Source organism: Eubalaena glacialis, chromosome 5 (assembly GCF_028564815.1).
Source record: "Eubalaena glacialis isolate mEubGla1 chromosome 5, mEubGla1.1.hap2.+ XY, whole genome shotgun sequence".
Taxonomy (NCBI): Eukaryota; Metazoa; Chordata; class Mammalia; order Artiodactyla; family Balaenidae; genus Eubalaena; species Eubalaena glacialis.
In genome coordinates this window covers 704,600-845,323 of record NC_083720.1, presented here as the reverse complement: position 1 = coordinate 845,323, position 140,724 = coordinate 704,600, and the positions used below count along the sequence as shown (strand labels likewise).

General features: G+C 57.2%; 3 protein-coding genes across 5 annotated transcripts; 1 reads left to right on the top strand and 2 right to left on the bottom strand.

Annotated features, from left to right (window-relative positions):
* Positions 1-53,500: 53,500 nt before the first annotated feature.
* Positions 53,501-57,062, top strand: NKX1-1 (NK1 homeobox 1). The gene is made up of 2 exons (XM_061191862.1): positions 53,501-53,963; positions 56,209-57,062. The coding sequence occupies exons 1-2, from the start codon at positions 53,501-53,503 to the stop codon at positions 57,060-57,062; spliced, it is 1,317 nt and encodes a 438-aa protein (XP_061047845.1).
* Positions 57,063-67,994: 10,932 nt separating this feature from the next.
* UVSSA (UV stimulated scaffold protein A) lies at positions 67,995-95,340 on the bottom strand. Its single transcript, XM_061191840.1, has 14 exons — positions 95,171-95,340; positions 94,139-94,246; positions 92,656-92,986; positions 91,401-91,521; positions 90,284-90,586; positions 89,390-89,502; positions 89,169-89,297; positions 81,394-81,505; positions 76,097-76,241; positions 75,560-75,685; positions 74,655-74,838; positions 74,114-74,225; positions 71,329-71,494; positions 67,995-70,286 (listed from the first exon to the last, which is right to left on the bottom strand). Exons 2-14 carry the CDS (start codon positions 94,234-94,236, stop codon positions 70,193-70,195), a joined length of 2,034 nt encoding a protein of 677 aa, XP_061047823.1. The 5' UTR covers positions 94,237-94,246; positions 95,171-95,340; the 3' UTR covers positions 67,995-70,192.
* A 7,387-nt stretch (positions 95,341-102,727) lies between these two features.
* On the bottom strand, positions 102,728-133,619 carry MAEA (macrophage erythroblast attacher, E3 ubiquitin ligase). 3 transcript variants are annotated; one of them, XM_061191859.1, is made up of 10 exons: positions 133,516-133,619; positions 117,871-118,053; positions 115,775-115,978; positions 111,877-111,999; positions 111,018-111,131; positions 108,440-108,516; positions 107,399-107,507; positions 104,352-104,485; positions 103,828-104,023; positions 102,730-103,596 (listed from the first exon to the last, which is right to left on the bottom strand). In XM_061191859.1, exons 1-10 carry the CDS (start codon positions 133,582-133,584, stop codon positions 103,501-103,503), a joined length of 1,305 nt encoding a protein of 434 aa, XP_061047842.1. In that variant the 5' UTR covers positions 133,585-133,619; the 3' UTR covers positions 102,730-103,500. The 3 variants fall into 3 exon arrangements, with proteins under 3 accessions (XP_061047844.1, XP_061047842.1, XP_061047843.1); XM_061191860.1 differs by lacking the exon at positions 111,018-111,131; XM_061191861.1 differs by lacking the exons at positions 108,440-108,516; positions 111,018-111,131; positions 111,877-111,999 and having other exon boundaries at positions 102,728-103,596; positions 103,828-104,019.
* Positions 133,620-140,724: the final 7,105 nt, after the last annotated feature.

The window sequence follows — 140,724 nt, the reverse complement described above, 5'->3', positions numbered from 1 at the left end:
TCTGTGTGTAACTGGAGCTCCCAGAGCGGGAGGGGGCACGGGAAGCATACTTCAAGAAACAGTGAGCAAAACTTTCCAAAGTTTATGAAAACTATAAACCCACAGGTGCAAGAAGCTCCACAAACCCCAAGCACAATTAATTAAAACTAGTGATAGGGGAGAGTCCTCAGGCAGGCAGAGGAAAACACCACGTTATGTACAAAGACCTAAAGATGAGGTGACAGCAGGTTTCTTTCTCCCTGGGGCGTGTGATCTTGGAGCAGCATCTTTAGACAGAAAACCAAAACCTTCAGCCAATGAAAATATCCTTCAAACCCAAAGGCAGAATAAAGACTTTTTCAGACCTTAAAAAGAGCTGAAAGAATTCATCAACCACACTCCAGGAGTGTTAGGGACATCCTTCAAGCAGAAGGAAGCCACTGCCCGATGGACACCTGTATCTGCACAAGAGAGTAAAGAGAACCAGGTGTGGTATCTATGGAGATTGAGTGTGTCAAGCAAAACAATAAAAAAAAATAATAATGTGTTGTGAACACTTATGACATGTATAGAAATAAAGAGCACAGAGACCAGGAACGGAGACCCTGGAACGTGCTGGGCACGGCTCCTACGTGATCCATGAGGTTATGGAAGGTCACCTGGAAGGAGGCGGAGAGGAACCGAAGATGCACTTTATAAACCCCAAAGCAACCCCTGAAAGGGCAAAATTCAGAATTATCGCTGACAAACTAATGAAAGAAGTAAAGTCATAAAAAAATACTCAATCCAAAAGAAGACAGAAAAAGAGGGAAAAGCGACCAAAGGACAGATGGGACAAATGAAAACAAAAAGAAGAGGTGGATTTAAGCCCAGACATATTGGTGTTGCAGTCAATGCAAATCATCCAAACACTGCAATTAAAAGGCCAAGGTTGTCTGATCGGATAACCTACATGCTACCTACATGAAACCCACTGTAAACATAAAGACAACACGATTGAAAGTAAAAGGGTGGGAAAAGAGAAACTGTCTCACACGAATCAAAAGAGAGCTGGTGTGACTTATTAATACCAAACTAGATTTCAGAGCAAGAGCATGACCAGGGATATCAAGGGTCATTTCATAACGGTGGAGGGTGAATTCACCAAGAAGACAGAGACATTTTAATAACAGAGCTTAAAATACATGAAGCAGGCCTTCCCCGGTGGCGCAGTGGTTAAGAATCCGCCTGCCATTGCAGGGGACATGGGTTCAATCGCTGGTCCGGGAAGATCCCACATGCCGCGGAGCAACTAAGCCCGTGCACCACAACTACTGGGCCTGCATTCTAGAGCCCCGAGCCACAACTACTGAGCCCACATGCCACAACTACTGAAGCCCGCACTCCTAGAGCCCATGCTCTGCAACAAGAGAAGCCACTGCAATGAGAAGCCTGCACACCACACCGCAACAAAGAGTAGCCCCAGCTCGCCGCAACTAGAGAAAGCCCGCACACAGCAACGAAGACCCAACGCAGCCAACAATAAATAAATAAATAAATTTATAAGACAAACAAACAAAAATACGTGAAGCAAAAACTGAGAAAAACACAAGGAAACAGATAAACCCACAGCTGTCGTCAGAGATTTCAACACCCCCTCTCAATAAGTGATAGGACAAGTAGAAAGTATATCATGAAGACTACAGAAGCCTTGAACACACCATCGACCAATCTGACCTGACTGATGCATGGGGCACTCTGCTCATAACAGCAGATTTCACATTCTTTCCAAGTGCACAAGGAACACTTACCAAGAAAGCCCATATTCTGGGCCATAAAGCAAGTCTCAAAAAATTTTAAAGTATTCATACAAGGTATGTTATCTGACCATGACAGAAATAAACTAGAAATCAATAACAGAAAGATACCTAGAAAAATCCTGAATACTAGGAAACTAAAAAACATACCTCTAAATAACCCCTGGGTCAAAGAAGAAATCGAAAGGGAAATGAGAAAGTATTTTGAATTAAATGAAAATGAAAATACAACGTATCAAAAATTTTGAGACACAGCTAAAGCAGTACAGTACTAAGAGGGAAAGCATCTACATTGGAAAAAAACAAAGATCCTGAATCAATGACTTCAACTTCTACCTTAAGAAACAAGGGGGAAAAAGAGCAAGTAAAACTCAAAGTAAACCAAAGAACAGAAATAATAAACATCAGAGCAGAAATCAATGAAACAGAAAACAGAAAAACAATAGAGAAAATCAATGAAACCAAAAGCTGGTTCTTTGAGAAGGTCAGTAAGACTGACAAGCCAGACCAATCAGAAGTAAAAGAGGGAAGACACAAATGACCAATTTCAAGAATGAGAAAAGTGACATCATTACAGATTGTACAGATATCGAAAGGATATTAAGGGACTATTGGGTATACTTTATGCCAATGAATTGGACAACTTAGATGAAAAGGACAAATTTCTCAAAAGACACAAACTATCAAAGGCCATTCAAGAAGGAATAGAAAATCTGAATAGTCCTATAGGTATTAAAGATTGAATTTTTAGTTAAATACCTTCTAAAAAAGAAAACCCCAAGCCCAAATAGGTCTCAAGGAAGAATAATAACAATTCTTCAGGAACTCTTCCAGAAAATTGAAGAGAAGAAAATACTTTCCATCTCATTCTATGAGAAAAATATTACCTTGACCCCAACACTAGGCAACAAAAATAAAGAAAACTACAGACCAAAATCCATTATGAACATAAATGCAAAAATTCTTAAAATTTAGAAAATGGAATTCAACAATATTTTAAAAGGATCATGATCAAGTGGGATTTATCTAAGGAATGCAAGGTTGGTTTAACTCTCAAAAATGTAGTTCACCATAGTAACAGGCTAAAAATGAAAAACCTGATGACTATTTAAACAGACAGAAAAATCATTTGATAAAATCCAGCAATCATTTCTAATAAAAATCCTCAGTAAAATAGGCACAGAAAAGAATTTCCTCAACCTGATAAAGGGCATACCTGACACAGCTGATGTCATACTTAGTGGTCAAAGACTGAATACTTTCACCCCAAAATTAGGAAAAAGGCAAGGATGTCTCTTCCCAGCTCTTCTATTCAACACTGTACTGGACATTCTAGCCAGTGCAGTAAAGCAAAAGTAAAAAGCAACCAGATTGTACGCAGGATGCAAGATCAGTGTACAGAAATCAATGGTATTTCTGTGTACTAGCAACAAACAATTCGAAATTTAAAACAGTATTTGCAATGCCATCAAAAACATTAACTATATAGGGATAAACCTGACAAAATATGTGCAAGACCTGTACACTGAAAACTACCAATCATTGCTGAGAGAAATTAAAGAAGAACTGAATACTGGAGAGAGAGACCACATCCATGGGCAGAAGACTCAATAGTGTTATAATGTCCGTACCCACACTCACCCCCTGTCCAGCCTGGCTGGCCCATCAGGGAACAAGACGGAGACGTCCCCCACGGAGGGTGCGGGCCAGAGGGGCACACAGGCGGGAAACATTTGGGACGCGGTGACTGATAGGTGAAGGAAACGCTAAGGAGGGAAGACGTGATGCCCCAAGAAAGCCTCAGACTGGGAGGCCACCTTGTCCGAGGGTCAGAGAGGACCCTGCATCTGCCTCCCCGGGCTGATGCCAGCACTCACTGACCAGAGGGACCAGCGCACGAGACCCCAGTGGCCCTGGAGCACCCAAGATTAGCTCGAGCTCCCAGCCCTGGGAAACACCCTCCCCAGGGCATTTCTGGGCTGCCCCCTCGGGAGGAGTGACCCCCAGTGGCTCCCGGCTGGCATCACTGGAGTGTGGCTATGGGGGGGGTGGACCCCTGCTGCCGGGGGCCCTGGGACTTGCTGGCACGAGGAAGGTGCTGAGAGCTCCCTGATGGGGGGATGGGCACTGCCCTTTTGGGATCCGGGAGAGTTTCTGTCTGAGTCTGTTGGTTCACCTCCACTCTGCCAGCTGGGACCGCGACCACCTCTGCAGACGTGGGTGGGAGCAGGAAGGCGCTGCGCCCAGCCCCTGGTCCGATGGCGGGGTCACGAGGCAGCCCAGCCCCTCAACTGCCCCCGACAGAGGAGGGAGCCGGCGGTGGGAGCTGGTGTCAAGCGTCAGTACTGGGCACAGGGCTTTGCCGTGTGCGGGAGGGCACGCCGCCAGCAGCGGGACAGAGGGGACTCCGGAATGCACCGGGCGGGCGGCACTACCCTCCCCCCACCGCCCTGGGCCTCCTTCTGCCCTCCACTCCCTGTTACTTAGGGCATGGGCCCTGCCGAGCCACGTCACCCCCTCCAGGCTGCCACCCAGGTCCACCCCGCAGGCATCAGCGCCAAGGTCCTGGTGCTACCACACGCCAGGCACAGGGGTGGCCGCCCTGACCTGCTGGGGCCAGCGGGATGCTCTGGGCGCGTCTGCGCAGCTCCCTGGAAGGGGCCTGGCAGCTGGGCTCACTTGGGGGGTCTTCAGGGCCACGTTCATGAGTAGATGGGACAGTGTTGAGGGGGTGTCAGGATGGCATGGAAAAGAGGGTCAGGACCCGCTCAGCCACCCCACGGGGACCCCCCACTCATGGCCCCTCCCTGCCCGGGTCACCCTTGCACGCCCCTCGGCTCCCGGCCCTTTCCTGCCTGCACAATCGCGGGATGAACCTTAACCCGAGCTAAGCGCCTCCCACCCACACCTTCAGCCTCCTCCCACCTGCCTGGACCCTCACCCACGCTGAAGGTGGAGAGAAGGCGGAGGGGGGCGGCTTGTCCTGGGACACACAGCAAGCCCCCCGAGTGTGGCAGGGGCTTCCACTGGGGCCCTGCAGACCTGGAAAGGCTGAGTGAGTTGGTGGGGGGGTGGTCCTGGTGTCAGGGGAGTGCCTCCTGGTGCTCTTTAAGCTTCAGGACTAAGGAAGGCAGCATTCCCCCTTCTGCACCACCTCCCTTCTTCTGGGAGAGCTAAGGGATGGGATCCAGCGATTTGCGGTTTGCATTCATACTACAGTGTAAAGGACTGCCCGCCAAGCCTGGCCTGGAGGCCACGGGGGAGGAGCAGTCAGAAGGTGGGAATGCCCCACGAAAGGGCAGGTGGCAACGAAGAGGCTGGGGGCCAGTGCACAGACCTCGCACACCCCTCCCTGTGGCCTGGGTTGCCTCCCAGCTTGGAGGGTGGGCTCTGAGAGCTGGGCTCTCTGGCAGGGAGCCCCATAGACCTGAATTAAATGGGGGGCGGATTTGGGAGAGCACACAGATCAGTCCCCCAAGCCCTGGCACAGAAGGGAGGAGGGGGGAAGGGGGCACCCACTGCGTTTCCCGGCGGAGTGGTCGAGCGGTCACACACAGCAGCGAGGTGGCCATTTGCACGGCCCTCCCTTCCTATCTGTGCCTCAGTTCTGGGTCGTGGCTGTACCCTCTGGGCGCTTGGAGCAGAAATGAGCTTTCCGGTGAAAAAGGAGAATGCTGCAAGTCCTGAGCTTAGACTGCTGAGTCAGAGAGACACGGACGGCCCACCACTCACCCCCGTGTGACCTCGTGCAAGAGTGACCATCACCTGCACCTCCCAGTGCCTGCTCAGCAGTCACCACACCGGCCTGGGGCCTCAGTCCTCCCCCCCACGCCCTCTTGTCCCCCGTCAGCTCCCACACCCCCAGCGCCTGGCCTGGGGGCTGCTCTGGCTGCTGTGTTCGCAGCCCTCTGACCCCCACACCCCCTCCAGGGGCGCACGTGGTAGGGGGACCTGTTGAGGCACAGGACCCATGGGAAACTGAAGGATTAGCCGCGAGCAAAGGGAACAGCATCTCCACGGAGGGAAGAGCATGAACAAAAGCACGGTGCCAGGAGGCAGCTATGAAGACCAGGACGGGGCAGGGCCAGCTAGGCTGCAGGGCAGAGAATAGGGGCCCAGATCGAGGGGGTGGGGCACGGCCAGGCCCTGGGGAGGCGAAGCTGTGACCCCACCCTCGGGGCACAGGGAGTCACTGGAGGGTCACGAGCAAGGGCTGAAGGCAGGTGTCTGAGTCCAGGCTGAGATGGGGGAGAGACAGCGGGAGGGAAGGGGAGGGGAGAGCTGAGAGCCTTAGGAACAAAGTGGGGCAGTGAGTCAGGCGCCCCGGGGAGAAAGGGGTCGACAAGGGACCCTGCGGTGCTCAGGGTAGGGTTTGGGGCACCTGGGGACCCCAGATGGAAACACCAACTGGACAGTGGGGTATGGCCAGAGGTGAGGCAGGGTCAAGCTCGCCTGAGGAGGGAGGGAAGAGAAGGGCCACCTGTGCCCTCGCAGCGGCAGCCCCAAGCCCGGGAGGACAGAGCGGGGGTCGCTGGACGTCCTGGCCTCCTCTGCAGGGCTGACGGCCACCCTGATGAAGCTGCGACCCCGCCCCTGGCGGGAAACTAAGAGGCCCGTGGAGCGGGCCTTTCTGTGGATTCAGGGAGAGCAGGGTGAGCCGAGCCTGCGGGTTGGGCTCCCTGAGGGTGGGGAACCTGAGAGGGTCCGCTTCCTTGTCTGGCTCACCTGCCTGGACACCCAGCGGGGCCCCGGACACCTGAGTGCGTCTCTGATCCACGAGATCAGCTCCCCCCTGGGAGGACAAAGGCCGCAGAGCAGGAACGGCCATAAAGCTCCAGGAGAGGCAGCATTGGGCGCACTTGTAATTTGTGACTAATTTGTTGCACAATGAGGTTGCAATTTCCTAATTGTGATTGCCATTTTAATTTTACTCATGGCTGTGCAACCAACAGTGTATAGTCTTGTAATTAAAATTAATTGTACCTTCACCTGCATATTTCTATTCGGCTGTTAAATTTAGTCTGTAAGCTCAATGATTTTGCTCCCTGAAAGATGCCGAGTTCATTTCTGCCACACTCGGTGACTCCCCGCTCTGAAGGCTGCCTTGCCCTCCAACGGGGGCTGGGGGCCTGTCTCCGCCCCAGCACCTCGCTTCTGGCAGGGCTGGGAGAGCGGAGCCCCCGAGGGCTTTCAAGGAGCTTATAGGTCTATTATTTAATGAATTCCTGATGAGTTATTAGGCTCCCAGATTGTACATGAGGATTTCATGAATAATCTCGGAAAACCTAAACGGGCTTTCTCCACCAAATTAAGCCCATGAATGACACCCACAGCACGTGCTGGACACCGTTTTCCCAGCATGGGCGTCCTGGTGGCCTTGAGGGTGGGGAGGGGACCTCCCTCTGAATTCCAGGTGCCAGACCTTGGACTCAGGTATCAAATGTCAGGTCCAGGGAGCCCTCGGATGCCATCACTGGCAGTCACCTTCCCAGCAGGTTCCCAGGGTCCCTGGGAAAGCACCTCTCCTGTGCAGGGGGAGAGTGGAGAGGCCCTGAGATCCCACCCCAGCTGCGCCCTGGCAGCACCGTGGCTCAGCCAATCAGATGCGCCCTCCCAGGACCCCAAACCTACAGGCCATCTCAAAAGCTGGGAGGTATGGGTGCCATGGCAACAGCAGCTGGGCAGCATAGCTGGCAGGACAGATGGACCCTGAGATGCTGCCAGGGGTTCCAGCCTGTCCAAGCCCTCCACTGCCCACCACAGGAGTTAGCTAGAGTGGATTCCACAGTTCGTGACAAGGACTCCTACTGACCTAGTCACCATCCGGTCTAGAGAGGGGCTCGGGGGAAGCTTGGTTAGGGGTCCCAGCTCCCCGTACTCCCCACCAAGCTAAGCTATGGACAGGGCAGTTGTGATGGGGTTGAAGGTTCTCCATCCAACTGAGCCAGGAGACCCTACTTCACTGTCACCTCTTCCCTGAGGCCAGGCCACAATGTGTCTGGGGAGGGGTCTGCTGTGACTGTCCTTCCTCTTCATTGAGGAAAACTTGGCTCCCAATTGGGCAGGAAGGAGGGATGGACCGTCAGCACCTGCTCAGGGAACCCGGGAATAGATGCATCTCCACCCACCCATCCATCCCCCATCCCCTCCCTCCACCCATCCCCCTACACCCACCAGTATGACAGTCACTCTAGGTGGCTCATGTCACCCATGGGATCAAGGGTGACATGAGCCCCTTGCACGGCCCCTTGCATGGCCTCTGAGACCCCAGCAGCTCCTGCCTCATCTCCCCCACCACTGACCTCCTGCTTCCCTCCTTCCGGGTCCTTGGCCCTGGACACCTCTCCCCAGTTCTTCCCCTCCCGCAGGAAGCTCTCCCTGACCACTTACGCATGGCTACGAGTGCCGACAAATGCCAGACCTCAGAGCCCAGTGTGCACACACCCAGGATGCCCCTCCCTCCTCTCTGGACGCAGCCCCAGGGCCCCTGCCCAGCTCCCCCACGGGCCCACTTCGGCTCTACAGATGCTGGGGGTCAAACCCTGCTGCCCCCGCTGCCTGCCCTCCCCAACTCCCCGAGGGCCCAAACTGGACACCAGTCCTTCCATCTCAGTTCAGCACCCCCCACACACACTCCTGGGGCTCAGGCCCCAAGCAGGGGTCCTCCTGGACCCCTCCCTCACCCTCGGCCCCATCCCTCCACGCCCTCTGACCCTCACACACTGCCTGGCCCCCAGCTTTTGCTTGGATGGCAAAGTGCCCCTCCTGCCCATCCCACACATCTGTGGTCCAGACTCTGCCCAACGCCCTCAGCTTCCTGCCCAGCCGGCAGCCTCGGGAGCCCCGCACACCACCAGCGTCGCAGACGCAGTGCCCTCTGCTGTCCACTAGACTTTGGGGCCTTCTCCCCCTCCTCGCTCTCTCAGCTCCTATCACTGGGGATGTCACACGTGGCCCACAAGCAGGACGGAGCATTGCTGCTCCCTCAGTACACCCCGTAGCCAGAATCCAGTGAAGAGCACTGAATGAATGAATGAACGTCGCACAGCTGATCAATGGAATCGGTGGTTTCAAACGTCTCCTGTCCACTAATTTTACACAAAAAGCAGCCACGTATTCTAAGACCTGTGGGAGCAGACTCTGTGGTGCCAGTGAAGGCAGACGCTTGGCCACGTGGAGCCACTGGACAGAGTGGTCCAGCCTCGGACGGTCCAGCCCGTGATGACCAGCCGGCCCTGTCCCGCACCTGCGGCTCCCTCGTGCCCAGAGCGGCCGGTGAGGAAGGGCCAGGGCTGAGGGGGGCGCCCTGCCCAACTCCAAGGGGGGGGGGTGTGGGGAGGATGGAAGGCTTTCCTCAGGACAGCGGGGTTGGTCCAGGGCAAGGGCAAGGTAGGCGTAGGGCTGGGCGGCAGGTCAGGGAGCCCAGAGTTCAGGGTCCCAAGAACAGCCATTTACAGGCTGGTGTCCCACCCCACCACTGCCTGGGAGCCCCTCAAAGGTGGGCCCAGAACCTCCAGTGAGTGTTGGGGTCAGAGGGCATCCTCACTGACCCCTGTGCTTGGGCTCTCCCTGGCCCTGCCATCCTCCACCTGGGCGGCTCCTGGCCTTCCTCCAGGGCCGCCTCGGGTCCAGGACGTCTGGTCCAGTCCCTTCTCCAGGGCCAGTGCTCCCGGGTGGGGTGGGGGGCCAGGGACACACTCACTGAGCACCTACTGTGTGCGGGGGGCCAAGACAGACAGACACCATGAGCTGCCAGTGGCTGCCGGGGACAGACAGTGCCGAGGGGAGGGTCACGGTGCAGGAGGCAGTGGGGTCTGGAGAGGAGGACAGGATACCTGGCAGGAGGGTTCCAGGCCTGGAGAGGCAGTGGTGACAGGAGCACGTGGGGCAGGCCAGCATTCAAGGACAGCATCCGGGGCCTGGGGTCAGGGGCAGGGGTGAGAGGAGGGAGGGGGGAAAGGGAGGGGGAGGAGGAAGGGGCGAGGGGGCACAGGTGGGCTGCGGCAGGGCTGGCCCGGCACTGGGGAGCAGGAGTCCTTGCGGGCGCTGAACAGAAGAGGGCAACAGAAGAGGGCATGAGCTGACCGTGCCCCTCCTCCTCTTCTGTGCAGCCAACTGAGCACGGGGTCAAGGGCCACGGCCCTGAGGGCAGGGGGCTCGCCTGGAAGGGGGAGGGGGCAGCTCTGGAGAAATCCTGGAGGTGGAGCCAGGAGAGGCTGTGGGCAAGAGGTGGGGTGGAGTGAGTGGGCGGGGCAATTGGCGGGGTGAGGCCAGGTACTTGGGGGGCGGGGAACTCCCGGCCTTGGATTTAGGAGTCTGGAGTTCAAGGTCAGGCCCTGCCCCCGGCACCAATATTCGGATCCCAGGGCTCAGAAAGGGTGGAGGTGCCGAGGCCGGAGGAGGGGGTGTGCACCGCAGGGGGTCGCATCTGGAGGTCCTGCCTTGGACTTTGCGGTGGAGGAGGACCGGCCACAGGGTTTGGGTAGGGGGCCTGGCGGCGCAGGGGCCCGGCTCCCACCCGGCGCCCATCCCCCAACACACCTGGGGCCCGGGGCTTCATCTTGCGCCCCCTGCCCCCAACCCGATAGGCGCTGCGCCGGCGGCCCGGCGGGACCCAGGACACGGGGACACGCGCGCGGGGACGCTGACACCCGTCAGGCCCGATAACGGGCGCAGCGCCGCCGACGCCGCGAGCGCATTAATCTTCCCCAAATTAAAATCTGCAGCGCGGCGTTTAAGATTGAGGCCACCACGGTTCAGCGCGGTGTGACCGCCAATTTTGATAAAAGTGTTTTAAGAGAGGGGAGACGGAGATAAATTGCCTGCGCGGCGGCGCCGCGGGTGAGAGGCACGCGGACAGCGGGTCGGAGCCCGGCGCTTCCGCAGCGCGTCCGGGGACACCGGCTCCGCCCGCGGGACCCTCCCCGGTCTGCCGCAGCTGGGAGCGCTCTGGGCGCCGGCACCGCCCCGTTCACCGGGGCTCCGAGCCGGGCCCAGCCCGGGGGAGGGAAGGAGGGAAGGAACGCGGGCCCCCGGCCCTCGCAGCCCGAGGTTCCTTCGTTCAGCGACATTTCTCGAGCGCCTGCTCTGCGGCACCTGCCCGGACGCTCCACCACCCGGAGTGGAAAGTGGTGGCGGGGCTCCGCACGCACTCAGGGTCCTGCCAGGACCACAGCCGCCTCTGCAGCCCCCTGGACTGCTCAGCTGGAGGGTGGGCTGGGTGCCTGATCACGTGGGGTCAGGCGCCTGGGGGAGGGGCACAGTGGGCTGCCTGGGGGAAACTTCACCAGGCTTTCCCTGTCCCCGCAAAGAGTGCCACTTTCTCAACTCTGTTTCAAGCCGGCTTTGCTCTTATCTCAAGGTCAGGGCCAAAGCCCTCTCCTCGATGGAGGCTTCCCCGTGGTACACCCCCCAACTCGGTCACCCACCTGCCCTCCAGTGCCGTTCCCATCATTGCCCTTCACTCTCCTGCACCTGTCTTTGGAGGAGGGCTTGGCCCCCCTCCCAGGGTCCCCTCTGTCCCCCAGCCATCCCCAGCATTGGTCCCAGCCAGTCCCCCACCCATTCCACAAACCCTCCCAGGCACAGCCTCACTCCCTCCAGCTTCCTGACATCAAAGCCTGGCTGGCTACAGCTGCACCAAGTCGGGGGGTGTCTGGGGAGACAGATGAGACATGGGCATGCCCAGTCTCTGAAAGAAGGCACAAGCGCTGGCCTAGAGCCTTGGCCACAGCAGGGCCAGTGGTCTGAGAAGGAGCTCTCCTTGAGGGCTTCCTGGAGGAGGGGGCTTTCTCAGCCAACCCTGAGGAAGGAACGGGAAGGGACTAGCATGGACAGGGTGCAGAGGCACAGAAGCCCCAAGTAGGGCTGGAAGGGGGAAGGGAGGGGCCGACAGCCCTGCAGTCAGGATGGAACAGGACCAGGATGGGACCACTGGGACTCAGGTAAATCCTGGAAGGCCCCAGAAGAGGTGGGCTGGCATCCCCTCTGCTGGCTGTGTCGTTGACAGCTTCCGCCTTTTCTTACAAAGTTCAAGCCGGCAAGAAACACGCAGTTTGCATCAGGCATGCCTGCCCACTTCTCTCCTCCCCTGAGGAGCTGTGAAATTGATATTTAAAACTAATTGTACAGCGCCCTCGGGGCAGCCGGGCCAGGCAGCGCCGGACAGCGGCTGTGTTCATTCCACCTCGCCTCAGGCTCTGTCCGTGACCCCAGCCAGGTGATTAGGGGGCTGAGGATGAGGGGCTTATCTCCAGCAGACAGCGGCTGCCCCACGCCCCGCCTGCCAGCCGGAGCCCCTCCCCCAATTGCCCAGCAGCTGCTGAGCTGCCCCCTCCTTGGACAGTGGCCCTCCCATCTCATAACATCCAATTACTGCCCCGACTGCTGTCTGGGGCTCAGATCAAATTCACTCAGCTGCAGTGAGGAGCCCCAAACAGGTCAATCTCAGCAGGTTAGACACGGTGTCCGACGCCAGACCACAGGCAGCCCGCCTCGGGAGCCAGAGGCAGCGAGCGTGGCCCGGGGAGCGCAGTGGACCCCAGCTCTTCACTGGTGTCGGCTCTGGCTGCGGTTCAAGGCCAGGTCAGAGAACATCCTCTGGGAGTGCAGGGCACGGTCAGGTATGCACAGGAGGCCGGTGGTCTCTAGAAAGGTCACCAGCAACTGGGACCTCCAGGCTTCCTGACAGCTCTGCAGTCCGTGCCACAGGAGCATCCCTCCAAAATTCCTTTCCATCCAGAACCCGCGACTGCGGCTTGCCTGCACAAACAGAGTCTTTGCAAATGTGGTTAGTTAAGCTGAGGTCATGGTGGAGTCGGGAGGGCCCTTAATACAATGACAGGTGTCATTATAAGAAGAAAAGAAGAGACGCGTATGGGGAGAAGACAGAGCAGAGATCGGAAGGAAGACCAAGCAGACACGGGCAGAGGCAGGAGGGAGCTTCCTGAGAGCCTCCAGAGGGAGCCCTGCCCTGGAACCCGGCTCTGGAACCTGACACCTTGGCTTCTGACTCCTGGCCTCTAGGCTGGGAGAGAGTAGATTTCTGTCCTTTTAATCCACCGGGTTGCGGTATTTGCTACGACGCCCCGGGAGATGAGTGTATCCAGTGTGCTGGCGAAAGCCCCCCTTTCTCCCGTGGCTCTCTCGCTTCCCACACCCAGACCCTGCTGTCTGGAGCCTGTCTCTGCCCTGCCTCCTGGTCCAGCCACCCGCGACCCACCCAGAACCCTCAGCCACTCCTACCAGTCTCAGCCAGGCCACCCAGCAAGGGCTGGTCCCCTGTGGTCCCCACTCCCACCCCAGGGGCCTTCAAAAGCACACTTAGCACAGCCCCCAGCCCCAGGTGCTCAGCGGACACTGCTCTCTGCCCCTCAGTGTTGGCAGCCGCGCAGGGCCTCCTCCAGGACCTAGCACCTGAGCCTGGAGCAGGAGCTGTCACCAGCGCGTGTGGCCTGCTCTCTGCCTGCAGCCACGTCCCAAATGTTACACGGGCACTGATGCTCATCCGTGTCCCTCCAAATAGGGAGGGACTCCCGCTTGAGTAACTGCCCCTTGCATTCTACTAAGTTATTAAAAACCTAGTATCCCATTTAATCTAATGGCAGCATAGTACGGTCAGCAAGGCAGGCGTTATTCCCATTGTCATTCCCATCATCCATCACCCATATTCACTCACCATGATCACCATTACCTCCATCGCCACCATCACCATCACCACCACCACCACCACCCATCATCACCACACCTCCATCACCATCACTGCCACTGCCACCATCACCACTACTATCACCGTCACCACCATCACCAGCACCACCATCACCACTACCATCATCACAGCTACCACCACCATCACCACCACACCACCATCATTACCACCATCACCACTACCATCACCACCACCACCACCACCATCACCATTGTTACAGTTTGAATTGCATCCCCCCAAAGAAATGTTGAAGTCCTAACCCCCGGGTCTGTGACTGACGTTTTTTGGAAATAGGATCTTTGCAGATGTAATCAAATTAAGGTGAGGTCACTAAGGTGGGCCCTGATCCAGTATGACTGATGTCTTTATAAGAGAAAACAGAGGCACAAGGAAGAGGAGGCCATGCAGACACTCAAAGACACACAGACACCCAGGGAGCAGACAGCCATGTGATGACAGAGGCAGAGATGAAGTGATGCATCTATAAGCCAAGGAAATGCCGAGAATTGACAGCAAACACCAGAACCTGGAAGATACAAAGAAGGAGCCTTCTCTACAGGCTTCAGAGAGAGCCTAGCTCTGCTAACACCTTGATTTCAGATTTCCACCTTCCAGAACTGTGAGAGAATCAATTTTATATGGTCTTAAGCCACCCAGTTTTTGGTACTTTGTTACAGCAACCCTAAGAATTAATACCACCATCATCGCCATCATCATCATCACCACTGTTGTCATCAACCCGATAACCACCTCCTTGTCATCTTTATTACCACCATAGTCAACATCATAACCGTCATCATCATCACCGCCACCACCATCATCATCACCATGACTACTACCATCATCACCATTATCACCATCATCACCACCATGATTGTCATCACCACCACCATCACCATCGTCACCATCATTGTCACCATCACCATTGTTGTCATTGCCGTCAACTCTTTATGTCATTTGCCATCTCACTATCATCACCACCATTGTCAACATCGTCCCCACCACTTCATCATCCAAAATCAATTTTCAGCTGCAAAGTCAAAGGCCAAGGCACTGGATGACTTGCCCAAGGCCTCTCAAGCGGTTTGTAGAAAAGCCAGGACTCAAACACCTTCCAGCCTGACTTCTATTCTTCTTTCCCGGGAGAAACACCACCCAAGCAGCCCCCGTGTTGCCCCCACCCCTTCCTTCTCACTCCTGGACACTTGCTGATTTTCTGGCCTGTGCCACAATCAATTTTGCTTGAGGCCTGTACCCTGGCCACTCCCTCAGTCATGCCCCAGCTCTAGAAGACTAGAGAATCCTCTTCCATAATACCTGATAAATAACCTGGATTTAATTGAATTAATATCGACAGCATGTAATTGCTCCTTGTTGCTCAAGCCTGCCTAGGAGGGGTGGTGAGGGGCAGATCGGTGAGATTATTGCCTCAGAAAAATGTCCTCAGCCCCGAGCAGCGTTTTGGCCTTATTATTATAGTCATAATGAGAGCAGCCGATGGGACCTCTCCTTCCCCAGTAGCGCACACGCCGGCTACATAAGCAGCCAGAGTCCTTTGTCCCTGCGGGCTGTTTGTGGGTAATTAAAATCAATAGGCTCTTCCTCGCAGACCTCCTCAGCCTCCTCCAGGCTCAGGCTCGGGGCTGCCAGGCGTCAGACCAGCAAATAAACTTGCCCCCTTCCCGCCCGCTGGTGGCCGGGCCTCCTGTGCCCTCCCCCGGCCCCGGGACTTTCAGAAACAGCCACAGTCCCAGAGGTGGTGGAAGGGGGGTTCCAGAGAGCTGACGTGGAGGTCCGTGTCTGAGGGTGCAGCCAGTGAGGGGGGACCAGTGACAATCAACGGCAGGACCTCCAAATGGGGTCTTCCCGGGGCTCAGGGTCTGTGAGGAGGAGGACCAGAAAAGGCTTCCCCATCCCAGTCTGGGGACCACTGTCTTCCCCCACCCTACCTACAACGTTTGTGGACCCGTAAACCCCGGGGCGGGGCACTGGGACAGCTGTGCACTCAGTCTCCCGACGGCTCTCAGCAGACAGGCACCCGTGGCCTCTGCACGCCGGGCCCTGTCCTGGGCTCTTGGGGTGCGTGTTTCCTGGCTCTGCTGAGAAGGGCTGGCACAGAGCACAGGCAGCAGGGGGACCCCCAGAGGCCGGGGCACGATGCGGGGTGGCGGTGGAGGCAGGGCATCCTGGGAACACCCTAGAGACCGAGTGTGGCCGTGAGGCTGAGGGGCCAGGGGAGCTGCTGCACATTCCAGAGGAGACGCTGGGAACACAGTGACCTGAACGAGTGAGCAGGTGGGAGATGCGAATCAGGGGCCTTGTCGTGTGGGGTGTGCCCCCCGGGAGTGAGTATGGGCAAAACACAGAAGGGACAGGAGTGACCCTGGGGGTGGGGCGGGGAGAAGAGCCCAGGGCCTGAGCAGGTGGGCGGCAGGGGGCTCCCCGAGGACGGGCTGGGGTCATGGGGCTGCAGAGGCCCTCTCACAGTGGCCTGGCAGGGCCCCTCCCGCGCCCTGGCGCCATGCTCAGACCCCCCTCGGTGTCATCCCAAGTCTACACCCACGTGCGGCAGGGACCACGGAGAGCAGAGGGCGTGCCAGGGCCGCAGTGCTGTCACCTCGACCTCCAGGACAACTTCCTCCTCGCAGGTGGCCGGCCCACCAACCAGAGGGCCGAGGGGTGAGCCCAGGGCCAGCGCAGCTCCGGCTGGGCACCCAGCGCTCGGCTCTGCTCAGCAGGGATCGCTCCGGACCGTCCGGGAGCCTGGCCGGCGACTCTTGTTCCCACAGAGCCGAGGCCTCACCCGGCGCCTGCAGACACCTGACACGGGAGCCGGGGAGAGTCAGCTCTGCACTAAAAAGGTGCGTCAGCTGGACCATCTTCTCTGCGCCGTCCTGCTTAATTAAAGGCGACCTGAATTGAATTGCTTTCAGTGGGCAGGGGGGGGGCGGGGGGGGGCGGTGCTGACCAGCTGGGGGGACACCTCCTCCCGTCGAGCCGGCGGCCCTCGCAGGACAGTGATCCATGGGCCAATATCACCGGTGTCCCTGCATCCGTGTGGCGGCTGACCTCAGCGCAGTCATTAGCTGCTTTTTAATTAACTGTCTGCTGTCCCATCCCCAGCGAGGAGGCCCTGGGAGGGGGAGGGGCGTCGTTCCTTCTGAAGCTCTGCTGGGCTGATTCGGGGTCCATGTCCCCACTCCCCCGCCTCAGGCCTGCGTCCCCTCCAGCCCCGGCGCCAGAAATTCCACCGCGTCACCGTCATTCTTTCAGTTCTCACAGGGCATCCCTGCGTCGAGTCCGCACCTGCGAGGCCGCAGCAGGAGAAACGGGCCTCTGGGGAGGCCAGGGCCGGGGAGGGGACGCCCAAGGTGGGGGGGGCCGGGGGGAGGCTGCAGGAGGGCCCAGGTGCGGGGAAGCCCTCTCGCGGGGAGCCGGGGCTCTTGGCCACAGCCCTGCGCTGCACAGCGGGACCTGCTTCCAGGTTCACGCCTGGGAGGTGGGGGGCCGTGCACCCCAGCTGGCCCCTGGGACAGGGGCTGCCGAGGTGAAGGGCCCGGAGGCGCCAGCAGTGGGTCGGTTACACAGTGAACGTCCCTGGGGCTCCAGAAACTCCCTGCAACAAAGCTCCCTGAATGTGAACCCAGGCCCACTCCCACGTGCCGGCCTGTGCCGGCCGGGGTCCCCGTCCTCCCGGGCAGAGGTCTGGTGGGGAGAGTGGATGGCACGCGCAGATAGAGGGGCGCCCTTTCAGCCTGGGCAGGTGGCAGGGGGGCTCCCGGAAGAGGCAGCACCGAACTGAGGCCCAGGTCCTCAGGCCGGAGGGTGGCCGGAGGTCAGCGGGTCTAAAGCGCGAGGAGCACGTGACTGGGAGGAGAGGAAGGGCAGAAGGGGCGGGGGGTGAGGCGGGGCCCTGGGTGGGCACGGGAGGGGTGTGGCGGAGCTCACATGGACATGGGGTCCGCCCTGGGAGGCTCTGCCGGCCACGTCCCAGGGGCCGCCTGAATCCCCGCCCTGCTGGCCCCTGAGGGCAGGCAGGCGCGCTGGGGATGCCGCAGCTCCCACGAGCCTCCGTCCTCAGGGCCCACCGCAGGCGCTGCCTGGACCACAGCTTGCTCCCGGGACCCCCGAGTGAAGCAGGGGGGACCGCACACAGAGGCTTCCACGGCAGACGGGGAAGGAGACGGGGTGGGTGGGCCGCACGGGAGGGCTGCGGAGACACACGCTCACGACACCAACACAACCACGACACTGACACACAACCACCGGCACACGCTCACACTCGCGACACACAGCAGCACACTCGGGTCACCAGCCCACAAAGGGTCACCCTTGCGAGCACGCGGAGGCTCCCTAGTGCGCACACACGTGCACACGTGAGCACACGCACACAGGCGTGCTGACACACACGTGCACACGGCTCCCAGCAGCTGTACCAGCTCACGCTCAGCCTGCTACCGCCACGCGGTGCACAGGGGCCACGCTGCAGACACACGCTCCCTTGCTGACCCACACGCCAGGCACCCTCATGTGACAACAGGGACCACGGGTGCCGCACGGGAAGCCAGGCGGCTCCGAGGGCTGGGAGCAGTCACGGGGGAGACGGAGGGCACGACCATGGCCGGGTGAGGCCTCCATCTCGCTGGCCGCCCTCGGGAAGCTGTCTCCCAGACTGAAGGCGCCCTCACTTGTAGGCCTCGTCTAGGGGGAAACACGGTCCAGCGAAACGCCACCCCTGGCCCTTGGCCGGAGGAGAGCGCTTGGTGGAGGGGTCTGGGCTCTGGTGCTTCCATCTGGACGGGCCACTCGGAGCTCCCAGGGCGGCCCCAGGGCAGGCTGGGACCAGGCTGTACCCCAAACTCCCAGCACAGGGGGGGTGCGGGCAGAGCCCCATCCCAGCAGGCATCCTGCAGTCCTTCCCTTTGCCAGCCCGTCCCCGGCGCAGGGCCGGTGGCCTTCGCACATGACTCCTCTCAGGACTGTCCGCTCCCAGCCATCCCTCCACACCCCAGTCAGCCACTCCCCCTCGGGCTCCTTCCCTGATCCCCACCCAGGGCTGAAACCCCAGGCCATCTTCGTCCCTTCACCGCACTGGCTGGTGGCCCCTCGCTTTCTGGGCTCCTGATGCCAGTTCAGGACCCACTCCCCCTGAGGGAGCGTCTCCCCAGCAGGAGGGTTCTGTGCATTTCTCTGTGGCCCTAGAGCCAGCCGGGCCCAGCCCTGTCCTGTGTGTGCAGGGCCTCCCTAGAGAGCAGATCTCAGGGTCCTTCACCACGTCCAGGACCCCCGGGTGGTCACAGGGCGGGCGGGTGCAGCAGGTCGGTGGGGCTTCTTCCCCAGCCCGGGGTTGGGGGCGCATCACCAAAGCCAGTCACCCTGTGTGTGCTCACGCGGGAACAGGATCCAGAGACGCCAGAATGGGGCCTCCTTGGAGCCATGAGCCGCAGCCAGGCAGGATCTGGAGGGAGTTGGAGCAGGGGAAGGGGGGGAACGCCTGGGGAGAAGCTGACCCGTGAGAGCGAACAAGCCATGATTTCCCGAGTCAGGTCCCGCTGGCGAGCAATCAGAGCCCCTGCCAAGGTTCAGGAGCGAGAGGGGGAGGCCGCCGGCTTCATGCTTTATTCCCTGACAGTATCCATCTTTCCAAATTGATTTTTGATATCCATAGTGACCTGGAAGGGAGACACGGCGATAACTCTCGGAAAGTGGAAAACAATATTATCGCCACAAATATGAATTACTGGCCGCCAGGTTAAATCTACTGTGCGATGAGTTATGTGACCCCGGCGCTCCTATAATTCTTGGGAATTTTATAGAGTCAGGAGAGGCCTGTGGACGCTGACAAGCACTTAACAGCCAGAGCTGGTCCCCAACAACTCTCGGGGCCACGTGATTTAGGCTCCCCGGGCATCGCGGGCCACTCCGTTCTGCCTTCTGCCTTAGGAGCGGGAGCTGCTGGGCAGTCACTTCTGGACTCACAGTCTTCATTTGTCTGTTCTCGTCCTTCTCGGGGCCGGAGACACACACCTGCCACCCCGCCAGGAACAGCAGAGCGGCCTGCCCGGTGGGGCTGTCGTCCAGGGGCCCAGAGGGAAGGGCGGTGCCGACCCGTGTGGTGCGCACTGAGTGGCCGCACGCCCTCCAGGGGGACAGGGGGGCCCTTGGGGCTCACCTGGCCCGGCCCAGAGGGGCCCATATAGCCAAAGGCCAGAAGTCTCAGCCAGCGGGAGCGTCCTCCCTACCCCTGACCCGTGAGGACCAGGGGCTTCACCGGGGGTGAACTCAGCAGGACGCTAGGTGTGAGTCTGTGGCCGGCAGGTGGACCAGGGCTCCGGAGGCCAGGCTCCCCCCAGGGCAGGCAGCATGGGGTGGGGAGTTCAGGGCCGTGCTTTAAGCCCTGCCTGCAGCTACAACCCACTGTCTGAACAAAAAGAACGAGGAAACGAATGAACAGACGAATGAGCGAGCAAATGAGTGAACACAGAGCCTGCCGTGTAGAGGAGGTTGGGGGACCCCCCAGCCCACCTAGTCAGGAGGGGGGGGAGCTTGGGGGCAGGGGTGGGGAGGAGGGTGGTCAGCCTGGGCTGAGGCGAACCCTGGGAGGGCATCCCGTTCCTCCCTGCGGGGACCTCAGGCCAGCCTCCCTCTGCCCTGGCGAGGGGCCTGGGCCGGAGCCCAGAGGTGGGGTGCCAGAGGCCAGGGCAGGGGGAGGGGGCAGGAGTGCAGGGGGAAGGGGCGGCCCGGCTGGGAGGGGAGGGGGCTGCTGGACGCAGGGCTGTGCTCAGGGTCTCCCAGGAGGACGCAGGGGACCCGCCTGGCAGTGATAATGATGGTGAAGGCACGGGGTCACTCCTCCCGGACCCCAGCCCTGCAGGACTCCAAGTGGGGGTCTGGGCCGGCGGTTGAGAGAGAGGCACGGCCCCTTGTCCAGCCAGGTCCCTTTGGGCCCCTGTCGGGGGTCCCTCATGATGAGGAGGAGGTCCCCAGCTCCAGGCCAGATGCCCCATGGTGCCCCCAAACTAAGGCTGTGAGGACCATCGGGGAGGGGATGGTGATGAGGGACCCCAGGCAGGGGCTGCAGCGGTCCTGGTGTGGAGGCGTCCTGGACTTCGGTCCTGAGGATGGCCTTGGCCAGTTCCAGCAGGGATGACTGGATGTGTCCCCTCCACTCCTGGACACACAAGACTGTGCCCCTGCAGGAGGGGCCTGAGGGGCAGAGCCAATGGGAAGGACAGGCTTCAGTTTTGGGTGCCAGGGTCGTCCCCGGGAACCTGCTGGAAGCTGAGGCCCCGGAACCCTCAGTGCCCAGGATGCCGTGGGGGTCGCTCAGTCCTGGGGCCTAGGACCAACGCTGCCCACAGGGTGGTGGAAAATCCAGCCACACTTCCTGCACCAGGTGGCCATGGGGCGCTGGTGCCGGGCCGGGGCTCCTGCCCTCCCCACGTGTGGGTAGAGGGGCCCAGGCAGTGGCCGCAGGACAGGGCGACCGGGGGCCAATGTCTCCCACAAGGCAGGGAGACAGTAACACAAATGTTATTTAATTTACATGACAAAGTGGCACCATTATTGCAAGCTGACAGAATGCCGCTTGGGGTAATTTCTGAAAATTATTTAAACAATGTAATGAGTTAAATGTCAGCGCTGGCTAATTATGTTTATGCTAATTGTTAATTAGCCCTATAATGGAGACAGTCTTAATTAACAATAGTTATGAGTGTGCAAAGAGGTGGGCTCGCCGTGGGTGAGCCACAGCCCCACTCGGTAAGAAAGCCCATCAGTCAGTCGGGGCCTCTGGCCTCAGCCCGGGGGCACTGGGCCCAGGGCAGGGGTCCGGCCAGCCAGCCCGGGGGTGCAAGCCTGCCCGCCCCTTCCTGCCCTGCGGGAAGGTCCCCATCACCTCGCTCAGACACGCTCCAGGGTCTGCCCCACATGGGACGGCCAGGAGGCCCAGCGCACCCTCCTCCCCGCTCTCCCGCCCCCCCATTGCTCCCCTCTCGCCTCCTCCACCCCACAGGGGGCCACCACTTCCAGAGACGAATGAAACCAGCGGTCACTCGTGCCCAGCTGGCTGTGCAGCCTGAGTCCTGTGGCTGATATGGAGCGAGAGCGGGGAGGAGCCCAGACCTGCCCTGGCCCCATCAGCCATCCCCACCTTGAGGGCCCTGGACGATGGGCCCAGCTCCTCGAAGGGACGTCACAACAGGCAGGGGTGGGAGAGGGAAGGTCGTGACCCTGGCCCCCCTCTTTTCTCCAAAGCCCCTTCTGCTGCGCCACCCGGGTGGCCACCCTGTGTGTCGTTCTCAGGGAGCCCCGATGGCAGGGCTGTACCAGGAACAGGGTCAGTGGTGCAGCAGAGGCTGGATGGGGTCCTGCGGGGATACGGGGCGGAGAACAGCCCAGGGCCACCCTGCGGAGCGGCCGAACCTGGAGACCACGCGGAGTTAACCCCTTCAGAGGAGAGCGGAGGGAACAGGAGGGATGGGCCTCCGGGGACGGGCGGGGGTCGCACAGTGCAGGGCCAGGGCGGCAGCTGCACCCAGCCGGGGACGGCGAGGACAGACAGAGGGACACAAGGGTACATGGAGGGACACAAGGGCACACAGAGTGCTGAGTCCTTTTGGAGACCCAAGCCCAGCATTGTCACCTATGTCCTGTGCCCTGTCACCTATGTCAACCTGCCCCGGCACAGGCCGCGGGCTGGGGGCCAGGGGCCGAGGGGCCTTGCGAACAGTTCCCCAGAATGTGCGGATCGGCGCCCAACTGCTCATCTCCATGGGACCCGCTCCCGGGCAGCACCAAGCGGGGCCAGCGTCCTCTGCTTGGACTGGACGGGGCCCCGCGGTGACAGTGGGCTCTGGTGGGGGCAAAACAGTAGGTAAGCAGTGTCTTCTCCACGGCTCCTGAGCCACTGGGAGTCACACACGTGTGCACACACGCACGCACGCACACACATGCGCACACACATTCACACACACGCACATGCACGCACACACATGCACACACACATTCACACACACGCACGCACGCACATGCACACGCGCACATGTGTTTGCACAACACATGCACACACGCACAGTGCACGCACACGCACACATACACGCACATGCACGCACCCCCCACATGCACGCACCCACACACATGCACGCACACGCACACATGGCTAGCCTCACGCTGAGCTTCACTGCAGGTTGAGCGGGTTCCCCTGCTTCCTAGACCTGGAATCACAGCAGGAAGAGGCTCTTGGAGGCGCCACGGGTAACAGACTCTGCAGGGTTCCCTCATTCAAAGACAAGTGGCAGTGACAGGAAGGGATGAGGGGTCCAGGACAGAATCTACCTTGAAAGGCTGCCAGCCAGCCTGAGCCAGAGACAGAGGGGGAGGGAGAGACAGAGACAGACGGGCAGAGAGACACACTGAGAACATATAGAAGCAAAACAACACCAGGAACATTTTGCCAAAGAAGAGACAAAAATCTGACCCAACGGTTCTCTATAAAAAGCAGTGGATTTGCAGATAAAAGGGGCTTCAAGAGATGAATCAATAGTTCAAAACAGAAATACAAAAGCTCGAGAAAGAAAGACAACGAAAGGGAATGACTAACGAGCTGACAGATCTCAGGGAGGACGTGAGAGCGAAAAACACAAGCTGCACGTGAGCTGCCCGACCTGTTGATTCAAACAAGGGCACGTTGGATGCAGCGAAAGAGGACCGCCCCGCCGCAGAGCCAGGGCCATGGAGCCGGGGCTGCTGGGACAGGTCTGAGAAGCTGACCCCCACAAGACAGGCAAGGACACCAGCACTTGCCTGACAGCACACCTGAGCGTGAACCAAACCAACCATGACACCAAAATCCCAGGAAACTTTAAAAATTAAAGAAAACATTACTGAAGAAGGAAAGATTTGGAAGGACACAGATTCCCTAGGAAAAACATGGATAGAGATCAATCAACACTGAATCTTGAAATCTACGGTCCAGGACACCCAAGCCAAAAAAGAAAACAATCAAGTCACATCTACGGGAGAAAAACAGCCGGCATCAGCAAAACCACTCAGAGTTAGAAACCACAGGAATGGTCTCAAATTTCTTCAGGGAAGAAAGGTAACCAGAAATGACACCTTCTCAAGCATCAGATAGACACTTCCTGAAGGACTCACTGAAAACCGACTCAACCAACCAAGAGAGATGTGGAGACCACGGTGGAAGGGCCGGCACTGAGTTTATTTCTGTGCAGGAGAAATAGTGAGACAACCGTGAGCTGACCGCCGGGTGAGACGAAGATGACCTGGGAGGCACGCGGCATCCACGCGGCATCCACGCGGCATCCACGCGGCATCCACGCGGCATCCACGCGGCATCCGGGGCCGCCGCAGGGAGGGGAGGAGGAGCTGGAGGGAGGGGCCGTCCACCACCTGCACTGGAGCAAGCGGGCCGGGAACGCAGAGGGGACGCTGGCCTGCTGAGGGCAGCCTGGAGCCCACACCCACCACGGCCGCACAGGGCGGGAAGGAGAAGAGGACCCACAATCAACCCCCCTCCTGGTAAACAGGCCCCGCGGGCACCTTACTGCTCATGGTCTGACCACGCCGCTTACCCATGCCCCCCACGGGGAGAGGTCGGGGGTAGAAGGCTTCCCGCCCCCTCTAGGGAGGTGCTCACCCCTGCTGCAGCCCACGAAGGCCGCCCCCCAGCCCCATCTCCTACTACTCTCCCCAATCTGGCGTCCTCGACTCCCTCCCCTCATGGTCTGAAGAACAAGACAGACAGCCTGCAATGCCTACTGAGGACCACGTGACAGAAGGAGAGGCTGGGCACTCTGAACACATGCCAGACTGGGCCAGGACAAGGAGGCTGTACCCTTCGGTCATGGGGAAGGCTCCAGAATCAGAGAGATGTGAATGCAATCCCTAATTCCTCCACTTAAAAGCTCTGTGACCTTCAGCACTGTTCTTCATCTCCATGAGGAAAGTTGGGATATATATTTACAAAATGAGGATAGTAACAGCCCTCTGGCTGGGCTGTTTTAGGGTGAGGAATAAATGTGCAAAATATCTAGCCTGCAGGAGACACTTGAGAAATGTCACAGGTGATGGTGGTGATGGTGGTGATGATGGTGATGGTGATGGTGGTGATGGTGGTGGTGGTGATGATGGTGATGGTGGTGATGGTGTTGTTGGTGGTGACGGTGATGGTGGTGATGGTGGTGATGATGATGGTGGTGGGGGTGATGGTGATGATGGTGGTGATGGTAATGAGGATGATGTTGATGATGGTGATGGTGGTGATGATGGTGGTGGTGATGGTGGTGATGGTGTTGTTGGTGGTGATGGTGGTGATGGTGATGATGGTGATGGTGGTGATGGTGTTGTTGGTGGTGATGGTGGTGGTGGTGGTGATAGTGATGGTGGTGATGGTAATGATGGTGGTGATGATGATGATGGTGGTGGTGATGGTGGTGATGGTGATGGTGGTGATGATGGTGATGATGATGATGGTGGTGGTGATGGTGGTGATGGTGATGGTGGTGATGATGGTGATGATGATGATGGTGGTGGTGATGGTGGTGATGGTGATGGTGGTGATGATGGTGATGATGATGATGGTGGTGGTGATGGTGGTGATGGTGATGGTGGTGATGATGGTGATGATGATGATGGTGGTGGTGATGGTAATGATGGTGATGTTGATGATGGTGATGGTGATGATGGTGGTGGTGGTGATGGTGTTGTTGGTGGTGATGGTGGTGGTGGTGGTGATGGTGATGATGGTGGTGATGGTAATGAGGATGATGTTGATGATGGTGATGGTGGTGATGATGGTGGTGGTACAGCTTGGACAAGAGATAGGCAAAGAACAAAACCTCCAGCTGCTGAGGCCATGAAGATGTGTGATGGCATCACACTCAGTCACTTGGCACCCATGCTTCTGCCCAACAGGATCAACTTCTGCCCATAGGATCAGCTCGGTTGCCCATCAAAAACTTCTCTCCATCTGAAGCGGCATGAAGCCCCCTTTCTGTCCCTCTAGTGCGTGGGATGCAGAGGGGTGCACTCCACCCCTCACTCTCCCAAGAGATGTAGCCTGAGAGGCATCAAGGGGTCATCAAGTTGCTGGGCCAGAGGGCTGAGGAGGGATGGGGGGTGGTGCAGGGGCACCAGGGAGAAGAGGGGCCTCTAGTCAAGACTTCCCAGCAGGTTCATTCTCTGTGTGGCTCACACCCTGGGATTCTTCCTGTGCCGCTGTGCCTGGACACAAACCAGGAACATGGTCACACTGGTGAGAGGGCCCAGGCTCAAGTGGCCCCAGCACCACCCAGTAGAGGGCATCTGGGAACTGCAGGAGCCCCTTGGGGGAGGCCAGTGTCCTGGCCAACCTGGTGCAGAGCCACGGGGACGGTGGGCAGAGCCCGGGCAAAAGCATGCAGTCCACGCGCGACTCCAAGCTGTAGGGCGATCTGGCAACCCTGCCACAGACAAGCCGATGCCAATCGTGGGCAGGGGGTTAGAGAGTCCACGAGACAGCAAACTGCGGATGCCAGAGCCACTAACAGTGAGGCTTGGCTTCAGCACCGTTTATTCCAAACAGTAATCTCACATTCACCGTTCGGCCGACGCTTTTCAAGCAGCGGCTGTGCTGTGTGTCCCCTCACTGGCTCTGCAGTGGGGGCTCTGGTGGAGGACGCGGCGGCAGCCCCGGGCAGACCCCTGCGCTGGGCCCGTGCTCCCACCCCCAGCATCTCTCTGGCTCCCTCATCTCCAGGCCCAGCCCTGGGGTCTCCCAAGGCCCCCTGTGCCCTCTGAACAGAGCTCCTCACCTGGCCGTGACCCCACCCAGCCTGGTGCCCCTGTCTTTCCAGCCCCCTCCCCAATCGTCTGGCTGCAGCAGCTGGACCCGGAGCCCTCAGCTCCCTCCTCCAATCCCAGCCCCTCGTCCAGGCCTCACTGTGTGTGGTGGAGGCACAGGACACGGACACACGCACACACGCACACACACACACACACACACACACACCCTGGTGTCCAGACCTGCCTGCCCCACAGACGGCAGAAGAGGGACATCAACGTGCCGGGGGAAAGTCACCGACGCCTCCGTCTGAAGGACTCTCGTTGGTCACCGCCGCCCCCGCCGCCACCCCCGTCCGGTCACTGCCCGAAGCCTCGGCCGAGCTCACTCCAGCCTGCGGGTCCCCAGCCCTCCGTGGGGCCCCGGGCGCTCGGCGCTGCTCTCAGCCCTCCAGAGGGCCTGGGGTCTGAGGCCGCCGGTCCCTGCCCACCGGCTCTCCCACCTGGCGCCCAGTGGACCAGGTGCTTTGCCTACAGCGGGCTCCTCTCAGAGGCCTGGCGTCTCCCCACGGCCGCGCGGGGCACCAGGCCCCCAGGCCAGCAGAGCCATCACCACGTGCTGTTTCAGCGTCTACCCTCCTGGCCACAGGCCCATGAGGACGCAGCTCCCTCGGCCCCGGCCTGGGCTCGGTACGCTGACCCACAGCTGCGCTGGCTCCAGGCCTCCCCAGCCCGAGTGCAGACTGGGGGCCAGGCCTGAACCCCCCATCCTGGCAGGAGGGAGGCGGCCCGAGGCCTGGGGAGCTGAGGCTGCTCAGCTCAGCCTGCAGGAGGTGGCAGGTGGGCTGTATTTTCCCCTTAATGTGACACACACTTAAAGCAGAGAAACGGACTCATGGCCCCTGTAAAACAGTGGCTCCATCTCCCGGACCTTATTTTATTCCTGGCAACAGTAATAAAAGTGCCATTTATGGGGCCTCCTGTTTCTGGTCCCCAATTTCGCAAAGACGTCATTTACAGGAAGCTGCCTGGCCCACTTACTAGGCCCTCATTCCCGGAGGCGAGTGCCTACGCGGGCAGCCAGCACACAGCTGCCCGCAGTGCTGGGCTTCGTGTGCGTGGAAGCCCGGGGCTGGGCAGCGCGATCCCCGGGACCCCAAACCACCCACGCACGGCGGCCTAAGGTCCCAGCGGCCGATCTGTCCTGCACGGTCACTGGCCTCAGCGCTGGGTGTCTGCTCCTGGGACAGAGACGCTCCCACCACCCAGTGCCCCATCCCGAGCCGTGCCCGGGGGCACCCCGTTTCCCCTGGCGGGAGGTCTGCATAAGCCTCGGAGAAGAGGCGACGCCCAGCAGGGGCTGCGGGACCTCAGAGGGGGCCGGTAGGGGCTGCGCTGGACATGCAGGCGGACGTGGAGGGCACCTCCTGATTTGTGTGCAGTTAAGCCCAAGGTGAAGAGGGCTTGGCCAGCACTGGGGTTCTCAGGAGGGTCCCCAGGGATGGCCCCCTCGGCCAATACCCAGGGGTCCAGAGCAGGACAGTCAGAGTGGAAGTGAGGAGAGGTGGGCAGGAGGGGTAGGTAATGCCCCCCGGGGGGCGTCAGGGGCCTTCGGGGGGCCCAGGAGTCTCTCTGGATGTGCGTCTGGAGAGGGGCTCTGGGCGGCGGGACACGCAGACGGGCCTGTCCAGCGGGCAGCGGGTGGACGGGCCTGGAGCCCAGGAAGAAGGCCTGCCTAGGAAGCGTGCAGGAGACAGGAGAGGGCTGTGGGGCTGGGGGGCACGGGGGTGACGGGAGAAAGCCAAGCGCACGGCCGCAGTCGGCACAAAGGGGGGCAGCAGGAGCCCCCAGGGAACCCAGCCCCCGAGCTGGGCCCAGCCTGACCCAGGGCCACGTCAGCACGGACGCCCCGGAGCACCCAGACCCCCACCCTCAGACTGTCCCGGCAACCCAGCCAGGAGGCTGCTCACACCCAGCCAGGCCCTGAGGAGGACAGAGCGGGGCGCAGGCTCTGACCCGCCAAGCGTGCACACTCAGGCCTGGCCTGGTGCCGGAGGGCAGTTTAGGGCCCATTGACCTCGGCCTTGACACGGAGGCAGCGCTTCGCTGCACAGGGGGAAACACTAGTGGCTCCCAGACCACCCGCTGCTGCAGAGAACTGATGCCTCAGAATCAATCGAAGCCGGCGGCGTCTCAGTCAAGTAGAGCCTCCGTCCCGAGTCTCCTTCCGCATTATCGTCCTTCCTGTACCTGCAGAATCAGACCCTGCTGTTCAGCATCGAGGTGGACACGGGACCCTTTGTAAGCGCCCCCTTCTCTCCTGCGCATCCTTCAAAGGCCCCCAAGACACACTCGCGTGCGCGGGAAGCACTAAGATCCGATCTGGAGCCAGTGACGGGCTCTCGGAGACCCTCGGGGGCGCTGGGCTGCGTCGTCCGGGCCCCTGCAGTGGGGGCTTCTCTGCCCAGGATGGAGGGGCCCAGAGGACACTGCAGTCACTGTGGTGTCCTGACCTGAGGGTCCCCGCGCTGCCCAGGACGGACCTCCACCCGCCGTGGGTTTCGCTCTGAAGTGTGCCCAGGACCACGCGTGAGTCAGGCTTTCCGGAGGGGCAGACCAGCAGGACGGGTCTGTGTACTGACAGGTCCACTTCACGGAACTAGTCTGCACACTGTGGGGTCCGGCCAGGCAGGGCAGGCAGGGCTGGTGCTGGGGTCTCGCCCCCTCCAGGAGCCCCTGCCTAGGGGAGGCCGCAGGGCACTGGGTCGATCTCCCTTACTTCCGTGGACTGAAGCTGGACGTGACCCACACCTGCTGACGATCCACGGCATCACCTGGGGAGCGGCTGCATCGCCAGAGCTGCGCCTGCCAAGTGCCCCACCTTCACGCAGGAGCTCAGGGCGGGGCTGGCCGCGGGGCCTCAACCGCCCCCCATACACTCCTGAGGACCGCGGGGCTGGTTCTACTCTGTGCGGGTTGGCGGTAGGGGTCACACACAGAGAACAGGCCCCTTGGGGCTCTGGGAACCCAGACACAGCCACCGAGACCCTCCCAGCCGGCGCCCAGGCGTCTGCGGCTCCACCTCCTCCTGCCCCACCCCCAGCACTTTCCAAGGTCACCGGTGACTCCCCTCCCCAGACCAGCGGTCAGCCTGCTGGCGCCACTTGTATCCCCTCTCAGCAGGCCCTGGCCCAGCGGGGCACCCACTCCAGCCCAGACACCGTCTGCCCTGGAGAGAGTCCACTGAGCTCAGGGGCCCTGAATCTGGGCCTGGAGCCTGAAGACAGGGGCGCTTGGTGGGCACTTTCGGGGGGGCCGTCAGGCCCGCTGGTTGCCAGGCGCAGGAGCGTGGCCAGCGTGGGGTGGGTGTACCGGGAGGCCCAGCAGATGGAAGGGCAGGCGGGGCCCCTAGTGCCCAGGACCCAGGCTCAGACCGCGTCACTGCTCACTGCCCACCCGCCACCCCAGGGCTCACTGCTCCTTTGGCCATAGCACCGTGACCCCATTTCTCTCTCAGCCCAGATGGTCCCCTGACTCTGGACCCCAAAATCCAGCTGTCTCCTCCATGTGTCCACTTAGCTGTGCAAATCAACCTGAGGGGGGAATTCTCTGGTGGTTGAGTGGTTAAGACTCTGCCTTCCAATACAGGGGGCGCGGGTTCCGCGCAGCCAAATAAATAAATAAATAAAAATAAACATGATGAGACCAAGGGGCCGCCCAGCCCCCGGCCCCTCCCCCAGCCCCTCCCCCACCTCCCGTCTCAGGAGAAGGCCCACCCCTCTGCGTCCACCCGCAAACCCCCCGGCTGGACCCTGGACATGCACAGGACCTGCCCCCTCCGTTGCACCTTGCACAGGGTCACTGGCCCTGTCCGTGCCCTGGCCCCTCGGGTCAGCCACAGGGACCTCCTTATGAGCCCTCAGACCCTGCACCCCGCTCGCATCCCTCTCGTGCACCCCGCCCCCTCCCTCACCCCCCTTCCAGCCTCCCCTCCTGCCTGCCCCCGACCCAGGGCCTTCCTCCACTCTGACCTCCTCCCTCTCAAGGGGCCACCTGGTCCCGTGGCTACGGCTCGGAGGCCCTCCCCCGGGCTCAGGGCCCACTGGAGCCCGCTCGCCTGCCTGGGCATGTTGCCCTCGAGGCCGAATGCTTGTGGGCAGAAACCACCGAGCTTGCTCTCTGCTGTGTCCTGAGGCCCTGTGGAGGTTGCTGACTGACTGACGCCGCTCTGGAGCTGAGTCCGCTGCTAACCCTGGAGCAGGGCGGTGGGTGCGACCCCTGAGCAGGAGCCCAGCCAGGCCCTCGGGTTGCTGCCCACACTTCAGCTCCCGCAGCAGCCTGGACGCCCCTGAGCTCCAACCCAAGCTCGGAGACTCTCCCCAGGCCCCAAGTGCTGGCAAGCACAGCCTCCAGCGCTGCAGGAAGCTTTGTTTCATACGGAGGGGGACACTGGGGTGAGGCCCGACCCACGAACTGTGCCAGATCCCCCGCATGGGGCCACCCAGACCTTGTGTCTCCCTGAGCTTCTCCCCCTGGTCCACGCAGGCTCAGGCTGCAGGCTCCAAGGCCAGCAGAGGGACGCTGGCGGCTGCCCTCGGCCAGATGTCCCTCCCCACGTGTGAGCATGTGACCAGGGTGGTCCCACAGACGGACAGCTCGGGACTTCCGGCCCGGCTGCCGGGCAGAACAGCCCTCTCCACCCCCCCAGGGGCTTGCGCCAGCTCTGCAATTCGCTGAGCCTCCCTTCACACCCTCCTCCTGCAAAGGTCCTTCCGCCCCAGAGCTGGGACTCCGGCCCTGATGCCAAGAGAGGCTGGAGGTGCTCACAGGACCAGCGCTCCGGCCTTTGGACACTGTGGCCAGCCTGACAGATGGAGCCGAGAGGTGACCAGGATGAAACGGGGGAGGTCAGGCCCCAGGCGCCTCCTACAAGCCAAGCCGTGTCATACACACTTCCAGGACGCCCGCCAGAACGAAGCAATTCTAATTCTTGCATCACCCCCTTTTCAGATTGGTAAACTGAGACTGGGGACCTATGTGGTTGTCACGGATTCCACTCGTTAAAGGCCCACCCAGTTCTCACCAACTCACAAGAAGGAAAGCCTCAAAGACCTGGCAGGGACACCCAAACGATTCCAGAACCCTCACCCGCTGCGGTGGACGGGCATCTCCCATACCAGGGGCTCAGCCAGCCCAGATCTAGGCTCGGCGGCCCTGCCCAGACATGAAGCAGGACAGCCGTGGGCTCCTTGCTTTCTGGGCCCCCAACCAGCAGACGGTAGACAGGCTGGGGGACAAGGACCCCCAGGAGAGGAGACTGGAGGAGTCAGGCACTGCAGGGGACTGTCAGACCACTCATCCCAGACCACCTCCCCTCCCACCGTGGGCTCCCCAGGGGCTGGGTAAGGGCCACGGCAGCGTCACATCTCCCAAGCTCTCTCCGCAGCCTCTGCAACTCTGTGCCCTGGTTTAGTCATCCCTGTACAGGTGCCCAGGCCCTGCAGCGCTCACCACTGTGCTTCAGATTTGTTTGTCAAATGAATAGATGGACTGAAAACATTGCCATGAGACCAAACATGCCACCACACGGAGTTTTCCAAGACCTGCAAAGTGATGGGTGTGGAGGGAGCGGCCGGCCCGGTGTACGGCACAGAAGAGGCCCAGCAAACGGCAGGTGGTACTGGTGGTGCTTTAGCGGTAGCTGTATCTGGTGGCTTCAACCACCAACCTCAAGGACCAATGCAGCAGCCTTAAGATGCGGGCCTCTCACAGGACGAATGGGCATTGGGGGGGTCATTTAAAAGCCAAACACGAGGGCACTCTCCCTTCACCCCAGGGGCTGCCCAGCCAAGCAGACATACCAGGAGGGGGAGCTGTGGGGAGTGAGAGGGTGTAAGGGTGAAAGACCCCACGTGATGTGGGTCCGTGCAGAGCAGGGTGGGTGGTACCCCTCTTTGGGGGAAGAGAGGGGAGAATATGAACAGCTACGCTTACCTGCTTGTATTTTCAGAAAGGAATGATGAGAAGGTAAACTGACAATGAATTAAAGCAGAGAGAACAGGGTGGAGGCTGAGACGGAGGTAAGACTGCTGGGTCATATGATTTTGACATTGGAACTATGTAAAGGTTTTACATAATAAAAATTTGAATAAAAAAGGAAAACATCAATCCACAAAGTTTTAAAGCAAAATGGAGCCAGTGGACCTAACACAGGAAAAGGAGTCACTCCACGTGACTGCAACACCCAGTGTTTGATGTGTCCGCTTAGTGAATTGTAGCCTAAGGACAAACAGAAGAGCTGCATCTAAACCTTAAACTACACTTGGTGACCTACTGCTGACACAGATATGGGCACTGTCACTCTGAAATTATTGTAGCTATATTGTAGGATGAGGCATGTAAGTAGTCATGGCAATGTCATTAAGAAACAGGATTTTTAGCATAAGAGAAAAAAACGAAATTGCAAATCAAAGAAATGAAATTCAAAACTGTAATCTTAATAAACCATCTGAAAATGAAACTGAGAAAACAATTCCATTTAAAATCCCATAAAAAAATACTTAAGAATAAATTTAACCAAGAAGGTGCAAGACGGGTACAGTGAACACTACAAAACATTGCTGAGAGAAATGAAGACCTGAAGAGACAGAAATATATACTGTGTTCATGTTTTCAAAGACTTAATATTGTTTTAAGATGACAATACTCCCCAAATTGATCTTCAGATTCACTGAAATCCCTTTCAGAATCCCAACTGACTTCTTTGTACAAATTGACAAGCTGATTCTAAAATTTCTGTGGAATTGCAGGGGACTCAGGATAGCCAAAACAATCCTGAAAAAGAAGGATAAAGTAGAAGGAATCACTCTCCACAATTTCAAAGCCTATTAAGCAATGGTAATTCAGACGGCATGGTCCTGGCACAAGGACAGATACAGAGACCAGTGGACTAGAATAGAGTCCAGAAACAGAGCATGTGTCTATGGTCAACGGATTTTTGACAAGGCTGCTAAGACCATTCAATGGGTAAGGAATAGTCTTTTTAACAAACAGTGCTGAGAAGACCAGATATCCACACACAAAAGAATGAAGCTTGACTCTTATATCACACCAAATACAAGGATTAACCCAAATGGATTGAAAACCATGTAAGAACCAAAACTATATAACCCAGAAAAAAAAGATAGGCGTAAATCTTCATAGTTTCAGATTTGGCAATGGCTTCTTAGATATGACACCAAAAGCACCAGCAACAAAAGGAAAAATAGATGAACTACACTTAATCAAAGTTAACAATATCTGTGCTTCAAAGGACACTATCAGGAAAGTGAAATGACATCCCAGAGAATGGGAGACAATATTTTCAAATCATATATCTGATAAGGACCTTGTATATTCACTATATAAAGAACTCTTAAAATTCAATAACAAAAAGACCAAATAATTGTTTAAAAATAGGCAAACAGGGGCTTCCCTGGTGGCGCAGTGGTTGAGAATCTGCCTGCCAATGCAGGGGACACGGGTTTGAGCCCTGGTCTGGGAAGATCCCACATGCCGCGGAGCAGCAGGGCCTGTGAGCCACAATTACTGAGCCTGCGCGTCTGGAGCCTGTGCTCCGCAACAAGAGAGGCCACGATAGTGAGAGGCCCGCACACTGCAATGAAGAGTGGCCCCCACTTGCCACAACCAGAGAAAGCCCTCGCACAGAAACGAAGACCCAACACAGCCATAAATAAATAAATAAACAAATACTTAAAAATAAAATAGGCAAACAATCTGAATAGACATTTCTTCAAGGAACATATACAAATGGCCAATAAACACATAAAAAAGATGCTCAATGTCATTGGTCATCAGAGAAATGCAAATCAAAACCACAACAAGATATCATCTCACACCCCTTGGATGGTTAGAATCAAAAAGTCAGGTAATAATGAATGCTGACAAGGATGTGGAGAAATTGAAACCCTCCTACAGTGCTAGAGGGTATGTAAAATGGTGCAGCCACTTTCAAAACAGTTTGGCAGTTCCTCCAATGATTAAACGTAGAGTTACCTATGACCCAGCAATTCCACTCCTAGGTATAGACCCAAGAGAAATGAAAACGTTATGTCCACACAAAAACTTGTACATGAATGTTCATAGTAGCCTTATTCACAAGAGCCAAAAAATGGAAACTATCTAAATGTCCATCAACAGATGAGTGGATAAACAAAATGTGGTATATCTGTACAATGGAATGCTATTAGGCAATAAAAAGGAATGAAGACCTGATATATGCCACAACATGGAGTCCCAGAAGGAGAAGAGAAAGTATAGAAAAATATTTGAAGAAATAGTGACCCAAAACTTCCAAAATCTGCTGAAAGACACACATTTACAGATTCAAGAAGCCCAGTGAACTCCAAAGAAGATAAACTCAAATAAATCCATGCCCAGAAATATCATAATCAAACCACTGAAAACGAGAGACAAAGAAAAAACCTTGAAATCAGCTAGAGGAAAGTAATTACATATAGGGAAACAATAATACAAAAGACTGTGAATTTCTTGTCAGAGACCATGGAAACAAGAAGGCAGTGGAACAAGATGTTCTAAATGCTGACAGAAATGCACTGTCAACCCAGAGTTCTATATCCAGCAAAAATGTCTTTCAGATATTAAGGCAAAATAAAGACATTCTCAGACAAAGGAAAACTAAGAGAATTTGTCACCAGCAGATCTGCTCTAAAAGAAATGCTAAAGGGGGGTTCTTCAGGCAGAGTGAAAATGATACCAGAATGGAACTTGGAACATTAGAAATGAAGCAAGAGAAAACATAAACATCTGGGTAAAACCCTATTTTCCTTCTTACTTCTTTAAAATATATATGATAGTTGAGAGTGAAAATTATAACATCATCTGAGAGAATTTTGAATGTATGTGGTTGTAATAATGAGACAACTACAACTAAAAAGGGAGGTAAAGGTGGTTTGGTACAAAGTTTTCTACATCCCACTTGAAGTGGAAAAATATTAATTCTAAATAGCCTGTGACAGGTTCGGTATCTATATTGTAATCTCCAGAACAATCACTAAAAATTATAATTATACAAGGAGACATAGTAAAAAAAAAAAAAAAAGATAAAGTGGGATACTAAAAAAAAAAAAAAGAAATAATCATAAAGAAGACAGGAAAGGGAAAACAGAGGAACAAAAATGAGATGAACATGCAGGAATAATAAAGTGTTAGCCCTGAATCCTAACACATAAGTAATTGCATTAAATGTCAATGGTCTAACCACCAATTAACAGACAGAGATTTTTACACTGGATTAAGAAAAATCCAACTACATGTTATCTACACAAAATCCACTTTCAATATAGCTATAGAATTAAATGAAAAGTTAAAGGCTGTGAGAGGAGTGGCCAAGATGGTGGAGTAGGAAGACCCTGAGCCCACCTCCCCCCAAGGGTGCACCAAAATTACAGCTATTTACAGAGTAACTATTGATGAGAAAGACCTGAAGACCAGCAGAAAAGATCTTCCACATTTAAACATATAAAGAAGGAACTAAAACAAGAGATGTAGGAGGGATAGTCACAAATGTGAGGATAATTACAAGGAGCAATGGGTCTGACCCCACACTGGGCTCCCCAGCCTAGGGGTCCTGCCAGGAAGAAGAGCCCCAGAACATTTGGCTGTGAAGGTCAGAGGGGCTGGCTTTCAGGAGAGCCAGAGGGCTGTGGGAAATAGAGACTCCACTCTTAAAGGGTGCACACAACATCTTACATGCTCTGGGACCGAGGACAGAAGCAGTGATTTGAAAGGACCCTGGGTCAGAGCCACCTGCTGATCTAGGAGAGCCTCCCAGAGAGGCAGGGTGGCACCTGGAGCTCACCCTGGGGTTACAGACACTGGTGGCGGCCACTTGGGAGGAGCTCATTCTACCATGAGGGCACCGGGGCTGGCAAGCGCCCGTTTGGAATCCTCCATCTAGCTTATTAGCACTGGGGCCCAGCCCCACCCACCAACAGGCCCCTGAGCCCACAGACACCCCTGAGCACAGCCCTGTCCACCAGAGGGCCCAGGACCTGGCTTTACACACCAGTGCACCGCCCTGGGGCCAGCCTTACCCACCAGTGGGCAGGCACCAGTCCCAGGATTCCCTGGATCCTAGCACAGCCCACCAGCAGGCCAACACCAGCTCTGGGACACTTTGGGCCCTCAGCCAGCCACCCCAGGATCCAGCACCACTCATCAGAGGGCCGGCACCAGCTTTGGGACACCTGGGCTCCACAGCCAGCCACATCAGGAACAAGCCCTGACCACCAGCAGGCTGACACTGTATCTGTGACACAGCTCCACCCACCAGTGGCCAGCAGACTTCACACAGGCTGGGTCTAGCAACCAACTGGACCAGGGGCCAGCCAAGCCTCCCAGGCTACCCACAGTAGTCAGCCTGCCACTACGGAAAGACCCACACAGCCCACATAGGGGGCACCCCTAGAGCATATATCTCTAGTGATCAGAGGCGAGGGGCCTGTTGAACCCCAGAGGAATCTCCTACAAAAGGCCACTCTTCCAAGGTTGGGAAATGGAACCAACCTACCAAATACATAGAAATAAAAAGAGCAAATTAGGCAAAATGAGGCAACAGAGGAACATGTTCCCAATGAAAGAACAGATAAGACCCCAGAAGAAAAACTAAGTGAAGTGGAGGTAAGCAATCTACCTGAGAAAAAATTCAGGGTAATGGTTGTAAAGATGCTCAAAGAACTTGGGAGAAGATTGGATGAACAGAGTGAGAAGATAGAAGTTTTTAACAAAGAGTTAGAAAATAGAAGAACCAAACAGAGATGAAGAATAAAATAACTAAAATAAAAAATACACTAGAAGGAACCAACGGTAGATTAGATGATACAGAGAAATGGATCAGTGAGCTGGAAGACAGAGTAGTGGAAATCACTGAAGCAAACAGAAAAAAGAAAAAAAATAATAAATGAGGACAGTTTAAAATACCTCTGGGACAACATCAAGTGTACTAATATTTGCATAATAGGAGGAGACAGAAAGGGACAGAGAACATATTTCAAGGCGTAATATCAGAAAACTTCCCTAATGTGGGAAAGAAAACAGACATCCAAGTCCAGGAAGCACAGAGAGTCCCAAACAAGATGAACACAAACACATTCACACCAAGACACATTGTAGTTAAAATGGCAAAACTTAACAATAAAGAGAGAATATTAAAAGCAGCAAGGGAAAAGCAACAAGTTACATACAAGGGAACTCCCATTAGGCTATAAGCTGACTTTTCAGCTGAAACTCTGCAGAACAGAAAGGAGTGACATCATATATTTAAAGTGATGAAAGGGAAAACATACAACCAATATGAATATTGGTTGAATATTCTACCTGGCAGGCTTTCACTCAGACTTGATGGACAGATGAAAAGTTTTACAGATAAGCAAAAGTTAAAGAGTTCAGTACCATAAAACCAGCTTTACAAGAAATGTTAATGGGACCTCTCGAAGCAGAAAAGAAAAGGCCACAATTAGAAATATGAAAGTTATGAAAGAAAAATCTCATTGGTAAAGGCAAATATACAGTAAAGTCAATAGATCAACCAGTTACAGTTAGGACTCTGCGCTTCCACTGCAGGGGGCACAGGTTCGATCCCTGGTTGGGGAACTAAGATCCCACATGCTGTGCGGCATGGCCAAAATAACCCCCCAAAAAACAAAAAGCAAAAATAAAATCTATGTGCATAGCAAAAGCAGTTCAATGAGGGAAGTTTATAGTAATAAAATCTCACCTCAGGAAATAAGAAAAATCTCAAATAAACAATCTAATCTTACACCTAAAGGAAGTAGAAAGAGAATAAACAAAACCCAAAGTTAGTAGAAGGAAAGAAATCATAAAGATCAGGGCAGAAATAAATGAATTAAAGACTAAAAAATATAGAAAAGGTCAATGAAACGAAGAGCTGTTTCTTGAAAAGATAAACAAAATTGATAAACCTTTAGCTAGACTTATTAAGAGAAAAATAGGGCTCAAATCAATAAAACCAGAAATGAAAAGGGAGGGACTTCCCTGGCGGTCCAGTGGTTAAGACTTCACACTTCCAATGCAGGTGGTGTGGGTTCGATTGATCCCTGGTCAGGGAAGTAAAATCTCACAAGCCGTGCAGCACAGCCAAAAAAAGAAAAAAGTTACAGTTAACACCGCAGAAATACAGAGGATCATAAAAGATTACTGTGAACAATTATATGTCAGTGAAATGGACAGCCTAGAAGAAATGGACAAATTCCTAGAAATGTACAATCTCCCAAGACTAAACAGGAAGAAATAGAAAACATGAAAAGACCAATTACCAGTAATGAAACTGAATCAGTATTTTTAAAATTCCAACAAACAAAAGTTTAGGACCAAATGGCTTCACAGGTGAATTATACAATCATTTAGAGAAGAGTTAACACCTGTCCTTCTCAAACTATTCCAAAACACTGCACAGGAAGGAATGCTTCCAAACTCATTCTATGACCAGCATCACCCTGCTACCAAAATCAGACAAAGATATCAAAAAAAGAAAATTACAGGCCAATACCACTGATGAACATAGATGCCAAAATCCTCAACAAAATATTAGCAATCCAAATTCAACAATGTATTAAAAGGATCATACTCCATGATCAAGTGGGATATATCCCAGGGATGTAAGGATTGTTCAATATCAATCAGTGTGATACACCACATTAACAAATAGGGGAATAAGAATCATCTCAATAGATGCAGAAAAAGCTTTTGAAAAAAATTCAACATTCATTTATGATTTTAAAAAAACCTCTCAAAAAAGTGGTTATAGAGGGAACATACCTCAACATAATAAAGATCACGTGGAAACAGTAATGAAGAAAGCTGAAGTGGGTATAATAATTTTAGATGAAGGAAAACTATTAGGGGTAAATAGAAATATTACATAATGATAAAAGGACTAATTAATCAAGAAGACATAAAAGCCTAAATGTGTATTCACTTAACAACATAACCAACATGACCTTCAAAACACATGAAGCAAAAACTCACAGAACTGGAAGGAGAAATTGCAAACCCACAACTATGCAGGGACCTCAACGGTCCTCTCTCAGTATCAGTGGAACAAGCAGACAGATCATCAGCAAGGAAATAGAAGACCTGAACAACACCATCAACCAATGTTCCTAAATGACATTATAGAACAACACTCCATCCAGTGACATCAGAATACATATTCTTTTTAAATGCACATGGAACACTCTCCAGAGAGACCACATCCTGGGCTATGAAACCAACCTAAGAGATTTGAAAGAATTCAACTTACATAAAAATATGTTCTTAACAACAATGGAATTAAACTAGATATCAATAAGAGTAAGATATCTTTAAAACCCCAGATGCTTAGTGGTTAACAAACTTCTAAATAATTCATGGATCAGAGAAGAAGTCTCAGGGGAAATTAGAAAACATTTTTGAACTAAATGAAAATGAAAAATTTTTAATATCAAAATTATTTGTGGATTGCAGTTAAAGCAGTGCTTAGAGGAAAATTTATAGTATTAAGTGCTTATATTGGAAAAGAAGGAAGACTGCATCAATGATCTAAGCTTCCCTCTTATAAAACTAGAAAAATAAGAGCAAAAGAAACCCAAAGCAACCAGAAGAAAGGAAATAATAAAGATGAAGCCCAGATCATTGAAATTAAAAACAGAGAAACTTTAGATAAAATCAATGAAATCAATAATTGGTTCTTTGGAAAAGTCAATTAAATTGATTAATCTTTAGCTAGACTGAAAAGAAAAAAAAGAAAAAGAGAGAGAGAAGATACAAACTACCAATAACAGGGGTAAAAGACAGCCATCACTACAGAGCCCACAGACCTTAAAAGGACGATTAGGGATGACTCCACACACTCAGATTCAACAGTTTCAATGAATGGACCAATTTCTTGAAATCCACAAACTATCAAAACTTACCCAAGAACTAATAACCTGAATATCCCTCTATCTACTAAAGCAATTGAATCCATAGTTAATGACCTTTCAAAAGAGAAAACTCCAAACCCAGATAGTTTCACTGGCAAATTCTACACAATATCTAAAGATAAAAGTAACCCCAATTCTACCTAATCTCTTTGAGAAAATAGAAGAGATAACACTTTCCCATTTTATGAGGCCAGCATTATCCCAACTCCAACAGTGGACAGAGACAGAACCAGATAAGAAGCTACAGAACAATACCTCTCATGAACAACCATGCAAAAATCTTCAGCAAAATACTAGCAAATCGAATCTAGCAGCATATAAAAAGAACAAAAATGTTATGACCAAGTGGGGTTTATCCCAAGAATGCAAGACTGGTTCAACATTGCAACACCAATTATCACCATTGACCACAGGAACAGACCAAAGAAACCACATGATCACGTCAGTAGATGCAGAAAAGCATTTGATAAAATGCAACATCCGTTCATGATAAAAACTCAGAAAACTAGGAATAGGAAGGAACTCCTAAGCCCACGGCTATTGTAAATTTTTTAAATTTCAGTTTCCAGTGGTCAATTGCTAGTAGATAGAAATGTGATTGACTTTTTGGGGTCATATCCTCTGAGCCTCCTAGCTTCTGAGTCCCGGGAAGTCAGTCCTTGGGATTTTCTGTGTGGGTAATGGTGTCATCTGTACGTGGGGTAGTTTCATTTTTCCTTCCCAATCTGGATACCCTGTTTTGGCTTGTTTTTCTAGCCTGAAATATTTACAGGTGAAGGGACTTGATATCTGATACACTTTAAAATATTCCAGAAAGAAAAGTGTGGCTGTGAATGGATGAACTCACAGGGACAAAACGTCGATAATTGTTGAATCTGAGTGACAGTGCAAGGGAGCTGATAGTACTCTTCTTTGTTTTTCTGCGTGTGTTTGAAATATTTTATAATAAAGATTTTTTTTAATCTATTACAACACAATAACCCCAACAGCTGAACAAATAGAAAAAGGGCAAAAGGCAGTTCATGAAAGACGAACACAGGACCAGCGTCCTCACCAGCGTCCGCAGAACAAAAATCACAGCAAAACAGCAGATCTGCCCGCCTCGAGCCTGGGAGCTCCGGCCAAGTGGGGCCTTGCTGGAGGCATCGTCCAGTTCCTTCCCTTTAACGCAGCAGCTCGTGTCTGTTTCCTCTTACAGAGGGGATCACACCTAAACCAGGGCCCCCACGACCGCGCACAGAGCACCCCGAGGCGACCCAGTGATGATGAACTCTGGCCTTGGGATGGAGTGGGCCCGGCAGTGGCTGCAGATGTTGCCGTCTTGGCTTGTGATGTAACGTGGGGTAGAAGAGCGGCTGCCACAGCTGGACGCACAGCACCAACGTGTGTGTTTCCAAAAAGCAGAAAACACGGTAAGAGGGAAACAGGCGAGATGTGGGCGGGGCCACGGCTGTGCTGTGGGATCGTGGGAGACGCTTTGGCTTCTCTGCACTGCTGTCAGCACGAGTCCCCTGTACGGTCAGCGACGAACGCGGCAAGGCCGGGCCGGGTCAGCAGGGAGCCACGGGGCTCCCCTCCTCAGCTGGGAGCCGTGGTCCCCAAACCACCGCTCCGGGCCCTTTGCCCCCGCTGGCCTCCACCTTGCAGGCCCGGCTGCGCCGCCTGCCCCCTAGAGGCGGGAGGGGACCCCAACGCTCACCTGTGCCATCGGTGCTGTGACAGAGGGCGCCCGGAAGAGGTTCGGGGAGGAGTCCCGGGGGGCACAACGGGGGCGTCTGCCCTGGGGCTCAAAGAGGCAGCCACCGGGCTCCGCCTCTAGTACTGGGTGGGCCAGAAAGCTCATTAAGATGTCACAGAAAAACCCGAATGAAGTTTTTGGCCAGCCCAATATTTGCGACCAGGAGCGCGTGGACAGAGCCCTTCCCAGCAATCGTCGGGAAACGAAGCAACCACCAGGCAGGAAGTGCCGGTGGTGAGAATTTTCTTTTATTGAATTTTTATATCATCAGTAAGAAATTAACCAATTTAATACTACCATGCAAAAAAGGAAAAGGTAATGGGTTGGTACTTTTAGATCATATTACCGTATTTAGTAAACTGTTAATCTGGGAATAATTTTAGGTCCAAAGAAGAGTTGCAAAGTAGGGCAAAGAGCTCTGATTTCCTCCTACTCAACCCCCCGGGGCTCAGCACCTCCCCACCGCCCACTGCATGCGTGTCCCTGGAGACAGCAGGGCTGGGAACCTATTAAGGAAAACCCAGATGGGGTTTCATCAACTTTCTCCCACTAACGTCCTTTCCCTTCTCCAGGATCTGGGGCAGGACATCACGGGGCACCGGAGGGCGCCGTGGGGTCCGCTCCGAGAGCCGTGGGGATGGCGCATAGAACGACGTAGTGAGGTCACCACGTCCTGCGTCTCCGCCTCTGTGTCTTTTTATCTGTGGCCTGCTGTTCACACGTGGTCACGGGTAGAACACAAGGGTGGAGACAGGCGTGGCCCGAAGCAACGTGGTGCTCACGCCTGGCCAGTCCGGGGCCTGGAGACCCTGGATTCCTAACTGGCTTCGTGTGAGATGATGCTTACAAAGCGGAAGTTGATAATGTGGAGTCGGAGGTTTACAGGCATCCCTACAAACTGTACAGTTGCCGCAGCTACTGTCTAGAACTTGGACCGACAAAACACTTTTTTCTGGGTCGGAGTATTTATCACTGACATTGTTTAGAATCACTGCGCTGGTGACAGCAGGAAGAGGACAGCCTGCTAGCTGGCTTTATTTGTGTTTTAAAATCCCTGCAGACGGTGCCCTCCTCCCACCGCCCCGCACAGCAGCAGCCCGGCCGTGAGGAAGGGGGCAGGAGAGGGCCAGCTGGGCAGAGGCCCGGGGGCTGACGGGGAAGGGGAGGCACCAGCCGTGAAGGATGACAGCCCTGCAGAGGTCCTTGCCCCCTCAGGGCGTCCACAGAGGATCCGGTCCCCAGGCTCCTCTGAGGCCCAGGGCCGCCCCACCCTTCCAGCGGCCCATCCTCTCGGGGCCCAACTCCTGAGAAGCAGCTGACACCATGGTTTTAGGGGAGGATCCCAGGGAGAGCAGGGTGGCCTCCTGCCGCGGGAGGATGGGTCGGGGAAGGAGCAGCGTCGCTGAGCACACCTGTGGGCGATGCACCTGCACGCCGCCCTCGTCCAGGCCATTGGGCCCTGGTTTTGCTCACAGGGCAGCTTGGCTCGCCAAAGCCCACTCCACTCGGGAGCAGCGGCACCGGCCTATCATCCCTCCCTTCCGCCAGCGCACGAATAATCACCATTCTGGGCAGACACGGTGGAGCAGCTGAGACGGGGCCTTCAGACAGGTGCCGCTGGACATGAGTGTCAGCGAGAAGACGGGGGTTGGGAGATGGAACAAGGGAACAGCCAGTGCAAAGGCCCTGCAGCAGCAGCAGGAAGGCCTCCTGGCAGGGCTGTGGGAGCCCAAGGAAGGGAGACGAGAGGCGGTGGGCTGGGCGGGTGGAGCAGGTCCCCCAGACCAAGACGGCAGGCTTGGGTTTTGTTCTCTGTGTCGGGAAGAGGTTGGATGAGCATGAGGTGAGGCCTGCGAGCCGTGCTCCGAGCACCGCGAAGCCGGGAACCCTCTGGTCCAGGCCATCACTTCGGAGAGAGATGGGGAAGCAGTGGGGGCGGGTGGGGACCGGGACATCCCTGCAGGGCCTGCAGACCCTGCCTCTCCCCCAGCCGCTCAGAGGCAGAGACCCGCTTCACGGCAGCCCCACAGCCCGTGACCCCGCAGACCCCCAGCTCGAGGGAGCCGGCTGTGTTGGGCTGGGCTCGGGGCCCGGGCAGCCGGGGGAGGCCAGCGCGGCGGGCAGCAGCGTCCTCGGCCTGCACGCGGCCCTCCTGCACCTGTCCCCAGATTAGATTCCTCCTTTCTCATTACCACCGTAATAGGTCCTTCAGACCTCATTCCAGCCCGAGATATTATCTGACCCGTATAATTAATTAATTATAGCCCAAATATTATAGATTATTAAAAATAGCATAACTAATAGTGTAATATCTCAAGCTGTCGACTTTAATAGTCAACATTGTCTTGGTGGCGCTTATCAGCCCGGGACACCCGGTGAGAATATTGATTCCGGGTAATTTTAGCCGTCATCTGCCATCCTGACGGCGAATTGTCAGGTCCTCACCGAAGCCGGGGCTCATTTGAAATCGTTAAACCGCTGTGCGGCTCACAGTGGCTCTTAATGTTTCCTTTTTCTCCCCCTTCAATATGTTTCAGCAACAGAGGAAAATAAATAGAGAAGTGGAGAGAGAGGGAGAGAGAGGGCGGGGGAGGGAGGCGGGGAGGGATGGGGGAGGGCGCTCTCAGGGCAGGGGAGGGAGGACCGATTTGTCTCTTCGCCTGGGGACCCCTGGCTCCCCCCACCCTCCCCTAGCACATCTTCTCAGGGATTCTCCTGGCTGAGCTGTGCAGGGGGAAAGGCTGAAGGACAGGGCTGAGGGGTTAGAATCAAACACACGGACAAGACGTGCTGCAGCTTGGCCTGGAGAGGGAGAGCCCACCGGGGCCCCTCAGGGTGGCCTCCGCCTGGTCTGCACCCCAAAGAGCTCCCCAAACCCACACAGGTTACAGAGATGGAGAGTCAGACCCACACCACACACACGTGTACACCCAGACACACACACACACACACACACAGGTCCACTCTGGGCACATGTCACACAACATGGATGGACACACGCAAACACGTGGACACCCAAACACACACACGCAGAGTCACACGTGTGAATGGACACACTGGCACCTGTGCGTGGACCACAGGGACACATCCTCAACCGTGTCGACTCACTGCGGGCCTCCTGGGTGCGGACATAGAAGCGGGGAGGGATGAATCTCACCCGTGAGGGGACCGTGGAGGGGGGAGGAGAGGTGCAGTCACACACGTGGGAGGGGGGCCTCGGGAGAGGAGGGAATGGAGAAGCGTGAGCTCCTCCCAGCCCATCACCCCAAAGCCTCCCCCCTCGCCGGCTTCCGGCCAGGAGGGCAGCTGCGAGTGGGGAAGCCGCAGGGCGGGGCCGCGGGGGCCCAGCCTCCCCATCCCCCCCACCGCCACCCGCGTCTCCGGTCCCGTCCTGCGGCGCAGCGGCCCAGGGGCGCGCACGTCTCGCCCCGGGGTGATCGCGCAGCCGTCCTCGGACACGGACACGCGCCCACCCCACCCCCGCAGACAAGGTTCCCCACCCCGCGGACACTTCCTCTTGGGCACGCAGTCTCCCCTCCTCCCCGCCCGCCAACAACCCCCCACGTGCACACGCCCTCCCCACCGCGGACCCCGCCCCGGGACCCCAGGAGGCCCCTGCGCACCAGAGTCGCTGCTCCGAGGCTTCCCGGAGCCTTACTCAAACTTCTAATTATGATTCATGCGTGTGATAATAATAATTTAATAATCAGGGAGCTGCGCAGGAGGCATTAACCTCAATTAAGCTCATTACGCCGCCTGACTGCCCCCCCACGTGCCCTCCCGACCCGCGGCCGCAGGCCCGGTGAGTGTGGTAGGGCCGCTGGGCGCCTACAACTTCTGTGCATTCATTTACTGAGTGCCTCTTATGTACCCAGCCTTCGTGCCCTCCCCGCACCCTCAGACCCCGCTGGAAGCGTGGGTCCCACTGTCTCTAAGCTCCATGCTCCCTACCCACCCCACCCCTTCCTCCCAGCACCCACCCAGCTCCCTGCTCGCTCTCCTCTGGGCCAGAAAGGGCACCTTCTCACCTCCCTGACCTTCACCTCCCACCCGCCCTCCCTCAGGCGGTGTCGGGTGGGTGGTCTCCACCTGCCCTCCCTGGTGGCTGGGTGATTGCCCAGGCTCCTCGAGGGCAGACCTGCCCATCTTGCTCTCTGCTGCCTCCAGACCCAGATAGGACTCACCCTGTCAGGCCTGTGGTGGGGAGTGCAGAAGCATGGGCATACGGGAGGGACACACTGTGACCGTGGTGGCTGAGCCAGCTGGTGGACAGGTGGAGTTCTGGTCACAGAGGGAGAAATGGATGGGAGAGCCACGTGAGCCGGGAACCGAACAGACAAGTGGGTGGCTGCTGACAAGGCCACGTTTTCTCAGCCCTGCTGCATGGACTGTATCAGTCAGGGTTCTGCTGCAATCCCGCTGTGTAACAAACGGCCCCAAAGCTCTCAGTGGTCCACAGCAATGGTCATTCCTTTTCTGTTGGCAGATCAGGATCAGTTGCCAATTGGCACCCCCTCCCCCGCCGGATTCATCAGGTGGGGTTCAGGCAGCCTCCACACTTTCATTCCCATTCCCAGCTGAGGGACCATCAGTGCCCTGGAGCGGGTTCTGATGGAAGAGATTGGAAGCTGCAAGGGGCAGAAACTCAGAGGCCCCTGAAGACCTGAGTGCAGAAGACCTGGTCACTCCTGCCCGTGCAGGTCACGTGGCCAAGCCCAGCTTCAGCAGGTGGGAAGCATCCTTTCCCCCTTGGAAGGCCTTGGCGGGGAGGGAGAATGAAGGGAAGGGAAAGCTGGGGCTAAATTATCCAATTGATGACATTTCTGATTTAACTGGAGCTTTTCCAGTTGCATGGGGCTGGGGGTAGGGGAGACACATTACTGTAAATGTTCACGCACTCGGCACAGCAGGGGTGGTAATTCCTCCCTGTACAAAGACTCCCCAGGTCTGTCTCCTGACCACTGACCCCCAGGGAGGCCCGAGCAGAGCCAGCGGCAGCGATTCAGGCGCCAGGGATTCACTGAGGCAGGAGAAATCCAGGAGGGAGTGCAGGAAAGGCAGGGACAGAACAGAGCAAGGATGCCCTCTTGTAGCCCTGCCCCTGGAGGAAGGAAGGGTGGTCCCCGGGGACAGGCACCTCGTGTCAGTCAGGGCCAGTTCTCCCAAGCAGCTCATGGTGTGAGCTTGACCCACCACACTCAGCAGCTAGAACTGGGGGTCTGGGCGGGGCACCACCTGCATCCACTGCACCAGGCAGAAAACTGATCAGTGCCAGGTCACACTGTCAGTGGAGGACAGAGCCAAGGTGGCTAGGGCAGGACAGACAGACTAGGGAGGCAGAGCGCTACGGGGGTGGGAGTGCGAGCTTCAGGCCGCATGCTCCGCCCCCCACACTGCTCCTTCCAATCTTCCTCATCAGTGTAAACATGCTTTTGCATTTTGCATCCTGCATCTGCTTTGATGGGGGACACGGAGTTGAGTGAGACACACACATAATGTCCAAGAGCCCACAGTCTGGGGCCAGAGCCAGAAGTGAACACATAAAGGTCTCACGACATGTTAAGACATGACGGAGTGAAGCTCGGGGTTTGGATGGGCACCTAAGACAGCGTCTCCCTCCACGTGGAGCTGCCGCTAAGGTGAGTAGGAAGGATCTGTGTAGACAACAGACAAGGGCACCGCCAACAGAGGCACTCGGCAGCCAGACCCTCCAGGCTCATCAGGAGCTCTGGGCACAGGATGCAGACTTACAAGCGAGGCAGCACATCCCACAGGACCCAGTCAGGAAGGCCTTGATGCCAGGCTGCAGAGCCCAGAGTCGGCCCTGGGCCATGGCAGCCTTAAGGAGTTTCTGGAAGAGGAGGAGTGAGACTGGATTTGTGTTTTAGAATGATGGGGATAGACTGGAGGGCTGGGCTGTGGCAGGGGCAGGAGAGGCGGTCACCAGCAGAATATCCTGATACCCAGGGCCAAAGGCACCCCAGACCCTCCACTCGGGAGGGTCTCCTCACCATTCACCTCCAGACAGAGGGGTGACAGAGGGGCATTACCCTGGGGAAAAAAAATCCATAGAAACCCCAAATAACTCTAGTGACCACTGACAGTGAAAATGCCTAAGCTTGGAGCTCTGGGTGCTGGCAGGACCCTGAGGGACAGGAGGGAAGGTGGCCATGCTGGGCAGGGTCAAACGTGGACACCCCTGCTGCCCCTCAGAGATGGACAGTGACACGCAAAGAGGCCACAAGGGGGACAAGGAGGGACAAGGCCTGCAGAGGCAGGGACCCCCCCCACGGGGCACCCCGCCTGAACTGCCTTCCCTGTGGCACCTGTTTGTACACATTAAACATGCTGGCACCAGAAGGACCCAGCATTCACATCAAAGCTCCACCACGTGCCGGCTGGATGATCGTGAGCACATCACCCATCCTCTCCAGCCTCCGTTCGCTCGTCTGCAAGGTGGTGACTCCCACCCCTGGCCTGCCCTCTGGTCAGAAAGCCTTTTGGAGCCAGGGTGCCCTCTGAGGCCGGGAGAGGGAGCTGGCCGCTGCCTCTACAGCCCGGGTGCCGAAGCCAGGTGCCCCTGCCCTCCACACACAGCACCCTTGGTCCCCCACAGCCTGAAATCACTCCCAGTTGTTGATTTTTGTTTGTTTTAAAGGGTTTATAGATTTTTTAAAAAATTTATTGTATTTTTGGCTGCGTTGGGTCTTCATTGCTGCACGCAGGCTTAGGCAAGCGGGGGCTACTCTTCGTTGTGGTGCGCGGGCTTCTCATTGCGGCGGCTTCTCTTGTTGCGGAGCACGGGCTCTAGGCACGCGGGCCTCAGCAGCTGTGGCACTCGGGTTCAGTAGCTGTGGCTTGCGGGCTCTAGAGTGCAGGCTCAGCAGTTGTGGCGCACGGGCCTAGTTGCTCTGCGGCATCTTCCCGGGCCAGGGCTCGAACCCGTGTCCCCTGCATTGGCAGGCGGATTCTTAACCACTGCGCCACCAGGGAAGCCCTGTTTGAAGGGTTTAAACCTCACCTTTGTATCTGACTGAGTCCTTGCCGCCAACCAGGCCCAGCGCTACATGCTCTTTATCTCTGAACTCATGCAGCTTACAAGCAGGCGGATTCAAACCCAGGCAGTGAAAACCCCTGCCCTTTGGTAGGTCGTGGTTTGGTCTTGGTGAATGGGCTGCTGACAGCGCGTTGACGGTGCTGGGAGGCGAAGGCTCCTGGGGCCTGGGGCGCTGTCCGCGGTGTTGAATATGGGCTCCGCGCGCGCTGCCCATGGTTCTGAAGACTCCCCGATGCCCGGGCTGCGCGGGGCTGGGGCCCTCTTGTCCCCAGAGCTGCCGCGCAGCAGCCCGTATTCTCTCCCTTCTCTGGTGTTCTGAGTGTGCGGTACCCTTTCTCGAGTAGTCAGGAGATCCCAGGAGAGGTATACGTTAGAGAAGATGAGGAAACAAATAAGCAGAAAGTTCCCCTTTCACTTGCCAAACTCCAGGTGAGAAAGCGGTTGTGTGGGTCGTTTGGGGGTGGAGAGGCAAGAGGAGGGAGCATGGGGGCTTCTGTCTCCAGGCTCTGCCTCCACCTTCTGCCCCCTCCCACACGTGCACAGGACAGTAGCCCGTTCAGAGAGAGCACAGTGTCGGCCGCGGGACCCAGGCGGGCTGGAGGAGCCGAAGCATTCATTTGTGGAGGGGATGGTGACCCCTGCCCTGTATATTTCACAGCGATGTTGAGAGGACCCTGGGCGGTCTGGAGTGGGGTGAGCTTTGCATGAATCAAACATCATTCAAATTGGGGGTTACTTATCCATGCGCCCTGGGGACACCTAAACACTGCTGCCCTTCCAGGTGCAAGGCGAGAAGGGAGGCCCCTCACCCCGCCACCATGTACAATGAAGGCTGTAATCTCGTCACCCTTCGACCTTCAAGCGGAGGATACGGGGACCTTAGAGGTCATATGGAATCCAACCCCCATAATTCACAGGTGAAAAATTGAGGAGGGGGCTCACAAACACATGGCGAGCTAATGGCAGAGATGGTGGGATCTCCCTCCTGCTCCTGCTCCAAAACCTCCCAAAACTCGTTGCTGAGGAGAGGATACTGGCGATGGGTTGAAGAGATTGCGTGCTCCGCTCTCCCCCTTCCCTCCCCTTCCAACACCTCCCCTCCCTCCCCTCTTCTGCATAATCTCAGCCCCCACTCACTCATGTTCCCGGGTCCACTTTGAAGGCCTTTTATCACCAGTCTCTCCCCAGATTTCTACCCTTGTCCATGTCGGTTCCTGCCTTGACACCCTCCCCCCGCCAGCCCGCCAGTGACCCCATCTGGCCCTGACCGATGTACAGGGTGTGTGGGCTTAGCAGCGAAGGGGGGTTTCCTGCCCACTGGGTGGGTGGAGGCATCCCCAACTTAAGCACTGATTTCACCTGTCATTGCCCACCTGGGGCCCCACAAGTGAAGCTGGTGGCTTGGAGATAACCTGATATGGCAGATGGGCAGAGACTGCACAAATGACGGTCTAATTGACAATCGTGATTAGGAGCAAAAGGACGTCTTTATAGACCCAGATGCTCTAGGTTGAAGTTGGGGAGATGGGAGGTCGTTTCCAGGTATCTGGGAGAGGAGGAGGGGTGCTGTGCATCTCCACGACAGGTTGTTCCTTAGAGATGGGAGAGGGGTGGGGCAGTAGAGGATGCCACGATCTTCCTGATCCTCGTCCGTACACAGCACACCCCCCTTCCCATGGGAAAGCGACCCGAGGTCTGCTGTGTGGCTCTGGAGGTCCCCCTCACACCCCACTGCCCTGCCCCTGCTCCAGACTGCAGACTGCAGACTTTGCAATTCATTCCCTGCCTGCCGAAGCTCCCAGAAGAATGTTTAGGGGCAGGGAAGAAAGGGGAGGGAAGGACCTCCAAACTCCAGGACAGGCACAGTGCTTTCATCCAAGTAGCGCTCAGCCCTGGATCAGCCCACACCTCTCGGCAGGGAGAGCGCTTTGCTGTGCTGAGCGTGGGCATGTGCTTTGGCAAGGAGCGCAGTGTGGCTGTGTATTACAGTGTAGTATTCCACTATGCTTATTACATATCGTACTTAACATATTGTATTCTACTTACTATGCTTTAGCGGTAATCCCCGTACATTATACTACGTCCACATTATATAAAACGTCATTTTATGTGTGCTTGTGTTTATGTTGAATGAAAGTTGTACCAAGAGAGCTCACGTGTGCGTATAAGGGGGGTGAGAGCAGACCTCTGCCCGCCCCCTGCCCACCCAGCAAGGTGTGGCGGTTTGGACTGCTGCGTTTGTGCCTCACCTGGTGACCTGCGGAGGGACAGGCATGGAGTGAGAGCATGCCTTTGAGGGGCTTGTGACACTAGGTCACACTGAGACTCGCCACCCAGAGCCAGGTCAGGGCCCAGCCCTTGGGACCTGGCCCCTTAGGGTGCCCAGTAGCTGTGCCTCATGGGGGATCAGGCAGCAGATCAGGGGACAGGGGACCTTGTGTGCCCCTCCTCCAAGCCCAGCCCGGAGCTGGCGGGTCATTTGTGAGCCACAAGCTCCACACGGTGTGCCCGGGTGCTCATGAACGGATTTGCGCTCGTGTGTGGCGCGCGCTGGAGAATGTGTGTTTGTGAGTGCGTGTGAATGCGTGTGCACATCTATATTCAAACTTTGCTGGGGGAGGGGTGGAGAGAGCCTAAGAGTCCCTCCAGGAAGGTGGGGGTGGGAAGGAGATAATTACCTCTCTGTGATGAGAGATTATCCACCCTCCTTCCCCCAGAGGTGATTTATAATTTAAAGATAAAGAATAATCAAGTCCTGGCAAGGAAGGACACAGTGTTGTGGGTCTGATTAGAATCTTGGGACCGACCAGCACGCGGGGGAGGGGACCGGCTGGGGGAGGGGAGGTCTTGCCTGCCCCCGCCCCCGCCCCCCGCCTCCTCGAGGCTCAGCATGTCCGAGCTTGGCCCAAATTACAGCCAATCGGTCCCCCATTATTTCTCCCAACTTTTAATTTCTGCTTCCAAAGGATCATTGCCCGCGGTAATTGCAAAGGACCCGTCCTTGTGCGCAGAGCAGGCTCCGGGGACCGCAGTGTGAGGCGGCGCACACCGCTCGTGCACACGGCCGCGCGCACACACAGCCGCACACCCTGAAGACACTCGCACGCGCGCTCCTACCGCCGGCTCCCGCCTGGGTCCCGCGGTCGGCCGGTGTGCCCGTTGGCGGGCGCAGGGAAGAGGGAGCAGCGGCGATTCCGCCCTCGGACGCCAGCCGGTCCCTCCACCCCGAGGGCCGCAGGGCCCTGGGGTGCAAACCTCGCCGCTGTAGACAAATGTGCACACATAAAGACCCGGACCGAAGGACTTATTTCTCCGGGCGTGGGAAGGGGGAGTTTGCTGCGATGTTTCTCCTTCCTTGAGGCTATCGATTTTTGTGTAGGCCTTCTGCCGTCTGTACGATTTTTTCTGTCCCCATTTTGGGGGGGCGGGGGCGGGGGCGGGGGCGTGGGGGCCCTCCAGCCGTCCCCATTTTCGATTCCACGTCTAATGAGCGACCCTGGGGGCCGCCGGCCCCGCCCCCGGCGGGGACTCGAGGCCAGGCCCTAATTTGACGACGCGAAGGGGGCGGGGGCGGGGGCGGGGGCGGGAGGGGACAGAGGGCCGGAGACCCTGAGCGAGGGAGGCCCCGAGACGCGAGAGGAGACCTCGAGCGGAGCAACGGAGAGAGGCGGGACCGAGGTCCACGGAACGCCTGGGAGGGAGCTGACGACGCGGCGAAGACCCCGGGAGTCGGCCCGCGAGGACCCCACTCCTCGCCCCGGCCGCCGAGGGCCGCCGGAGCCTCGGGAGCCGCCAGGGCGCCAGGGCCCCGAGCGCCGGGAGCCGGGGGAGAGGCCGGCCGGCCGCCGGGACGCCCCAGTCAACTCTTAAGGCGCGCCCGGGGGCCTCGGCGGCCCCTCCGCAGACGGATCCCGCAATTATTTAAAAGCCGGGGCTGTCCCCTCCCCCTCCGCCCAGGAGGCCGGCGCGCCGTTTCCGGACGAGCGGAGGCGCAGCGGCACGCCGCGAACCGCGACAGCCGCTCGCGGACCGCACTCCGGCTCCGGGCTGTGGGTCTGTCGGTCGGGCCCGGGGCGCAGTCCGTGTGTCCCGCGCGGGACCCGCCTCCTCCGCCCGGGACCGTTCGCAGCCAATTAGGCGCGCGCGCTAACGAGGGCGGCGGAGCCCGCGGCCGCCTGCGGGCGCACGTGTGTGCGGCGAGTGGGCGCGTGGGCGCCGCCGGCGGGGCCGCCATAAATGAGCGGGCCGGGAGCGGCGGGCGCCTGAGGCGGCGGCGGAGGCGGCGCCAGGCAGCACCGGCCGAGCGCGAGGCTGCACGGGGAGCGAGCCGACCCGCGGCCGCGGCCGCCGGCGCGAGACCGTGCGGCGGCGCCCGGGCCGCCGGGGATGGGAGCCCAGTAGCCGGAGGGGCCCGAGCGGCCGGAGCGGCGGGAGGCCGGCATGAGCGCGAGCGGCCCGGCGGCTACCGGGGACGGCCCCGCGCTGCCGCCGCCGCCGCCGCCGCCCGGGCCCGGTCCGGGGCCCGCACCGCCCGCGCCCGCCGCCGCCGCCGCCCGGGACGCCATGGACGGGCGCGCCGAGCTGCCCGCCTTCCCGCGGGCCGGAGCCCCGCCGCTCGCCGCCAGCGACACGGTGCCCGCGGCGCCCGAGGGGGCTGGGGCGGCCCGGCCCGGCCCGCCGCCGCGCCCCACCTCCTTCTCGGTGCTGGACATCCTGGACCCCAACAAGTTCAACAGCAGAAGACGCCGCTGTGTGCTGCTGGGCCCCGTGGCGCCCGCGGCATGCGCCCCGTGCGCCCCGGCCCCCGCTGCCCCGGGACGCCCACCGCGCTCAGAGGAGCTGGAGCGCCGTGCCCTCGCCGCCGCCGGAGGAGCTGGAGTCGGTACCGGAGCTGAGCCGCCGCGTGAGTAGGGCACGGCCGGCGCCGGGTCGCGGCGGTAGAGGGACGGGCCGCGTCTACGCGTTTGCGCTCCCGGGACCCCTCGGCGAACCTGGCCGGCCCGGCGCCAAGGCTCGGTGGAAAGTTCGCAGCGCGCGGGGCCCGCACCAGCCCGCCCGCCGCCTGCGTCCGACCCGGACTCCAGGGCCCGCACCGCCCGGTGCCTCCCGGGATGCCTCCCCCGGACCGGGCCCAGGGCTACGGGCTGCATGGCCGGCCCAGGTTTGGCCACCGCGCACCCCCGGCATTGGAGGGCAGTAGGTGGCAGAGGAAGGGGGTCGTGCGCGGCGGCTAGCCCGTGACCTCCCCACTCCCACCGCAGCCTCCGGAGACCTCCCTCTCTCTATTCTTTTACTTCCTCCCCCCCCCCTTTGTCTCTCTGTCTCTCTTTTTTTTTTGGACAAATCAGACTAATTGTGACAAAACGCTGGTTATCTCTGGAAAAACAATTAAATCCCTTCGATTACAGTTAAGGGGAAATGTGCTTAGCGGCGGAAAGCGGCTGGTAATGGGGCGGCCCGCAACCCCGGCCTGGTCGATATCCCATTACGGCTGCATGCATATCTCTTTCAAGCACCTTGCAAACTCCCCCCGAACATCTAAATTATAGGGTCAAAATTCGGATAATTACTCGATTAAAACCTATTACACTTATTAGGGGCCGCTATTGATCGAGAATTGCATTCGACCGGCTCCTGATTGCTTTTGGTGCCCCCTCCGCCGGCCTTTCCTCCCTCCAACTTCCCGGGCCCTCTGCCCCGCCGGGAGAGGCACGCAGGGCCGGCAGGGCTCGGGTGGGCCTCTTCAGGCGAGGGGCCTCCCGGCACCTGCACTGGGCTTCCTCCCGGTTGGGCGGAGATGAAGGGGGAACAATCGCGGGAAGGCTGGAGGGGAGCCCCTCAGGCTTTCGGCCTGGCCAGGGTTCTGGGAGTTTCCGCTCAGAGCCTCCATCAAATGGGGAAGACATCCCTGTCGGAGGGCCCAGTTTCTTGGTAGTTTAGGGAGGGAGCTGGGTCAGGGCTCCTCCTTCCTCAGCCCACCCCTGGACAGAGCGGAAGCTGGATGGCAAAGTGCTGTCAGGGTCACCGGGGGGACCGTCTCTCCTCCCGCTAAGGGGTATGGGTGGGGGCCAGGATATCTGCCCTGCCGGCCTCCGAGCAGCCCCTGCGGTCACCCTGGAGGAATCTTCCAGGACTGAATTTGTCCTTTATTCTCCAGTTCTCCGTGCCAACCTGACCGGGGCCTGGTGCCCGACTGGGCAGCATGGTGTTGGGCGCCTGCCCTGGCTTCTCTCCTGGTTGTATGACCACCTGTGGGAGCAGGGGCTGCATAGAAACACTACTCCTCTCACCTCCCCGCCACCCCTGCCAGGCCCTGACCAGGACAGATGCTTTCTTCCCAATTTCTGAGATTCAGGTTGCAGCCACCGCGCGGGCCTCTGCTTGGAGGGTCCGGAGGGGTCCGGAGCTGCTGCTCAGACTTGACCTAGTGGGGACTCCCAACCCGGCTGGTCTCAGCACTGCTCTAGACCCCCACTGCACAGGCCAGGCCCTCCTGGTCGGAACCAGCCTGGACCTGCTGGGGTCTCAGCCGAGGGGCCAAGGGTGGCCAAGTTCTAGGGCCCCAAGTCTTGAGGTAGGGATGGATCCAGGGCAACTTTTTTGGTCCCCGGAAATCGCCTCCCCACAGCGGGCTCCAACCTCACCCCAGGACTCTGGCCGGGCCCGCTCTTAAATGCCCAGTAATTGGCTGGCTCTGTTGGAGCCTTGTGGTAATTGGAGGGTAATGTACGCTGAAATAAATTAAATGGCCGTTAATTAGTTTGTACATTACGCAAAATGAGTTTAATTAAGTTTGTATCTGCCCCATGGATCGATGGGCTCTTTCCCTCTGCCATAAGCCCTGCGGCCCCGTCCTGCCCTGCTGGGGCAAAGGCGCTGGGCTCGGGAGATGGCGGGAAGGGGGGCCTCTGGAGAGAAGGAATGCACAGGGGACGGAGGGAGAAAGCGTGGGAGGGTGAGAAGGAAAGGAGGGAAGAGGGCAGGGAAACGAATGCGCTAAGGGGAAAGGGAGGCAAGAAGAGAAGCAACGGAAACAGGAAAAGGGATTCGTTAAGGGGAGCAGGGCGCCGGAGGGGCGAGCGAGCGGAAGGGAGGGCGCCGGGTCGTAACTGTGCTGTCCTCCCTCCCCGCCCTGTCCCCGCCCGCAGACGCCGGCGACCCCTGCAAGGCGGACGAGGCCGAGGCCAACGGCTGCAGCAGCGGCGGTGGCCGCAGCCCGAGCGCGGACAGCGGGGACGAGGCGCCCGACGACGAGGACGAGGACGAGGCGCCCGAGGCGGGGGCGGCGTGCGGCGCGGAGGCGCGGGGAGGCGGCAGTGGCCTCGGGGCCCGCGGGTCGGGCTGCCAGGGCGAGGCCGAGGCGCCCCTAGGCGCTGTCGATGAGGCCGCTGTCCCCGGCCCCCGTGGGAACTCGCCCGGAGCCCCGGGCCCGCCGGGAGCCTCGGCGGCGCCCGGGGGCGCGGGGACGACCCCGCAGGGCGCGGCGACGGCGACGAAGCCCAAGCGGAAGCGCACGGGCTCCGACTCCAAGTCCGGGAAGCCGCGGCGCGCGCGCACCGCCTTCACCTACGAGCAGCTCGTGGCGCTGGAGAACAAGTTCAAGGCGACGCGCTACCTGTCGGTGTGCGAGCGCCTCAACCTGGCGCTGTCGCTGAGCCTCACCGAGACGCAGGTGAAGATCTGGTTCCAGAACCGCCGCACCAAGTGGAAAAAGCAGAACCCCGGCGCCGATACCAGCGCGCCGACCGGCGGCGGAGGGGGACCGGGGCCGGGCTCCGGGCCGGGCGCGGGGCTGCCCGGTGGCCTCAGCCCGCTCAGCCCGTCGCCGCCCATGGGCGCACCGATCGCCATGCACGGCCCGGCCGGGTACCCGGCGCACGGCCCCGGCGGCCTGGTGTGCGCCGCGCAGCTGCCCTTCCTGTCGAGCCCGGCGGTGCTGTCGCCCTTCGTGCTGGGCTCGCAGACCTACGGCGCGCCCGCCTTCTACGCGCCGCACCTCTGAGCACGGCCTCGGGACAGGACGGGACGCCGGGCCGGGCGGCCCTCGCGCCCCCGAGGCCGCGCCCAGGACCCGAGGGCGCCCGCCGGTCGGCCCTTTTGTAAGGCTGACTCTGTATATAGCCGATTGCTACAGAAGAGTTTTAAATTTATAAACGACTGTCCGCGCGCGTCGGGGCCGAGCTCGGCCCACTGGGAAGCACTTTGCCGAACTCTACTCAATCAATAAACCGCAGGAGGCCGCGCCCAAGTCCCTCAGGCTCCCGCCTTGCCCGCGCCCCGTCCTCCTCGCCGCCCTTCGGTGGGGACTTCGGCGCGACCGAGGCGCTCCGGGGTGCTCGACCCGGCGCGGGCCTTGGGCCCCAGTTTCCCTGCCGCTCGGCGTCCCGTGGCCAAGCTCGCCCCGTCCTGCGTCGCCCGGGTCCCCCCACGCGCTTGGGAACAGGCGCGCGGCCTCGGTGCTGTGTGCGCTGAGGCTCCGGTCCAGGAGTCCCGGGGCCCCGCTCCTTCCCTTCCCCTTCCCCTTCTTCCGCCCGGGACGCTTGAGGGTGAGGGAAGCCCAGCGGCACAGTGCCCGCGCGGTGGGGCCTGGGGGCAGCGCTCGCGCTGGGTGAAGACTCTGCCCCCGCCCCGCTGCGCATCCGCGCGGCCTTCCCTGAGCACCGGGCCGGCCCGAGGAGGAGGGGGCTCCCGCCGCTTCCCAGTGGAGGAAAGCTGGGGCTGGCCGGGATGGAGCACCTGCCCAACGGCGCCTGAGCCGGACCCCGAGCCCGGCCCGCGGGAGTCCGGTGTGGCCACCTCTCCTCCAACAGCCTGCAGCCCGGCTCTGGGCGCGGTCCCCACGCGGGCTCCTGGAGCCCTGGGGAGCGAGGGGAGGGGAGAGGCGGCGGCGTCTGGGCCGGGTGGCTGACTCGAGGCGAGAGCCGAGGCTCGGGGACGCGGGCACTGCTGCAGCCCCGCCGGTACTCAAGGTGGGTGTCCACGGTCGCTGGACGCCGGCGCGGTGAAGCCGTGCGCCTGCCCCGCCCTGTGGCTGCTCCGCGGCCGAGCCCTACGCCCGCACAGGGGACATCCCTCTCCGTGTGCGATTAGCGAGCTCTCAGAGGGACTCTTTCCTGCGCTCTTCAGCCCATCACCCACCACCGTGGGCAGGGCTGGGGCTGAGGCTAGGGGTGGGGAGCAGGACGGCCCTGCGGCGGGTGAGTGACAGCCACCGCCGTCCAGGCCCAAGTCCGGGAAGCCGCGGCGTGCACGCACCGCCTTCACCTACGAGAGGGCGCCCCACGTTGTCCTCTCCATCACCAGTGGGCAAAGGGTGGGGGAGGAGCAGCCCCCGACCACCGCGCAGGGGGGAGGGGCGGAGGCAGCTGGAACCGCCCTGCCCACTGCTGCAGCCCCTGCCGCCTGGGCCTCTGGCCTCCCGCAGGCTGCTCCTCACCTGCCTCAGACCCGAGTTCCCCTCCATGCACCACTCCGCCTCTGCCCTCCCCATCAGCTCGGGGCTGGTGCTGCTGAAATTCTCGGAGTATTCTCGCTGCTGGTGGTTAGCCGCCATCCGAATCCTCCACCCAACCTGCGGGCAGCCGGAATGTCCCTGAATCTAAGCGGCCGGGGTGCGGAAGGGTGAGGACAGCCCTGGTTTCACTGCTGAGGCCTGGGCCTCCAGGCTGTAGACAGCTGACAGAGGAGCCCCAGAAGGCTCCAAAAAGTTCCAGAAGGCTCTTGGCCTCAAATCATCAGCATTACTGTGCACTTAGCCCCAACAGGATGCCAGGGGCTGCCAAGCAAGAAGCCACAGCCTCCACTTCCAGGAGCTGGGGGGAGAGGCCAGAGGAGGGCAAACCATCAGGACCTTGCAGGAGCTGGACCTGTCCCTCAGGGGTCCCCTGCCTCCCCTAAGCCCACCTTGCTGGGCCGGAACCTGCTGGAATAGAGGGAGAGGTCAGGGAAGACCAGTGCTCCCGACCCTCCACGAGGCCTGGTCCTGCAACGTTGTCCACGGTGGGGCAGGGGGGGAGGAAGAGGGAGGGAGTTTCAGACTCGAGACTCGACAGCTCTGGCCTCCTCCCTCTCCCCATCCCACATCCTGCCCTCACTCACCAAGGTCGCCCAGAAACAAGGCGACCACACCGCTGGACCCTTCAACATCAATCAACCGTGGCTCAGGACATGGGTGCAGGGGGCCGTTGGAAGCCATGAGGCAGGGAATCAACGCACCCTGCCCGCCCGGCTCCACCTCCGGGCTCGCAGACTCAGCCCTGAGCTGATACCACAGCTGTGATTGGCCCACACACTAAGCATACACTGGGCCGCTCTGAGCACCTGTGCAGGCCCTGCTGCGGGAGCGGGGACGGCTCCCTGTCACTTCCCTGGGCCCCTCCAGTCTCTCTCTGGTGCATGCCTACCACGTGCTGGGCCCTGTGTCAGCCCATCTGAGCCTCCCCACACCCAAGTGGCATCCGAGCTACGGGTATCTGTACATGGTCACATGGGAAGAAACAGGCCCTGACCCCGGCCTGGGTGCCCTTGCTCACTCCTGGAGGTGCCCACAGGCCCAGCTCCCACCCCAGCCCTCCCGCTCACTCTCCTATCAGGTCCTCAGAATCCGCCACGTACCTGGGGAACTTGGGGGTGCAGGCTCCTCTGGCTGCTTCCCCAGGGACCCTCCAGCTGGCCCTGCCACCCTTGCTCCCAATAGGCTATGAGGGGCCCCTGCCTGCCCAGTTCTCAGCCTGGGGTTCCTGAGCTGGAAGCAGAGGGGAGTGGTGGCCCTGCTGGCACCTCATCCCTGCCCCCACCATGGTCCCACTTTGGTGTCAGTGCCATGAGGACTGGCACAGCCCCAGGATCTTCATGTACTCTGGGAAGGCCCTCCTCCAGCCCCTAGGACCAGCCCTGGCCCCAGAGAGCATCCACCCCCAATCCCAGAATGGTACTCAAGTAGTTTCCATCATGTGGAAGGAGCAAGCAAGACACAGCCCCTGCAGGTACGAGCCCGGACAAGCACAGGCACCCAGAGCCCTCCCTGGGGGGCTCCCCTCCCCACACTGCCCCCCAGTCTCCTGCCCAGGGACTGCTGAGCCCCGCCCTCCTCCCCTCCTTGTGCCCAGCCCACAGCTGGCTGGCTGTGGTCCCTTGCTGTGTGTTAGGCTTTGGTTGCATGAAAGAGAAAATCTGAATGAACAGAAGTTGAAAGGAGATTGTTTATTTTTTCTTGTGTGAGGGAATGCTGGCCTTTGGCAGCCCTGGGCAGCTAGGACACCTTCCCAGGGTCCTTGGAGAACCAGCTCTGTCCAGCTCTCCACTGCCTCATCCTGGCTGGGCTGGGCCCTCATCCTCATGGACCCATATAGAGGGTGAGGCTCCAGCCATCACATCTACGTTCTAGGCAGCAAACAGGAAGAGAGAAGAGGGGCACAACTGCCTCCTTTTAAGGCGATTTCCAGAAGCCCATGTAACAGATGCTCACACCTCATTGGCCAGAACTTGGTCACATGACCACTCCTAGCCGAGGGAGGTTGGGAAATGTAGTTTTTCTAGCGGATGCACTCTCATTCCTGGTAAAAAGGAGAGTGGGTGTGGGGGCTGCTAGCAGACCTGCAGAGCACCCTAGCAGCTCCACCCAAACGTTTCCCTGCCTGCCTGCCCCACTTAACTTTAACCAGCTTTGTTCCGTTTGGGCATGTTGGGGACCCTCAGCCTTACCCAGTCACGGCCACACCCTCAGGGGACACTCACCTGGACTGCAGCCTGCCCCTGGCCCACTGTGCTCACTTCCCCGCTCAGGACCCCCAGTGCCCACCGCCCCACCCCCACGGCAGGCTCATGCCACCTGCCCATCCTGCCGCAGCCCTCCCCTCCCCCTCCAACGGTGGCCCTGCTGGCACCTCATCCCTGTCCCCCCATGGTCCCACTTTGGTGTCAGTGCCATGAGGACTGGCACAGCCCCAGGACCTCCACCCCTCCTTGCCGGGCTGCACTGGAGTCCAAATACGCTCTAGTGTCTCCACCCGACCCGGGATTGCTTCTGGTTGCCTGCAGTGTGGCCCCCTTTCAGAGCCGAAGTTACCAAAAGAGCTGTCTACGCTGGCTTCCCTCCTCCCACCCATCACACCACCCTCTTGCCCGCCCACAGCCCTTCCTGCTCCCTTGCCAGGTCTGCTGCTGCTGCTTCCTGCCACGGACGCTGCCTATTCCTTTTCAAAGCTCGGGGGGACCCATTGCGCCCACCCCTGTCCTGCAGAGGCAAGGATGAGCCCCAAGGGCCAAGCCCAGCTCTTCCCCATCTCAGACGTGCCCCCAGCCGCACCTCACTCCCCTCCCAGGACCCACTGAACTCCCGCTCCGTCCCCCCTCCACACGGCAGCTCTCCTGTGGCCCCCTCTCCAGGCCCCCCAGCCCTCCCCAGGCCAGTGGTGCTGGCCCAACACTCAGCCTCCTTCCCCCCCCCTCCCCCCCCCTTGCTCCAGGTCAGCCAGCGTGACCTACCACGTCCCCCATCCCAGGGTGGCACCCAGGTCTCCATCCTGGGCCACTGAAGTGTCACTCAGCTGACGGACCTTCCCCAGCCATGTGCGGCTTCCTGGAGGGTGTGATGTTTCCATGGGGAAGGGCAAGGCTGGACAGACAACTCGGGGCACCTGGGGGCAGGCAGGGGCATAGTAGCAGGGAGGGGGTGGGGAGGAATCAAACAGGTCATTCTCAGGGACGCAGGGACCGTCACTCAAGGGGAGGGTGCAGAGCTGAGGCACACAGGTCCACGGGGTGGCAGGGGGAAGTCCCGTCCATTCCACAGCCACATCCCCTGTAGGCAGGCCACAATTCCGGGTGCCATGTCCCACCCCATACCAGACAGCCGTGTGGTGGCCCCCTTTGGAGAAGCCCCTGCTGGGCACTGACCTGTTCTCCCTCTTGCCAGGACACAGGGCTGATGGCAGCTGGGCACCCATCCCCAGAGTAAAGACAACTTTTCCTGCTTTCTGGGCAGCTAGACAATGCCATGTACTAGGTTTGGCCCAGTTGGCATGAGCAGCGTGTATGTTGCTGGAGGGGTTCCCAGGGAGGCTCCTCACAGGAAATGGCTGAGCCCAAGGTACACACCCCCGCCCCCCTTCTGCAGACCCAGTGATGGCTGGAGCTCCAGCAGCCACCTTGGGCCAAGAGGTAGCCTTGGGGATGCAGGCCCTGTACTCTGATACTGGGAAGGGATGAGGCCCAATGGCTCCGTGCGGCCTCGTCCCCAGCCTGGGCACCACCTTAGGACAGAAGCACATTTAAAGCCTTGTGTTCACAAGCCACTGTTACTCAAGAGTTTTCCATTCTGTGCAGCCAGCTCTGACTGCCGCTGTAACAGCCCTGCCAGTCCTCCCTCCTGCCGTCCCTCTGCCACTCCCTGGGCCGGCCCAGCCAGTCTGCCTTGGACCAGGGCACAGCACCATCCCACCCCGCACCCCACGGCAGCCCCCGTGGTCCCAGGCTGGAGCCAGAGCCCTCAGCGCCACACGAGGACCTGCTCCCACCAGCCCTGCCCGCACTGCCCCACACCACCCGCGCTGACAGGGACTCCCCACTCACTGCTCCCGCCCTCCTGACGAGAACCTGCCTAGCCCAAACGCCAGCACTGACGCCGCCCTGCTACACGGCCTTGGGAGGCCCTGGGACCCCACCCCCCCAGGCAGTCCCGCTCTTGCTTGCCAGGTCCTCACTGGGGCGCCCTGCTCTCCCACATGCAGGTGGGCTCCTCAAGGCACTCGGGGTGTAGCCTTCCCCTGCTGGCTCCAAACCCACCTACTGCCCAGGCTGTCCCAGGACCCCTGCCCCTCCCTGACTCATGGGGTCCCGAGCAGCACGTGACAAGACAGGTGGGAAGGGGGGGCACTGAGGGCACCGAGGGAGGGGGTGCAGCTTCCTCTGGGGCCTCTGAGGAAAGTGGGACCCACCCAGGACCCCCTCAGCACCAAGTCACTTCTTGGGGGCCCAGACTCAGCGTGGTGGAGCCTGCTCCCCGAGGTGCGGTCCACTGGGCCCCGCCGGCCAGAAGGGCCAGCCCAGCTCCCACTGCTGCCCCCGCCAGCCAGAAACACGTGGACCTGTGGGTTTGTCTTAACAAACACTCACGGAGAGTCGTTGAAAGATACGATGCAAAGGGCACCAGTCACAAATCAGTCATGAATTCAATTTTATAAGAACACTAGTTATCTAACTTTACGTGAAGTTATACAAAAGAGAACAGAAATATAAGAGGTCTTTGACATAGGCATGTACTACCAAGGCACAGTAATTAAAAGAGTCTGATGATATATAAATAGGCAGACGAGTTGATGAGATAGAACAAAGTTCAGAAATAGAACCACTGTACGTAGGGACTTTAATAAATGATAATGGCAGTATTTTAAATTTGCAAAAACAAAAGAATTCATTACTAGTGTTGGGACACCTGGATGGGTATTTAAAATAAAAAACTGAATTTCCAGAGCCATATTTTATATCAAAATAAATCGTAAGTAGATCAGTGACTTAAACATGAAAATGCAACCTATAAAACTACTAGAAGAAAAGATGGAAGAATTTTTTAATACAATCTTTGAGTGGGGAAGGAATACAAAACTCAGAAGCCATGAAAGGTTGGTTAAATTCAACTACATAAAAAATCTACATGGCAGAAAACAACATAAGCAAAGTCAGAAGATAAAATGAGGAAACATTTGTGACTCATCATGTACAGCTTGTTACTGAATAAAGAGCTCCCACAGTTTAATAAGAAACCAATAAGCTAACAGAAAAATGGGCAAAGGGTGTGGAACACAATTCACAGAAAAGGATAAACAATGAATGCTTTAACATTATGAAAAATGCTTGCTCTCACTCCTAAGAGAAACGTCAATTAAAACTATAACATGCTACTTTCTCATGGAGCAAAGACCAAAACATTCATCAATTGAGAGCCAAGGCAGAGTCAGCAACTGGCTGGCAGAGCGCTGAAGGTGTGCCCAACACACGGACACATGCACACACAGCTAGTCGGAAAACCACCAGACTCACTGGATCAAAGCATTTAAGGAAATCTCTGTCCAATCATTAGCTAATCACTAAGCTGCCTTGAAGATAAGTCAACAGGTCCAGTCTGAGACACAGAAAAAAGAACGAAGAAAAATGAACAGGCCTCAGAGGCCAATGGATACCATCAACCAAGTGTATATACATGATGGGAGTCCTAGGAGAGGAGAGAGGGAACAGGGCAGAAAGAATCTTAGGAGAAATAGCGGCCAAGTTTGATGAGAAACAATCTCTACAACCAAGAAGCTCAACAAATTCCAAGCAGGACACACACAGAGACCTTAACTAGACACTTCGTGGTTAGAACAGTCAGAGGATAAAGACAAACAGAGCATCTTGAAAGCAGCAATTAAAAACCCAACTCGTGTTCAAGGCTTCTTTCCAAAGACTAACAGCTAGCTTCTCTCCAGAAACCCTGCAGCCCAGGAGGCCGTGGGATGACACACTCAAAGTGTTGCAAGAAAAAGACTGTTAAACCAAGAATTCTACATCCAGCAAAACTATTCCTCAAAACGAAGGAGAAATGAAGACATTCCCAGAGAGACAAAAATGAAGAGACTTCACTGCTAGCAGACCTGCCCTACAAGAGACACTGAAGGGAGTGCTTCAGGTTGAAGTGAAAGATACCAGATTCAAATCCTCAAAGAGAAATTAGGGCACTGGGAAAGGGAACTACAGAGCCAGATAAGAGATAGTATAAATGTGCTTATGTTTGTAAACCTTTTCTTTTCCTATCTGATTTAAAAGACAACTACATAAAGCAATCATTACAAAACTATGTTGATGGGCTTACAATCTATTAAGATGCAATTTGTATGACAAAAATAGCAGAAAAGAGCTGGAAGGAAACAGAGCTCTAATGGAGCAGTTTTTGTGCATTACTGAAATTAAGTTGTTATTAATCCAAACTAGATTGTATTAAGTTGTTCATCGTAGTCCTCAAAGCAACCACTGAAAAAAATTACTTAAAAAATAGTGGTAGAGACACAAGGGAATTAAAGTATTACAAGGGAATTGAACAGCCATTTAACACACAAGAAAAAAAGGTAACAGAGGAAGAAAGATTTAAAAAGACATGTAGAAAAACAGAAAAATGGCAGACATAAATCTTACCTTATCAGCAATTACATTAAAGATAAATAGATTAAACACTCCGCTCAAGCAGCAGAGACTTGGTAGAACAGATTTAAAAACATGATCAAATATATGCTGTCCATAAGAAAGACTTTAGATTCAGAGGTATAATGAAAGTGAAAGGCTGGAAAAGGATATACCATGCAAACAACCAAAAGCTACGCTAACATCATACAAAAGAGACCTTAAGGCAAAAACTGTTTAGTACTAGAGACAGAGAAGGCTGCGCTATAAAGGGTCAACCCATCGGGAAGAAATAAGAAGTATAAACATATAGGCACTTAACAGAGCCCTAAAATACACAAAGCAAAAACTGACAGAGAAGGGAGAAATAAATAATTTAACAATAATAGTTGGAGATTTCAATACCCCACTTTCAATAATGGATTTAACTGCTGGGGTAAAGATCAATAAGGAAAAGAAGACTTAAACAACACTATAAACCAGCTAGACCTAACAGACTCTACAGAACACCCATCAACAGCAGAATACTCATCTTCTCAGCTGCACATAAAACACTCTCCAGGATAGATCATAAGTCTCAAATTTTAAAGAACTGAAATCACACAAAATGTGTTCTTTGGCTACACAGAATGACATGAGAAATCAAATAACAGAAGGAAATTTGGGAAATTCACAAGTATGTGGAAATTAAATGACAAACTCCTAAATAAACAATGGGTAAGGGGGCTTCCCTGGTGGCGCAGTGGTTGAGAATCTGCCTGCTAATGCAGGGGACACGGGTTCGAGCCCTGGTCTGGAAGATCCCACATGCCGCGGAGCAACTAGGCCCGTGAGCCACAACTACTGAGCCTGTGCGTCTGGAGTCTGCGCTCCACAACAAGAGAGGCCACGATAGTGAGAGGCCCTCGCACCGCGATGAAGAGTGGCCCCTGCTTGCCGCAACTAGAGGAAGCCCTCGCACAGAAACGAAGACCCAACACAGCCAAAAAATATATATAAATAAATAAATAATAATTAAAGGTGCTAATAATTAAAAAAAAAATGGGTAAAATAAGAAATCACAAGAGAAGTTAGAAAATACTTTTGAGATAAATAAAGATGGATACACAACATACCAAAACGTATGGGATGAAGCTAAAGCAATCCTTAGATGAAAATTTATACCTGTAAACACCTACGTTACAAAGAAGATAGATCTCAAATCAATAAGCTAAACTTACACTTAAGAAACTAGAAAAAGAATCAAAAATACTAAACACAAAGCAACCCAATGGAAATAATAAAGATTAGAGTGGAAATTAAGTAAAAAATGAAAAATAATAGAGAAAAACAACTTTGAATAGATCAGTAAAACTGATAACCCTTTAGCTAGACTAACCAAGAAAATTAATGAGAGAGAAGACTCAGATTTCTAAAATCAGGAATGATAGAAGAGACATTACTATCAACCTTACAGAAATAAAAATGACTATAAAGTAATGCTATGAGCAACTGTATGTCAACAAATAATAACAAATAACCTAGATGAAATGGACAAATTCCTAGAAATATACAGACTACTGAAACTGACCATGTGGGATTTATCCCATGAATGCAAGTGTGGTTCAACATATGAAAAACACTTAATGTAACACACCATACGAAAAGAATAAAGGACCAAAACCACACGATCATTTCAATAGATGTAGAAAGTGCATTTGACAAAAATTCAACTCCCTTCACGACAGAAACACTCAACAAACTAAGAACATAAGGAAACTTCCTCAGTCTGATACAAGGCCATCTACAAACCCAGCTACCATTACACTCAATGGTAAAAGACTGAAAGCTTTTCCTCTCAGATCAGGGACAAGACGAGGATGTCTACTCTCTCCAATTCTATCTGGCACTGTACTGAGGCTCTAGCCAGAGCACCTAGGCAAGTCAAAGAAATAAAAGGAATCCAAATTGCAAAGAAAGAAATACAACTTTCTCTTGCAGATGACATGATAGTGTGTATAGAAAATCCTAAGGAATCTACACACACACACAACTATTAGAACTAATAAGTGAGTTCAGCAAGGTTTCAGGATATAAGACCAACATAAAAAAAGTAGTTGTATTTCTATGCATTAGCAACAAACAATCCAAAAATGAAATTCACAGAACGGTTGCATTTACAATGACATCAAACAGAATAAAACATTTAAGAATAAATTTAACAAAATAAATGCAAAACTTGTATACTGAAAACTACAAAACACGGAGAAAATATAAAGAAAACCTAAATAAATGGAAAGATAGTAAGTTCACTAATTAGAAAATTTAATATTAAAATGACATTACACTTGGCCCTTGAACATCTCAGGGTTTAGGGGAGCCTACCCTCCATGCAGTCAAAAATCCACGTGCAACCGCACCATCAGCCCCTGCGTCTGTGGTTCTCCTCCAAGGAGTCAACCAGCCACGGCTCACGCGGCCCTGCAGTATTTACTGCTGAAAAAGTCCTTGTGTAAGTGGACCTGTGTAGTTCAAACTGTGCTTTTCAAAGGTCAGCTATACTTTCCAAAGTGATCTCTAGGGTCGACACAATCCCTAAAATCTCAGAGGCCCCCTTTTTTTTTTTTGGTGGCACAAATTCATTCATTCATTCATTCATTTTTGAGATTCCATTACTCTTTATTTTTAGCAACAGCGACAGACACGTGAGGTGGCTCAAAAATTTGTTTGGAAATGCAAAAGACCCCGAATGGCCAAAACAATGTTTAAAAAGAACAAAGTTGGAGGATTTCGAAACTTACCACAAAGCTACATTAATCAAGACATTGTAGCAGTAGCATAGGATATATAGGTCAAGGGAATAGAAGTGAGAGTCCAGAAATAAATTCACACATTTATTGTCCATTGATGATCAAGAAAAGTGCAGACAATTCAATGGAAGAAAGAATAATCTTTTCGACAAATGATGCTGAGACAACTGAATATCCACATGAATGAAGCACAGACAAAAATTAACTCAAAATGGGGCTCCCCTGGTGGCGCAGTGGTTAAGAATCCACCTGCCAATGCAGGGGACACAGGTTCGAGCCCTGGTCCGGGAAGATCCCACGTGCCACGGAGCAACTAAGCCCGTGTGCCACAGCTACCGAGCCTGCGCTCTAGAGCCCACGAGCCACAACTACCGAGCCTACGCTCTAGAGCCTGCGAGCCACAATTACTGAAGCCTGCGCGCCTAGAGCCTGTGCTCCGCAACAAGAGAAGCCACTGCAATGAAAAGCCCGCGCACTGCAATGAAGAATAGCCCCCGCTCGCCACAACTAGAGAAAGCCCGTGTGCAGCAACAAAGATCCAACACAGCCAAAAATAAATAAAAGATAAATAAATAAAATTAAAAAAAAAAATTAACTCAAAATGGACCAAAGACCTAAAATGAACAGCTACATCTTAAAACTCTTAGAAGAAAACATAAGAGTATATATTCATGACCTGGGAGTAAGCAACAGCTGCTTGGATATGACACCAAAATCACAAGTGACAAAAGGAAAAATAGATATATTGGGTATCATCAAAATTCATAATTTTTGTGTTTCAAAGAATACGATCAAGAAAGTGAAAACACAGAATGGGAGAAAATATTTGCAAATCATATAAGGATCTAGTATCCAGAATATATAAAGAACTCTTACAACTCAAAACAACAACTCAATTTAAAATGGGCAAAGGATCTAGATGTTTCACCAAAGAAAATACACAAATGGCCAATAAGCACATGAAAAGATGTTCAATATCATTAGTCAAATCAAAACCACAATGATACACCACTCCATACCCACTAAGATGGCTAAAATTAAAAAGACTGATAAAAGCAAATGTTGGCAAGAACATGGAGAAACGAGAACCCTAATACACTGCTGGTGGGGATAGAAAACGGTGCAGCTGCTTTGGAAAATGTTTTGGCAATTCAATCAATAAGTTAAACAGAGTTACCACGTGACCCAGCCATTCCACTTCTAGGTATAAACCCAAAAGGAATGAAAATATATGCCCACGCAAAAACCTGTACACAAATGGTCATAGCAACATCATCCATGATAACCCCGAAGTGCAGACAACCCAAATGCCCACAATGAACGGACGAACAAAGTGCAGTATGTTCACACAGTGGTGAGTTATCCCGTCATAAAAAGGCATGAAGCACGGACAGAGGCCCCAGCAGGGAAGAACCTTGAAAACGCTGTGCTAAGTGAAGGCAGCCAGACACAAAGGGCCACAGGCTGCTATGACTCCATTCACAGGAAACGTCCAGCAAAGGCAAATCCAGATACAGGAGGCCAGGGGGGGCCGGGGCTGGGAGCAGGGTTTCTTTTAGAGTGATGAAAAGTTCTGGAACTAGACAGTGGTGGAGACTGTACAACACTGTGAGTGTATTTAACATCACCGAACTGTACACTTTAAAGGCATGAACGTTACGGTACGTGAGTTACGTCTCAATAAAGTTGATTTTAGAAAAACAAAGAGTGAGATAGTTCCCTGCATTCTGACGTGGAACCACCACCAGCATGCCTGTGAGCTGGAAATGCCGAGAGCAAACAGCTGGCTCCCCTTCGTGTCAACGTGAAATGTGGGTTTTCCTCCGAGCAGGAGAAGGCTGGGGGGCAGGGCTGGAGGCTGCGCACTCGCCCTGGATGTTGAGCGACCCTGAGCCACACCACAAAGGGCACAGGCTGTACAAGACACCCACGTGTGGACACGGCTGCCCGAGTTCACCCCGGGCTACTAGGCAGTCAGACCCGTAAGCGATGGCCGTGGGGAGAGTCCACAGGAGGGGGGGAGAGTCCACACCTCTGGGGCACTTGAAGCAGAAAGTGCACCACTGCTTCACGTTAAACACACACTATGATCGTGGCTGTCGTTACAGCCCAGACCCGGGCCTGCCTTCCCGTCCTAGCTCAGCAGCAGCAGAAGAGGAGCTGACGGCCAGAGTGGACCCGGCCTGGCGCTCTAATGCAGCGCGTAGTTAAACTGGTTTGCAAACTTCTCATGCTTCTTCCGGTCCATCTGGTTCATGGCTGTGACCACCCTCTGCACAGCGGCCCTGCAGGGAAAGCACAGCGAGACGTGACCAGGGAGGCACCGGCCAGGGCTCCGGGCTGCTGACTGCAGCCTGGCTGGGCTCAGGCATGGGTCCTGGGCCGGCTGCCCGTCCGCTCCCTACGGACAGGTGACACAGCTCGGAAATAGCCAGAGCTTCCCTGTCCAGAGCCGGACACCACAGTGAGTGGCTCTGCCCCTGAAACGTGGCCTTGGCCGCGTCCTGGCATCTCTCCCGTCGCTCCCTGAGCCCTGAAGGCAGCTCCCAGGATCCCCAATCCTGCCAGCACCAGGGTGCACCCCAGAACGAGGGCGCAGCCTGCCCAGCAACCGGGCGGGAAGCAGCGTGTGGGCAGAGGCGGTCAAGACACGTTGGATCCACTCAGCCCAGCTTGCTTTCGCCCCACTGTGCACAAAGCCCGACGCCCGGCGAGGAACGCGCGTCTCGCGGCCAGCCTGGCTGCCGTGACAAGGTAGCGCCTGTGCCTGGGAGGAAGCCGCTGGGGCCTGGCATTGAGGAGACCCGGACACGGGTACCACTCCAGGGGTCAGGCACGACCTCCCTCACAGATCACAGAGGCTCCGGCCACAGCTCCCGGCCCCTCGGAGGACGCCCCCGGCCCCCGCTCCTCCGGGCGCCAGCACCCACGGCACCATCACCCCTGGCTGAGCCACGGGGAGCCAGCCTCGTGCCCGGAGCTCGGGGGCCGAGCCCTCCCCTGGATGCAGACGCACACGGCAGGCCGGCGGCGAGGAGCCGTGGGGGCTCCGCGGGGGTGCTCAGGAAGCCGCCCTCCTGCTCACCCGACTCGGGCAGGGCCCTGGCGCCGCCTCCCCTGCCTGGGGTGGACGGCGCCCATGGGGCCTGGGCGCAGACACCCTCGCGCCTTCTAGGGCACCTGGCAGCGCCGCGAGGAGCGCCTCTGGCCGCCAGAGCAGTGGGGTGGGGGGTGGGCGGTGGGGGCACGGGCTGGCGGCCTCTCCACTCTCGCCGCCAGCAACACCGGGCCTGGGGCGGAGGGCGGGACCCCGCGAGGAGCTCTTACTTGGCGAAGACCTTCTTGGCGATGCGTGCACGCGCTGTGTCCGCCTGCCGCTTGAGGTCGGTGAGGCCGGACCGCCGCCGCCTGCCCTTCCCACCGGGCCTGGACGAGCCGAGATCCACCCCAGTGGCTGCCTCCACGTCCCTCATGAGCTCAGGGTCCTGCCAGGCTGCAAACACACCCGACACTGCAGAAAACTCCCGGCGCCGACCTCACCTGAGCTCCGAGTCCTCCCTGACACTGGGGCAGGGAGGGCCACCGGCTGCCCGAGGAGTGGGCGCAAGGCCCCCGTAGGCCAAGGTGGGTGCCTCCACTGACCCCTTAGGCAGGAAGGCAACCGAGGCTGGCGGCCAGGGGCAGTGCCACGCGCAGGCTGCCTCCGCCTCCTGGCTGACGGTGCCCCGCCAGAACCCAGGCGTGGCCTCCGGACCCATCTGCTGGCCGGAGGGTGTGCACAGCAGGGTGGCCACGGCCTCTTTACTGGTCCAAAGATAACTTGGCCCCAGGCCCCAGCGACGAGGGTGTCGGTTCACGCAGGCGGCCCTGCTCCTCCCGCCACGGCCCAGGGCCCTTCAGGTCAGAAGACGGTGCTCCGCAAGGAAACAAACGTCACCCAGCCCCAAGGCCTGGTCTCACCAGACCCGGCTGCAACAGAGACAGGTCAGTGTGCCTGTTTGCCAAGACGGGAAGCGTTAACTGTCTAAATGGGGGGCTCCCAACGCGGCGGGCACAGGCCTCGGAGCCAGAGGCCAGCGTCGCACCCCCACCCACCACTGCCCTGGCAGCGACTTCCGCCTCAGCCTCCTTCTGCTGGGGCGGCGGGCAGGGCTGGGTCGCGTGGAGGTCCCTGAGATTCAGGCTCCATCTAGCCCGCTGGCTCGGGAAGGCCGCCCTGGTCAGGAGTGTGACAGCACAGCCCCCCAACGTGCCCAGACCTATGGACACAGGCCCTGGCTGGCAGAAGGGGGCTGGACACCCCAAACCCCGATGGCGCCCACCATGCAAACAAGAGCCCCTTGGGGGGCTGCGGCAGAGGGGCTGGGCGGCAAGCAGGGCACGTCCAGCGGCGGGGAGAAGCCACGCACCCAGACAGATAGCGAGGCCTCCCCAAGTTGATTTTTGAAGTGAAGGAATACGGGGCGGCACAATCCAGATACAGGAACGATTAATCCAAGATTAAGGAAAACTGTCCAAACAGTTTATCTCCCAGTAATGAGAAGGCGTCACAGTTTAGGAACCCGGTGAATGGAGCAATTGTTTAAACACAACGGAAAAACGCCGGCACCCAGTAGAGATGAAATGAGCATCTCAGTAAAATGAAGGAGCAATTTAAAAGCCTTTGAAAAAAATCAATAAGAGCCGGGCCGCGGGGCCGTCCTGCGTGCTGACGGGCCCTGGAGCTCCGCGCGCATTGTCACTGAGGTTAGCGCCAGGGAAAAGAAAATTGCCCGGCGTGTGAGGGAGGCGGGGATCGATACTGTAGTTAGTAAAGAGATGCTCTTTCACATCTGACTGGCCAGCGCTGGCCCGCGGCCCCGGCCCGATACCCGTTGTTAACAAGTCACCGAGGGCTGCAGAACCTGATACTCTTCAGGGCTGACACAAAAATAGGCACTTAATTTGCTCCCGAGTGTGGGCCACCAGGGAAGGCCTCGCCTGCGGATTAATGGGTCAGGGCCCCTCCCCGCCGCCCTCCAGGGCTCCAGGCGCCAACCCTGGGTGTGAGGCCGAAATCTAACATTTGTCTCTCGCGTCAAAGGGAAAAACCCTGCTAAAGAGGACACACGGCCCAGCTGAGACCTACGCTAGCACCACCCCTACAGACACAGTGGCCTTCTGCCTCAGGGGGCTCTGCGCCGTGGGCCTGGCCTTTCTTCTAAGAAAAGGGGCCCGAGGCGGCACGGCCTCCAGACCCCAGCCCAGATCTGACAAACCACGGGACGTCGACACGGGTCAGGGCTGCCCCGGTGGGCCCCCCCACCCCACCCCAAGCGTGCCCGGGTGCTGTCCTGCCAGGGATGCCGCTTTTGCGGGTCACCACCCTGCCCGGCTGCTCAGGGGCCTCTGGGGGCCAAGCAGCCGCCACCTGCAGCTCGCGCCAGAACACAGCACCGGCTCACATGCCAGGATGAGATGAGCTCCCTGACCGGCGGAGAACAGCGTCTCGGTGGCTTTGGCACGAAAGCCCCTCTCTGTTTGGCACGAAACAGCCTACAGGCCGGAAAACGGGGGCCCTGAGGAGGACCCCAACAGAGCACCCCAGCCTCAGAGGCTCAGCAAGGATGCCTGGGACCACCGGGCAGGACCCTCACCTTCTGCCCACACACGCGCACACACAGTCCACGTGCACGCAAATCGCACACCACACACGCCACAGCCCTCCTGCCCGGCCCCTCGTGCATGGCTCTGCAAGACCGCAGATGACGGAGGGGGGCAGCTGGCGTCCTGGAGGCAGCTCGGGGCTCAGCCAGTTAACTTCTCACGCCTCGGTTTTTCCATTTGCTTAAAAACAGGTTTAAGAACCCAGAACCCAAACAAACGATGACAAGCTGGTTTCTGGCCATGGGTGTGTCCACATCGCCCGTCAGGAACCGTGTGAAAATGCGGTCAGGCTGGCGCTCAGTGTCCTGCTAGCCCCGAGGACAGTGTCCCGGCCACGCTTGTGAGTTATGACTGAGCGGGAGGCGGCAGGCGACCACCCGTGGAAACCACGGGCCACCCTGTAGGCTGCCGGGGTCCAGGGTGTCCCCCACACTGTGGATGCCCTTACCCCGTCCCCCGGACCTACCTCGGCGCCCCGCCGGCCTCTGCAGCCGCTGCTTCTGTTCGCGGGCCCTGTCCTCCGGATGGAGGGGCCGTCCCGTGTCATCTCTTGGGATGATCTTCCCATGGAAAGGGCACTGAGGCAAAGAACGGAGCAATTCTGAGGCGGGAGGGGGCCACTGGCCATCCCTACCTTCACAGCTCTCGGGGACGGCCAGCCCACACCACCCTCTGCCCACACACCCCTCAAAGGAAGGGCCCTCGGGCGCAGCCGTGACAGAGCCAGGCAGCGGAGGGAGATCTGGTGTCAGTCTGGCCAAAGCCCCGCCTGGCGCACAGGGCCGCCTCCGTGGACCCCCGGCCCAGCACAGAGCGCGCTCAGGAGACACATGTGGGCGGGGATGCAGGAACCAGGGCAGAGCAACCCAGCCCTGTGCCCACGTGTCAGACCACCCACCCGGGGAAAGGTCCTGGCACCAGCAGGCTGGAGCCCAGCGCCTCCCTCCGGCCCCATCCTGGCCTGGCCAAGGTGGCCACCCCACTGCCCAGCCCTCCACCCTCCTCACCTTCAGGCGGTCTTGGCGCTCGCAGAGCCGGCCGTCGGGCCGGGGGGCACGGCACCGGTGCTGCACGGGCTCGAATCGCCCCGCAAAGGTGATTTGGCGGCTCCGGAGAGACTCAGAGACAGTGGCGCTCTCTACTTCCGCGTCCACCTCGCGGGGCTTCCAAAAGCGGTGCTCAGAGTCGGACCTACACACGGACCGGACGCTCAGCGCTGTCACGGGGTGGCCACCACAGCACCCGCAGCAAGGCCGGCCTGGGCGGCTGAGCAGGGGGCACCCCTGGGCCTGTGAGTCCATCCAGGACGAGCAGGGACGCTTAGCACGGCGGGGGCACCGCCAGCCACCCCACCCCGGCGGCCCGCCGCCCTAGCCTGGCCTGGACCCGGGGCAGGGGCTCCCTGACGGAGGTTAACAGAGGACAGATCCGCCCACCCCCCGCCCCGTGCCCACTCCGGAGAGAAAGCGTCCAGCGCAGCAATGGGGACGGCTTCCCGGAAAGTCTTTGTGGAGCCCCAGGCCCGGCCCGCGGAGATCCAAGTCAGAGGACCAGAGGGGGGTCGTGACAAGGGCCTGGGCGGAGAGCCTGGAGCAGTGGGCTGGGCCGGGCCGGACCCCAGTCCTAGGCAGACAAGCCTTCATGCCGTCTGTCATGACGCCCAACCATCAGGGCAGACAACAGGGGACATCCCCCCAGGAGGTAACAAGGAGGTTCAAAGAAGGTCCACAGGCCTCTGGGCAGGGCTGTACGACCCCGGGCACCGTGCCTACGAGAGCCCGAGAGCTGCGCTCGGTGGGACGCGTGAGGGCCTGCGCGGCAGAGCCGGGCTCTGCGCCGGCTGTGTGTCCCCTGCGCCCAGGCCGGGGGCAGGCCGGGTGGCCCACAGGACCCGCGGGACGCCCGCACTCACTTGAGGATCTTCCCGGCCGTCGGCTCCTCTCGGCCCCAGTAGCACAAGTCCACCCCGAAGGGCACGACAGGCGCCCGGGCCCGCTCTGCCGCCAGCTTCTCGGCCTCCTCTGGACCCAGCGGCACCCTGGAGACAGCAGAGGAGGATTCAGTGATGTGGTGCCGGGAGCCAGCCTCGGCCACCTGCCTCTCCACACCCCCCGGAGCTCCCGGTCACACACCTGGGCTGTGACCTTTGCCACCTCAGACCTGGAACCCAGGGCAGCCACTGAAGCCCTACGAAAAGGCTGGCCATCCCAAGACCACACGGGGAGCTGGCCTCAGATCTGCGGTCCTCACGCTGGGCCCAGGGGTGTCCTGACGCCTGCCCCCTTGAACCCCAGAACCTTGGCCCGCCCCCATGGCCTGGCCTACACACCAGCACTGAGGACCCCCGGCCCCTGCAGCCCCCGCCCCAGTACGGATGTTGGCAGGCGCTTGCCCGGCCGGGGGTGCACACGCGGGGCTGCCTGGGCAGGGGCGAGTGTCCGGGCATCACCTGGGGCTCGGGGGCAAGGCCGGGGGCAAGTGGCGCTGGAGCCAATGCAGCTGGGCGGCCGCAGAGGTGGGGTCACAGGCCTCCTCGCTGCTCCCCGTTCTCTTCCTCGCCTGCGAGGCCAGTGTGGCTGGGTCTTTCTTCAGCTCTGCGACAGAGACGTATCTGCTCTTGGCCACCATCCCCATGACCCCGGACAGACCCCTGGAGGGCGCCGTGTCCCCATCCCCCAGTGACGGCACAGCACGTGTGAGGGTGCCGAACCCTCCATCAGCACAGCACCTGCCCCACCAGCCAGATGAGGCCCCAATGCCAGCATCTCACCGGCAAGGCCACCAGGCCACCTCTGCAGGCCAGGATCTGTGCCCAGGTCCCCAGGGCAGGGGGAGGGCAGCTTCTCTGACACAACTGGGCCCTACTGGTCCACCTGTGCCGATTCCCGGGCTGTCCCTGACCCCTGCCAGCCCCTCCCAGTTGGGCACCTGGGCCAGGGGCTGCCCAGGAGGCACGGGGCAGGGTGTGGGTTAGGACCTCAGAGGCACTCCATCCCGAGAGCAAGGGCAGTGCCTCCCTCCCCAAACTCTCCTCCAGACAGGGAACCGCTGCCAAGAAAGAGGTGAACAAGAAACAAAATATCTGGAAGGTGAGAAAGAAAGAGGAGCTGGAGACCCCCCCGCAGGTCCCCACAGAGAGGGAGCCAGGAAGACGAAGACGGCGGGCAAGCAGAGGAGAGGACGACTCCAGGCCGGGCTGAAGGCCAGGACGGCAGCTGCACACCCATGGGCAGCTCTCTCTGGTCAGAGACGTGAAGGGCATTCACACAGGCATCAACTTCCTCATTACTGGACCCCAGAAAGAGGAAAGATAACTGGAGCGGATGAAATAAAGAGCCCAACCTTCCTGGAATCAGAGGAAGACCGAGGGGCTCACTGAGTGTCAGGAAGGAGACAGAAGGAAGAACGTGCAAGTCACTTACAAGGATGTTCAGGAATGCGAGAGATAAACAGAAAGGTCTGAGAAGCTTTCCTTCAGAAGCCATAAGCATCCCACAGGCACCAGTGTCTTTAAAACAACAGTGAGTGTAAGGTCTGGGAAACAACAATCAAACTCGGAATTTTATACCCAGCTACGCTAGGTTTCAACATGCAGGTGAAGGACACAGCCCCACCTGGAGGTTCAGGAGGGTTTGCGGGACACGGGGAGTAAAGGCCAAGAAATGACTTGGTAAGATTCACTCCCGCCTCCCCCGAAACCCGAGTACCCACAACCATCAGAAGTAAGTTGGTACCTGGACGACCCAACGTGCCGGGCTGGGGGGCCTGAGCGAGCGGAAGCCAGCATGTCCCCCATCTTGTGCAGGACATGGGGACAGGGACGTGCTGGGAGGCGCATGGCGAGGGGAAGTGTGAGTGCAACTCTCCCGAGCAAGCATCACCATCAGAAGCAAAAACACTCTTATCGTTTTATTTATACTGGACGAACACTTTCAAAACCAGCAGAAAAAAAGTTTACCCAGCAAATAAAAGGTAGGGAAAAGAATAAAACAAAACAGTAGCAACAACAGCAAACCAAAGAGGAAGGCTGGCAAACAGATGTGCAGCAAACTGGCAACCCCAGCTGAGAACACAGTAGTAACTCAATGGATTCAAGTCAATGAAAAGACACACTGATGAAATTAAAAACAATCAGCAATTTACCACTTTGGCGAGAACCACTTAAAACAAAAGGTTAACAGAGACTAAAAATAAAAGAAAATAAAAAGATGAAAAGACACTCGCTGTGCCAACGGGAACTAGAAGAAAGCTGAGCCGATGTCACCACAAGAAAAACTGGGTTCTACATCAAAAAGCTGCATAAGAAGAGCGTGTGAAGGTGTCACGGATGTGAATGGCTCTGCCTCATGAGCGCCCTGGGAGTTCTGGCCGGACTCTGGCCAGTGGTGGTGGACGAAGGGTCAGGGAGGTCGTGGCTTCTACGACAGACACCCTGGGGCCTCACGTCTGAGAAGTCCTTCCCAGGACACGTGGAAAACTGACAAGACAGCCAGGCAGGCAGCTCCAGGGGCCAAAAAGCCGCCACGGGAGCAGAGGAGCACCAACACCGCCACGCAGCGCTGCCCGCGACGCCATGAGCCTGGCCTTCCGGATGGCGCGTCTCCATCCCTCCATCCACGTGCACGGACTCGAGAACATCCCCCGCTTGGAGAGACAAACCAGAAGGGAAATGACACAGCACTGAGAGCTGGACGCCAGGGGAAGTGCTTCCTGGGGTAGGAAGGGGAAGCGGGAGAGGGTGGGAGGGGAGAAAGGCGACAAGGACGGGTTGGGAAGGCTGGCTCCGGCCGCCATCAGCTCCGGGCTCTCCGCGGCAGGGCGGGCAGACCTCGCGGCCAAGTCCTCCCAGTGTCTGCACGTGGCCTGCCCGCGTGCACGGCCAGCGTGCTGTCTGGTGCTTCTGTAGATGACGGCAGGGGAGTCGCTGCGACAGAGGCCTCGTACTGCCCACAAATCCGAAACCATTTACCCCAGGCCCTTCACGAAAACGCCTGCCCTGCCTGCTCCAGACGCCCTCCAAGTTTGCGCACGGCCCTGAGAGTACGGGGTCCACCCCTGCTTCTCAGGTGCCCATGGCTGAGAGTGGAGGACATGGGGCAGAGCACTTGGCATGGCAGGGTCCACCTTGGTCACCCGGCAGCACCCTGAGCTCTGAGGCCTGGGTGCTCTCGGAAGGCCGGCGGGGACCCGGCCCCGTCACCAACACATCCCGGGTCCAGTCACAGAGCCTTCCAGATGCCCCCACTCGGGAGGCCGACAATGCAGCGTTACCAACTGGTGCAGACCCCGACACGGGCACGTGCACACACGGGGAGGCGGGACTGATAAGTGGCCGCTGTGGCACTCACGTAGGTGGCTACAATCGCAGCCCAAAGATCGATACGAGAATTCCTAAGAGTTACAAGAATGAAATATATTTTTCATTGATTTGTTGTTTTAAACCATTAAAAAGATGGGTGAGCATGTTGAAGCAGGGTAAACACTCAGAGCACTAAAAAAACACTACCGTTCTCACAGTGCTGTAGAAATTCAATCTCCCTAACACACTTGCAAGGTAAAAGTCCGAAAAGCAGACGTGTCCCCCCGCCCCGGGTGCTGTGCTTTCGGGGAGAACACTGAGTCCGGGGAGACCAGAGGTCGCAGGTCACGGTGAACCCCGCCAGCCCCACCCACCCGCGTGGGGCGTCTGCCTCAAACACAGATCTCAGCTCAAATCTGCTCTCTCGGCAGCTCTGAGGAAGTCATGAGAATGCCCAAAGCCCCTGGGCTGGTTTAAACTGACCAAGTGGCACCTCCGTGCCTGCAGCGCTGAAGCAGATGGGGCGGGCGGGATCGATGGCAGGAAATGGAGGGGCGGGGGCTCCGCGTGGAGTTCGGCTTCGAGCCTGACACTATTGATTTTACCTAGTTCAGCTGGCCTTGTAATTAAAATGTAAATTTGAGAAAGAGATTACGTCCTGACAGAAACGGTAGGATTAACGGGAAGATAAAAGCCCCTCAGTGAAAATTCAGAGAAAGAAATGAGAAAGAAAATGGGCACCCGTCTCCTCAGCTGTGGATTTAGACCGAATCTACTGCAGAGTCACCTGAGTTTAATTGAAAAACCAGTGACGGACTATCAACTACAGTTATGAACTGGCGCGCCCAGCGCTTCCTGCAGTGGCCCCGCGGCCCCGAGCTCTGCGCTCCAGACCAGGCCGCAGACCCCTCCAGGGAACGGGGGGACGGCACCCAGCCCCCCACTGCCGCAGGACAGACCCGGAGCTCAGCAGGTCCTGTCGTGCGTGGGCTCCCAGGCTGCCCGGCCCACGAACAACAGGGGATGGCTCAGCTCCGCTCTGTCACACCTGGGGCCCCGCTGGGAAGACAAGCGGCGGGCGGCGACACCTGGAGGCGGTCACCCACAGTGTTGCCTGGCGACCTGGGAGCCTCCCGGCGGGGCTGGAGCTCCCTCGAGGCGGGGCGGCCAGGGGAGACCTGGTAGGGCAGTCATGGCACCCCAGGGCCTCCAGCACCCCTAGCAGCCTCACGGGTGTGGGACGAGGCCTCGCGGGGGGCAGGCCAGGCATCTGGAGGACGAGGCAGAACAGAGGACACAGGGAGTGGCCCAGTGGTCAGAGGAGCCCCACTGCTGGGACGGCGTGGTGGGAGCAGCCGGGACCGAGGGCGGGGCGGGGGCCGGGAGGGCAGGAGGCGGGTCACGTGGCACAGATGGCAGGACCCAAACACTGGAGGGCCGTGAAGCTGGTGTGGTAACTTGGTGTGACACGCCTAACGGGTCATGTCCTCACACTCCGACTGCCTGAGCGTCTAAACTAACAAATTCACATCTCATCTCACACACTCCGATTCAAATCAACTTGTCCACTTCGCCACAAACCCACACGCGATCTTGGTTTTATTAGCTTCCTCTGGACAAGAGATGCCTCCTGTGCAGTCGAGGCTTCTGGAGATTTTTTGGAAAAGAAAAGAATGCTACATGGGAAAGACAGGTCATGGGTAGCACGCCTTCTCAAGGTGTGTCATTGCTCCTGGGCCAGACGTCAGGCTGCGACTCCATCAACGGGAAGGAGGACACCGCCTGACCTGTGACGCCCCTGAGAAACGGAGACTGCGCAGCAGGGGAGCCCAGAGAATGTGGGGTGGTTGCCCCCCACCCACCGAGGCAGTGGCCTCCCCCCGACTCCCTCCCAGCCCAAAGGGCCCTACCGCCGCGGGAACCACTCCACGTGCCCCCAACACCCTCCCCCAAGCCCAGGAGGCGCTCTCTGCTCTGAGGGTGCCCTTCCAACCCTGGACTCGCTCCCGACGGCTGAGACTTCTGTGACCCCAAGCAGGGCTGCCCCTCACCGTGGTGGGGAGTGAAGCTGCAGGGCGGCGGGCTCAGCATGGGCCTGTGGGGTGGGTCGGGGGCCTCCGTGTGTGGACAGCCTGGCTGCACCCACAGGAAGTGGCAGCAGGGCCTGCCCACCAAGGGCACAGCGGGAACCCGGGGCGGGCCTCGGGGAGGGGCCCAGGCCAGTGAGCGCCCCGATCAGGAAATGAGAATCACATGGTTTTCAATGAAAGCGGCTCCGCAGGGTCGACGGGCGGGGACACAGTGAACCTCAGGACCAGGTGGCACAGACTCGGGGTGCCTACCACGGCCAGCTCCCTCCTTGGCGGGCCCCAGGCCGGATGTGAGGTCTGCCCTGAAGGGCAGCGTCCTGAGCGGGACCTCCGCCCGGCCCCAACCCGGCCACTCACCACACTCAGGCTGCAGGCGCTCAGGGATGCAGGCCTCATAGCCCTCCTTCTCCGGGACCTCCACAAAGTCCTCGTCGTCCTCGTCCTCGTCCCTGTCCCCCGGGGCTGCCGCCTGTGGACACACCCCCAGACCTGTGAGTGGACACCGCAGGCGGAGACCCGGACAACCCCAGTCCTGCTTCTGTGGACTTTCTCCAGGTTGGGGTTTAGTGTCGACCGTGACGGCCGTGCTTGAGGTCCGCTCCCGTCCCTAAACCACACGAGCCGCATGCGCTCCTCCACCGGCCGGCCCTCTGAGATGCACGGACGGGCACTGCTTCAGCCCACAGAGCCCCCACGAGCGGCAGGTCTCACCCGCACAGGCAGGGCCTGGATGACGGCCCTGATCCAGCTCCAGCCAGGCCAAAGCACCTCGTCCTGCCCCGGGCTGGCTGCCACCTGGGCATCCAGTGGTGCCGGTGTGACCACAGCACTTCTGGAATACTCTACCCTCAAGACGGCTTGTTAAAACACCACCGAAGAGAAAGCGTCCTCTGGACAAGGCCAACCTCCCCGGCTGCTCTGCGAGGCAGGGTCACTGTGCTGTGCCTGGAGCCCGCCCACCCCTCAAGCCCAGGGACCCAAGAACCACCCAGGGCGTTCTTTTCAAGACCCGTCCCCTCCGTCTCTGCCCCCACCCCCTCCTGGGCAGTGCCCGGCTGGGTAGGAGCGGCAGGGACCCTGAGCACGGAGGGCTCACCTCGTGAGGACCAGAGGGCCCTCCAAAAAGCAGGATGACCGACGGCCTCGCACACGTGCCAATGTGCTGGGGCCACGTGCAGCATGAATGAGGTGTCGGCAGCCCATGCTGCTCAGACCCGGAGGCGCAGCCCCTCCGAGGCCAGAGTAGCCTCCTGCCCCCCTTCTCCCTCACCCATCCTCAACGACCCCCCACACTCCAGGACAGGGCGTGGGGCCTGTCCTTCCTGAGAGGGTCACGGCAGGAAGGTGCCCAGAAGCCCGGCCCCGCTGCCAGTGCCATCCTGAAACACTCGGGGGCGTTGCCTGCCTCCAGCCTCTCAGGCCCACCCGAAGGAAACGTCCAGAGAGGCAGCCCGCTGTCGGGGTGATAGCAACCAATGGTTGCATCCATCAGACTTGCCCTCCCCTCCAGAGCCCATCTCGACAGCAATGCCTCAGGGGCACACAGGCACGCCGGAAGAAGGACGGAGGGCCCGGCCTGCCGACCCGCAGGGCAGGAGGCCAGCCAGGCCGCAGCTGCCCTTGGCACTGCCAGGCCCGGGAGGCCCCACGCCCTGCGGACCCGGAATCCACGGAGGAGCTGCCCGCGAGGCCTAATCAGATGCAAATGCACTGAGCTTGGGCACGACCCGCGGCGTGCGTCTGGGAAGCACGGAGACATTAATCATTGGAAACTGTAATTTTTGTTACCGGTCTAACACTGATCAAAAGGGAAGCCTGTCTCCGCCGCTGACCTGTGAAACGTCCCAATTATACTCTTTGGAAATGACAGGGCACTGAACTCCGGAGCTGAGCAAATGACGACGATCAATCACGTCTGAATAACAATGAGCCGCGGACCTGAAAATTATTTTTGTGTAGAACCTACCCAGGAATTTATGAAAGGTGGAAAGCAGCCCGAGGTTTTAGGGCATCACGGTCCCGGCTAGTGCAGTGCGTATCAAACACTAAACAGAATTTATGTGTTTTAATTTTCTAAAAGGTAGATGTGGACCGGGTGCTACAATGCATAACACATAGTGCCAGACTTTAAATATGAGGCTCACTTTCATAAAATATTATGCTTATTGCTCACACCCTTGAATTTCACCTGGGACTTTCATTAAATTTTCCTTTCCTAAAAAATATTTAGCTGCTTAGCTAACTATTAGGAATTATACCTTCTTCCCCCCCAACTAAAGCTGTTTATCCCCGTGATTAAACACGGAGCCCTGGCTCCCTCTGTTCGTAAATTCTCACTGACGAGGCCATGAGGCCGTATGGCACCCAGGAAGACCGTCTGGCCCTCAAGAGCTGCCTCCTTAGGGCCCCCGGCCAGGTCCTCGGGCACAGCTTTGCCATGAGCGGCCCCGGGGCCCTCGTACGAGAGCTACCTTGGCCATCGCTGCCACGCTCGTGTCCTAAACCCCTCAGCAGCTGGGGTGACCCTCAAACCACAGCCCTGCAGAAGGAAGCAGGGGCTTCGCTGCTGACACTGAACTCAAGCTTGAATGAACCCATTCTCGAGTTCTACTTCACACGGGCTGGGCTGGGCTCTGATGTCCTGAGCACACAGCGGGACCTTCTGCGTCCAGCTCTGGGCACACTACCCGCACGGGAGAACAACAGTGCAGATGTCCCGAGGCACAATCCCTGCGGACGGAACACCTGAGGCCAAGGGCCTGTTCAGAGGAAGCAAACCCCCTGCCCGCAGGCTGGACAGTCCTCTCCAGGCCTCCGAAAAGCACATGGCTGGGGATACCGAGGCCCACGAGAAAGCATCCACCTGTGCTCGAGGGGCCAGCCCAGGGGTCCCAGGCAGTCGCGGCGGCAACCTCCCCCCAAGGTTAAAGGTCACAGATCAGGTCAGACGCCACACTGGGTGCGGGTAGAGGCACTACGGGCAGAGCAGGGGTGAGGAGAGGCCCGAGGATCCTAGGAGGAGGTCACGCCCTAGGGAGGAATCGGTTGAGGGTGGGTGGCCTTCAAAACGGGGCCAGACTTGCCAGTGGTTCTCAAGAGCAGTTCGCTGGGAGCTGAGCTTCCCAATCGGGAAGAAAGACCACCAGACATGCTTGAGAAAGCAGCCCGCCCTCGTCTGGGGGCCAGGAGGCCATGTCAGGCCGCCCCTGGGGGTGCGCCCACCCTCCCTAACAGGTCAAGTCCCAGGGCCTCGGAGGCCCGGGCAGGCCGTCCGAGCCCTGTGGTCAACGGTCTGGGTGAGGGCTAGGCCCCAAACTGAACCCTCCCAAGGCCGCAGGGAAGTGTGGAGGATGCCCTGGGCTTTCCTCTGGTTTCACACAATTTGATTCTCGCCCACAGTTAAAAGGATTTAGAAAAATGAGGCTCCGCGATCATAATTAAACAAGCAATAAAAACAGCTAAGATATACAACGTAATCCGTTTACAGAAGTAGGGCAGCGGGTTGCTAATTACTTGAGAAGGATGGCAAGAGCCACCTCCCAGGTCTGCCCGCCCAAGGCACGCCCGAGATACAGCTGGACCATTAAATAAATTTTGTGCGATCTAATTAACTCGGGGCGCCATCTCCATTACTTTTCACCCAAGAAATCACTTTTGTTCAGTTTCATGTGTGTGTTGTTTCCCTTTTTTAAAAAAAAAAATGATGTAAGGCCTCGTCAGACAAGTGACGCATTTGTCTCTGCGGCTTGATGGCAACGCGTTTAAAACCCCATTCTATCTTATAAACTAAAAATTAAACGTGCTCAGCTGTGATGGTCGTCATCACATCTGCTATTTATATGCTAATGCCCTCCCTGGACGCGGTGCAAATTGCCCAGCCAGGCCAATATCTCACGCGCATCTCCACTGCCAGGACACACCTCAGAGGACAGAGGACGCGCGGTGACCACCACGGGCTCGCGAACAGGAGGCGGACGGGGCGTGGAGCATGTGCTCACCTCCTGCACGGGGGCCTGAGAGCCACCAGTCAGACTGACTGTCCCCTTCTCACCCGCTCCCACGCGGCCGAGCCCTGGGAGCTGCTCTGGCACCTCGGCCAGCCTGCCGGGGGTGCGCAAGGAGGCCACCAAACGCCTGGACACCCACTTCCAAGCCGAGGCCAGGTGGCCTGAGCCTGTTCCGCGTCCAGATGGGCAGCGCTCTCCTCCCGGGTGCCCTGACGCAGCCCTGACGCTCGCTCTCCTCCCTCAGCGCGACCTCCTAGCAAAAGCGAGGCGCTTGCTATGCCGCCTCGGCCTTGGCGAGAAGACCCATACGGCTCCCCCTAGACTCAGTCTTCCCATCTCTCAGAGGACGGTGAAAATGGAATCGACCTCATAGGGCTGATTTTGGAATTAACGGGACCACCCGTGAAAAGTGTTTGAAAGAGAGCGGCCACCCTGGAGGGTGCTGGGGAGGATGGGCTGCAGGGCAGGGAGGGCCCAGGGGCTGCAGGGGGAGATGGCTGACCCCCGCCCCCCCAGCAGCTAACACGCTCCCGGTCCTCGCGAGAACGTGTGCAGCCCCCTCCCCCGGCTCCAGCCCTCACGCAGCAGCCTTCAGCGCGGTGGTGATGGAGAGGGCGCGTCACCAGGAAGGTTGTTTACTGGCCCTGCCGAACACAAGGTCCTGACTGCCCTGACTGCCAGCTGATTTAGTTCCCCTGCTTCCCTGGGGCGCCGACACGGTCAACATTTCACTCCCCTTGTTCCCTGCTCCTTCCTTTTCACCTACAGGAAGCCAGCACTCAGCTCCTGCAGCAGAGAAACGCCTCCAGCGCACAGCACAGCTGTGACAGCAGCCTGGCCTTGGCCCGCGCACCCGCCTGGGCGAACAACGGGAAGAAAACCTCACCCAGAGTTAAGAGAGCGATCTCCACTTCTGCGATGAGACGGGGTGTGTCTGAGTTTAAAACCCTGTGGCTGCCACCTCAGACCACCAACGGGTGAGAACGAGAGCATCCGCGCGGGCCTTCCAGCCGTGGAAGCGAGGAACCCGACAACTGAGAAGACACCCACAGTCCACAGCTTAAACAGACTGATGCCTGGAATTATTTTTTTCTGACTTACGGGTTGGGGGAAGATTAATATTTTGTTAATTACACAATACAAAGTTAAGTGGTGATCGTAGCTACTACATAGTTAACAGCAGACAATTTAAAAGTTTTCAAAGGATTTTTATCAGTTTAACGGATGTAGCAGCCATGGATTATGAGACCTCTCCTCTAGCAGCAGGACTGGAAACTAAATCTACCAAACGATGCTCCATATCGATCTACTTAAGATTTATCCCTGGCCCGCTTCCACAAGGAACTGGGACAGACACTCTATAAAACAAACGATTAAACGTATTTAAGCTGGCTTAAGTATTCTTTAAAGACAGAACGTCTACATCAAAAGGAAAACAATACGGCAACACACAGACTGAAACAGGAAATCTGAAAAAAATGCCCTTGGCCTGGCTGCAGTCAGGCTGCCCAGGAGAAGCCCCTGCACGACCCACACTTTCCACGGTCGGAACCATCGTCTAAGCTTCAGCACGACCTTCACATCAGCTTCGGTCTCTTCCACGTTTGTTAACATTCTCAAATATTTAACCACACGCTCCCAGCTCGGCTCACGCTAAGTGGGGAAACACCAGGCAAAGGATTTAAGCCCGACATTTTACGTGAAAACGAGCGAGCGAGAAACACTGGTCCGTAACTCTAACCACCACTGGGCCGCCTGGAGCGGGCGCAGATGTGCAGATACCGCAGCCGCGTCTATTCTGGGAAGCAGGCTGCCCGAGCGAGCGGGGCGCTGCCACTCAGCGGCCAAGCCCCAATCACTCCATCAACAGGCCCGCCGCTGCTAGTGAACCAGCGAGCACGCTCTCCAAGGATTCAGGGCCTTTGGAATCAACTCCTGGAGGAGCCTGACCGGGCAGCGCCACTCCCACACCGACCACGCGCCCCCCCCGACAGACCCCAGCCACCCCAGCTCGTGCCCTCAGCCGCCGCCCTGCACGGAGTGCACTCTGACCTGACCGTGTCGTCACGTGCCTCCCGGGCTTTGGGGCTGCCCGGCCACAGTCAAGGATGCGTTGATGCTCAAGCTGGAACCAGACCCAGTGGGCCGCTCAGGGCTCGCTCCCAGCAGCTGGCCTCACCTAGTGGCCCTCAAGGGAGCCGTGTCAAGACATCCGGAAGGTTCTGCTACCAGTTCCGGGCTCCGAGTCTTGCCGGCCCGGGCAGAGCAGGCTGGCCCCAGACCCGGAGGGACCAGACTGTGCTGCCCGCTCTCTCCTTGGGGCTCTCCCCCAAAGCCCTGGCTGCTCCAGGACGCCCGCTGCTCGGAAAAGGGGGGAGCTGCCCCAGCCCCGCCAGACACAGTGAGGGAAAGGAGGCCTCCGAGCAAGACAGGCCGGTCTCAGGTGCCTGTGAAGGGGGCACACGGTGCCAACCCCTGATCCCCACACCCCTCACTGCTCTCGGCCCGGCCTTCCACCCTGACACCACGCCGGGAGTCCGCTGAGGCTCAGAAACACGCCCCCTCCCCCACCAGACCTGAGAGGATGCATGGACCAGACCAATTCCTCCCCCGGGCCCAGAAAGCACCTTTCTCATTGTGAAACAAATATCTCGGTCAAAACTCACAGAACTTATTTCCTGTTCAGTTATGCACCGAGCAAAGCCCTACTGGCCACGGAAGCAGGGCCAGGCCCCCAGCTGACGACCAGGCCTCGTGCCCGCGTGTCTCGGGAGAAGGTCAAGATCGCCCTCTGCCGGTCCCCGGGGGCTGCACACCCGCGAAGAGGAGGGCAGAGGACGGCCCTCGGCTGGGAAACTCTCAGAAACTCTCGCAGGGCCCATCCCCGCGGGCCCCTGGGGGCAAGGACGAGGCACCAAGGCCCAGGGTGCTGGCCACTCTCCCCTCTAAGTCTGAGGGGCTTCAAACTTGACCTTTTCCTCAGCAAAGAACAGCGCTCTCCCAACCCCAGGGCTTCCTCAGGAAACGGGAGAGGGAGCCGGGGGAGGGACCTGCCCCTGCCCCCGCCCTCCTCCCCCTTCAGGTGCCACAGCTCAACCCTGTGGGGTTCCGGCTCTGGGTGTCCCTGGGGCACAGTGCACTCTGCTGCCTGTTTTCTCGTTGATTCCTACCAGAGGCTTCTCGCCTCTGATCGCTGACAACGTCCAGCTGTGGCTGTCACCTCCCCCCACACACACCCTCCAGCTGTAGCGGCTCCCCGCCCTCCCACGGCCCCCTGGGACACCCTCGGAGGACCCAGCTCTCTCGGTCCGTTTCAGGCAAGAAGGTCCAGCTCCTGGTGCAAGCCCACGGGAGGGGGCCTGGACGCCACCACCTCTGAGGCTTGGGGTCACCGCACAGGGGCCTTGTGTCCGGGAGCAGGTGGCTTTACCCCTGCCCAGTCCCCAGGGCCCCTGGACCAGGGCCACACGCCTGCCCCTGCCCCACAAGCCTTGCTGGGGACACAGCCATCAAAGATCAGCTCCCCGCTCCCGAACCATGCGGCACCTGGGAGGCGGCGCCGTATGCCCAGCAGATGGCGGGCCTTGAGCACCCTCCCAAAACCGGGCACCAGTCCCCACGCCCACCCCACTCGGCCGCCCTAGGCTGAGACACCGCTCTGTGTGTAAGAGACGTCCTGGTTTCCCGTACCCTGCAGCCACCCTCGGCTCCAATGCACAGACAGGAGAAACGCCCGAGGCTGGAAGTTGCTACCGAGTTCACGGGAAGGGGCCTACTAGGTGCTCGGGCCAGGCGGCAGCCTAGTCTCAGCGAGGCCGCCTCCCGCACATCCTTGCCTGGGCCCTGGGAGCCCCCTCCCCAACTAGAGCCTTCCGCCCGCTGCCCAGCCCACCTCCCTCGCCCTTCTGCCAAGACCCGGTCCCAGTCCCTCCACGTGCGGCGAGGGCCTGGCTGTGGTCTCTGGTGCTCAGTCCAGGGCTCCCGCTCGGGGAAGTCGGTTCCCAGGGAGGAAGAGGAGGAACAACGCTGGGGCCCCAGGGACGCCTGCTTGCTTAGGAGGCCGAGCTGGTATCAGAGGAAGGTGCCCTGGCTGTCCTCGCGGGCGGACGGGCCGGCGGCACTCACCTCTCTCCTGCAGCCCTCCTCGGGCATGACATCCAGCTCCCGAGATCGCCTCAGGGCAGTTTCCAGCTCGGCCTTCAGGTCGATGGCACCCTCCAAGTGCCCGCCATGTGTCCCTGCGCGGGTGAACAGCTGCGAGGACGGAGAATCACTCAGCAGGCCGGGCACCCTCCCTCCCTCCCCCGGGGTCGCCCTGGCACCCTCTGCCCACACGCCTGGCCCACCTGGACCCAGGAGCACACGGCTGGCAGGAACCTGTTCTGGATGAGCCTGAGCGTGTCCTGGGCCACGTGAATGATGACCAGGTTGTCCTCATCCTCGTGCACCTTCAGGCTGTCTGCAGCAAGCACACGGGCCATCAGAGGAACCATCATCCGGGCAGGTCACCGAGCGCCCGACAGGCCACCCGCACTGCCACCCACCCTGCTCCAGCCACGCATCACCCAGGACTCCAAACCTGACTCCCTAAGAAGACTCACTGCCTTGTGATCTCGGCCACGATAGATTTAACCTGACCCCAAGGCCTCCCTCCACGCCAGGCGGTCGGGAGACCCCTCCCCGCACTACTCTCGGGGTGGAGGCCGCACCCGCCCCTGGGCCCCAGGGTCCTCCCTCTGAGCTCTGCCACACCCGCAAGCCTCAGCCGGGCACCCCAACCTCCAGCACGCCCTGCCTCCATGGCCCCGGCCAGAGGGCATCGGTTCCTTGGGGCTTGCAGGGCTCTCCCTGCAGCCCGGCTGTCCTCCAGCCCCGCCCGAGGGGCCCAGGCCACATGGGGTCGGACGGGGGGTCAGTGCCCCTGCCCCAACGGTGGCTGGAAAGCAGGAGCCACGTGGGGCCAGCCTGTCACCACCTGTGTCGTCACAAACATGGTGACAAGCTGTTTCTCAATGACTTTTCTCCCAGCCACCCTCTGACCCCTCCCCAGGGGCGCCCCATCACTGGCGCGTCAGGCCCACCCTCGCTGCCGGGCCTATGTGTCGCAATGAGGTCCGCGGGGCGGGGACCACAGGACCCACGAGCCTAAGTCACCCCTGACCCCACAGCTCGAGAAGCCCAAGCTCTGGGAAGCGCCTGGGGCCGTGGCCAAGGCGGCCGGGCGTGGGCGCAGCGCGTACCTGAGGAGAGCTCCACCTCGAGCGTGTACTCGCGGGAGCCCAGCCCGTGGTGCCGCACAAACCCTTCCGGGTCGCTGTCCTCGTCCTTGTCCTCCGAGGGCGGCCCCTCCGCACCTGCGGCTCCCGGGCGGCGGGCGCAGATGGCCAGGGTCTTGCTGCAGCAGGGCTGCTCCTCGTCCCTGCCACCCTCCTCGGCCATGGCGGGCGAGGCAGCCCCCGGGGTCGGGTCAAGGTCAAAGGGCACCAGCAGTCGGAAGCAGCTCTCCAGCTCCATGAGGCAGCTCTGGATCTCCCCGGACATTTCTGGGAGGACGAGACGGGGCTCACTGGGTCCCATCAGGACTTGGCCGTCGAGGGTGGGGATGCAGCCAGCCGCCAGCCCCGCCCCCCACTTCCTCCACAGGAGCAGGCAGGCGCCCTGCTCCAGAGACCACCCGGCTGGCGGCAAGGCCATCCTTCAGGACGTCCTGGGTACCACCCTCAGTCCTGACTCATGCTGCGACGGCGCCCGGCGGCCTCTACGGACACCCAGCAAGAGCCTCCGTGGGCAGTACTTCTGGAAGACGGCAGCCAGCCGAGGGGGCACACCGCCACCGTCCCGCTCTGGCCGCCCCCCACCCTCCAAGCATCTCCCCCGGGCCAACCACCTCTCCCTGCTCTGCGGCTGTCCTGAGGCCAGGCATCCTCCCCAGGTGCTCCCACCCTGGCTGCCCCTCATGGGAAGGGCTGGCCCATGGTGGGGATCTGGGGAGGAGGCCGGCAAGACCACGGCTGGGGGGTGGGGGAGCATCAGACGGAAGTGTGCGCAGACCACTGCGGGGTGCATGTCTCCAGCATGGCCGCCGGGGCCAAGGGGGAGGCGTGGATGGCCTGCAGAGTGCCTCCTGCTGCCCGGCCTCCAGAGGGGAGGGCTGGGGTCTGTGGCTAAGTGCCTCCTCCAGCCCTCAAGCTGAACCAGCTCCACCCAGCCAGCCTGCCCACTTGCCTCCCCGCCCCCCGCCCCCCGTCAGGGACCAGACCCCGGGACGGGAGAACGGAGAGCTGGGCGGAGACCCTAGCTCTGCCTGGGAAGGTGCAGCGGGTGGGCGCAGGGGCACCCCCGGTCCTCACAGCTCACCTTCCATCTCCCGCACGGCCTGCTCAGACCTCTCCTTGTAGATTCTGTCCAAGCGCTTCTGTTTCTCCTCTGCTCGCTTTCTCTCCGCCAGAGTCCTAGCGTCCACATCTTGGAAATCTACCTGAGAAATTGAGGTAAAGATCAGACCTGACCATCATGAACCCCAGTAAAACAAGAATCAAAAACGGGCCTAAGGGGGCTTCCCTGGTGGTGCAGTGGTTAAGAATCCACCTGCCAACGCAAGGCACACGGGTTCGAGCCCTGGTCTGGGAGGATCCCACATGCCGCAGAACAACTAAGCCCGTGCGCCACAACTACTGACCCTGTGCTCTAGAGCTCGTGAGGCCACAACTGCTGAGCCCACGTGCTACAACTACTGAAACCTGCAAGCCTACAGCCCGTGCTCCACAGCAAGAGAAGCCACCGCGATGAGAAGCCCACGCACCGCAACCAAGAGTAGCCCCCGCTCGCCGCAACTAGAGAAAACCTCACGCGCAGCAACCAAGACCCAACGCAGCCAAAAATAAATAAATAAAGTAACTGAGTTTAAAAAAAAAAAACAAAAAAAAAACTGGCGTTAAGGGAAGACACAGCCGCGCCAGCTACACTCATGACCTCTACGGGTCTCAAGTTCACACGCGCTGCTTTAACACACACAGCGACACGCTCAGCTGCAATGTTTAACCCCCGGAAAGAACATAGCCAACGGCGTCTCCTAGTAAAATAAGACGTAAAAGACTTCCAGCCCCACACGTGCTGCAGGCAGGCAGGCAACAAGCTCGCTCCAATTAGTGGCAAAGAAGGCTGCTGGCTGGACCGAGGGGCCTGAGAACAACGCTCGAGTGGACCCCTAGGGAGCGGCAAGAAAGGCAGCAGCCACAGGCCGGGAGCACGGGCACGTGGGGGAGGCTGGCACTACCGCTACTGGTAGGTACCATCCACCCGGGCCGGCCAGAGCCTGTGGCAGCCCAGGCAGCAACTCACAGTGAAAGCGGGGGACAGCCCGAGCGCAGAGCCCAGCACAGAAAAGGGCTGCGTCTGAGCAGCTGAATCTTCCCTCCTCCTTCTTTTCCATCTTTCCTAGAAACCAGGTCCAAAGGCTCAGCACCACCTACACGTGGGGACGAGCTGAGGCTCTTCCCCCAAAGCTGCTCCTCCTGTGTTGGGAGCCCCTGAGGCCCGCCCCCTTCAGTACCCCCGGGGGCCAGGCAGGTCTCCCCACGGGGAGGGGCAGTGCAGCTTGGGGCCTGCCCACCTGTTTGCTGTGCGTTAAGAAGTGGAAGCCCAAGGCCAGCTTCTTATAGGCTGTACCATACTTCTCGTTCCAGCCACGGATGGCCCGGGTGGCGGCCCGCCTCAGCTTCTGTGCCACCTCCCTGGGGGGCGGCAGGGGCCGCTCGTGGTCGGTGCCCAGTGTGAGCTCCAGGAACTCCTGGAAGTTGGAAACGACTAGCATCCTGAAGTGATGAGACCTGGCGAAGAGCTGGTCCAGGACCTGGAAAGCGGAGAGGCGGACCTCGGCGTGCTCCTGGCTCAGCTGGGCCATCAGCAGGTGGTAGGTGTGACCAAGCTGCTCCTCTGAAGACCTGGGGACACAGCCGTCCTCATCAGGCGCCTGACGCACCCACAGGTGGCAGGGACGCAGGCCCTCCCAGAGCCCTCTGCCCTTCCTCCAGAGCAAAGTGGACAAATTACCGCCCGCGGGCCAAACCCAGCCCCTGCCTATTTCTGCATAGCCCACAAGTCAAGAACAGTTTTTCTTTTCTTTGGTTAAAACAAATCAAAAGAGTAACGCCTCCTGACATGTGAGATTCAGCGTGGGTGCCCAGTTTTATTGGGACTCAGCCAGGCCCATTCATTCATTCAGCGGCTGACCGCCCGTCCACAGCCCAGTGCCCACAGCAGACCTGACCGCCTGCAGAGCCGGAAGGACTCCCCGCCCGGCCGGCCCGCGGGTAGAGGTCTGCCGGCCCTGCACTTGCGTAGCAGAGACCCCACCCCAAGGGGAGACCACACATCCCAGCACCCCCAGAAAGCTCTGTGGGCCTCTGGGAGCCGCCCTGGCGGGGCTGGCACACACCCCGACCCCTCGTTGCTCCTCCTCCCAGCTATCCCCGCCCCTGCACACACCCTGCTGTTTGGGGGGATTCTGGGGTGTGCAGCGAAACCTGATCTGAGCCACTATCTTTTATCAAAACGTAAATCACTAACACGATCACTTAAGTTCTCCTGTTTTGCAAACACAGAATGAGAATGATCAGTAAATCTCCTCGGCTTATGTTCCCAGCATCTGAGAGGCCCTCGGCAGTAGGAGAAAAGAAGGAGTGGTGATGAAAAACAAGTCCTGCAGAGCCCACCTGCTATGACCTCTAACCTCCCACCCATCGAACGTTCCAACAGTAACTAATCCATAAGTCACACACGTATGCTCAAACACACACACACACACACACACACACACACACACAGGGGAGTGAACAGACACCAACCACAGCCCTCCTGGGTTCTCCCCATGCCACACAGCCCCACCTGGGACCGCTACCCAGAACACAACCAGGCGCTGCAGGGCTCTGGGGAGACGTCCCGGGCGTGTCCCTTTGCTGGTTCTTTCCTGGCAGAGGGTCGATCGTGGGGACAGGCAGGGGAGGGCGGACCCCGGGGGAGCCCCACGATCTCCCAGGGCTGTCACGGGCTTGCTGAGGCAGCCGTCACCTAAAACGTGAACGCTTACGACGTACTTGCAAATTTTCTTCAGCTCCTTCATTTTCTTGGTGTTCACTTGGGGCTCTCCTGAAGTCGTGAGCTCTTCCACCAACTCTGAAAGTTTCTGGTCCATATGTACAAACCTGGAATGCAGACACGCTAAATGACCACCCAGTACTTCAGGGCTCTGGGTTTCATTAGCAAATGTTTGCTGGGCTCCACTGTGTGCTGGGCATCGGGGTGTGGGCGCAAGGCTGGGTCCTCGCTCCCTGGCCTCTGGGAGGTGACCCCCGATGCTGAAATACAACAATTCAAGGTGACGTTCCGAGTCAGCCCAACAAGACCTTTTTGGTGGAAATGAGGAAAGCAGCAACTACAGCACGTGAGCTCTGGAGCTCTACGGTCCGACCCCACCAGCGCGGCAGAGGCTGCAGCCCCGGCTGCTCTCCGCCTCTGGCCACGCACTGCGCTAAGGCAAGGATCCGAACGGTCTAAGTTGCACTTAGTTAAATTAGCTTTCCCACAGGACCGCCGCCGCCCCTCTTCCCTCGCCAACACGACTATCCATCCAAAGGCCACAAGGCGGCCTCTACACCCGGAGCGAACTGCTGCGACTCGATCTGCGCGCGGGGAGCCGCCCGGAGGCCGGGGCGCTTGCGCAGGAAGGAAGGGGCCGGGGTCGCCCTGAGCCTGGGGCGCCGAGGACGCCTGCCTGGCTACAGGGCTCGGCTTCACCAGTGGAACGAAGGGCCGGGAAGGTGGGCGCAGCCTCTCCCGGCGCGCCCGCCAACAGTAACGTTTATCGTCGGCGACCCTCGGCGGCCGGGGCGGGAGCCGCTCTCCCGAGCACACGCCAGCACCCGGCTGCCCACGGCCCTATCAGGGCCGACTCCGCCCCCGTCCTGAAGTCCGGGGAGCGGCCGGACTGAGGAGGGGGCGTCCGGGGAGGGGTGCGGTAGGGGCATCACGGGGGGGACGCAGGGGGCGTCCCCGAGAGAGGGCTCGCCCTCCGGCCCCCCGCCCCCGCCCGTCGCCCCTACCCGGCGGCGCAGGACCGCGATACCTACCGCGCGACCGGCCGCTCGCCTCACCTCACCCTTCCGGCGAAGGGCCTCACCTCACCCTTCCAGCGAAGGGCCCGGGCCCGCCCCCTGTCACATGCACCAGATCGCGACAGTCATTGGCTCGCCCTGGCCCGGGCGGCGCGGGGGCGAAGGTCGGCCAGGCCAAGATAGCGTCTACGCCGCGACGCGGCTGCTCTCAAGTTAGCCCGCCCCTTCCGGAGGAGGCCCCGCCCGCCTCCTGTCACGCGCCCCCGAGCTCGGCAAGCAATGGCTCGCCCTGACCTCCGAGGCGCGGACGTGGGGTCAGGGCCGAGGTCTGCGCGGTGACGCAGGCGCGCTCCCGGCAGGGGCGGGGCTGCCGGGGAGGGCGACGCGCGAGAAAAAGGAGGCGGGCGGGCGCAGCAAGTTCTTAAAGGAGCCGCGTGCGCGGGGGACGGGGCGGGGCCGGGCTGAGGGGCGCGAGCTCGGCGTTCACGGCGTCGCCGCCGGGAGGACTGCGGTCGCCCGGCCCGGCCCCGCCCCTGCGACGGGACTCCCGAATGGGCGCCGCTGCGCGTTTCTCCGGGAGCGCCGGAGACCCTTCCCCAGGCGCCGCTCGGAGGGCCCGGAAGGGGGCGCGGGCTCCCCGGGGCCGGGGGCCTCGGCAGATGACCCCCAACCCTCCCCGAGGAGTGGCGCCTCCGCTGTCGGCACGGGCCTCGCCTGGGCGGCTACACTTCCCGGGTCCGATGGCAGCGCTGGGAGCCGTGTCCGGGGGACCCTCCCCGGGAGACCCTCCCTGGTTCGTCTCCCGCCCGCTCGGTGGCCGAACGTCCCGGAGGCGGGGACACCCCGGGCTGGGCGTTGGGTCTTCACGCGGCCGGGGACCCCAGGTGCCAGGTGGCCCCGCAGCCCAGCCGCCCTCCCCGGCGGCCCCTGCGTCCTCGGACCCCCGCCGCAGCCGGGCCCTCGGGAGGCGCTCGCCCGCTCACCGGCCCCGGGCGCCCGGCCCTCCCTCCACAGCGCCGCGGCCTCCCCAGCTCTTGCCCGCCTCCCTCGGGCTCTGGGTGCCGCGGCGCCGGCACAGAGCGGCGTCAGGGGGCAGCTGGGATGTGCCGCGAGCCGGGGTGGCGGCCGAAGGGGGTGACGGCGCTAGAGGCCGCCTGCGCCAGAGCGCGGGCGCCGCGGCCTTAGCGCACAGCCCAGGCAGGGCCCCTCCCTGGCCGACGGTGACCAGACGCCTGTCTCCAGCCTCGAAACGGCGTGAAGCGCTGAGACGCCACAACACGAGGGACCTTAAACACAGGACGCTGAGTGAAAGGAGGCCGTCAAAAAGAGCAAATGTGTGATGCCACTTAGACAAGATGTCCAGAAGAGGCAAACCCACAGCAGAGGGAAGGGAAGGGAAGAGCCTGCAGATGGGCACAGGGGTTCTTTCTTGGGGCGACAGACGTGACCTAGAATTAGAGGCGGTGGTTGCCCAGCCTCCTTACTGTATTAAAACGTTGAGTTGTACATTTTGAAAGGGTGGCTCTTGTGGTATGTGAATTACATCTCAATAAGTAGCTATTAAGAGAAAGGAAAAGAAAGAGGGAAAAAGACAAAAATGAATTAAAAAACGACACAAAAAAGAGAGAGGAAGTGGCCGCCCGCCCTCTCTGTGCCCAGACCTCAGGCCTCTGGTTTGCTCCAAGCAACCAGGAGCTGTTTCCCTTCTGCAGCTACAGGGTAACTGCTTCCTGACCTAACGAGCCCCGACTCTTGCCAGCTCCTCCCCAGCCCTGTGCGGGCCCCGACCCAGGTTGCCCAAGATGCTTGTGTGGCCCAGTCCAGCCTTGTGCCCGCACCACCTGAGCCACCTGCCCCCCGCCCTCTGGTGTCAGCTGATGGATGGTCGTCTGTCCTTCCACTCGCTCGGGCCAATGACCTTGGAGTCCCCCTGGACCCCTCTTCCTCTCACCCGACTCGGAAGTCCAGACAGGCCCACTTTAAGAACGTATTCAGAATCCGAGCACTTTCCGTCACCCACGGCCACCACCAGGTCCCTGCCACCATCCCCCTCAGTGGGTCACTGCAGTCACCTCTGCCCACTCCGCCCTCAGACCCCTAGGGTCCATTCACCTTGCAGCAGCCAGAGGGACCCTCTAGAGGCTAAGGTCAGATCACGTCACCCCTTCGCCCCTGCAGTGGCTCCCATCCCAGAGCAAAGCAAAAGGCTTTATCAGCCCATGGGGCCTTCCTGGTCTATGCCAGCCGCCCCACCTCCTCCCTCCTGCTCTCCCCTCATCCCTGCAGCCACGTCAGGCTTCCTGGAGCCACCCCAGCGCTTTCTCCTGCAGCCTCGCGCCTCCCTTGCTGTGATAAGCCTCCCTCACCGCGCCCCCCGCCCGGCCCGCCTGCCCTTTTCTTAACCTCCTGTACTTTGTCTCACAGTGCTTGCGGCTCTATCTCACACTCACAGGATTACAGGCTTGTAATCTTACTACTAGGTTATTGGGTTTTTTCCTCTTCTGCTCTCAGGACATATGCTCCATGAAAACAGGGCTCTTTGTCTTGTATCATGATGCCAGGCACACAGTAGGTGTTCCATACTTATTAAATGTTGAATCAATAAATAAAATTAGCCAAGCTGAAGTGTGGTGAGAACTAAAAAGATACTGTAAAACAACCAAATGGGATTTTTCAGGATGATAAACCCCAAGCAGCGTGAACATGAAGAAAACCACTCAAGGCACGTCATAATCAAATTGTGGAAAACCAGTGACAAAGAAGCACCTTAAAAGCAGTCTGAGAGAACAGGCGTGTTGCAAAGATAAGAGAGCAGCAGATTTCTTGCCTGAAACAACACAAGCTCCAAGACAATGGAACAAAACCCTTGCAGCAGTAAAAAAAAAAGACACTGTTAACCTTGAATTGTATGTACAGTGAAATGTCCCCCCAAAACTAAACTAAGGTGAAATAAAATCATTTTCAGACAAATAAAAGCTGAGGGAATTCATCACCAGCAGATCTGTGGTGGAAGAAATGTTACAGGAAGGTCTTCAGAATTAAATCAGAAGTTAATAACAAAAATATCTGGAAAATCTCCACGTATTTGGAAATTAGCCAACAGACACCTAAATAGTCTGTGGGTCACAGAAAAAAATCACAAGGGAAACTAAAATGTTTTGAACTGCATGAAAATGAAAACAACATTAAAATGTATGGGATGTTTATGTTAGAAATGAAAGGCCTCAAATCAGTTATCTAATCTTCCCCTCAAGAAGCTGGAAAAAGAACACTTAAACCCAAAATCAGCGGAAGGGAGAAAACAATAAATAGTGGAAATCAATGAAACAAAACAGTCAAACAACAAGGGAAAATAATCCAAAAGGTGCTTCTTTGTAATAATCTATAAAGTTGATAGAAATTCTGATTGATAGAAAACTGACTCTAGCTAGACTGATCAAGGAAAAAATAAGGAGAAGCAAATGACCAACAACGGGCATGAGAGGGCACATCACTACATGTCCTACAGACATTACAAAATAATAGAGTACGTTATAGATGATGTGCTTAGCAAAGGTCTAGCAGAACAAATCCAGCAATACGTTACGAATATAACATACCAAGTGGGATTTATCTCAGGAATGCAAGGTTTGTTTAACCACTCAAAATCGAAAATGTAATTCTCCATGACAACAGAATAAAGAAGAAATATCATATGGTAATTTCCTTAGACAAACTATAGAACATTTGACAAAATTCAACATCAGTTTATGGTAATAATTTTCAGGAGACCTCCTCAACCTGAGAAAGAACACCCAGGAAAACCTACAGCAAGCATCACCCTTAACAGCGAAAGAGAATGCTTTCCACCCAAGATTGGAAACAAGGCAACGATGTCCACCCTCCTGTTTAGCCCTGAGCTGGCAGCTCTGGCTGGTACAAGAAGGGAAGAAAAAGAGAAGCAAGGCATCGATTAGGAAGAAAGAAGTAAACTGTCTTTATTTACAGATGATACAATTGTATACATAGAAAATTCCTTAAAATTTACCAAAAAGCTACTAAGATTAATGAGGGAGTTTAGCAAGGTCACAGGATACAAGGTCAATATACAAAATCACTCTATGTCTGTCTGTTACCATATTGGAAATATTGGAAAGGTAAATTTAAAGATTAAGTTTACAATAGCGTTAAAGATGATGAGATAATTAGGATTAAATTAACAAAATATGTGCAAGGTATGTACACTGAAAACTATAAAATGTAAATGAGAGAAATGAAAGTAGATCTGAATAAATATGTGGAGAGACAGCCTGTGTTCACGGATTAGAAGACTCAGAACTGCCGATTTTCAAGTCCCTGTTACGGACTGAATCAGGCCCCCCCCACCCCCCCCCACCCCGCAACCCATATCTCTGTGTGACTGTTTGGAGGCAATTAAGGTTAAATGAGGTCATAAGGGCGGGGCCCCAATGCAGCAGGACCGGCGTCCTCCTGGGAGGACACAGGGAGAAGGCGCCGGACGGATGGGGTCTCACTAGGACCCAACTGCCAGCACCGTAGTCCTGGACCTCTGGCCTCCAGGACCGTGAGGAACTATCCTCCTGTCTCAGCCGCCCAGCTTGAGCAGACTGAGACTGTCCTCAAACTGATCTTGAGATTCTACGCAATTCCAGTTTAAATCCCAGCAGACTGTTTTTTTTTCCCGGTAGAATTTTACGAGCTGATTTTAAAATTTACATGGGGGTGCAAGGGAAGTAGAGCAGCTGACACAATCTTGAAAACCTAGAAAATAAGTAGAACAAAAGGGACTCGCACTCCCTGGTTTCAAGAATTCCATTAAAGTTCCAGTGACTGAGATGGAGTGTGGCGTGAGGACATCCAGAAGTGGACCCAGACAGAGAGAGTCGGGGGGTGGTTTTCCCAGCAAAGGAGCCACCATCATTCAATGGGGAGAAAGTCTTCTGATGTTGGAACAACAGGATAAACACACCGGGGAGAAATGACCCTGAACCTCTCCCTCATACCACACACACAGGTTAATTTGTGATGCATCACAGACCTAAACATAAAAGCTAACAGTAAATCTTCTAGAAGACATAAGAGAATATCATTGTGAAGTTGAGATAGGCAAATATTTCGTAGACTACAAAAAGGCATTCACCATAAAAGAAGAAATTGATAAATTGAACTTCACTAAAATTAAAACCTCGGCTGATCAAATGACAGTGTCAATAAAGTGTATATACATATTCCTGACAAAGGGTCGGTAGCCAGAATATGTAATGAATCCCTACTAATTAAGATAACAGGTAATCCAACGAGAACGGGGCAGAAGGCTTGACAGCGTTATGACTAACCAATCAGCGGGTAGTGAGGCAGACCCAGCCCAGGAAACGCAGAGCACAAACACACATAGAAAAGAATGAGGTGGGGCGCGCGGAGGGGTGTGGCTGTGTGGCCGCTGCAGGAAGTCCTTGGTGGCTGCGACCTTAAACACGTGATGACACCAGGACACAGGGACTCTACTTCCAGGTTTTTACCCAGGAGAGAAGAAGGAATGTCCGGAGACGGGGGTGCCAACGTCCCAGGAACCGCCCGCGTGTCCATGGCGGGGTGGACAGCCAGGCCGGGTGCGCATGGAGAAGCAGCGGCCCACAGAGACCACGGGAGTTTCTGGGTGAGACGAGTCAGGGACCAAGAGCTCAGTCCGTGATTTGATTTTAGTGAAGGCGAAACTCACCTGAGTTATGAAAACCGGAGCGACGGCTGTGCGCAGGGCAAGCAGACAGTCTGGAGGGGCCGGGGGCGCTGGCCACCTGGGCCTGCTGGCTAATGTGTGTGAACATTTATTTAGCAAAACTCATCCAGCTGTTGACTTAAGATCTGTGTTTCCACACGTGCCATTTTCACAACTAAACAAGCCCACAGGGAGCTGGTGCTCACAGCCAGCAGCACGTGCAGCCCACGTGGAAGGCCGGGCACCGGCGGCGGTGTGAGCGGGGGGGGGGGGCCCATGCCGGCCAGCAGTCTGTCTAGCAAAGGTAACGCAAGACCGGCACTCCTCCCACAAAACACGTGTGTGTGTTCAGCAAAAGCCACGTACAAGAGCGCTCGGGGCAGGTTTATCTGGAAACAACCAAGTGTCCACCAGCGTGTGGACGGGAAGTCACCCTCCACGCGTCCAGTGGGACGCTGCACACAGTGGGAAGGATGGGCTGCCCCTGCCCGTGGGCGAGCCACCCGGGGAGCCGACAGTAGGGTTGTTTTCACCGAGTCTGAGAACCGCTGAGCCGCTCTCACCAAGAACCACCGCTGCTGGAGCACTCGCCTGGGAAGGACCCGGGGGCAGCCCTGAGGGCCCGCTGGCCCTCGGGCCACACGCACGAGCACGCGTGCAGAAACTCATCCTCGTGCGTGTGCTCAGTTAAGACCTACTTCTACAGAAAGGAAAGGGCAGGAAGGCAGGCAGAGAGGATGGGGATGGGGCCAGCAGAGACCCCCGCGGCCCCCTCCCTGGGTGCAGGCGGCGGCAAGAAGCCCATCGCCCCGTGGACAGCCCTGCCCCGCACCCTTGCGGAGCTGGGAGCCCACGTGTGCGCCGGGCCTGACTGGTGGCAGACGGGCACGGGGAGACCCCACTCGGACGGCGCTGCCATCCTTGGCCCCCACTAAGCAGAGCACACAGCGACGACCTGGAGACCGTGGTCTCTGGGATGTGGACCCAGGGCATAGGGGTCGGCGTGGGCGTCTGGCAGAGGAGCAGAGAGCTGGGACCAAGGCCGGAAGCCACAGCGGCCAGCACCCAGCAAGAAGCCCGGGCGGGCCAAGGGTCGGGGAAGCACAGCAGTGAGGCCAGGAAGGAGTCCAAGGAACCCAGAGGGCTCGGCCGACATGGCAGAGAACAGGCGTGAGGGAGTGGTTAGCAGGGGCCGCAGAACCCAGCGCCGGTCCTAGCAGGAAATGTCTGCAGGAGCGACGGGGACAGATTCGCAGCACAGAGCACGCCTGGGGCCAGGCGCTGGGGACCTGGGGGAGCAGGTGGCCCTGCCCCGACCAAGCCGGAGTGGCCTCCAGCTGCTTCTGAGCCCCGTTTGGCCACAGTGACAGAAGGTGTGCGAATGAAGAAGAGGAATCTGCCAAAGGGAACTGGGCAGCTCCCGGACTGCAGGGGGCCAAAGCAGTGGGCAGGGGGAGGCCCCTCCACCGAGGCACGACCTGCCAGGCAGAGGGGCTCACGTGGTCGCCCGCGTGCTAACCCCGAGCCCCCGCCGCGCCATCCCTGCCGAAGTTCAGCGCGGAGAGCCGAGCAGCGGCCCCTCCTCCCAGCCCGGCGCCTTCTCGGCCGGAGACACGCTCTGCTTCCGGTGCCTCAAATGACCCCAGACGGACCCCCAGTTACCAGGTGCTGCTCGCGGGGCCGCGGTGAGGCTGAAGGGGCCCTGGGGCAGGACTCCGGGATGGAGCTCACGTGGGTGCAGCTCTCCGCCAACGCAGGCCCCACCCTGGACCAGCGGCCAGGTGGCAGGCACCACTGGCGGGGTGGGATGTGCACGCGGAACAAGAAGTAGAAACCCTTTTATTCGCGTGTCTTACATTTACATTTTATTAGCTAATCAACATCAACATGCAAAAATAAGCGTTGAATACAAACCTCTACAATACGGTTTCGTGTAAACTACAATGGTTCATTCGATTTGAAAAGTCATCGGTGGTTACTTCAACTGAACTATTGGCTTCTGTAATGAATAGTGTTTAGAGCTAAAGTTACGGAGCCGTCGGCAAGGCCTCTGCAGACCCCGGTCCAGTGGATTTCCACGGATACATTCTCAGGCAGGAGATAAGGCGGCACGAGTGACATGACACTGAGCCTACACACATCCTAACACAGCCCCGTGGGCGCGGCTGCAGGCAGGCGGCGGTCCTGGAGGCCGGCCCCACCCGCGGCGCTGGCGTTTTGGCAGCAGCTCTACAGAGAAGTGACAGGGTCCCTCGTGGCACCGAGTCGCCGCAGGTCAGTCTGGCATGGCCACCAACGCTCCCGGGCCACGGCCGAGGACTAGCCCGTCCCCCGGGGTTCCTCGTTAGCAAAAGGGAGGGAACTGTGAGAACACGGGGAAGGAATCAGTTCGTATGGTGAAAGGTTCTCGCCTCCCTCCGCGTGGTCAGTCTTTAAAGAAGTTTCTCTGAAAGGTGAAAGCGCTTCAGAAGCGTCGAAGAGCTGACTTGTTACAAAATCAAGTACGAGCTTGTTAAATCTTACTTCTTCTCTTCCCAAGAGTGTTTGTCGTTGCTCACTGATCTTTGGTCGCAAGAAACAGAAAGGCAGGCAGGCAGGGGCCCGCAGCCGCCCGGGCGCGGCGACCCGCCTACATGATGTACACCTTCTCGGCCTGGGAGAAGTGGAAGACCTCTTTGGTTCTCGGGCAGACGACTTTATCATCCTGCCGGATAGAGAGCAGGGACTGAAAAGAAAGACCAAGCGCATTAAGACGGGCCAATATGGTTTAAATCAACGTTTCTATGAGAGAAACCCACACAACCAAGTCTCGGGAAACAAGTCACTGCATTTCGCAAAAGTTACTTCCGGCAGGTACCCCTGCCACGAAGCCCTAAGCCTTCAGGGCCCAGCCCTGCTAGCCCCGCCCCACCCTCTGACCCCGCCCCTCCCTCCGCAGCCCAGGCCCCGCCCTCACGTTGTAGCCGTAGACGTAGCCGTTGGGCAGCATCATGGGCGGGTTGTTCTCGTTCATGACGTCCCCCGAGATCTTGCAGACCAGGCGCGAGTTGGCGCAGTGCGCCATGGGCAGGGGCTGCGCCAGCTTGTTCAGCGAGCGGCTGCACACTGGGCAGTCGGGGCTCCGCGAGCTGCCGTCCTCCTTGTAGCACTGCCTGCGCGCGGGTTAAGGAGGGCGGGGGCCGGCCGAGGTTCTAGGGGGGTCCCCCGGGCACCACGGGGGAGGCTGTTCCAGATGGCTCGATCCCTGGAGTTTGGGCAGGACGCGGAGGCGGCCCGGTTCAGGGCAGGTTTCCACTGGGCACCCCACCCCCCCCAGCCTCAACACCGTGGGGCTGCAGCCCAATGAAGGCACGGGTCTGAAGTCGGGGGACGCAGCGCCCGTTCCAAGGTGCAGGACGAGGGCGCTAAGGAGCGGGGTCTTGGGCGCCAGCCCCACACTAAGAGGGGCACACGGGGAGCCACTCCCAGCGCGAAGGATACGGTGTCTTTATGGCCGAGAGCCCAGCCTGCAGGGTGAGGGTGAACACGGAGTTGTTCCCCAGCTGGTGCAGCCGGTAGTTGTCGTACCGGAACTGCTGGATCAGCATCCGCCACCGGGCCGGGTCCAGCAGGTCCTGGAAGAAGCGGGGCAGAGTTGGGGTGACAACAGCAAACAAACGCGAATCTTCTTCCCTACAGATGAAAGGTGACGGGAGGAAGAGTCACCCCACTAAGCCGCCGGCGGGCGGCTGGAGGGCAGCCTCGACTTCCGGCCCGCGGCGAGCCCACTGCCGACTCGCTTTCTGGGACACCGACTTGTTGGGAGGGGACTCGGATGCCCTGGAGCACGTGTGCTGTGGCCTCGAGACACGTCAAGGACTTGGGGCTGAAAGGACAGCTCAGCACGGAGCGAGCTCCAGAGCCTCTTGCTAAGAGCATTAAGGTCTGAAGGGAGAAGCCTTATTCCAGGAAACCACTTATTAGAAGAGAAGATTAAATCATGTCCATCCCTAAAACCACCCAGGTTTAGACTCAAGAAGAGAGCGCAGGGAGGGAGGGGGAGACACACAAACAAAAGCACAGTCAGAGGTTCTGTGTGAGATCCTCAAGGGTCCTGGCGTACGGTACACATCACACTCCAACGTTTAAGAAATGCTTTTAATGTTTCTTTTATCAAAGTCCACGGAGAATGAGGTCCACACCCAGGGGCTGGCACTGCCCAGTGCCAACTACGAGGCCCTGCGCAGCCTCTGCTACAGCCGCCTCTCAAAGCACTTCGTCCCGTTCCCGCCGTGACCCGTAGGGACACGCCTGTGACTTCCCACCACGAGGGACGAGGGTTTCGCTCCCTTAACCAGGCTGCTCCAGCGCGTTTCAGGAGCGTCTGGCCCCCTGCTCCTGCTTCCAGGACACTCCACCGTCCCAGCTCTGCTTCTGAGCTTCCCGCACCCGGGCCCGCCGGCTCTGCGCCGAGCTTCTCCCGCGTCACCTCGCTCTTCTCTGTCGCGCTGCTCAACCTGGCTGACCGACCTTCCGAGGTGGGAGGCTGTGTCGGCGCAGGCGGAGAGCTCTGCCCCGGGGAGGGGTGGCCCGCCCTGGCCCGGAGCCCATTCTGAGGCTCGGCCCCTCCTGTCCGCAAGGCCATGATGGCAGCACTTGCCTGGCTCTTTACAGCCCCTGCAAGGCCGCATCGGGAAGGGAAGGGACGCGCTCCACGCCCTCCTGAGCTGGACGTCTCGCCCCCAAGGGCAGGCCGGCCTTTCTTGCACTTCTAACAAATCTCCAGGGCACGAAGAGCAAACGCTGTGAGTTAAAACCTGAGTTTAGACCTGAAGATCTCTGTGACCTGCTGACTTACATTCCCAAACACTTTAGAAGGTGTGAGTTCAGTCAGGGCGAGAAGCTTCCAGCCACCTCCCGAAGGCCTGCGCCACACGCTCTGGGCGGCAGGGGCCGGGTCTGCCAGGGGCCCCACAGAACTCTGCGGGGCAGGCGGAGCTGCAGGGCAAACACTCAGGGCCTTGGACAGAGAGCAGCTTCAAGGCCCGGAGCACAGGGCTGGTTCACCACACAAAGAAGGGGTTTTACCCTCTCCCTGCACACGCTGAAATGCTGAGGCCCAAGGCGATGGTCAGGGAGGCCCTCCGGGAGGGAATGAGGTCACGAGGGTGGAGCCTCATGAATGGGATTAGTGCCCGTCTAAGAAGAGCTTCCAGAGGGCTCCCGACCCTTCCGCCACGGGAGGACACAGCAGAAGTCTGGGACTCGGATGAGGGCCTCACCAGACCCTGCTGGCACCTGCTCTTGGACTTCTAGCCTCCAGAACCGTTAGCAATACATTCTGCTGTTCACAAGCCCCCACCCGTGGTGTGTTGTTGCAGCCGCCGGAAGGGACTAAGACACAAACTGGCTACCGGAAGTGGATGCTTTAGGTAACAAATACCTAAACACGGGGGCATGGCTTTGGAACTGGGCAGTGGGCAGCAGCTAGAAGCTTGGAGGCGACGCCAGACTGAACGGACCATTAAAAGGTGGGCCCAGGAGGAGGAGGGGAGAGCGGCAGGGAGCGCCCCAGGCTCCGCGGAGAAACCTAGGAGCTGTGGACCGTCAAGGCCACTGTGATGAGGCCTCAGACGGAACGAGGATCATGTTAGTGGGAACTGGAGGGGGGGCTCCTTGTTACGAGGTGTGCCGAGCCTGGCCGAACTGTGCTCGTGGGCGTGGAGCTGTGGGTGACGAGCTGCCTCTGAGCAAAGTGCTGAAGGTGTAGCTTGGCTTCTCTTGAGTGTTTATAACAAAAACCAAGAAGAGAGGAATGACTTAAAGACAGAATCGTTCATCAAAAGGAAGCACAACTTCAGGATTTGCAAAACCCTGTTCACATTGTAAACACTGAGAAAGGCTGTTGAAGAGAGGAGACCAGTGGTGGGCGGCACCCAGGACTCAATGGGCCACCCCCAGGGAAAACAGCCAGTTTGAACCTCAGGGGAAGGAGACAAGAAGGAACGAAGGGGGGCTGTCAGACTTCTTAGGTTTTACAGGACGGGACCTGCGGTGTTTTTCCAAGAGAAGGGTCAAAGATCATTAGGGCAGCCCCCAGGTTTCAAAAGGACCACAGCTGCCCAGACCCCACATGGACCCTCAAGGTCAAGGAGAGCCGCCCAAGGGGGAGGGACCGAGGGCAGATGTGCCCAGTGATCCTGGCGCTGGGAAGAGAAAGCAGATCAGGAACAAGCGAGGTCAGGAAAGAGACTGGCAGAGCCGCGCAGAGGCCCCGGCCTGTCCAGCCCTGACCAGGCACTCCAGAGAGAGAGGCGACCCCAGGGAGGGAAAGGGAGCCGTCAGGCACTTGGAGCTGCACTTTGCAGCTTTTTTGATTTAAGTTTTTTTTACCAGCATAATGGGAACAAGACGGGACAAGTGACCCTGGGTCCCACGAACCAGGCCCAAGACGGGAAAGGAACAAGTCGTGCATGGGCCACGCTCGACTGTGGCAGTGACTGCAGACCAGACCTTACGAGCGCCCAGGGCCCCCAGGCGCACCCTACCTTGTAGGGGGAGATGTGCGTGTCCGGCGGGAACGCCAGCATGCCCATGACCTGGCGGACCTCGTCCAGCTGGCTCCCTTCGGCCTGACTGAAGTGCTTTCTCGCGTGTCTGGAAAAGGACAGCGCGGCCTGTTGAAGTCTGCGCTCCCAGCGCCGGGAAGCTCGGCTCCGCAGGAGCTGCGGGATCCTGGGCCCCGCCCCCACCCAGACACGCGGAAAGCCTCGGTACTCAGGCACCCCCTCCTCAAGGGGCCGGGGACGGGCTGCGAGGCACCAAGTACAGAATCCCACCTAGAAAACACCCAGAGGCAGTGCCTGAACGCAAACGGTATCTGCCCGAGCCCTTCCGGGTGACCCTGGGTGCCACGAACCGGGCGCAACGACATCCACGGCACCCGGATCCGACCCGCCCCTCCTCCCGCACAGCCCCTGGGGCTCCAGAGAGGGTCCAGCCTCACGGCTCTGCAGTGACCCCCAGAACAGCCTCACTCGCGTCCACCGATCAGACCCCGGGCGCTGAGCCCTGGCTGTGCGGGTGGAAACAGCAGGAGGGGGCGGGGACCCCTGCCGCCACGCCTGCACTCCAGCCTCCTTCCCTGAGGCTCCCCGTGGAGAGCAAAACTGGCCCCGCCCACCCTCTAACCACCACATCCTGGGCTGGGAGCCCCCCAGCCCGGCGCCCCATGCCTCCAGGAGACGGAGCTCGGGGCGCGAGGCTGAAGCTGCAGCCGCGGGAGGACCGACACAGCTGCCCAGGGCTCTCTTGCCCTGGGGACGCTGCGCTCCCCGCTGCCCACAGCCTGACCTGGGACGGCCATTTGCTCCAGGGACCACGACGGGAAGAGTGCGGTGGAGGCCTGGCCCTGTCGGGGGTGCCCGCGGCCTCAGCCCCGCTCAGCAATGGGAGAGAAGCGGCCGTGCGTCCCTGGGCAGGGCCCAGCCAGCCAGGGAAGACCTGCCAGACACCCGCCCTGCCTGCCCCCAACCCAGACCGGGAGGGGACCCGAAACGCCCGCCCCGAGAGTCAGGAGGAAGGCCTACCTCACAGCATCCAACCTCTTGTTCTGCCGGATGAGCTCAATGAACTCCTGGATCCTGAGGCTGAACTCCAGGCAGCTCTGAGGGTGAAGACAAGACAATGGGCAGCTTAGACGGAGTCACCGGAGCCACGTGCCAGCTTGAGGCCACGCACACAGCGACAGCCGCTCCGAGTCGCCAGGGAGGCAGGGCTGCCACTGAAACCGCGATCTCAATCCGCAGCCGTGGCTTTCTGGGCTCTGACGGGCTGGGGCCCGGCCCCTCCCAGCGCAGCCTCGGCCAAATGTGCCCCCGAGTGCGTCCCTGGGGCCAGGCCGGGGAGGGCAGGGAGGGCCGGCAGGCGGCGCCGGGGGCGAGAAGCAGCGTGGGCCGTCGGCAGCGCGGGGGGCGGCGGGTAACCGCACAGACACAGCGGCCCGGTTCCTGTAAGTCAGCGAGCGCGCGCCCTCCTCTACCCCCAGCCTCGCCGGCCGGCAGCCCTCAGACACACGGGGCGCCTTCCACCGGCAGGCGGCTCTGGAGCCAGGCCGCGCTGAGGCCTGGGCGCCAGGTGGGTGGGACGGAGTGCTGGGCGAGGACCCTCAGGGTGGGGGCTGTGAGAGCCCCGGGAGAACGCTCCAGGCAGAGGGATGAACCAGTTCAGAGGCCCTGGGGGGCGGGGCCCGGGCACCCGGCCAGGACCAGGCGAAGGAGGCAGAGGTAGTGAGAGCCGGTCGGGGGCCGGTTCCTGGAAGAGGCAGGAGCCCCAGGATTTGCCGAGGGTGCGGGGGGGCTGGGGCTGCTGTGCCAGGGGGTGGCCGTCTCCCAAAGGCGTCACCTGGGAGGCGTCAGTCCCAAAGCTCCACGGGAGACTCTGCGGGCGGCTAACAGGGCCCCAACCAGGGGGGTCGCTTGTATGGAAGCCCAAACTAACTTTGAAATCTTAGCGATATCAATCCAATTGGGGCTAAAACCCCTGCGGTTGGGGGTAGAGGGCAAGCAGGCAAAATGAATTTCGTGACCTAAGGTGAAAAACCTGGATTCTTTTACAAAAGAAGTAATTTAGATGATCACATCTTGAACATGGTTTCCACCAGAGACAGAATACGTGGAATTAACAGAACAGGACGCAAACCTCACTGTCACTGCCACAGCGCCCAGGTCGCAAGATGGCGGGAACGGTGCTCTACGCCTGACGCTTCAACTCAAGTTTGCCAACCCCGCGACTCCCCACCCAAGCCCCGGCGTGCACACTGCGTTCTGGGGAAGCGCCTGGGCCGGACCCTGGGAGGACACCCTCCACAAAGCCCCCAGCCCCGCCCCAGGGACACGGGGTGGAGGCCGGGCTGACCTGACCGCCGGACCGTGCTGCCCAGGGCGTCCGAGGCACGGCAGAGATGCAGAGAGCCACTTACCTGGTGCCCACACATCCACCCCACAGGTGCTCAGGGAAGGCGGTCTCCCAGCCCGAGCCCCCCTCCCTGCCCTCTGCACGGGGGACTAAGCCCTGGGCAGCAGTCTGTCCTGACCCCCGACGGGGTGGGGCAGGGCGCGGGCGGCCTGGCAGGTGCCGCACAAACCAGTGAAGAGGACACGGCCCCTGCAGAGGCCAGACCCACAGGGCCGAGACGGGGAGCAGCGGGAGGGGCCCCGCCTGCCTCCGGGGGCCCGTAACTGCTTCTGCTTGGGGCCGCCGAGGAGCGTTACGGGTAAACGCTGGGTCACAGCTTTCACAACTGACACGTGGAAATGTGTTTCGTTATCTACGGTGGCTCTTTGCTCTCCAGGTTAACCTTCACACAGTCCGCTGAGAGGGAAGCACACGCGCAGGCGTTCACACTCGACGTGGACGGCTACGATCTGGGTGACGCCATGGGCTGCTGGCTGAACACGCCCCGTGCTGTCTGAGAAAGGCGTGGCGTTCTCCCATTTATGACCCCTTCCGAGTTGGCAGACACGCAGCACACACGATGCTGCCTCTGTTAGCCTGACGTGTCCAGAGACCCAGGTCAACTCCGGAGACTTTCCTTGCTGCGCCTACCCTTGGAAGTATTTCTCAACTGCGGGAAGCGTGGGTCTGAGTTTCTTTTCTCGTCTAGAATCTCATCACTGATCTGAGGGATCCCTGGCATCTGGCACGGGCACCCCTGACCCCCCGCCCCAGCTCCCTCCCCTCCGCGGCCTGCGAGTGTGATCAAGTGCAGGAGCTCATGTGTGCCCACACGTGTACGAACTGTACACTGACTGCGTACTGACTTGTGTTCAGACGCTCTTTTGTACTGAGCACGTTCTGGTGTCGTCAGCTTGTCCTCCAAACGCACTTCTGGACGACTACGTATGCTCCTTCAAGTTACATGGCGAGGTCACAGGACTGTGCCATCCGTGGATTCGGTCCCTGCCAGCCCACCCCCTGGTAGCTGCAAGGCCCCCGCTTTGACCCGGCCCACGTGGTGTGCCCTGGCCAAGCAGCAGTGTTCTCTGGGAGGGAACAGGGCTTGCAGAAACCGCCTGTCGCGACCGAGGCCTATTTTCCTTCTGCCCTGGTTCCCACCGAGCGCACAGCCGTGGGGGTGGAGCAGGAGAGCGGGCGCGTGTTACATACCAATTCTGGCTTTCCTTTTATGGTTTCCATACCAAGATCCTCACTCTCTTTAGGGGAGCCACTGGCCACTCTACTTTTCCGTCCCGTCTTCGCGTCGTGCTCGCTTTGGCGGCCCTGAGTGGCAGAGAGTGTCACCCTTGGCTGGTGACTATGTGCACACGACAAGCTCAACGGGGCGGGGTTAGAGGCACTCAGTTTATAACACAGAAGACAAAGTTTTTCTGACAGAGGCAGGAAAGGTTAATACAATCAAGCATTCCTGCAAGCCCTAAGGCAATGACACCTTTCAGTAAGCATGTTTAAATTCTGCAATTTATGTTTAAGTGCCTATTTTTTAAGCTGCTTGTGGGTCTCAAGAAAGGCTGTATTGGAGAATATCCCAGCCTGGAACTCTGCACCCTGGCAGGCGGGTACCCGCTCCCACCGGCTTCCCCACGTGTGTGGGGGCCGACCCGGCGCCAACCCCCCGCAGCGGCCACGCGCAGCGCAAGCCCGGTCAACACCTCGTGCCTTCAGAACCTCATGCTCAGAACTTCTGTCCAAACCATAATGCAGAGGGGGTGCACTTTTCAGGGATTTTACCTAAAACCCAAACGCCACCCCCAATAAAACCCCCAAACCCACACCAAACCCAATAACCCTCCACTATGAATCAGAACCCCGGAACTCTGAACCAACAGGTGAAAGCACTTTGGCTCTACTGCAGGTGGCGAAGCTGCCTCCCCACCCTGCAAGCCCTGCCCAGGCACGCCCTGCCCCCTCCAAGAGCCCTGTCAGGTGCAGCCCCGCCCCTTCAGGAGCCCCGCCCAGGTGCAGCCCCGCCCCTCCAGGAGCCCCGCCCAGGCGCAGCCCCGCGCACCTTCATCTTGCGCAGCCGGGACTTGTTGTCGTGGCACCAGGCCAGGCAGGTGGCCGTTTCGCGCCTCTCCAGGGACTCCTCCACCTCTTTGGCTGTCAGGAACATCTCAATGTTCACTAAGTCCTGCAGGGAAGGAAGCACTGGCTCAGTGCACGGGACCCCGGACCCGCCCAAGGCCGGCCCGACACAGCACCCGGTGCCCAGCAGTCTCATCTTATTGGAGCACCCCCGCCCCCTGCCGGGGCAGCCCCTCCGCGGGCCGGGTCTGCACAGCAGGTAGGCCTGCGCCCCAGTTAGATGCTGGCTCCCAGGCCCCCTGAGAGCCCAGGCCCTGCCAGAACCTGGGGCCCTGAAGGGCAGAGGTCTGCCCCCCGTCACCTCTCAGGGCAGACACGGAGACCCCAGCAGTCCATACTCTCATTTTCTGTGTTTTGCTCTGCAGATTGATTTCAAGTTTAGATTTTTGAGAAGGGGCAGCAGGGTGGTTAGGGGCTGCAACTCTCTGCCCTCCGTTGTCTGCTCCCCTCTCTCCGTCCCTGAGGCCTGGCAATCTGGGAGGGCAGGCCAAGTGCAGCTGCATCTGCTGGGCTGGAGGATCCCAGTAGGGCCAGGGACCCACGGTAACGAACCCACCAACTCAAGTGCACACCTGCTGCAGTCAAGGGGGCTCTGTGTGGTGCCAGGAAGTGCAAGGCCCCCAGCAAGAGGTTGGGTTACAGCCAGCGAGAAGGACCTCCCTGGTCGCACACGGCAAGGTGAAGAATGCTCAGACATCACAAAAGGAGGGGGGTCATTAGAAGAAAACGAAAATTTCAAAAGGTAAATTTCTCTTCCATCTGGAACAGACTCGAGCAGAAAATGTCAGTGAAGATCGTTTTCTCAGTTACCAGGTGAAACACCCAACACAAACATCCCTGGAACCCCGTGTCTCCAGAGTCCCCACTCAGGCCTCACGGGCTGCTGGGCACTGCAGAGCACAGGACAAGAGAGCTTTCTCGCCCACACTCTCTCGACCAAGGTCTACCACGGCAAAGCAAGCCAGGAGCTCGCCACCGAACTTCCGTACCCAGGCACCAGGGCCACGTCAAGCTCCCTGCGGGAGCTGTGCTGCAAAAGGACAGAGTCCTACAGGTGGATGGAGCATTAAGGTGCAAGCTTTTAAGTAAGAGACACCTATTCTATTTCAAGAGAGTCACTGAATGCATATAGCTAATGATGCTGCAGTGAAAACCAGGCACTTACAGCAAAATTAACAAGAAGAAATAATCGAGTACAGTTACTTGGCAACAAGGCGGCGCCCACGGACCAGCTAGCTCCTGAAGCATCTCCTGCGGAACCAAATGGGTCAAGGGCAGAAGAGCAGCTGACCGGAGGGCCCGGGGTGCACTCCTGTTAGCGGGGGGGCACACTGGAGATGCCCTGTCAGCTTTCCAGCTCCTGCACAGCCGCTCCAGACAGCGGGCAGGTCAGGGCGGCCACGCAAGGGTGGCTCTACTCGCGTCCTCAGTAGGGACGGCGGCTGGGCCCGCAGGAAGCGCCCCCCACCTCCCCGTCCTGACTGCCGATTACGGAACAGGGCCCGGTCAGACAGGGCTGGGAGTGTGGCGGGCCGAGCGCCACGGCCACTGCTCCTCCCGGCTGCCACCTGGCGTTGCCCTCCTGCGGGGAGCTCTGATGAGGAGGTGCCCCGTGGCTGCTGCAACCAGGACTCACTAATCCAGTTCTCTGCTCACCGCCCTCACTGCAGAGGTGGGCTGCTTTCTCGTGCCGCTTCCTTGGCCATTTCTCCACTGTCTTCTTTCTCCTGAACCCTTCCCACTGGGCAAAGGCCAGGCCCCAGACGACATTCTAGTCTTTCTTCTCTCCCATTTCCCATCTTTTCCAGTTCTGCTCTAAATTCCAAGAAGTGGCCTCTCCTGCCTGCACCCCCCGGCATCCCGGGTCTTTCCAGGTCTTTCCTTTCCTGCTGACGGTCCTCTGACATCCTCGGGCCCTCAGTTATGGGAGCCACAGTGAAGATGTTAAACCAGCCGGCGGGGGGTGGGCCAGAGTGAGCGCCACGCACAGTCCGTGCCCGGGAGGTGCAAGCATGGAAGCTGCTAATGCAGGGACCACAGCGGACTCCACCGGGCGATCCTCCCTTCTGGGCCGTCTGCGTAGCCCGCACTCCCCCTCCTCGTGGTGTCTTTTGATGAAAAGAAGTTCTTAACATTAAGGAGCCCCAGCTGCAGCCTCTTCCATGGAGGCCTCGCCCAACCCCGAGGCCACAAGGATGTCCTCCCGCATCTGCTTCTGAAAGAGACGTGGATTTCTGCGCTGTGCGTGAAGCTGGGGCTCCTGTGGAAAACCCCTTCCAGGACTGTCTCCTCGACGAGGTGCATGCCAACCTTCTGGGGCTGCGACCTTCCTCTGAGGACCGCCAGCCCCTCCCCCACCGCCCTCCCGTCCCTCTTGGCACCTCTGCAGACACGTCACCTTCACCAAATCTCGTCTGGCTTCGTGCTTCTCCCCTCTACGAGGCGCACGTTTGGGGGCCAGGAGGCGTGGGGAGCTCGTGCCTCACCAGCCACCGCAGGTGTGCGTGGCCATGCCCTCACAGGTGCAGGGGAGGGGGCGCGCGGGAGTGAAGCCTGACGCCCGCCGCAGATGGACGGGCCGGGCCAGGAATGTGAGGCTAGGAGAGCCCGGCGGTCAGAAGGTGGCCGTGCTGGGCAGGGGAGGGAGGGGTGGGGAGAGCAGGCACCAGGGACCACTGGGCACCGAGCTGAGACTGGTGGCCCTGCCATCCACAGCAGGAGCCTGGGCACACGGCACACGCAGCTCCAGGGAGCTGCCCGGGGCTGGGATGCAAGAGTGAGGAGCCCCCCCGTCCCCAGCCCCACTGCACGAGTGTGTCAGCCACGTCGAAGGGAAGGCCTGGGGCTGGAACTAGACAGGGACATGGACACAGCAGGAAGTGGGGCCAGGGCGCACAGCCAGGACCTGTGGATGCCGGTGTGGGGGTGACAGCATGATGCTGTCAGGGACCCAAGGCCACCTGCCGGGACAGGGGGCATGGTCTCATGCTGGGGTTTCGAGCCGCCAGGGCTGAGCCCCTCGACCCAGGGTGGGAGCCACGCACACACGGGTGACATTTAAGCCATGCCAGGGGATGGGACTGGCCGGGGGGGGGGCAGGTGGGCCCCAGGTGGCCAGCAGTGCTCAGACTGAGAACTTAAGGGTGAGGAGGGGCGGAACCAGTGGGTCCCGAGCGTGTGGCAGAGGAGCAGGCTGAGACGGGACCCCACGTGGAGACGAGGGAGACACTGCCGTCCACACGGATTCTGCCGCCAGAGGCTCCGGTCAACACAGGACGCGGACAGGGTCGGGTGGCCACGCACTCTGGTCTGAGCAGCCCGAGCAACTGTTCCTTGCCCCCCGCCCCCCCAGTAAGGCTGCCCTCGGGACACCAGGGTACCACTGCCCCCAGCCACGCCGCCCCAAAGGCCAGAGAAAGGTGCAGGCCGACCTGCAGAGGCCCGGCGGGGGGTGGTGACAGCCCCCTTCGCCACTGGCCAGCAGCCTAGGGTATCAAGCACTTCCACACCTGCACCCCCGGGGCCACCACACACGGACAGATGGAAAACGTGCCTGACCCCAGAGAAAGGCGTCACCCTCAGGAGAACGGTCACGGGACGCGCCTGGCGGCAGGAAAGCGGGCAGCGGTGGGGGGAGGGGTCCCTGTCCACACTCTCGCTCCTCGGAACGCGTGCAAACCACCGCGGCAGGTGCAACGCAGCCCTAGAGCCGTCACGGGCGGGAGGGGCCCTCCCAGCTCAGGACGCACGAATGGCCGAGTGGAGCCTCCACGCAGGGCTGGGAAGCCCGTGGCCCTGGGAACCCGCGGCCCCGCGCCCACCTCAATGCCACTCTGGCGCGCCAGCTTCACGGCCGTGTTGTAGTAGCCGCAGCGCAGCAGGTGCTCCACCATCATGCGGTCCATGCGCTTCCTCTTCCACACGCTGGCCGCTGCCGGCTGGTCGCTGCTGTGCTCCTTGAGGTGCTCGATCCTGCGCTTGCACAGCTTGGCGCTCTCGTCCTCTGCCTGGATGGACTCCACCGCCTGCGACACGCGAACAGAGGGGGCGCTCAGGACAGGCGGCGACCGGCGCCCCACCCCGACTGCCGAGGACCAGGAGGCAGGGAGGCCAGAGGGGAGCTGGGGCCCAGGGCCACAAGCAGCAAGAGTGTGGGGGCTGCTGCTACCGAGGGGACGGCAGGGTCCGTCCACCTCCTCAGGGATGTTACTGCTTTACATACGCTGGGGCTGTGCTGCCAGAGGCACAGAACTTTAAATTTGTCATAGCTTCCTGGTTAATGAAACTACTTGTCATTGTAACGTGACTTTCTATCTTTTATAATACTTTCCCTTAAAGGCAATTTTGCTCATAATTAAGAAAGCCAGGTGGAAGTGTTCTACGCCTGCGTCCCATAGCAGCCACTGTCAACCACCTGAAGTGTAGCTCGTGCAACCCCAGCAGTGAATTCTTGATTTTATTCCATTTAAATGTTAATGGGCACAGGTGGCTGGTGGCTACGCACTGGACAGCAGGTCCAGAATTCTGGTCGGCCCTTGTTTCCTTCCAGCACATTCCACTATGGTTTGGCTTCCAACTGCCATCAAGAAGTCAGCTGTCGGGATATTTGCTGCTCCTTGACAAGTGGATTTTCCTCTACCTGCTTTTAAGATTTTTCTGTCTCTCTTTTCTTCAGTCTCACTATGTGAAAATCCTAGTTACGTTTACTTTTATTTAACCTGTTTAGGTCTCCCCGTCATTCTCCCTGCACATCTCTGCTCCTGCCCGCCTCTGCTGGACTCTGGCCCACTGCAGAGGCCCTGCTCTGTTCCCTAATCTCTCACCCTCTCATGTGCTCTCATCTTTTCATCCCTGTGCTGTATTCTAGGTAATTTCCTTAGACCCACCTTCCAGCTCACTAACTCTCTCTTTAGCTTGGTCTGATTGTTAAGTGTTAAAATGTTTGTTGTAAGCAAACATTTGAGTTTTTCATTTGCTATTTTTCACTTCTTGTATTTTTACTTGGTTCTTTTTAACTTTAAATGACATACTTTCTATTCCCTGCAGATATTTTCAAGCTATTTTTTCATCCTTTAAGCACAGTAAAGTATGGTATTTGATAGTTTCTGTACCTGAAGTCTGTGCAGATCTCTTTCTATTCCTGCTGTGTCGCAGTTGTGGTGTCTGGTGTACCTGTGCTGGTTACTGTAGTTGAACAATCTGATGCTCAGATGGAAGGCATCCTCCACTCGAGAACTGCATTTACTCTACCTGGAGCCTGGAGGCAGCACCCGCTGGGACCACTCAGACCAGGTTGAAGGAGGGGGTGGGCGGCAGTGCTTCGCCCGGCAAGTCCACTTCTGGGCACCCTCACCTGAGGTGTAGTGCTGCTGGGTCCTGCCATCAGGCCCCCCACTCTAATGGCCCTGAGTCACTGGCCAGAGAGGCCCTTGCTGGGGGCTCTCTCTAGGCAGCAGGGGTCCCTTGCCTTCTAGCCCCCCGACACCCTGCTCTCCAATTCTGGTGAATAAAATGTTTTCAAATATTTTATCTCACTTTTTAGGGCCTATCAGTGGGCATACCTACCACTCCCAGAAACAAGATACCCTATGTGCTGTTTTGGGGTGAAATTGTGAAAATAATAAATCAATCTACTACCCATCCTGGCCTCCCCCACCTGGGCTCCCTGGGACATCTGGAGTCAGGATAAGCTGGCCCTACAGGAACAGGAATGTGGGCCGGGAAGCCGGCCTTACAGCTGACATAGACTCCAGAGCGCAGAAGGCAGGGGAGGGGGGCCCCTCCACCGCAGCTCCCCCGCCACTGCAGCTCCCCCAGGAGGCAGCCCCTTCTCAGGACAGCTGGGTGAAGGGTGCGCCCATGGGGTGCGTGCAGCCTGGGGGCAGAGCAGGCAGCATGGCCCGGAAGCAGCACTGACCTTCCTCTTGAGGACACTGAGCTTCTCCACCACACCATCCAGGAGGCTGACCACAGAGTCCACGGCTGGACAGCTGCTCAGGGTCTTCTCCAGCTCAGCCACTACCATGGTGACGTGGCTCGTCTCCCGGTCAATGTTCTTCTGTGCGGCACGGAAGCGCTTGTTCAGTGTTTCGTAGGGCACCTGCAGAAGATAGAAGGCCACTGAGTCCACACTGTCGGCGGGTGGGCGCCACCCATCATCCACGCGGGATGTGTGGGCCTCCTTCGTGGCACTTTTTGAGGCAAGAGGCTTCGGCTTCTCATTCTCTAAAAATGCATCTCCTCTAAAACCTGCCCGAGCCCCACAAAAGGCCCGTGTGAGCGAGAGTCACCTGTGTTCCCAGACAAGGACACAAAGGCTGAGATGCACCCTGACCCACAGCTAAGATGCAGTGCAGCCTCCACTCTTCCCAGAAGCCTCCACAAGTCAGCGGACAGAAAGATCACCAAGTTCATCTAGAATAACACAGTTAAGGAAATGACCAAAAAGGAGAGCAGTACTGCAGGCTTTAATCAATTGGACGTGAAAGCCCACGATGTGCAGCAGAGATGCTGATGAGCCTGGCGGGCACCAGGTTGGGCCGGACAGAAAGCAGCACCTCGGGTGCACCTCAGGGTTACGAAGGTGACGGCATCAGCTCCCATGGGAGGTCACAGGCACACATTTAACTGATCTCAACGAGAGGACGCCCATTCCCCTGAGTCGTTAAAAAAACACCCATTCCTTCCAGAGCACGGGAAGATAGAAAACCCAAAAAGCATCACTGAAAAGTCTGGAGAACTGCTGTTCACACACTCGTCGGCCCCCGAGGTCATCACAGCGCAGCAGGCAGGGTCCAGCACCGCACCCCGGGGACCCCTAGGGAAACCCACCGAAGACAGGGACTCCCTGCCAGCACTCCCTGCTCACACGGCGGGTCTCCGTGGAATTCTGCGATGGCTGCCACAAACCGCCCCTGTGAGCGCTTCGTCTTCAGACCTGCCCAGCAGGGAAGCACCCACTCCCGGGGCACTGCTGGCTCCACCGACACTTGCTAAGCACCAGCCGTGTGCCAGGTACCGTGCCTGGCAGGGAGGAGACGTGGGCCTGGCTCAGAGGCTGGGCTTCCCAGCAGCAGAGACCCCGGGGTGATGGCAGAGATGGGCAGGGCCAGGCTCCGGCCACGGAGGGGCCACCACAGCAGGACTCTTCGCCGGAGACCCAGCAAGTCCAGCACTGTCCTTGCCCTCAGCTGCCACTCCCACTCGGCAGTGCGTAAACACGCCTGTCCACGCCTCAGGTCTCATCAGTAGTCTGAGGGGCAGAGTGCCACGAGCCGAGCCACATCTGCCACGTGTGACGGGGGTGCGCTCGGCGAGGGGTGGCCACCCCGCTGGGACTCGGGCTCGCTGATGACCTGCTGTGGGGTGGCTATCAAAGCACAACCGAGCTAAGAGACCAAGCCCAGCAGGACACGGGAGACGGCCTCACAAGGACGTTCGGGGCCACCTGCTGCTGGTGGGCGGCGTGGGTTCCCCTGCACGGGCCACCGGACTGGTCTCCATGGTCCACCCCCCACACTGGCCGCCTCCTCTGGACTCAGTACTTCCTGTAAGAAAAAACGGAGGGACTCCTTCGGTGTCCACTTGGTCAGAAAGTGACCACTGCGTACAGCACCCAACACGGTGCCAGGCTTGTGGCAGACAGCAAACCACACGTGGTGAAGGACCCCCCCCAGCTCCTGTGGAGGGTGTGTCCTGCCACAGGACGGGACTTCTGGAGGGTGGAGGCACGACCCAGCCTTCAACCACCACCCGTGGTCTCCACGACCAGGACTGGGGGGGATGGGTCTCTGCAATGGGAGCGGCACGTAGAGCAACCCCAAGATTGTGTGACACCGGCACCGGGGAAGATGCCCCAGGGTCCTCAGCTGCCTTCGGTCTGCCCCCCAACGCCACCGTCCTGACCCGACGACCCCCCCAGGCAGCCTCCATGGTGCGCAGACAGGGAGAGACACCCGCAGGGGGCTGAGGTCAGGGCTGGTGGGGTGTCACTGATGACCGCAAACTCCCTTCCAGGCTGTTTGTTAAACCCAAGTGAGTGTAGGCGTTAATTTTACTGCTTGAAAGAGTGAGCACTCAGTTCCAGAACAACTGGGAAGTGGGTCACCGGCTGTGCCCTCAGGACCCAGGGCCAGGAGCGGAGGCAGCCTGCCCGGGTCCCGCAGGCCGTCTGCGTGAACACACTGTGTATTTGTAATCTGAGCTGGACCGATGCATTCATAAAAGAAAACAAAGTGGAATTACTAGAAAACAAATTGAACAAATCCCACGATGCACAATAAACAAAAGCTCCTAAGTTGTTTTTTATTATCACATCCAGACGTTAAAATTCTATTCCAATAAATGTAATCAAAACAACCACGACACAGGAGAAAAGAGTCACATGCTTGCACAGGCACGGGTGCGATCACGGGCCAGGAGTCCGCGGGTCCCTGTCCCGGGCCAGAGAGCCCGCACGGGCCAGGCACACACCGGTACACCCATGCACGTCACCAAGGCAGGGGGATTCCAAAGAAAGCTCCGTGGGCTGGGGATCCGACTTTTAACTCTTATCCAAAAAAGATGCCGGTGACGCTCTCACACTCATCCTCAGTCCATTGTCAGGATCCAGTCCCAACAATTTATACTGTAAGGTGATAGTCAAGCTTACCTATTTCTCTTCTGAGGAAAGAAGCCGACTCAGGATCTGGCATACATCCACAGTGCGGGAACGGAACCATGGCACAGCCCGGCCGGTGATGGTGATGGTGGTGGTGGTGGCGGCAAGGGTGCCGCCCCCGCCCGTGGCCCACACCCGGCCCCACCCGCGCTCCTGATGGCTCCGGACCCTCCCGTCCCCCAGAGGCGTCCCCTGCACCTGCACCAGCCCCACGCCTCTCCTGGCCCTGGCCATCCTCCCACGTCCCAGACCGCCGGCCCACATGCTCGGGGCCCACGCCAGCTGGGCCACGCGCTCTGTAGGGCTGAGCTTTCGGGTCCCACCCTCTGCTGCCCGTGCCCGCCTCTGAGCTCCGCCCCCCTCCCCCTGCACGAGCACCTGGAATCGACGTCCTTCCCGGGGACACCGGGCCGCCCAGGCCTTGCCTATCCCGCCTTTCCCCAACTGTCCCCTGCTGTTCTGTCACCAACAGCTCCACAGGCTCCTTCCCAAGGGGCTTTTGCCAAAAGAAGGGGTGGAATTTCAGAAATGCTGAAGACTCTAAACCATGCCAAGGTATCACTGAGAACGAGGCAAAATTGAGATGCTTTCAGATAGGCAAGGCTCCAAACCCCTTAGCAGCCAAACCCCTTCTGGGAGGAAAATTACTCAGAGACAGTCCTTGGTGAGACAACAGAATCACAGAGATGTGAGAAGTGGCAGTGAGGGGGGAAACCAACAAAGAGCCAGACCAAGATAAAAAATATGTGTTCTTTAATACATTTCTAAGAGCACAGGCAATAAAAACAAGAGTAACAAATGGGACTACATTAAAGTTTAAAACTTCTGCAAAGCAAAGGAAGCAATCATCAGAGCACAACGGCAACCCGGGAACGGGAAGAGATGTTTGCAGACCACACGTGTGATAAGGGTTACTATCCAGGCTTCATAAGGAGCCCCGACAGCTCCACGACGGAGAGACAGATAAGCCAACTGAGAAATGGGCCACGGACCTCAACTGACATTTCTCCGAAGAAGAGAGACGCGGCCCCGACACGTGTGGGAAGGCGCGCAGCACCACTAACACTCGGGGAAACGCCAGTCACAACCACGAGGAGAGCAGCGCACACCTCGGGACGCTCCCAGCGCGAACAGGAAGCAGCTGTGCTGGGGGGTGCCGGCCCCTCCTCTGGGACTCCACCTCCAGGACCGGGAGGAACAGTGTGTGCTGTGGGGCGTTCTGTCAGAGTGGCCCGAGCTGACTTAAGAGAGTCCTAGAGATCTGAGCGCGACTCAGCACTGCTGGACACTTAGAAATGATGGAGATGGTTCATTTGTTTTCTACCTGGATAAAAAAATATCCTGAATGATATTGGTAACATACGGGCAATGGTGCCTGATTCAAAGCACTGGTCCAGGAAGGCACGGAGACCAAGGAGGGTGGGGGACCCGAGGGGTGGACCCACGTGCACGGTCAGTGTGGCCAACCAAAGAGACAGGGCAATTCAGGGCAGAGAAGACCAGCTGTCTCCGCAACAGAGGTGCCGGGACTGGACCCCACGAGGGAAAAGGACAAACCTCAACCTGTGCCTCATACAATCTGCACAGATTCCCTTGAAATGGACCACACACCTAAACATAAACGCTGAAACTGTAAAAATCCTCGACGTAAACGTAGGAGAAAATCTTCACAACCTTGAAATAGGCAAAGATTTCTTGCAGGTATACAAAATACACTAACTGTAAAAGAGGAATCAGTAAATTAGTCTTTATCAAAACTAAAACCTTCGCCCTTTGAAAGATAATTTAAGGTAAGCTGCACCACTTTTTTTTTTTAAACCACACCCCCCTTTTTAAAATTTATTTTATTTTTTTTTTTTAAGGTTTTGCCTTTTTTATTTATTTATTTATTTATTTTTTTAAATTTATTTATTTATGGCTGTGTTGGGTCTTCGTTTCTGTGCGAGGGCTTTCTCTAGTTGCGGCAAGCGGGGGCCACTCTTCATCGCGGTGCGCGGGCCTCTCACTATCGCGGCCTCTCTCGTTGCGGAGCCCAGGCTCCAGACGCGCAGGCTCAGTAATTATGGCTCACGGGCCCAGTTGCTCCGCGGCATGTGGGATCTTCCCAGACCAGGGCTCGAACCCGTGTGCCCTGCATTGGCAGGCAGACTCTCAACCACTGCGCCACCAGGGAAGCCCTAAAATTTATTTTTGGCTGCGTTGGGTCTTCGTTGCTGCGTGTGGGCTTTTCTCTAGTTGCGGCGAGCGGGGGCTACTCTTCGTGGCGGTGCGCAGGCTTCTCACTGCGGTGGCTTCTCTTGTTGCGGAGCACGGGCTCTAGGCACATGGGCTTCAGTAGCTGTGGCTCGCAGGCTCTGGAGTGCAGGCTCAGTAGTTGTGGCGCACGGGCTTAGTTGCTCCATGGCATGTGGGATCTTCCCGGACCAGGGCTCGAACCCGTGTCCCCTGCATTGACAGGTGGATTCTTAACCACTGCGCCACCAGGGAAGTCCCCCTGTATCACTTTTTATTTTACCAATTTCTAATTGAGATATAATTCAGATACTATAAAATTCACCCTTTTAATTCAAGTAAGCAACTTAGTGGTGTTTAGTATAATCACAAGGCTGTGCAACCATCAGCACCATCTACTTCCAGAACATTCTCATCACCCCGAAAAGAAACCTGTTGCCTACAGAAGTACTCCCCATAGCCAGGCAACCAGCCACTAATCTACTGTCTACTTGAATGGACCTGCCTATTCTGGACATTTCATATCAATGGAATCATACATTCTGTGGCCTTTTGTGTGTGGCTTTTTTTTTAAACTTAGCATAATGCTTCCAAGCCTCATCCGTGATGTAGCGTGTACTTCATTCCTTTTTCTGGCTGAAGAGTATTCCATTATGCGAATACCACATTTGTTTATGCACTCATAAGTTGATGGACATTTTAGTTGCTTCCACTTTGGAGCTATTATGAATAATAAGACTATAAATTCCTGCACAGGTGTCTGTATGGGCACGTTTTCACTTCTCCTGGGTAGATTATGTAGGAGTGGAACTGCTGGGTCATATGGTAACTGTGTGTAACTTTCTGAAGAACTACAGACTGCTCTCCACCGCGGCTGCACCGCTTCACATTCCTCAGCGTCCGTCAGGATTGCGGCTTCTCCACACCTCCTCCAGCACTTGTTACTGCCCATCTTTCTGCTCACGGTCATTCCCACGGGCATAAAGCAGCGCCTCATCACGGTTTCATTACTTCACTCATGACGAATGATGTCGTGCATCTCCTCTTACGCTCATTAGCCATTTGTATCTCTTCTTCAGAGGAGTCTCCTCAAACCATTTGCTCGTTTTTACATTGGGTTATTTGTCTTTATATTATTGAACTGTAAGAGTTCTTTACATATTCTGGATACTAGATCCTTATCAAAAATGATCTGCAAATATTTTCTCTCTCTTCTGTTAGTCTTTTCACTTTCTTAACAGCATACCTTTGAAACACAAGCTTCTTCCCTTTAATGAAATCCAATTTATCAGTGTTATTGTAAATAAAACTCTTTTCTTCATTTCCCTTTTCACTGTTCATTTCTAGGATACAGAAATACAAATTATTTCTATTATATAAACTGATCTTGTATCCTGCAACCTTGCTGAACCAGATTATTAGTTCTAACAGGTTTGTGTGTGTGTGTGTTGCGTACGTGTGTATTCCTTAGGACTTTCCATACACAAGATGATTTCATCTGCAAATTGAGTTTTACTTCTTCCTCTCCAATCTGAATGCCTGCTATTTCTTTTTCTTGCCCAGCTGCCCCAATCGGAACCTCCAGGACAATGCTGAATGGAAATGGTGAGTGGACGTTCTTGTCTTTTTGCTGATCTTAGGGGAAAGCTTTTGGTGTTTCACCATGAAGCATGATGTCGGCTGTGGTTTTCTCAGAGATGCCCTTTATCAGGTAGAGGAAGTTCTCTCCTATTCCTAGTTTGTTGAGTGTTTTTATCATGAAAGGGTGATGGATTTTGTCAAGTGTTTTTATCTGTGTCTACTGAGGTGATCATGTGGTTTTTGTCCTTTATACTATTAGTATGGCATTCCGTTGGCTTTTACATGTTGAACCAACCTTGCATTCCTGGGGTAAATCCCACTTAGCCATGGTACATAATCCTTTTCATATGTTGTCAGATTCAGTTTGCTGGCATGCTGTTGAGGATTTTAGCACCTATATTCATTCATAAGGACTGGTGTGTAGTTTTCTTGTGGTATTGTTTGTCTGGTTCTGGTATCAGGGTAAAACTGACCTCACAGAACAAGCTGGGAAACTTCCTTCTGCTTCCATTTTTTGGCTGTTTGTGAGGGAGCAATGTTAACTCTTTTTTAAACATTTAATAGAATTCACCAGTGAAGCCATCATGTCCTGGGTTTTTCTTTATGGGAAGTTTTTTTTTTTTTTTATATCTTTTTACATGGTATAGGCTACTCAGCCATCATTTTTACAAAAGGGTGATTTTATGTGGTTCAACTCAACACATTTTTCCTTCTACATATTTTCTGTTTGTATTCCTCACCCAATACTCAACAAGGAAGAGGGTATTGGAGCTTTCTCATCAATTTGAACCAGCTTTTTATGGTTCACATTTGGTGGATTTTTTTAAGGTTTGTTACTTGCTTTTAAATTCTGGTTTTATCTTATCTGGTTATACCAAAAAATTAAATTTGTATTAATCAAATCTACTTAATGTTTCCTTGGTAATTTGTTTCACTACAGCTTTTAAGATCATAGAATTTCTCCATTTAATTAGTTGAATGTTAAATTATATTTCCTCCAGTACCTCTTTCCCCTTCAGTGACTCGCAAAAAGTAATCCTTCCTGTTTTCATAACTGAAACAGAATCTGGCAAACACCCTAATCGAGACCTGTATGAAACATCTGTACTCTCACCCAGCTCCACAGCAGCCCTCCCACACCGTGCCATTTGCTTTGGTACGTGTTTCTTCAAACCTTCTCCAGTGTTTGCTGTGGGTTTTCTCACAGTATTTGCTGACAAAGAGATGCATTTTAGTTTGTTCTCATAATGTTCTCAGCCATTTTTACCAGCACAGGAAGGAAGTATTTCCCCAATGGCATGAGGCCTTTTATCTTTCACAATTAAGAAACCTCAGAAGAGGTTTCTAAATATGTATCACAAAGCTAACAACATCTAGTAAAGTGTTGGACTGAGCCCTGAGTGGCAGCAGACGCCCCTGCCTGGCCTGGAGAGCTGTGCCTCGTGTTCCGGCGTGTGGCACGGGAGTCTCCCGAATCACAGTGGCTCCACGCTCTCCTGGGCTGGCCTCCCCGGGCACAGCACACACCTGAGGGAGGCTCACAAAGGACAGGAGTGCTTCAAACCCCCTCTTTCAAATAGGCTTCTTGAAAAGTGACATGTCGCTGGTCCACCTCTAGGGGGATGTGATGAGATGGACTTTTCACTCCGTGAAGTGCGGACAAAGCTGGAGGCGGGAAGGGCACTGCCAGCACCTCCATATTCTCCCTCCTGGGGGCAGGGTCCTCTCATCTGCGACTGCTGGTTACTCACAAGCATCTTTTCGTGCCAGTGGTCCATCTCAGCAAGGGCAGTATGAGTAAAACAGTACACGCTGCAAATGCTGAGTTAGCCGGCGTGCACACAAGGCAGCCTGGCACCAGGCCTCCACATGAGCGTCTCCAGGCCTGGGACGGCTCACTGACCAAACAAGACACACAGAGCCCGAGCAGGCACCAGTGCCGACTGTATGCATAACACCAGGGAAACACTGTCTCACCTTTTCCATACAACATATAACCAAAGCCAGCAATTTTGCAACAAGGCTGTTACTTTCGCAGTTTCATACCAGACCCTGGTGTCCAGCAGAGACACCTTCTTGGAGCTTCCCTCATGGTAAATAAGAAAGGTCTGATCAAGCACGCGGAGAAGTCACATGGTGTCTTTACCGCTACTGTCAGCATCTTCAGACAGAAGCCCAGCACCCTCTGCTGCTGCCAGCCACGGCGCCTCCACTGGCGCCCACTGCTGGTGTGCTGCAGTCACCCTAACGTGTTCCTCTTCCTGGCATTTTCCCAGGAGATGTTCTACTGGTTATTGCTGGGAGGCAGAAAAGTGACTGACTTTTGTCTATTTTTCATGTACCCAGTTACTGTGTTGACCTTTCTAATTAATTGCAGTCATTTTCTGGTTAGTTTGCTTGTGTTTCTGGGTACATAAACATATTCTGTCTCATTCATTCTAATAGCTACATTTACTTGTTTCAGTCTTACTTCTTTGGATAGAATTGCCAAAATAATATTTAATAATTCATCTGTTATTTGAAGAGTTATTTCTTCTATGCCTCCAAAGAGCTTATAATCCCAGTGGTTAGAAACAAAGAAGCAAAGCACAGTTAAGTCAAATGGCAGCGGCAGCTAAGGAGAAGAACAGAGCAGAAGAGGGGATGGTGGGACTCCCAGTCTAAATAAGGTGGTCGCACTGAGAAGGTGGTTACCTGAGCAGAGACCGGGGAAGGTGAGGGAATAAGCCAGACTGACATCTGGGGGAAAGGATTCTGGACAAAGTAAACAAGAGCAAAGACTCTGAGCCCCCCATGCTGGCACATCCTGTAGCAGCGGGGAGGCCACTGTGGCTCAGTGTCCAAAGGAGTGGAGGTGGGGGAGGAGGTGGCGGGGGGGAGGGGGAGGCAAGGAGGTGGGGGAGGAGGACGACGTGGGGGAGGAGGAAGAGGGGGCCAAGTCATGAGGCCCTGGAGGGCCACTCTAACAACCTTGGACTTTACCCGAGTAAGACGGGAGGCTGCCAGGAAGAAGCACGGGCAGTGCTGGGGACAGCTGGGGGCTCCTTCAACCACCCGGAGAGGGACTGGTTTAGGCCACGGTGGCAGAGTGAAAAGGATGTGAGGACAAGCTGGATGTGAGCTCTGAGAACGGCAGGGTCAAGGCTGCTTCCAAGGTTCCAGCCTGAGCCAAATGGGATGGAAGCGCTGTCCCCCAGTGAGACCAGGAAGATGGGGGAGCGGGTTTGCGGAGGAGCTGGGTAAGACAACGAGTTCAGACTTCCACATGCTGAGACACCTTACAGACCCAAGAGGGGACGTCTGACAGGCTCCCGGGTCCAAGGCTCTGGGGCTGGCGAGGGGATCCAGCTGGGAGTCATCGGTACACACGGGGGTCCTCAAACAAGGTCACCAAGGCAGCGAGCAGTCCCAACAAGGAGGATGAGGGGCGGCTGTGAGCCTGGGAGGAGCCAGGTGTGGGTGGCGTCACGGAAGCCGCCTGGGACCCTACGCCGGGAAGGAAGGGCGGCCTGTGGCACACGTGGTGAGAGGTGGGGGCGAGCACCAGACGCTGTCAGGGGCTCAGGCAGCACCATGGGGTCACCTGGAGACCCTGGCCAGAGCCCTGCCAGGGAGTGATGGGGCAAAACCAGCCCGGAGGCCGCTCATGAGACCGGGAGGTGGCCATCTCGAAGGGGGTGCCCCGAGGGTGCTGTCCAGTTGTCACCTAGAAGGTCACGGCACGCACACCGTGAGTGCACAGAGGGGCAGGGCGCAGACACTCCTCCCCGGCAGCTGAGCCTTGAAGGAAGGAGAGGGGTGCGGGCCGGGGTGGGGGGGTGAGAAAGGAAACTCCGAAGGCTGCCCCACCCGGAATGCCGCTCATGGACAAGAGTGAGATATGAATGTTTAAGGGATTTCCCCCCAGACAGAGGAGACGCTCGCTCGGCCAACAGCTACCGCCGGTGCCCCCCACAGGCCAGGAGCTCTTCCAGGTGCTGGGAGGGCGACAACCGCCCAGACACAGCCCCTCACTGAGGACCAGCGTCCCAAGGGGGCATCTGACAGAAAAAGCGCCAGAGGGTGACCGAAGCCAGAAAGAAAACACCAGGGCGAGGGCCAGAGCACAGGGGCCACAGGGCCAGATCTGGCTCAGGGCAGAGCCCTGGCCCAGCCGGCTGGTGGAGCGCTAGGACGCCAGCTCCCACGTGCAGAGACCTGGGAGGGACACAGGATGGGGTGGGGAGCCGGGGGAGGTCTGGCTCAGATGGGGCAGGGCAGGGGGGCCGCTGTCATGACGGGAAAGGGGACGAGGCCAGGCCCCAGGGGCTGCGCGTGGTGGCAGGGGAAGGCTGGCTCTGTGGACAGCGAGGCCATCGGCCCAGCTGGGGCTTTTCTCCCCTCGGCCACATTCTGCGCGACAGTCCAGTTATCAAACTACTCAGCAATATTTAGTTGTTAACTATTGGTTAGTAGTGATTGAAACAGTGAATGATTCTGGTTTTCAAAAGGTTGTAAAAAACGTACACCTGAAAATAACCAACTGTTACCCCGGCGGAAGCTGCTTGGCCAGGTTCAGGTCAGCATCAAACATCCCGCCTCAGCCTGCCCGCGGCCTCTTCCCGGCCCGTCTTCCCGCCCCGCCCCGCCCCGTCCCCGCCCCCGGGCCCGTGTCGCCAGCCAGGCACTCAGTGGCCCCTGCCCCCTTTGCAGGGCTCTGGGGACGTCCGAGCTGCCTCGCTCCAGTGGGACCGTGAGCCTTCGGTGTCAGGGTTGCCAAGACTTAAACTCAGCCCACATGGCTCCTCCCCAAAACACGCCTCCCCGGCCACCCCCAAACCAGTGCGCTGAAACCCTGTGTCCCTCGTTTAATGCCTCCTGCCACCAAGCGTGTGACCAGGACGGGGCCTCACCCGTCTCTCCCTGAGGCCGCCCCGCTGTCGTGCACCATCGGGTCCCCCTCTCCCGGGTTTGTTCCGAGAGTTCCAAAAGCGCAGATGTCACGTGCTCAGTGATCATGGTTGTTACAGACCCGGCCGGAAGCCAGGCGCCCGAGGCGTGTGCGGCCACACGGCTCCCTCAACAGCTCTGCCACCACCTGCCCAGAGCTGGGGGTCAGCGCCGGCTCCAACAGCCCACCCCTTACAGAGAAATGGAGATTAGAAAGCCCTTTCTTTTCCAGACTTGAAATCTGTTTAAAACACTAACAACACTTAAAAACACAAGCAGCGAGCAGGGACCCCTCACGTCAACCCACATCTCTCCAGGAGGGCCCGGCGCGGAGGACGCAAGGACAGGACACGCCACCAGGTCGCCTTCGTGTGGTCAAACATCCCGCCAGCGACAGTGAGAGACAGGGGAGCGCGAAGGCAGGAGGACGCACGGGGCAGGCACACACTTCAGAGAGGGGCACGCAGCCGAGCTCTGGGTGTGTGGGGCTCTGGAAGCCAAGGCCACGTGCGGGCTCTTTCAGCTGAGAACAAACACTGCCCTGAAGGTGTGACGAGGCTGCAGCCTGAGAAGAAGGCAATCATGATGCAAGCAGCTGCGGACCAGAGATGGCCAGCATCGGAGGAAGGGACTGGCTCACTCGGGAAATCACAAAAGCTAAAGTAAAAAGAGGTCAGGCCCCAGCCATGGCCACCACCTGGGACACAGCATAATCAGATACTTGTCTCAAAAGTCTGAACACTTTATGCTACCAGCATTTCTCAAACTTGAGAACACGTGATCCCCCAAGCCCGGCTGAGACCAAGTTTGGAAAACCGCACTGAAAGTTATAACTTTAGCATGTAATTGGCACACAAACTTTCTACAAGTACAAAGCCAGGATTTGAAATTGCAGGGCAGTACTTGGTCAACAAGACCGTCACCACATTAAAAGCAGCAGATTTTTTCAAAGACACAGGAGAATCTGCCTCCAGGCCCAGCTGGGAGCAACGGCCACACTCCCAGCCTGTCACATGTGACGAGGAGGGGACAGCAGGGAGAGGGGCTGGGGAGCCAGCATGAGGCTCCAGGTGAGCCCAGAGGTGGGCCCAGGTGAGCTCAAGGGGAGGAGTCAGGGTCCAAAGCAGGTTTCCAGAGACGATGCCAAGTCCCTCCCCTGGGCTGAGCGAACTCCCACCTGATCTGGACGGTGACAAAGAAGGCCTCCAAAATATGATTTTCCTTCAGCTATCCCAAGGAAAAAAACAGAAGTAAAAACTCCAAAAACTAATGGGATAATTAGCAAAGTAATTTGGAGAATAAACACAAATTGCTTTTATAATCAGAAAAAACTTCTAAAAACATAATTAGAACAGGGTTTCTAGTTGACGATGGTGGGTCATGCCCTCGAGTTTCCACTTCTCCTTCCCTGAGGCCTGAGGGGCACGACCCACAGCCCGACACACTGCAGGGAAAGGTGCCAGCCAGGGCCGGAGCACAAGGTGCCCGGGAACGCCCGCTGCGGTAAGAACAAGTTCCCCACAGCGAGGTCCAGACCAGTGGTTCTCGTGGGGACCACCTGCGTCCCCGGCCCAGGACAAGCGGCAAAGCTAGAGGCAGCCCAGAGGCATGCTCCTCACATCTGGGGACCGAGGCCAGGCTGCTGCTCAGCATCCTACAGCTCCCGCGCCAAGACGCACCCAAACGTCCACAGGCTTGGGCCAGCCCCACCCCGCCCCGCCCCGGGGGGAGCAGGGGCTCCGGGAGGGGAGGGCCCGGGTCAGAGCCCGCTGGGAGGGCCGCTCTGCCAGGAGAGAAGAGCGGAAGAGCTTACCAGCCCTGAGGCCGGGAGGAGGCTGCCCAGCCCTCCAACAGGGAGGAAGCCCCATCCTGTCTGAAGGGCACTTGCCCGCTGCAGCTCGTCCCCGCTACCCTGCGCGAGAAGCTGCCTTCGGGCTAGAGAAGCACAACCGATGCCTTCCAGAACGCCCACCCTCAGCCCTCACCCCTGCCCTGTCGCCCCGCCCCCTCTCCCCGCACCCCCTGCCTCTGGACTCTCTCCAGACCATGAACAGCACAGCTCCCGAGCCAACAGCCCTTCCCATGTTCCTGGTGAAACCTCCTCATTATCCAGTAGGAATTACTCCTGACAAAAATGTTAACTCAGCAGTGACACACATGTCAAGAGAACAGAGAAATTATCCTGTGGGATCTAAATAATCTGTGAGGAAAAATGGAGAGAGTACCTTGCAAAAATTCTACTTTTTAAAATCATTCCAGAAAAGAAGTGAAATGTCTTTATTTGGCAAGCTCACTTGAAATGATACTATAATATTTCTTGGGACTTCCCTGGTGGTGCAGTGGTTAAGAATCTGCCTGCCAATGCAGGGGACACGGGTTCGAGCCCTGGTCCGGGAAGATCCCACATGCTGCAGAGCAACTAAGTCCATGAGCCACAACTACTGAGCCTGCGCTCTAGAGCCCACGAGCCACAACTACTGAGCCCGCAAGCCACAACTACTGAGCCCGCGTGCCTAGAGCCCGTGCTCCGCAACAAGAGAAGCCACCGCAATAAAGAGTAGCCCCCACTCGCCGCAACTAGAGAAAGCCCACGTGCAGCAACGAAGACCCAATGCAGCCAAAAGAAAACCAGAAACAAAATCCTTTACCTCTAGGAGTATCTGCCTAACTACGTTAATCAAAGCCTGTTTGATAAGTCTGCAGCTCAGACTCTGTTCACGATTATGAAACGAGAGAGGAGGACTCGGAGGAGGGATCCTGCCTGTCTGGTGTTCCCCACATTCACCACCACGGTTTTCATCTCTGAACCTTCTTGTCTGTCAGTCAAGCGGCAGGCCTGGCAGGGGCTGAGTGAGACCAAAGCTCACAGTCAGCGGTTCCCACTCACGCCCCTTGGTTTTGGTCGGGTGCCCGGGGCAGCAGAGAATCGTGGCCTACGAGCCGCAGGGTCTTGCGGGAGTGGAGTGTCAAAACAGCACGCCCTACACCTGCGGTCCAGCAAACAGGCATCTGGCTCAGGCCAGCAGCGCTTCCCTTCCTTCCCTTCAGCTACCTTCCCACAGCCAGAGCCTTCTCTTCACCCCGAGCCGACCCAGGCGCGCTCGCCTGACAGGAGTAAACAACCTCAGAGGCGGTGAGGACCCTCCCGAGGTCTCCCAGGACGTGAACGCAGGGCTCACAGCAAGCTGGCCACACCGCACCCACCCTCTGCCACCACTGACGTGGACAGGCGTGCTGGGTCCTCCGGGAGGAGAGATGCGACGTGGCCCCCGGGAAAGGAATTCAGACGCACGCAGGCTCGGCCGCAGCTCTCCCGGCAATGTTATAACCTCGAGCGTTGAAGGGATTTATTCCCAGGTGCTTCACTGTAGTCAATCGCCATCGAATCCTCTACTAACTAGGTAAGAACTAGCACCGACCCCTCTCCCGGGAACACCGATTTCATCCCAGCGTAAGTCGACTTGCCTCAGCGACCATCCAAGGTCACCCAACTGGCGACCGAGTGGCAAGGGCTGTATTTCAGGTTTGGTGACGCCCTGCAAATGGGTTCCCATTGGGTCGTGAGGTCTCTCCTCACAGGTTCCCTAATTAGAGGCTGGAAGCCATCCATCAACACCGTCTGACACGAGCTTCCGGGAGGAGAGCTGGACACCAACCGCCAGTCACGGTGGGCACTCTGGCTGGGCGCCCGCGACCCCACAGCCCTGAAATCCCAGGCTCCAAAGTCACCAGCCTGTCTACGACCAGGACTGTCGCTGATGCAGTTCACGGTATGATAGGACGAAAAGGCCACAATCGGGCTCCGGAGGGAGAAGCGGGGCGCCAGGCAGACGCGCTCCCCGCCCTGTCACGAAGGCAGGCGGGAGCATGGATGGCCACACGCCACACCCGCCCGGCCCTCAGGTCCCCTGCCCCCGGGAAGCCCGGCCGCCAGCCCCGGCCCCCAGAGAGACGGGCCCCCAGCCCCTGGGGAGCCCGGCCCCCAGAGTCCGACCCCCTGGGAGCCCAGCCCCCAGACCCCCGGCCCCGGGGAAGTCCGGCTCCCAGACCCCCGGCCTCCGCCCGGCGCCCCATGCCGCGCCCCGGCCTTCGCCCCGCCCCTCCCCCTCCCCCCCGACGCCGCCCGGCCAGGCGCGGGCGCCCCCCGGCCGCAGACCCCACCTTGAGGGTCGGGTACTCCTGCACCTTCAGGGTCATGGAGAGCTGAGCCGCGGACTCTTGCACCGCCATCTTGGACCGGCCAAAACATTAGCGGGCGGAGCGGAAGCGCGGCGCGCGGCACGCCGGGTAGTGACATCACGGGGTGGGGCGGGCCGATGCCTGCACCAATCACGTCCGTCCCCGCCCCGTGGCGGAGGATGGGCGCCGAGAGGCGTCCGCTCCACCCAATCATCTCCCGTCATTTTCTCGTTCTGCCAATCAGAGGGAAGCACGGCTGGGCGTGGTCTCTCCTTGAACTTGAGGCGGGGCGGGGCGGCTTCTCTCTACCCGTCGCTCGCTTGCTGCCCTAGCCCCAGTGCTGGCCTCCCAGAGCGCCCCCGGGGGTGGGGGTGGGGGGGCCGGGGTCCCGCGAGGAGCGCGGCTATGGGGGTGACCGGGCTCGCGTGGGGCGGCCCCTGGAGGCAATGACCCCTCCCTCCTGATTAGGACCCCTCCTTGCAGTGACCCCGCGTGGTAGTCATGGCCAGAATGTCTGCAGGCCACGGGTGCCTGTCAGCCGGCTACTTTCCATGGGCCCCTCTCCGCAGAGGAATGCGTCTGGAGCCTGACACGGAGCCGCAGGTTCCCGCTGGGGAGGAGGAGAACTGAACTGGTTAAGGAAAGAGGCTCCCACAGTGTAACAAGGACCCGGTGCGGGGAGAGCATCCAGCATCCCTGGCATCCACACCGACTCTAGTTTCCTTTCAACCACTTCACATTCTTATTCCCTTTTATTCCTTTTAAAAATAGAAATTAAATTAGGTTTCACTAGTTAAGAGAAGCCTTTCAAATTAAGCCACATCTCACACTCATTTCTGAAACGATTTTTTAAAGAAATATTAAGTTTAGCATTGAAAAAATTTTACACCTAAGGCGACACAAGAAAGCCACTGTCGCAATGGGAGCCACTCGACTCTCTACCCTCACCTCCACTAGCCCCCATGCCTTGCGATAACAGAACCACGGGAGGATGAGAAGCTTCCTGTCCTGGATAAAACCAAGTTCCTGGAACCCGATCACATCAACCAGAGTAACAGCATCAAGGCAATCAGAGCCTGTGCAGCTCAAGGCTAAGCTCAAGCCTCTGTCAACTGTAATAATATGACAGCCAGTTATTTCACCAACAAAAGTGAGTTTACTCAGGAATAGTGGAGGAACTGCCATTCGGAATATGCAAACAAGGACAGACCACAGGCAAACCCAGAGAACAAGAAATGGGGACTTGCTTTTATAGGGAAAAGGAGGAGTTGGGCGGGGCTGTGATAACGGAAGAGTCCATTGGAGGAGCGGGGGGGGGGGCAAAGCATGGAGGCTTCCCATTGGCTGAGCTGCTGCAGTCTCTGACTGGCTGGGCTGCTGGGGGGTGGGGTTGGAGGGAAGTTTTCTTCTTCCTGCTGGATAGTAGGTAGAGGCATCTTCCTGTTTGGGGTAATTGACATGCATGGTGGGTGCGAAAGCACCCCCTACGGGCCTGTCCTGACTCCAAAGGTTAGTGGACTGCTCCTTAATTAATTCTACATTTTCCTCTTTTGCTCAAGATCTTTCCTTGAAAGCATCACTGATCAAGAGTCAGGATCTCCTCACCTAGTGGTTTGCCCCAGTTAACTTAAAACGAGTAATTAGGGTCAGCATTTGGATCTTCAGAGGCTCTCATTTTAAAGAGGCAGGTTTTCATGGAGGAGGAGAGAGGAAGGTGGTGTTGGGGGCAGGGCCTGAGCACAAGATGGTTTCTAGGGGCAGAGTCTGAGGCAAAGGGAGTGGGAAGACACACAAGACCCTACCTGAGACAAAGAAATTGGGGGCAGGGGGGGACACAAGAAGCACAAGGCTTTGGAAGCCATTTTGTTCTCCTTTTTTTCTTTACTTTTTTTTTTTTTTTTTGGTTTTTCAGCCAATTTAGAAATGGTATCTTGCAAAGAGGCAATTTTACAGTTTCGTGCATGTTTGGAAGCTTCCAGTTACCAGTGAAAACAAATATGCCATTCATTTTGTTTAATTTTAGAACCACAGTCCTCCAATTTAATCTTAAGAAAAACAAGTTTAGGGAGATTGAACGTTCCCCATAATGGCCACTGTAATTCCAGATTACTTTTGGTTTGTTCAGCCCACTTCGCTAAAAATGTGCATGTGGGGGATCCATAGTGTTTTTTTAATTATTAATTAATTAATTAATTTTTGGCTGCGTTGGGTCTTTGTTGCTGCGTGCGGGCTTTCTCTAGTTGCAGGGAGCAGGGGCTACTCTCCATTGTGGTGCACAGGCTTCTATTGTGGCGGCTTCTCTTGTTGCGGAGCACGGGCTCTAGGGCATGTGGGCTTCAGTAGTTGTGGCATGTGGGCTCAGTGGTTGTGGCTCGCTGGCTCTAGAGCGCAGGCTCAGTAGTTGTGATGCATGGGCTTAGTTGCTCCATGGCATGTGGGATCTTCCTAGACCAGGGCTCGAACCCATGTCCCCTGCATTGGCAGGTGAATTCTTAACCACTGTGCCACCAGGGAAGCCCGAATCCATAGTTTTTAAACATGAAACTGGCTGGAGTCCCTGAAGGAGGGCTGCCCTCAAAACATTTAGGTGACTGGGATCCCATTTCCCTTAGTTCTCCTGGAAACCCAATAAAGTTGCTAGAGTCCTAGCCCAGATTCCAAAAGGAATAAAACAAATTCCTAGATCACAGCTCAATCCCCCAAAAAGAATCTTGTCACTCCATGCTCCAGACAACAACTGAGTACTCACCAAAGATAAAGTCTTGAACTGGAATGGACAAAACTTTCCCCCTGAAACGACAAAGACTTTCCAGATCCCAAATAAAGTTGGAGAGCTCGAAACGCAAAAAGAGCAAAACTTGAAGTCTAAGAAGAGATTCACCAAAACGAAAGCAGGTGGCAATCATGGAAGTGATGAGCACAAGGGGCTCAGTGTGAGTACCTTGCTCAATTCTGGGGGCCATTGCCTCTTGGGATTTGATGCCTTCAGATCCCACTTCTGACACCCTGTTCCTGCTGGTGAACAGACACAGAATGGTGAGCTTGTCCATGCTAATTTCTGGAGTGTGTGAAAGTGAGAAGGATAGAGATGGATTCCTGTGTATGGTACATGCCTCTCAGGAGACATTTGGAATGAAATTGTTGGTGTAAGCCTAGAAAAATGCATCTGTTCTAGAATTTGTTAAACACTTGCCAAGGGAAAAAAAGGATGTTACCAACTGAAATTGATCAGTTCATCTAATCACAGATCATAAGAACAGTAGTGTTCCTGCTTAGGAGCTTTAGGAAATTGTTTTTGTACTTCAAGCAGAAAAACTCTTCACTTCAACAGTATGAAATGAGCACATGCAGCTTTGGAAAACTGTATTGTTTAACCTAGGCTGTCTTGTTTACAAATTTCAGAAGTATAAAAATAAAATACTCTGGGGACTTCCCTGGTGGCACTGTAGTTAAGAATCCACCTGCCAATGAAGGGGACACAGGTTCGATCCCTGGTCTGGGAAGATCCCACATGCCGCAGAGCAACTAAGCCCATGAACCACAACTACTGAGCCTGCGCTCTAGAGCCCGCATGCCACAACTACGGAAGCCCATGCCCCTAGAGCCCATGTTCTGCAACAAGAGAAGCCACTGCAATGAGAAGCCCACGCACCACAACAAAGAGTAGCCCCTGCTCGATGCAACTAGAGAAAGCCTGTTGCACAAGGTTTCCCTTTTCTCCACATCCTCACCAACACTTGTGATCTTTTATCTTTTTCATAAGAGCCATTATAACAGGTGTGAGGTGGTATCTAATTGTGCTTTTGATTTGCATTTCCATGATAATTAGTGATGTTGAGCATCTTTTCATGTATCTGTTGGTCATTTGGGTGTCTTCTTTGCAAAAATGCCTGTTTAGTCTTTCTGCCCATTTTAAATGGGTTTTTTTGTTTTGTTATTGAGTGGTATTATTTTTTTTAATAGATTTTTGGATATTAACCCCTTATCTATGTTTTGCAAATATTTCCTCCCAGTCCATAGGTTGCCTTTTCATTTTGTTGATGGTTCCTTTGCTGTGCAGAAACTTTAAGTTTGATATAGTCCCACTTGTTGGTTTTTTTCCTCTGTTGTCTGTGGTTTTGGTGCCATACCAAAAAAAAAAAAATCATTGCCAAAACCAATGTTAAGGAGCTTCTTCCCTATGTTTTCTACTAAGAATTTTAGGGTTTTGGGTCTTACGTTTACATCTGATGCATTTTGAGTTAACTTTTTTGAGTGGTGTAAGACAGGAGTCCAACATCATGGTCTGCATGTGGTTTTCCAGTTTTCCCAGCACTGTTTGTTGAGGAGACTATCCTTTCCCCACTGGATGGATGTTCCTGGCTCCTTATCAAATATTAGTTGACTGTATATGCAGGGGTTTAATTCTGGGCTCTCTATTCTGTTCCATTGGTCTATGTGTCTATTTTTATGCCAGGACCATGTTGTTTTAATTACTATAGCTTTATAGTATAGCTTCAAATCACGGCCAACTCTTTCTAGAAGGGTTTCTACTCAACCAGAGAAGGTCTTTAAGCCTAATTTGTTGAACATGCCTGCCCCCCAAACACATTGGCCATAATAGTTGGCAAAAAAGCAGGGTGAATGGGGGTGTATAAGAACACTCTGAACTGCTGTTCAAGGTTCCTGATTCCTAATGAGTGAAGGCCGGGTCAACACTGTCACAACATTAGGGGGTTCTTTTGGGTTTGTTCTCTAGACAGTTACACACAGAAAAACACCACTGCTCAACAGGAACCTTGAATAATTTATAAATTTGGCCTACTTTCTTAAAAGGCCCAGAGAAAAAATTGAGTGACATTTCTTCTGTTTTGGATTTTCTCTGATCTAAGAGTTCAAACTAGTTCCTGCTTTGATAAAGTTGTGTTAGTTTCATTCCTTAGGACAATGGTAGGACTACAGAACACTGAACCTAAATGCACTGATGTTCAGATGCACTCCCTCTACCTTTTGATCTAAAGCTATAGATGATCCACGTTTTATGTTAACTGGGTGACTAAAATATGTTATTAAAATTCTTATGTGTTTAAGAGTATTTCAGTTATCACCTTTAGGTCAAACAACCATCAACTGGTTGTCAATTGTGCATGTCAATAGTGAAGAAGACAGAGAAAAAGGAGAAATAGGCTCTTCACAAGTATTAATGTTCAGTTAAACACCCTCCAAGTCCAACCTGGGATAAATGATTGATGCTTCCTACTACCTGCACGGGGTTCACTATTTACTATTTTTGTGGGAGTATCACAGAAACAGCATAGTGAGAACACTTTGCACATGTGGCAGGTCATACTTTACTCCTGTGTATTCAGATGTTTGTGGAATATCTATGTGTTACTGGAACGTATTTACTATGATGGAGGGGAAGCAATCTTACTGCACACGGTCCTTCAACCCTAACCTCCCGTCACCTACTCTTGCTGCAGGCATCTGTCTATACACATGGCTAAGTTTCAATATGTATATTTTCCCACTATGGAAAATTTGAATTGGTCTGTCTTGTTTAGATTGCATAGGTCATTATGTCTGACATTCTTGTAATTACCGTGTGATCAATAAGAAATAATGCTTTTAAATATACACACGCACACAGAGGTGTGACACATCCCGCATTTCAGTGGGTGTTCATGTTATTTATAGGGTCCTTATAACAAGTACTTTTTAAAGAGAGGATTCAGGGAAGATGGCAGAGTAGGAAGCACCTGTGAGGTGAGACTCCATCTCCCACCTGGACAATAAATGCAGGGGCAGAATCTTCCCCGTAACCATCTGGGTACTCTGGAGTCTGTTGAAGGCTTGAAATATCCAGGAAAAGCCTTGGATGGTAAATTGTGGTTAATCTTGGTCAATTTTAGTTCTTAACACAGTAGCAGCTACCTACACTGGACCCCCTATGCTCATGGAAGACAGCTGTGCATGTGTTTCTGGAGCAGCCTACACACAGCTTGGGGAAACCAGGGTGGGGAAAAAAGACCCTGTGCAGATATTGGGGATCTGTGCTCTGATCACTGATTGCTGTTTCTGATCACAGAGGTGCAGATGAACAGGCTGGTGGCCCTTGTTGCACCTCCCCCATTGTTGCAAGACCCTCCCCCTCCAGCTGAAGTGACTTCCAGGGGCTTTAAAAGGCTGGCAGACTTCATCCCTGTTCACTTTTTTCTTTTTCCTCTTTTGGGAGCCAGACATTCAAAAACAAATGCATATATGGGGAAAATCAGAAAGTGACCATGCATGCCCAGGGAAAGGATCAGAAATGATCTGAGAAGACCTTAAGTTTATACCTTAGGCTTATCCTCAGCACAGAGACAGCCTATAACGATAAACAACAACAATAACACAAAGTAGCAAACCCAAGGGAAGGGGGATAACCTGATTTCCAGAGTTATCACATTATTAGATTCAAATGTCCAGTGTTAAATGTTCAACAACAACAACAAATCACAAGGCACACAGAGAAACAGGAAAGTATTGCTTATTCAAAGGAAAAAATAAATCAACATAAACTACTAATGAAAAGACCTGATGGTAGATCTTCTAGACGAAGACTTTAAAACAACCACCTTAAAGATCCTCAAAGAACTGAAAGAAGCTGTGGAGAAAGTCAAGACAGCAATGTACAAATAAAATAGAAATATGAATAAAGAGATAGAAAACCTAAAAAAGAAACCAAAAAGATATTCTGGAGCTGAAAAATACAATAACTAAAATAAAAATTCAACACATGGATTCAAAGGCAGATTTGAGCTGGCAGAAGAAAGAATCAGTGAACTTGAAGATAAGACAATGGAAATTAGTGAGTCTGTGGGACAGAAAGAAAAAGATTGAAGAAAAGTGAACAGAGCCTAAGGGACATGTGGGACACCATCAAGCAGAGCAACATTCACACTGTGGGAGTCCCAGGAGGAGAAGAGAGAGAAAAAAGGGCAGGGAGAATATTTGAAGAAATAATGGCTGAACACTTCCCAAATTTGATGAAAGACATGAATATAAATATCCAAGAAGCTCAACAAAATCCAAGTAAGATGAACTCAAAGAAGCCCACACTGAGACACACTATAATCAAACTTTCAAAAGACAAAGACAGAGAATCTTGGAAGCGACAAGTGAGAAGCAAATCATCATACACAATCCTGAATGAGATTATCAACAGATTTC

Bases quoted from the DNA above. Each gene is read 5' to 3' on its own strand.
- NKX1-1 (XM_061191862.1), top strand. From the start codon at position 53,501: ATGAGCGCGAGCGGCCCGGCGGCTACCGGGGACGGCCCCGCGCTGCCG. The intron at 53,964-56,208 runs GTGAGTAGGGCA...CCCCGCCCGCAG, and splicing joins TACCGGAGCTGAGCCGCCGC to ACGCCGGCGACCCCTGCAAG.
- MAEA (XM_061191859.1), bottom strand. From the start codon at position 133,584: ATGGCGGTGCAAGAGTCCGCGGCTCAGCTCTCCATGACCCTGAAGGTG. The intron at 118,054-133,515 runs GTGGGGTCTGCG...TATCTTCTGCAG, and splicing joins AGGAGTACCCGACCCTCAAG to GTGCCCTACGAAACACTGAA. The intron at 115,979-117,870 runs GTCAGTGCTGCT...CGCGTGTCGCAG, and splicing joins TCAGTGTCCTCAAGAGGAAG to GCGGTGGAGTCCATCCAGGC.
- UVSSA (XM_061191840.1), bottom strand. From the start codon at position 94,236: ATGGACCAGAAACTTTCAGAGTTGGTGGAAGAGCTCACGACTTCAGGA. The intron at 91,522-92,655 runs GTGGGCAGGCCC...TCAATTTCTCAG, and splicing joins TCTTAACGCACAGCAAACAG to GTAGATTTCCAAGATGTGGA. The intron at 90,587-91,400 runs GTGAGCTGTGAG...TCGTCCTCCCAG, and splicing joins GGCCGTGCGGGAGATGGAAG to AAATGTCCGGGGAGATCCAG.